Raw genomic sequence first — 144,179 nt, forward strand, 5'->3', positions numbered from 1 at the left:
TCATAGAAGTCCTGTTGTTCCTTGGTGTGAAACCTGTAATCCACAGCAGTTCTTCTCCTTGAAGCATACGGGTCTGCTTCTCTCCACTTCCTCAGCCCTGAGTCTCTCCTGAGCTTCATATCCTCAGCCACAGGATGAGCATCATTATGGTCTGGGATCTTGGGCTTGAGCTTTCTGAGTACTTGCTCTTCCTCATCTTCTTCAGCAGCTTCAGGCACTTGGGCCTTGTTCTTCTCAGCAGTTGGGATGCTTCTTGTATTTCTCTTTGGCTTTGGCTTTGGAGCTGGCTTGGCCTTGGAAGCAGCTGCCCCTGATCTTATGGCATCACCCATCAGCTTGGGTGCCTTAGGTGCTGGTGCAGCTACCTCTTCTTCTTCCTCTTCTTCCATGATGGAAGCCTTTCCAAGCACTGTGGCTACGGTCTTCTTGACCCTTTCCTTTCTTTTCTTGCCTTCAGCAGCAACTGGCTCTATGGGAGCAGGCTTTTCAGGAATCTAAGTTGAGGCTCTGGCCTTTGGCATAGGCGGCCTACCTGCTGGCCTTTTGATTTTCAATCCTGGCTTTGTGCCCTGTGCTGGCTCAACTCTCTTTGATGTGGCTTCCTCTTCCTCTGCCACATAATCTTCATCCTCAGAATCTGAAGTTCTCTTCTTCCTCTGTCTGGTGGCAGCTTTTGGCAAATTTCTTGGGGTACTTCTGCTGCCATCATCTGAAGAGCTGGAGGGACTAGTGCCCTCACTCATCTGCACTTGCTGCTCTGACAAGTTCTGGCTATCACTTTGGTCTGACATGATGCAAACTCTGACTGCTGACCCTGTGAATAGTTTATAGATGAGGTAGAATAGATGAGCATCACAAAATGCAGAGATTTTTGCAAAAGAATGATCCAAAAACTTAGTTTTAGTTTCCCACTGAAATCATCTCGGATCTACCGATTTTTAAACTCGGTGATACCGAAGCAGTTTTGGAACCTAAACTAGTGAACTCGGTCAGACCGAGTCACAGTTCGGTGGCACCGAGACTGCTAGGGTTTCACAGAGTTCCAAAATTGGTCACACCGATAAGTAATTCTCGGTCAGACCGAGTCTCACTTGTGCAATGGCATGAGCCAAATCGGTGGGACTGAGTTTTTCAACTCGGTGGGTCCGAGATGGTTTCGACGGAAATCTAACCCTAAAATTTTCGAATCAAAACTAATCTACGAATGCATTGACTGGATAGGAATGTTTCAATCATGGCAAGAATCATTAAGAACACAATGTGCTAGGAATCGGATTGGGGAATAGCACAAAGATCGAGTCCATACCCTAGTTCGGCGGAGACTTGCTACGGCGGCAACGGCGGTGTAGAATTCCCGTTGACGGCGACGGAGACCAGCGACTGGAGGCGGCTGGCGGCGAGGAGACGATCCGGAGACCAAGTTGGCAGAGCAGGCTATCACACGGGCGAAGGGGTTTGGAGAAATTTCCAAATTTTTGCCCGTGACTATATATAGCCTGACCCTGTTGGTGTGACCGAGTGGAACAGCTCGGTGGCACCGAGATGCAAAACTGTATACAGTTGTTGCAACTCAGTGTGACCGAAAGGTTCAAATCGGTTGCACCGAGATCGAAAACCTAGATCAACTTAATGATCTCGGTAGGACCGAAAGTGGGGTATCGGTCAGACCGAGAATCATAAAGAGGTTTTGGAAGTTTAGGTCTATGACGAATCGGGGACTCCGAGCGCTCCTCACACAGAGTGGTTCGAATCTGACTTGATCAAATTTTGTGATGTAGCATGAATAGAGTTTGAGACGAGAAAAGCATAGATAGCTAGAGGAGGTTATTAGGCATTCTTGTCCATCCACTTGGCAAAAGGAAATAAAACCAAACAATCAAAACAACAAGTGGATGTCCTCGAATGAGTAAAATATGCAACCAGCATGCTCACACAATAAGATGGCAAATGAAATATGTGACAAGGCATGCACAACCAATTCTAGCATCTATCAAGCAATTTGCGATGACAAGGTCATCTATATATGAGTATATTGACTTAGGAGTCAAGTGAGAACACTTGATCATAGGTCATACTCATCGTTTAAGCTCAAGTGGGGTTACCACTTTTACATAAAGCATTGTTGTGTTCACATCTTTAGAGTTGCTTTAGCTCAAGTCTTAGAGTAAAGCTCCCCCTAGATGTGATATCCCCCCTTAGAGGGATGAACTAACCTCGGGTTTTGTCGATGATGACTTCATGTAGATGTTGAAGATGTGGATGCTCAATGTTGATGTAGATCACTTGGAGCTATCCATTTGAGTGAATTGCACTTTCAATACCTACATGGGTTAGTCCCACAAGGAACAAACAAGGATATCCATAGACATAGAGTGATGCACACACAAGATGATGTCCATGAAAACTTTTAGGTTACCTTGTCCCTTGTCTTACCAACAAGAGGGTTTGTGACTCCTTGAACTAGTGCAAGATGTGGAAGTTGATTGCACTTGTTCTTGCCAAAATGATAAGAGTGAAGTATGTTGGCGGAGTCACCCTCAAGAACTCTCTAGTTCTTCTTCTTTTGGATCCACACCATCTTGATGGGAATCTTTGGAGTTGTAGTCGTACTTGATGAAGTGGAACTTGAAGTAGTCTTGGGAATCCACTTGACTAAGGTCTTAGGAGCTTCTTCAAATGCATCAATTTCCTCTTGAAGCTTGTCCTTGCCTTTTTGCTTGTAGTCTTGTGGTGGAAGATCATCTTGAGCTTGTGTCCCCTTGGAAGAAGTATCATACTTCTCTTGTTGAGGAACAAGCTTTGTCTTGGGGTATTGATCTTCTTCCCACTCAACTCCATTGGCATTGAACTTTCGTTCAAAACCAACACCTTGATTCTTCTGGTGCATTCCTTGCTTGCGCACAATGTACACTCCTTTCTCTATAATTCCCTTCAATAAGCTATTTTCTTGCTCAAGTGTAACTTGGCTAAGAGAATCATTAGTGGAATCAAGAGAACTACTAGAAGCAACAATATTGGATTTAGCATGATCATTGTTACTGCTAGAGGAAGAATCTTTCTTGTTCTTGTTACTAGACTTGACTTGAGGCATGTAAGTGGATAAGACTAAACGCTTGGCAATGTAAGAAGAACTTTTCTTGCGGAGATCATCATTGATTGCTTTTAAGAACTCATGCTCTTGCTCAAGATTGAGCTTTTCAAAGCGTAATTTCTCATGAGCTCTTAAAAGTTCTCGATGATCTTCGAAGATAGTTTCATGAGCTAACTTAAGAGTGTTTAGTTCTTTAGTTAGAGCCTCAATCTTCTCCTTATCATTGTCATTCGTTTTATCTTGATTAGCATGATTAATTGACGTTTCATCATAGTATTCATCACTAGAGTTGTCAACAAGCAAATCATTGCCTAACAAGTCATCTTCATCACTATGGAAATCAACATACTCGGGGTGTGTTACCTTAGGACCTTTGGCCATGAAGCATCTTCCAATTCCTTCATTTGGTGAGTCAAATATGTCGTAGGAGTTGGTTGACACAAGTGCTAGACCGGCAACACCTTCATCTTGAGTATCTTCGGAGTCGGAGTGATAACTTCTCTCGGAGTGGCTGTCGGAGTCGGAGCCGGATACCCATTCACCAACATGAGCTTGATGTCTTCGTTTTGTGTAGCTCCTTGATGATTTTTCCTTCCTTTCCGAATCCTTGCTTCTCCATGAGTATCTTCGTTCATAACGATCATCTCTACTCCTCTCTCTTGGTGGTGATTCTTTGCTTCTTATTTTTGGAGAATCTTCTCTTCTCTTGTAGGGAGCCGTACACTCATTGGAATAGTGTCCGGGTCTTCCACAACTGTAACAGTTTCGCTCTCGACTAGAAGATCTTTTGTCATTGTAGGACCTTGACTTGAAGCTTCTATCTTTGCTTCTACTCTTGTAGAACTTGTTGAAGTTCTTCACCATTAAGCTCAATTCTTCATTGAAGTTTTGTTTCTCACTTGATGATGTAGGAGCTTCACATGAGGCTTTGTAGGCACCACTTGATTTGTTGTGAAGTTCCTATTTATCCTTAAGTGACATCTCATGAGCAAAAATTCTTCCAATCACCTCCATTGGCTTGAGATCTTTGTAATTGGTCATCATTTGGATCAATGTGCACACGGTATCATATTTTCCATCCAAGGCTCTTAGAATCTTCTTGATGATGAATCTATCGATCATCTCTTCACTTCCTAAGCCGGCAATCTCATTTGTGATGAGAGCAAGCCTAGAGTACATTTCAGCGACACCTTCACCATCGTTCATTTTGAACTTGTCAAGTTGACTTTGAAGCACATCCAACTTGGATTCCTTGACGGAGTCGGTACCTTCGTGCATATCAATCAAAGTGTCCCAAATTTCCTTTGCATTCTCAAGACGGCTGATTTGTTGAATTCTTCGGGGCACAATCCGTTGAAGAGAATATCATAAGCTTGAGCATTGTATTGCAACATCTTCAACTCATCCGCGGTAGCTTCACGGTTTGGTTCTTTCCCATCAAAGAAGTCACCTTGCAAACCAACACACACAATAGCCCAAACGGCGGGGTTATGTCCAAGAATATGCATTTTCATTTTATGCTTCCAACTATCAAAATTAGTACCATCAAAGTAAGGACCTCTACGGTGATAATTTCCCTCGCTAGACGCCATACTCTCCTAGGTTGTGAAACCAAGGCTATGACCACCAAAAGCTATGGAGATCAAAGAAAATGGAGACCAAAGATCTGATACCACTTGTAGGATCGAAAGTATGTCTAGAGGGGGGGTGATTAGACTACTTGACCAAATAAAAACTTAACCTTTTCCCAATTTTAGTTCTTGGCAGATTTTAGCTATTGTAGGACAAGTCAAGCAATCATCACACAATTCAAGCAAGCATGCACATAGTATATTGGCAGCGGAAAGTAAAGCATGCAACTTGCAAGAATGTAAAGGGAAGGGTTTGGAGAATTCAAACGCAATTGGAGACACGGATGTTTTCCCGTGGTTCGGATAGGTGGTGCTATCCTACATCCACGTTGATGGAGACTTCAACCCACGAAGGGTAACGGTTGCGCGAGTCCACGGAGGGCTCCACCCACAAAGGGTAACGGTTGCGCGAGTCCACGGAGGGCTCCACCCACGAAGGGTCCATGAAGAAGCAACCACCCACAAAGGGTCCACGAAGTAGCAACCTTGTCTATCCCACCATGGCCATCGCCCACGAAGGACTTGCCTCACTAGTGGTAGATCTTCACGAAGTAGGCGATCTCCTTGCCCTTAAAAACTCCTTGGTTCAACTCCACAATCTTGTCGGAGGCTCCCAAGTGACACCTAGCCAATCTAGGAGACACCACTCTCCAAGAAGTAACAAATGGTGTGTAGGTAATGAACTCCTTGCTCTTGTGCTTCAAATGATAGTTTCCCCAACACTCAACTCTCTCTCATAGGATTTGGATTTTGTGGAAAGAAGATTTGAGTGGAAAGCAACTTGGGGAAGGCTAGAGATCAAGATTCATATGGTAGGAATGGAATATCTTGGTCTCAGCACATGAGTAGGTGGTTCTCTCTCAGAACATATGAGTTGGAATGGTGTATGTGTTCTGATGGCTCTCTCCACGAATGAAGAGGAGGTGGAGGGGTATATATAGCCTACACACAAAATCCAACCATTACACACAATTTTCCAATCTCGGTGGGACCGAATCAACAAACTCGGTCGGACCGAAAAGGTAAACCTAGTGACCGTTAGAGATTTTCGGTGGGACTGACATGCAACTCGGTAGGACCGATATGGTTAGGGTTTGGGCATAACGTAATCTCGGTGAGACCGATTACACAAACTCGGTGAGATTGATTTTGGTAATTAGCTAACCAGAGAGTTGGTCAGGCAAACTCGGTGGGACCGTGCTCTTTCGGTGCGACCGAAAAGTTACAAAAAGGAAACACTTAATTTACATTGCAATCTCGGTGGGACCGATTCGCTCTTTCGGTGAGACCGAAAAGTTATGAAAGGGAAACAGAGAGTTTGCAATCCCATCTCGGTGAGACCGAGATCCCTATCGGTAGAACCAGTTTGCTAGGGTTTGGCAGTGGCTTATGACAAGTGAAACTCGGTGGCGCTGGATAGAAAGAATCGGTATGACCGAGTTTGGCTTACGGTTTAGGTCATATGTGGATATGGGAAAGTAGTTGAGGGTTTTGGAGCATATCACTGAGCACATGAAGCAAGAGGCTCATTAAGCAACACCTCATCCCTCCTTGATAGTATTGGCTTTTCCTAAAGACTAAATGTGATCTTGGATCACTAAAATATAAAATGAAGAGTCTTGAGCTTTTGAGCTTGAGCCAATCCTTTGTCCTTAGCATTTTGAGGGTTCCACTTTCACATCCATGCCATGCCAATCATTGAGCTTTCCTGAAATAATCATCTTGGAATAGCATTAGCTCAATGAGCTATATGTTGTTATGAATTACCAAAACCACCTAGGGATAGTTGCACTTTCATCCTCCAGCTGTTTTTTCACATGACCGAGCTCTTCCTCGGTCCGCACCAGACTTTGCTTTAGTCCAGAGACCTCAGCAGCATGAGAGGTCGCAGCCAGCAAAGACGCCTGCTTATTCACATAGACACGTATGGTTAGTCTCATGTGAAAATTATTTGATCCTCTATCCGGATTTTCTTTTTGAACACCGAACAGTGTCTCAGGGGCTACTGTCTATACTATGATATTCCTTTTGTACAAATTGGGTTTCATACCTCAAAGCCTGTTAGAAGGCTTATGCAGGCTTCGGTCAGTCTGCTCTTCGTGGACTGAATCCTCTCAACCACTGTACTCATGAGGGTACGCTGTTCCTCAACAATGGAAGCACTTTGTAGCGCTTCTAGCAGAGTATCCAGTGCCTCTGGATGGACAGAGGTCACCGGTGGAGTCGTTGCACCTCCTTCTTTCGAAGGGATTTGCTCCCCCATGTGTCCGGCGGCCGAGGTTTCACCCTCTAGCACCACCCTAATGGCCTCATGCGTCTCACCCTGGCCTGGAGAGGTTCTTCGGGACAACACATCGGTGTCATCCATGGCCTTGGGAGAAGAGGCCGCCGGAAGGGACCCGCTGTCCATCACCTTCGGATCCAGCGAATTCCCCGAAGATGAGGATCGCTGGAGGTCAGAACGAGTCGGACTGCAGCGCATGATTCAACATGTTAAAACCATGGAGTAAAGGAGCTAGATATATGTGCGCATCTTTGAGTACTTATGATTCGGCCAGGGGCTTATCCCTGGGGCGCCACTTGGAGCTGCTATCGATGTCCCACGCGGAGTTATCCGCGAGGGAGACCTTCCCCTTCTTGGACACCTCTGCCTCCAGTTGCGTGGAGGCCGGCCTATTCTTCCTTCACCCCTCCGGGGCAGTGTTGCTTGACTTCTCCTCCTCCTCTTCCTCAGTGGGGGAGGAGTGGGTCTTGGTGTCTTCGGACGTCACATCCGAAGTGCCCTTACGGCAGAGGCCACTTTTGGTCTCCTTGGCCTTCTTCTTGGCCTTCTTCTCTGGCGCTTGGTAGGGTACTGGAACCAGCATCTTCGTCAGAAGTGGGATTGCTGGGTTTTCTGGTAGCGGAGCCGGACACTGAATCTGCTCTGCCTTCTTTGTCCAGCCCTGAACAAACAATTAGGGAAGCTTAGTCGTCTTCCTTGAGTATGCAAGTAAAGGATACACCTTGAAATAGGAAAAACATACCAGACTGGCGGGATTGGCCAGGTCGTGCCCACGTTCCTCGGTCGTCGTCGGCCGTATCTTGTTGGCCTTAAAGAGCACCTTCCAGATGTCTTCGTGCGTAGTGCCAAAGAACTGTTGCAAGGTCTGGTGCTCAGCAGGATCGAACTCCCACAAATGGCAAGTCCGACTTTGGCATAGAAGGATTTGGTGAACAAGCATCACCTGGATCACATTGACAAGCTTGATGTTCTTGTCTACCATGCTCCTGATGCATGTCTGAAGTGCTGTCAGCTCGTCCGATGAAGACCAGTCCAGGCCATTCTCTAGCTAGGAGGTGAGCCGCATCGGGGCACCAGACTGGAATTCAGGAGCCGCGGCCCAGGTGGCGTCGCAAGGCTCTGTGACATAGGACCATTGATGTTGCCACCCTTTGACAGTCTCCATGAAGGTACCTTTGGGCCATGAGACGTTGGGCATCTTGCTCACCATGGCGCCTCCGCACTCTGCGTGTTGACCGCCCACCACCTTCGGCATCACATTGAAGATCTTTAACCACAATCTTATGTGGGGTGGGATGCGGAGGAAGGCCTCGCACACGACAATGATTGCCGAGATGTTGAGGAAGGAGTTGGGGTCCAGATCATGGATATCCAGCCCGTAGTAGAACATAAGACCGCGGACGAATGGGTGGAGAGGGAATCCCAATCCGCGGACGAAGTGGGTGATGAATACCACCCTCTCATTGGGCTCCGGGGGTGGGGATGATCTGCCCCTTTGCTGGAAGCTGGTGGGAATTTCCTGGGCTAAGTACCCAGTCTCGCGGAGCTTGGTGATGTCCTTCTCCTTAATGGAGGAAACCATCCACTTGCCCTGCGCTCCAGATCCGGACATGGCTAGAGTGCTTTTTTGAGGTGTAAAGGATGGAATCTTGGGTGCCGGAGCTCAAGAATGGATGGGCAGAGAGAAAGAAGGCGTGGGTGAAAAGGTGAAATCCTTATCCCTTTATAAAGACTACGAATATCAAACGCCTCCCCACTAGCCTTAAAACTCGCCTATTCCCTAAAGGCCGTGAATACGGCGTGGTTGGATTTCCCATGCCCGTATTGATGAGAATCCCGCAATAAGGGGACACGATCTCTGCTTTGACAAGATGTGCCAACAAAACCGCTTCTTGAAACATGCAGCTGGAGGCTAAAAATGGTTCAAAATAATGACCAAGCAGCAAGGTGATGTCACGCTACAAAAGTTGTCAGTAGATTGGACTCGTGAAATATCATATTCTCTATGTGTGTGGGTGGTACTTCTTTTGCAGAGCCGGATGCATTTTTTGTGTTCAAAGGCTGTTTTGGAGTATTCAAAGGAGGAACCCGCCTTGCAATGCCGAAGACAATCTGTGCGCTGGACACATTGTCATTGAAGCCTGGTTCAGGGGCTACTGAGGGAGTCCTGGATTAAGGGGTCCTCGGACGTTTGGACTATGTAACATGGGCCAGACTGATGGGCTATGAAGATACAAGACAGAAGACTTCTTCCAATGTCCGGATGGAACTCTCCTTTGCGTGGATGGAAAGCTTGGCATTTGGATATGTAGATTCCTTCCTTTGTAATACCGACTCTGTACAACCCTAGGCCCCTCAAGTGTCTATATAAACTGGAGGGTTTAGTCCATAGAGGCAATCATAATCATACAGGCTAGACATCTAGGGTTTAGTAATTACGATCTCGTGGTAGATGAACTCTTGTAATCTCGGTAAACATCGTGTCCCCCGTCTCATGTTACCATCGACCCTAGAAGAACAGTTCAGGACCCCCTACCCAAGATCCGCCGGTTTTGACACTGACAGGCGCGCCCCCACCCTTGTGGCCAGGGTATGGCCCCCCTTCACTTGATTCTTTCGCCAATATTTTTTATTAATTCCAAAACTTATTTCCTTGAAGTTTCAGGTGATTCCGAGAACTTTTTATTCTGCACAAAAATAACACCATGGCAATTCTGCTGAAAACAGCGTCAGTCTGGGTTAGTTCCATTCAAATCATGCAAGTTAGAGTTAAAAACAAGGGCAAAAGAGTTTGGAAAAGTAGATACAACAGAGACGTATCAGTGCTCAATGAAATTATGCTACTACTGAAAAAAACTTCTAGCAGTGGTGCTTGCTTGTGATAAATTTAGATCTTAAATTGTTGATTCAAAAGTAATTGTTCACACCGATCATTCTGCTATTAAATATCTTATGGAAAAGAAATATGCTAAACCTTGACTTGTTCGATGGGTTCTCTTGCTACAAGAATTTGATTTACATATCAATGATAGGAAAGGAGCTAAGAACCCCATAGCTGAAAGCTCGTCTAGGCTTGAAAATCTTCTTCATGACCCACTACCTATTGATGATAGTTTTCCTGATGAGCATTTAGCTGCAATAAATTTTGCTCATAACACTCCTTGGTATGCTGACTATGCTAACTACATTGTTGCTAAATATTTACCACCTAGCTTTACATACCAGCAAAAGAAAAAAAATTCTTCTATGATTCAAGACATTACTTTTGCGATGACCCGCATCTTTATAAAGAAGGAGTAGATGGTATTATTAGACGTTGTGTACCTGAGCATGAACAGGAACAAATCCTAAGGAAATGTCACTCCGAAGCATATGGAGGACATCATGCTGGATTTTATTGGCTTACTCTCTTCAAGGACCCCCGTTAGTCCGTCTTATCTTGTGATGAATGACAGAGAATAGGTAATATCGGTAAGCGTCAAGGAATGCGTATGAATTATTCACTTGTTGTTGAACCATTTGATGTTTGGGGATTTGATTACATGGGACCTTTTCCTTCCTCCAATGGTTATACACATATTTTGGTTGTTGTTGATTATGTTACTAAGTGGGTAGAAGCTATTCCAACCAGTAGCGTTGATCACAACACCTCTATTAAAATGCTTAAGGAAGTTATTTTCCAAAGGTTTGGAGTCCCTAGATATTTAATGACTAATGGTGGTTCACACTTTATTCATGGTGCTTTCCGTAAAATGCTTGCCAAGTATGATGTCAACCATAGAATTGCATCACTCAGTCTAGTGGTCAAGTTGATCTTAGCAATAGAGAAATAAAATTAATTTTGCAAAAGACTATCAACAGGTCCCGGAAGAACTGGTCTAAGAAATTAGATGATGCACTTTGGGATTATAGAATAGCATATAAAAATCCTATGGGTATGTCTCCTTATAAAATGGTTTATGGAAAAGCTTGTTATTTGCCTCTTGAGTTAGAACATAAAGCATATTGGGAAATCAAAGAACTCGACTATGATTTCAAACTTGCCGGTGAAAATAGGTTTTTTGATATTAGTTCATTAGATGAATGGAGAAACCAAGCTTATGAAAATGCCAAGTTATTTAAAGAAAAAGTTAAAAGATGGCATGATAAAAGAATCCAAAAGAGTGAGTTTAAAGTTGGAGAATATGTTCTTTTGTACAACTCTCGTTTCAGATTCTTTGCAGGAAAACTCCTCTCCAAATGGGAAGGACCCTATGTAATGGAGGAGGTTTATCGGTCTGGAGCTATCAAAATAAATAATGCCGAAGGTACTAACCCAAAGGTTGTTAATGGGCAACGAATAAAACATAATATCTTAGGTACGCCCATTAATGTTGAAAGTAATATTATCCAAACTATGACACCGGAAGAACACATAAAAGAGTCCTGCCGTAACACTCCAGAATTGTTAAAAAGAGGAGGTACGTGATACGGTAAGTAAACGGACTCCAAAAAATCCACAAAATATTTTCTGTCTATTTTGGAATATAACAAAAATTAGGAAAATAAAAAATTTCTAGGAAGTGCACCTTGGTGGGCACAAGACACCAGGGCACAGCTGGCTTTCCAGGCGCGCCCAGGTGGGTTGTGCCCACCTCAGGTAATTTCCGGACTCTGTTTTTCTACAGTTTGCTTGTCCCCCAAGATAAAAAATCTTTATATACCCTGAACCTATTGATCACCGTATCACAAAGAAATCTTTTCTTTTCTTTTCCTTCTTGTTTTCTGTCAGCTCCCATCTGCCATGGCCGCTTCAAGCTCCTCCAAGGACAAGTTCTTCAAGAACGTCATCAACCCGTATCTGCGGGAGGTGGTGCAGCCCCCTTAAGTCATTCAGATGCATGCCTGCGATCTGCCAGGTCCGAAGGGGATGGGAACCGCGGAGTCTAGGGTTGAAGCTGTGGAGCAGGAGGTCTTTCGGTGCAAGGGGATGGTGGAGCGTGGACTCAATGCCAATCACCTCATGATCACAGACCATTCCCGTGATCTCAAGGTGGATGGCAAGTCCATGAAGGACATCGTCTTCACCCTCAACGAGCAAATCAACTTCCTCCAAAGCCAGATATACGTTATCCAAAACCAAGTCTTTGAATATGAGGCAAGGTTTAAAGGTATGAGTTTGGCTGCCGGTTGCAGGACCTGTGAGACACACTCCTCCTCTTATGATGGTGGACCTCTTCCATGGAAACCCGGGGACAAGATCTCCTCTTCATCACCACCACCATCTTCTTCATCACCAAAAGAAAATTCAGTATCGGGTATGGGTACTCCCCTTGGCTTTTGCCAAGGTTGGGGGAGGTGCCCCGGTATCGTATCATCCCCACTATCTTTTGCCTTTACTTATTTTAGTTCGATCCATAGTTATCTTTTGCTTTTTATGAATAAAAGTTTAGTTCGATCCTTTCTTTTCAAGAGTTTGCTTAGTGATCTATCCTTGTAATCGTGTGCGAGATATATAATAAAGTTTAGTATGAGTTTTTGCTTTCTTTAACTTCATGTTGCAATAAAAAGAAAATAAATAAATAAATAGAAAGGAAATAATCAAGAAGATCATATGGTAATATTATGGTAGGTGCTGACACCACATAAGGAATAGTACAAGTAGAAAATTTTAATAGAGATTGACAAACATAGCATTGGTCAATGATGCAACTCATGAAAGAATTATTAAGGGAAGAATAGATTCACATATAAATACACTATACTGGAAATCTTTTGTGATTGTGAGCCCCCATAAAAATATTATATGCCAAAATTGTTGACATTGGACAAGGAAGACAACTTAATGATTTATGTTTGTCCACATTCGCATAGAAGTCATATTGTCATGGATCATTTAACATGTGGTGCTTGCCCCTATCTTTGCTAGCCAAAAATTCCGCACTAAGTAGAGATACTACTTGTGCATCCAAAAACCCTTAAACCCAAAACTTATTTTCAAGTGTCCACCGTACCTTCCTAAGGATTGAGTCGGATCCTTCATGTAAGTTGTCATCGGTGCAATGAGGCAATAAAAATTGCTTCTAAAAGTGTGAGATCATTTAATGTAAGAGAAATTTGAGCGTTGTACGAACTTGTGATGCTGAATAATAAAAGCAATGGACTGCATAATAAAGGTTGCCATCACAAGGGGCAATACAACATGATGTTCTTTTGCACTAAGGAGTTGAGCATACAGACAAATAAGCGCATGGAAACCTCTGCTTCCCTCTGCGAAGGGCCTATCTTTTACTTTTATGTATTTACTTTTATGCAAAGAGTCAAAGTTTTCTCTCTATTCTTTTTATTTTTATCCTTTAGCACGCATCATGTGGTGAGGAAAGACCTAGGCACATAGGTCCAGTTGAATATGGGCGGCATGAGTTATTATTGTTGACATCACCCTTGAGGTGAATTTGTTGGGTGGTGAAACTATAAGCCCCTATCTTTCTATGTGTCCGGTTGAAATGTTTTGCTCATCCGTATGCGATGAGTGTTAGCAATCATAGAAGACTAAATGATGGTTGAGTATGTGGACTTGCCTAAAAGCTTTGATATGTGACCCTTCCTGAAAAGATGATGAGTTGTAGTTCCAAAGTTGATTGAGAACACAATTTGTTTGTTTCTAATAGAGTTTATGCTTCGTACTTCGATAGTGTGATGAATTGTCACTTATTAATGAGAAATTTATGATAAAAGTATTATGTTTAAGTTTGTTGCTGTTATAATAATCAACATGATGCTTCTATGTTCATATTTTGTTTTCACCAACACCTCTCTCTCTCTAAGCATGTGGACATGTTTTCCGATTTCGGTTTTCACTTGAGGACAAGTGAGGTCTAAGCTTGGGGGACTTGATGCGTCCATTTTGCATCATGTTTTCCTACTATTATTTATGATTTTTTATTCATAATAATGCTTTTTGGAGTAATTCGAATGCCTTTTCTCTCATAATATGCAAGGTACACACAATGAGGGAGAATTCCGGCAGCTGGAAATCTAGACCTGGTAAAGCTACGTCAGGCTACCTATTCTGCACACAATGATAAGAAAGACTTTGTTGCTAGGAAACATGTTAAAGAAAGAGAACCATGGGTTCAGAAACCCATGCCTTTTCCTCCCAAACCATCCAAGAAAAAGGATGATGAGGATTTTGAGCGCTTTGCTGAAATGATTAGACCTATCTTTTTGCGTATGCGATTAACTGATATGCTCAAAATGAATCCTTATGCTAAGTATATGAAAGATATTGCTACAAATAAAAGAAAGATACCAGAAGCTGAAATTTCCACCATGCTTGCTAATTATACTTTTAAGGGTGGAATACCTAAAAAACTTGGAGATCCAGGAGTACCCACTATACCATGCTCCATTAAAATAAACTATGTTAAAACTGCTTTATGTGATCTTGGAGCCGGTGTTAGTGTTATGCCTCTCTCTTTATATCATAGACTTGATTTGAATAAGTTGACACCTACTGAAATATCTTTGCAAATGGCTAATATATCAACTGCTATACATGTCGGTATTTGTGAGGATGTGCCTGTTGTAGTTGCAAACATTATTATTTTAACGGACTTCGTTATTCTTGATATTCCCGAGGACGATAGTATGTCTATTATTCTTGGAAGACCCTTTTTGAATACTGTAGGGGCTGTTATTGATTGCACTAAAGGCAACGTCACTTTTCATGTTAATGGTAATGAGCACACGGTAAACTTTCCGAGGAAACAACCTCAAGTTCATAGTATCAACTCTATTGGAAGAATTCCATGGATTATATTTGGAGGTTTTGAATTTCCTCTTCCTACTATCAAGAAGAAATATGATATTCTTATTATTGGGGATGTGCATATGCCCGTTGAGGTAACATAGTGTTATTAGAAATTTCTCCGGTTCCATGTTATTTGGAATAAGTTCGTAAACAAGACTTGATCAACCTTGTTAGTGGATTCCTTTTGATGATCATGAGATGGATGAAACTAGAAGGCACAACCTTCTGTACCCTCCTTTTACTTTCTGTTATTTATATTAAATAAAATAAAATTAGTATTTTTCTGTCTGTTATCTGATTATTCGTGCAATATAAAAATACCCCGAAAATAAAAGTTCTCCAAATGCCCTGAAATTTAAATATGATTTTTTCTAGAATATTTGGCATTGAGAACACAGCAGGGGGTCACCCACCTACCCATGAGGGTGGAGGGCGTGCCCTACCCCCTGGTCATGCCCCCCTTCCTTGTGGGCCCACGGTGGCCCTCCTCCACTTATTCCCGCACCCACACACTCCTTCTTCCTCCCCCAAACACGAATATCCAGCTCAAGCACGAGTTCTAGCTCATCTTGTTGCCATTTTCGATCTCCTTGTTCAAAGCACCTCTCGCAAAACTGCTTGGGGAGATTGTTCCTTGGTATGTGACTCCTCCATTGGTCCAATTAGTTTTTGTTCTAGTGCTTTATTCATTGCAAATTTTTGCTGCCTAGGTGACCATGTTCTTGAGCTTGCATGTCAAATTTATATGGTTCCAAATAGTTTTGATGCATGATATAGGCTATAGGCACTTGTAGGAGTAGTTGCTATCAATATTATTGAGTTTGGTTTACTTTTATTTTGAAGTTACTAAAAATTTCAGAATTTTTCAGAAAATAATGAAGAGACTTTTGAGGGGCTCATCGAGCCAAATCTCGAAGGAAAAGGCACAGAAGCCCAAGTATAATCTGCCTCGCACTATGGAGGTTCGGTCGTGTGAATGGCCTTCCGATGATTTCTTGAGAGCAGCCGGGATTTATGAAGATTTTTATGAATTGGCTAAGAATGCAGGCCTCATTGCTTTCCTCCACGACCAACGCGATCAGTATCTCCTACTCACAAATATCTTTGTGCAAAACTTTCATTTCCATTCTAGGAGCTCACCACCTACGGTGGAGTTTTATTTATATGATGAGAATAAGGAGATGTCACTTTATGATTTTTATCGGGTTTGTTTGGTCCCTTTCGAGGGCACGACAGAGGAACCACATCACAGCGGTGTGGACGGGTTTATTGATATCATCACTGTAGGGGAAACGAGGAAGGTTTCCTATGCACGAATCACTAGCATACATTTTCCTGTTTTATGCTATTTTGCATTGTTTGCTAGTCGTTGCTTAATTGGTCGTGGAAACTGTGGAAACCTTAGTGTTTCTGAAATTATTATTTTGCTCCACGGTTTATTCAGTGATAACTCTATTAGTATGGGCGACATTATTGCTAAACGGTTAAGTCTGAACCGTACAAAGGGCCCCATCTTTAGAGGCATCTATGCTTCATGCCTAGTTGCACATTTTAACATACCTACTAGGCATTATGAGAAGGAAGAAAAAGTGTTGCCTCGTGTTTATTTAGATTATAAGAGTATGGTGGCACATGATTTTATTGTTAAGAATAGGGAAGGAGAGCTTAAATACAAATTGTTCTTTGATAAACATCATCCTGAGGCTATTACCATGCCTGCTCCTTCCTTGTTTGATTTATCTGCATGCCAGTACATTGTTCCGTTAGAGGCTATTCACACCTATTGGAACCCTCCATCAGCCACAGAGCCAGAGCCGGAACCACAAGTTGATCCTCCACGACAGTCTAATTACAAGTGGGATCCGGAGATGATTGCCAACCAGTGGCAATCGGAGTCTTCTTCTTCGTAGTATGACCCCAACTACTATTATGGATATCCGCCAGGCCTGCCTTGGCCATAGACCAACTTAGTCCAAAATCCTAAGCTTGGGGGAGTACTTATTTCTCACCAACATTACATTTATGTTCACACACTCATTTCTAGATGTCGGTGCTCATACTTTTTCATTGTATCATCCATGCTAGTTTATTTTCCTTTTTATGCTTTCTTCTTGTGTGTTTGATAAACCTTAAGAAAAACCAAAAAATTAGTTATAGCTTTTAATTAGTTTACTTTCCATGCTTGTAGTAGTTATTAAAAAGAAAACCCAAAAAGATTTGTTGTTCTTCTTTTGCTTGTTGGGAGCTTTCCCGTGTAAATAGTTTTATTTCTTTTCTTTTCTTTGGGGGTCGATAGGAGAAGACCATAATTAAATTGTTGAAGTGGCTCTTATATGCATTATTGTTGATCTGACAAAAGAGCCCATATTGCCTTGTCTTCTCCTGTTTATTGAATGCTTGCAGATTCCAGCTTAGTCCAATGCACGCGCACTATTATTATTATTCACATCATTCGGTCGTGCAAGTGAAAGGCAATTATGACGATATATGATGAACTTATTGAGATGAGAAAAGCTGGTATGAACTCGACCTCTCTTGTTTTTGTAAATATGATTAGTTCATCGTTCCTGATTCATCCTATTATGAATAAACATGTTTGCAATCACAACTAGAGATCATAGTTCTTGTGCCATGCTTGATTAGCTAGGAGCTTATAATGGTTTACCTTGCGTGCCAACATGCTATTAAAATGGTTGTGATGTGGTATGATAGGGTGGTATCCTCCTCTAAATGATTTAAGTGACTTGAGTTGGCGCATGTTCATGCATGTAGTTGAAAGAAAATCAACATAGCCTTCACGATATTTATGTTCATGGTGGATTATATCCTACTCATGCTTGCATTCGCTGTTGATTAATTTTAATGCATGTTCATGACTGTTGTCGCTCTCTAGTTGGTCACTTCCCAGTCTTTTGCTAGGCTTCACCTGTACTAAGCAGGAATACTGCTTGTGCATCCAACTCCATAAACCCCAAAGTTATTCCATATGAGTCCACCATACCTACCTATTTATGGTACGTACCTGCCATTCCAAGTAAATTTGTATGTGCCAAACTCTAAACCTTCAAATAAATATCATGTTTTGTATGCTCGAATAGCTCATGTATCAACTAGGGCTGTCCGTATCTTCCATGTTAGTCGGGTTATTCTCAAGAGGAGTGGACTCCGCTCCTCACTCACGAGAAAGTGGCTGGTCACCGGGATGCCCAGTCCCATGCTTTATGCAAATCAAATCAAAATAATTGCAAACAAAACTCCCCCTGGGACTCTTGTTAGTTGGAGGCACTCGTTGTTTCAAGCAAGCCATGGATTGATGCTTGTTGGTGGAAGGGGGATGCCCAGTACCATTCTATTTGGGAACCGCCTATAATGTGTGTAGCATGGAAGATATCGCCATCTCTTGGTTGTTATGTTGACAATGAAAGTATATCGCTCAAAATATTATTCACCTCAGCTCTAGCACCTCTACAAATCCCTGCTTCCCTCTGCGAAGGGCTTATCTATTTACTTTTATGCTGAGTCATCATTCTATTATTAAAAAGCACCAGTTGGAGAGCACCGCTGTCATTTGCGTTCATTATTGTTAGTTTACATTGAGTATGACTTGACTGGATCTCTTTTACCATGAATTACAATGTCTAGTCAGTCCTTGATGTTTAAAGGTGCTCTACATTTATGTTTTGCGGTCTCAGAAAGGGCTAGCGAGATACAATCTTGTTATATCATATTATGATTGTTTTGAGAAAGTGTTGTCATCTGAGATTTTTTATTATTGCTCGCTAGTTGATTATGCCATTGATATGAGTAAACTGGAGACCTAAGCGTTATTGTGAATGTGGTTAGTCATAATCTTTGCTAAAAACTTGAATGCTGGCTTTACATATTTACAACAACAAGAGAAAACAAAGTTTGTAAAAGTTTTTCTTTATCACTTTCAGTTTATTAACTGAATTGCTTGAGACAAGCAAAGGTTTAAGCTTGGGGGAGTTGATACATCTCCGTCATATCTACTTTTCCAAACACTTTTGCCCTTGTTTTGGACTCTAACTTGCATGATTTGAATGGAACTAACCCGGACTGACGCTGTTTTCAGCAGAATTACCATGGTGTTATTTATGTGCAGAAACAGAAGTTCTCGGAATGACCTGAAACTTCACGGAACATCATTTCGGAAATAATAAAAAATTTGTAACGCCCCGAGACCGATGTGCCAGGTGTCCTCCAGTGTTCCACTGTTGTTGCGTTGCCATTGCTTGCGTGTCATGCATTGCATATCATGTCATCATGTGCATTTCATTTGCATACATGTTCGTCTCATGCGTCCGAGCTTTTTCCCCGTTGTCCGTTTTGCAATCCGGCGCTCCTATGTCACCCGGTGTCCCTTTCTACCTCTTTTCGTGTGCGGGTGTTAAACATTTCCGGATTCGATCAAGACTTGTCATGCGGCCTTGGTTTACTACCGGTAGACCGCCTGTCAAGTTTCGTGCCATTTGGACTTCGTTTGATACTCCAACGGTTAACCGAGGGACCGAAAAGGCCTCGTGTGTGTTGCAGCCCAACACCCTTCCAATTTGGCCCAAAACCCACCTAAACCTCCTCCATCCTCTCGGTCGTTCGATCACGATCGCGTGGCCGAAAACCGCACCTCATTTGGACTCTCCTAGCTCCCTCTACCTCTATATAAAGGCCTTCTCCCCGAAAATCCGGGTCTCCTCCACCCCTAACCCTAATTTTTCCATCGCGCGCCGCCGGGCAATGTCCGCCCTGGCTGGACAACCGCCGCCGCCGAACCGCACCTATGGCAGGCCGCCACCTGTCCCTCCACCGCTGCGGGCCCGTGCGGCCCAGGGCAGGCCCGCCCGGGCCCGAACAGCTCCGCCGCCTCCGCCTGAGTGCGCCCGCTCGCCGGCGCGCATCCCCGCTGCCGCCCGCTCCCGCCTGCCTCGCTGCCGGCTTCCCCGCCGCCATGCGCCCTCGCCCGCCGCCACAGCACACCTCCGCCGCGCTCGCGCCGCCACTCGCCGCCCGTCCGCACCGCGGCCTCGCCGCCCTGCCGCACCTCGCCGCCCGCCGGCGCCACCGCACCTCACCGGCCGGAGCCGAGCTCCGCCGCGGCTCCCCGTCGCCGCTCTGGCTCCCCGCCGGCCGGATCCGGCGAGATCCGGCCTGGGAGCTCCTCGCTGCCCTCTTCCCACCGACTCCGGCGAACTTCGAATACCGACGAACCTCGGGAGGCGCACCGCTACAGTAACCGCCTCAGATCTAGATCTAGATCCACCCCGGTTGACTTTTCCCTCCAAACCCTAATCTTTTTGCATTTTTCATTGCATCGTAACTTTGCATCCGTAGCTACGATTCGTGCGTGTAGCATATCAGAATGTTCATCTCGACGAGTACATCGTTTCATCTCATTGCATCATTTTCATTTGAGCTCATCTTGATGCCCGAAATGTTGTTGGTAGAGGGCTATATGAGTATTTTGTCAGATCTGTTTCATCAAATGGCATTTTGTCATTTTTGCGATGATTAATGTGTGCATGCTATGATCCTGAGCTCTACATGTGTTTTGTTATATGCCATGCCATCTTTACTGAGGTGCTTGCCATGTATTTTTGTGATATTTGTGGTGACTAGCACAAGCTTGCAAAGTAGCGTAATCGGTAATGCTGATTTCAGGGACTTAGAATTTCACTAAGTCCTTGTCCTGATTTTGTCAGTATGCCATATATTCTTGTTGTTTCCTAGTGATTCGTGCCTCTTTTGAGGACGATCAGTAAGGATGATTTGTTAACATTGTGATGCTCTATCCATCCATGTCTTTTTTGCAATTATGGAGTACCCTAGCTTGAGTCAATCGAGCTCTACTTTTGCTATATCGTGAATCCTGGCAGATTGTTGACTTGTTAGCGATTTTGCCGAGGATGTTGTTATTGTTCCGTGCATGCTATTTTGTTGTTCTTGCCATGTGTAGCTTCTATGCCATGTATTATTGATGGGTGTATGCTTAGTTTGTCATGCCATACTCTGTAGTGAGTGCATAGAGCTCGTAAACATGCCTACTCGTTAACTGTTTTGCATGCTCCAGTTTTTCACTAAGTCTGAATCTGTTTATGTTTTTGCTATGTTCACATGCTTGCAATTGTATTATCTGATCCCTTTTGGCTCAAGGTCACTAAGGGACTTTTGTTAAGTGATTTTAGTAGCTTCATGCCATGCCTTGCTTTGCCATGTTAAGTTCTTGTAGCCTATAGTTTTCATGCTCCAAAGTGTGCTTCCTGATGATAAATTCCAGGCTTGTGTTAATTTCACAAAGTCTGAAACCTGTTATCGTTTGCACTTTTGCCAAGCTTGTTTAAACCTGTTATTGGATGAATTAGCCGTAGCTCAGTGTTCATCTTTTGTCAAGCTTCTTGAGTGGATCCCTGCCATGTATTTTGTTGTCATGTTTTAGTGCTGTAGCATATTTATCTTGTTGCATTTAGATGGCTACTTGCTGATTATCGCAGACCGGTGCCATATTTGTTTTGCTTGCCATTTCCAAACCGTGCATCCGATTCCGGTGATCTTTATATCGATTTCAACCGAAATCACCTCACCTTTACAGTGGCACTCTTGGTTTTCCAAGTTGAGGCCAAGTTCAATCATTCCTTGTCAAATCTTGCATATGCATCACATACCTCATCCCGCATATCATATCATGTTCATGTGTTGGTTGTTTACTATGTTGTGTGCTTCTTTCCGGTGTTTGTTTCTTAGGGTTGGTTCCAATAACATAGCTTTTGTGAGGACCCGTTCGACTACGTCCGTTTGTCTTCTTCATGGACTCGTTCTTCTTCCATGCGGGATCTCAGGCAAGATGACCATACCCTCGAAATCACTTCTATCTTTGCTTGCTAGTTGCTCGCTCTTTTTCTATGCCTATGTTGCGATACCTACCACTTGCTTATCATGCCTCCCATATTGTTGAACCAATCCTCTAAGCCACCTTGTCCTAGCAAACCGTTGTTTGGCTATGTTACCGCCTTGCTCAGCCCCTCTTATAGCGTTGTTAGTTGCAGATGAAGATTGGAGTTTTGTTCCTTGTTGGAACATGGATATTTTGTTGGGATATCACAATATCTCTTATTTAATTAATGCATCTATATACTTGGTAAAGGGTGGAAGGCTTGGCCTTATGCCTGGTGTTTTGTTCCACTCTTTCCGCCCTAGTTTCCGTCATATCGGTGTTATGTTCCCCGATTTTGCGTTCCTTACGCGGTTGGGTTATAATGGGAACCCCTTGACAGTTCGATTTGAATAAAACTCCTCCAGCAAGGCCCAACCTTGGTTTTAACATTCGCCACCTAGCCTTTTATTTTCCCTTGGGAGTCGTGCTCTCGAGGGTCATCATTATTTTAACCCCCCGGGCCAGTGCTCCTCTGAGTGTTGGTCCACCTTGTCAGCCGCCAGTGGCCACCAGGGGCAACTCTGGGCTGGCCTACCGAAAGTTTGGACAATCCGGTGTGCCCTGAGAACGAGATATGTGCAGCTCCTATCAGGATTTGTTGGCACATTCGGGTGTCTTTGCTTGTCTTGTTTTACCATTGTCGAAATGTCTTGTAACCGGGATTCCGAGTCTGACTGGGTCTTCCCGCTAGAAGGAATATCCTTCATTGACCGTGAGATCTTGTGATGGGCTAAGTTGGGACACCCCTGTAGGGATTTGAACTTTTGAAAGCCGTGCCCGCGGTTATGGGCAGATGGGAATTTGTTAATGTCCGGTTGTAGAAAACCTGAAGTTGACCTTAACTAAAATACATCAACCGCGTGTGTAACCGTGATGGTCTCTTTCCGGCGGAGTCCGGGAAGTGAACACGGTGTTGGAGTAATGCTTGACGTAGGTTGTTCTAGGATCACTTCTTGATCATAGTTGTTCGACCGTGCTTTGCCTTCTCTTCTTGCTCTCATTTGTGTATGTTAGACACCAACTATGCTAGTCGCTTGCTGCAGCTCCACCTCATACATTTTACCTTTCCTATAAGCTTAAATAGTCTTGATCGCGAGGGTGTGAGATTGCTAAGTCCCTGTGACTCACAGATACTTCCAAAACCAGCTTGTAGGTGCTGAGGTTACCATGCAGATGACGCAACCAAGCTCAGGAGGAGCTCGATGAAGATCTTGTCCTTTGTGTTGTTTCGTTCTAGTTGATCAGTTGTGGAGCCCAGTTGGGGTCGATCGGGGATCCATGTAGCATTTGGGGTAGTCTTCTTTTATTTTGGTTCCGTAGTCGGACCTTTATTGTATTTGGGTGATGTAATGCTTTATTCATGTATTGTGTGAAGTGGCGATTGTAAGCCAACTATGTATCCCTTTCCCTTATGTATTACATGGGTTGTGTGAAGATTACCTCACTTGCGACATTGCTTTCAATGCGGTTATGCCTCTATGTCGTGCTTTGACACGTGGGAGATATAGCCGCATCGAGGGCGTTACAAAATCCTTGCAAAAGATGAAGACCATGGGGCCCACCACCTGTCCACGAGGGTGGGGGCGTGCCTGCCCCCCTAGGGCGCGCCCCCTACCTCGTGGGCCCCCTGGAGCTCCTCCGACCTCAACTCCAACTCTATTTATTTGGTTTCGGGGAGAAAAAAAGAGAGAAGGATTCATCACGTTTTACGGTACGGAGCCGCCGCCAAGCCCTAAAACCTCTCGGGAGGGCTGATCTGGAGTCTGTTCGGGGCTCCGGAGAGGGGAATCCGTCGCCATCGTCATCATCAACCATCCTCCATCACCAATTTCATGATGCTCACCGCCGTGCGTGAGTAATTCCATCGTAGGCTTGCTGGACGGTGATGGGTTGGATGGGATCTATCATGTAATTGAGTTAGTTTTGTTAGGGTTTGATCCCTAGTATCCACTATGTTCTGAGATTGATATTGCTATGACTTTGCTATGTTTAATTCTTGTCACTAGGGCCCGCGTGTCATGATTTCTGATCTGAACCTATTATGTTTTCATCAATATATGAGAGTTCTTAATCCTATCTTGCAAGTCTATAGTCACCTATTATGTGTTATGATCCGTTAACCTCGAAGTGACAATAATTGGGATACTTACCGGTGATGACCGTAGTTTGAGGAGTTCATGTATTCACTATGTGTTAATGCTTTGTTCTGGTACTCTGTTAAAAGGAGGCCTTAATATCCCTTAGTTTCCAATAGGACCCCGCTGCCACGGGAGGGTAGGACAAAAGATGTCATGCAAGTTCGTTTCCATAAGCACGTATGACTATATTCGGAATACATTCCTAAATTACATTGATGAACTGGAGCTAGTTCTGTGTCACCCTAGATTATGATTGTTACATGATGAACCGCATCCGGCATAATTCTCCATCACCGATCCATTGCCTAGGTGTGGTTGAATTTACAACTCAGCTGCTAATACATCAGAATATTCTTTAGCTCCCCTTGTGTCGAATCAATAAATTTGGGTTGAATACTCTACCCTCGAAAACTGTTGCGATCCCCTATACTTGTGGCTTATCACCAGCCTAGTGAGGCTGCCCCTGAGGAGGTCTTTTGTCATCCGCCTCGCGAGGCTTGGCCCCTCGCGAGGGTCTTGAGTGTTGGTTGATGAAGATGGGCCATACCAGGCCGCTGGAGGAGCCACGCCTAGGGCTGCAGGCAGGCAAGTCTGGGTACCCCCGTTCCCAGGACTCCGACAATAGCCCCGGGCCCAAGGCACGCTCGTTCTTGGCTTCGCGGCGAAGCAAGGGCCAGTGAGGAGCGCCGTGGGCCCCAACAGCATGCGTCCTTGATTGACGTGTGGCGATTGATGGGACGTGGGCATCTCCACTTCCCCACGCAACCTTGATTTCTGCCTGGCTAGGCAACCACCGTCGTCTTCATTGCTCCTGATGGTGCCGTGTACCTGGGGTAGGGAAATAGACCTGATCTAAGCACCCTCCCCAAGGACACTGCCCTATTGTGAAAGACGTCCAAAGGACAATAAATTCTATCAACTGGAATTACTTCAAGGTGCAACCCACTCGACCGTGAGTTCCACTAGGATAACCCAATTCCATTCGACAACGATATAATCATTTGACCACACCACAAACCACTCAGAGCACAGAAGATCAAATGTAACACCCATGATGAGGCTATGATCACTACAACGAGAACCCCCTACAACTATGCATTCCCTCCAACGAAACATCGATGCGTTCTTAGGATTAAAGTCCCCACTTGCCACTTCCCACTTCGCACGACTATTGACCACTTTGTTGAAAAAGAAAAAAGAAACACATCCTAGGGATAAAGTACCCACAACGCCGCCACCTACCTTCATCCTATCGTGCGAGGCCGGATCCGGTTCTCCGATTTCCCTCCTCCCTCCCCACTCAGGCCGCCTCAACCGTGCTCCGCCATCCCGATGTCGAGGGTTTCCTCATCAGTCCGACACCACCCTTCCCTCCCACCCCGAACTACAACCCCGCGGAATCAGAGGAGCGAGACGATGTCGACCGCGGCGATGGTGCAGGTCGGCGACGTGCCGGACCCGACGGTGCGGAACCACCTGGAGCAGGACACCCTCAAGTGGATCTTCGTCGGTGGCATGGGCGGCGTCGGCAAGACCATCTGCAGCTCCATCGTCTCCATCTACGCCTGTCAGTCCGTGTTCGTCATTTCCAGTGACCGTGTTCTTCACCCTCGTCAAGGGCTTCTGCAACCTTTACGCCAAGGTGATTATTTTCTCCCCTCTCTATTTGCTTTCCTCCAGTTCACTCCATCGGCCCTGGGATCTGCGTTAGTACTTAGTTTGAGGTATGTGTGGCTGGTTGCCTACTGATGAACCTGTATCTTCATGAACAGAATAGAGATTCTACTTGTGCTTGTAATATGGCGGTGATTTCATGTTATGCTTTCCTTGAGAATTACCGTTGACATAAGTTCTATGACTAGTGGAAAATAAGTATGCTATTTGGAAATTTCCTTTCTTAATATATTCTTCCGAGGACAGACTTTCAGTAGTCAAGATTGAGGTGGCTGACTTGGAGAAAAAAGAGTACCAATTATCTAGCAATTCCCTCTGGTTTGCCGCAAAGAGATATTTCATGTTAGTTGAACCCTTATTATTGCATCAGTTTTCGTAACTTTCATGATCCATGTTATATATATACTCCCCCAGTCTAACATTTGTTCTCTTACTGTAGATTAGTCCAATGGAGTACTATTCTGTAGTTTTTGATACAGCTCCTACTAGCATACATTATTATGGTTACTAAAGTTGAAGTAATGCAGGAGAAGGGTCTAGAGAAAATGACAGACTTAAAGAATAGATTCAGTCACCAAAAACATTACTTTTATTATTGTTACCTTTTGCTACTATTACCACTAATATCATATTATTTTACTACTAAATACTTTGCTGCAGATATTATGTTACCAGGTGTGGTTGAATTTACAATTCAGCTGCTAATACTTGAGAATATTCTTTAGCTCCCCTTGTGTCGAATCAATAAATTTGGGTTGAATACTCTACCCTCGAAAACTGTTGCGATCCCGTATACTTGTGGGTTATCACCAGCCTAGTGAGGCTGCCCCTGAGGAGGTCTTTTGTCGTCCGCCTCGCGAGGCTTGGCCCCTCGCGAGGGTCTTGAGTGTTGGTTGATGAAGATGGGCCATACCAGGCCGCCGGAGGAGCCACGCCTAGGGCTGCAGGCAGGCAAGTCTGGGTACCCCCGTTCCCAGGACTCCGACAATAGCCCCGGGCCCAAGGCACGCTCGTTCTTGGCTTCGCGGCGAACCAAAGGGCTAGTGAGGAGTGCCGCGGGCCCCAACAGCCTGCGGCCTTGATTAACATGTGGCGATTGATGGGACGTGGGCGTCTCCACTTCCCCACGCAACCTCGATTTCTGCCTGGCTAGGCAACCACCGTCATCTTCGTTGCTCCTGACGGTGCCGTGTACTTGGGGTAGGGCAATAGACCTGATCTAAGCACCATTCCCAAGGACACTGCCCTATAGTGAAAGACGTCCAAAGGACAATAAATTCTATCGACTGGAATTACTTCAAGGCGCAACCCACTCGACCATGAGTTCCACTCGGATAACCGAATTCCATTCGACAATGATATAATCATTCGACCCCACCACAAACCACTTGGAGTGTAGAAGATCAAATGTAACACCCATGATGCGGCTATGATCACTACAACGAGAACCCCCTACAACTATGCATTCCCTCCAATGAAACATCGATGCGTTGCTAGGATTAAAGTCCCCACTTGCCACTTCCCACTTCGCACGACTATTGACCACTTTGTTGAAAAAGAAAAAAGAAACACATCTTAGGGATAAAGTACCCACAACACCGCCGCCTACCTTCATCCTATCGTGCGAGGCCGGATCCCGTTCTCCGGTTTCCCTCCTCCCTCCCCACTCAGGCCGCCTCAACCGTGCTCCGCCATCCCGACGTTGAATCAGGTATTCCTTAATATTGAGAAATTTCAACCTATTGGGAAAATATGATTTTTGTTTGTCCCCACATGTATGCCTGTGGTTGTGTACGGAGTATAAATTTTATTTAGGGTAGGGCGAACACTAAAGTTGTCTGCTGCTCTTGCCGATGTTCGCTTGCCTGCCGTCGCCGACCATTGTCCGTTTAGCCGCCATTGCTGCCACAATGGACTAGTCAGCTAGCCGGTAGGGTCCATCACTCTCACTCGCATGGTGTCGCTACGTGCGCATGATGCCTCATAGCTTGGTCACTTCAGCTTAGGGATTACTAGTCTGTGGCGGTTACCAAACAATGACTAGGCCAACATCAGGACCATGCCCATATCTCACTAACGATCATGCGCTTACATATTACTCCCTCCGTCCCATAATGTAAGATGTTTTTTCACACTAGTGTAGTGTCAAAAGGCATCTTACATTATGAGACGGAGGGAGTATATATCAATTCACTCCACCTTGGTTGTAGTACACTGTATAACTTAAAAATAATTAGCATGAGTGCGTTTGGTTCATCAGAGTATGAACTAATTCTGTGGAATATGGAGGTAAATCAATTCTAAATCCAATCAATTGTAACTTCTACTTGTGAGTACTGCAGGGCACATCTTGTTTCCATCCGAATACTACATAATGATAAATGGATACACTCTTATAAAAGCAAGTGGGCAACCTTTTTTCCTATAAAGATGTAATAAATTTGGCTGTAGCTTTTGAACTTATTGATGTTATTTGTGTTTCTATGCCATCTTACCAAGAAATGAGACATGCTATATTGTAAGTGAACATTCTGTTATTTGGTGACGAACAAACAAACTGCACGCACATGTTTTCCATTCAATTCCACCACTACTTTTTTTGTATATGTTTTTATTTCTACTAGTAAATGTACAATTTGTGCATGTGTCATGTTTTCTTGTCTATTTGGTTAAGAAAATAGTGCATCTAGAAATGGAAAAGGGTCTGTAAGCATTCTACATGGCTGAATATTGAAGTTTCAATTGTTTTCTCCTGTATGGTTTCTTATGTTTGCAATTCAACAAACAACGTAGCTTTAAATTTTAGTACGGTAAAGAGGTGTGATAATCAAGCTATCTACTTAGTTCTTTGTTAGTATTATGTGTGCAATACTACACAATGCACATTGTATCAGGTCATTCATTTCATATACAAGGTGGAAAAGTGTTGATGGTTTAGAACATGCCACTAAATATATGTAATAGGAATAATTATCGCATGACCTTCAACCTTTATATGTTGCTTCTTTAAATTTTACGTTTCCATCAACCTGGTTTTTCTCTACCATAAGTTACTGATCTTGTTTCTTTGTTGTTGTAGATTGCCAAGAAAAATAGATGATGCATGGCACATGCTGATTGCGAGGTCAAGAATTGGGCTTCTACTAGATAGTTTAGCATTATGTTTTAGAACATCACTTTCATGGTCGCATTATGTTCTACAATGGCTGAGACGTTGATTGCATGGTCAATAATTGGGCTACTACTACATAGTTTCACAAGCTGTAATCTTTGGATTGTGTTCTTTGTAATGCCAAATGCAATAGAGTTAATTTTATATATGAGATCTTTATGTTTATTATATCATGGCTTCTATTCACTGTTTGAATTGACCTAATAATTTTGGGTGTAAATATATGAAATGCAATTAATTGTCCATGCTATGTAGTTGTTGCAATGATCCATTTGGAAATCCTCATATGTAGGGTAACCAGCAATGGATATGAAGCGTTGTTATGGGCTTACTATATATGTTGCCGGTGTTGCAACGCATCTCCACATTGCTTACCAACGCATGTGTATACGTTGTTGTAGACTCTTGCAACGCCACCAAAGGCAACGCATATTCATCCGTTGGTGTAGACCTCAACAACGTTTATACGGGCATACAATAATGCATCGTTGTGTTGCTAAAGGGGGGTTATTGTTGTAGTGGATATAGCAAGTGTGGACGGGCTCCGAACGGACGACGGAAAGAACTAGGAGACCCGAACGAATGCAAGTTTTGAAAACATGATGATGCAATGCGGATGATGACATGTCAAGATGCGACACGCATGCAAATGACAAGGGAACAACAACGAATAACTGGAAGACACCTAGCGCGTCGGTCTAGGGGCGTTACAACACTCCACCACTACGAGAGGATCTCGTCCCGAGATCTAGGATGGCACCGGAGGGAAACGGAAAAGGACGAGAAGAGGTAAAACAAAGTTGCTTCTTTGACAAACGAGTGAAACCACGAACCTTGGGAGGTTGAACAAATTGAAAGAAAGAATGTAACGAAGATGAATAAAGTTGAAAATACTCCGTTGGAGCAGAGGAACAAGGAACATTACTAGAACCTTGTAGATTGGAAAAAACATAAGAAAAAGGTTACAATAGACAAGAACTACATGCAAGCACTCCGGTTGAGACGAGATGTACAAGGAACGACAAAGACCAAATACGACATACTCCGGTTGGAAAAGGAAGGCTTAGCATATGTACTTGGCAAAAATGAAAGCACTTGGATGAGACTCCGGTTAGAAGAGGAATGATATCCACAACACTCCGATTAAAACAAGATAGAGAAGGAATAAGAATGATATAATTTGGACAGCACTCCGACTGAAAATGAAAGGAATTGAATATGAACTTGGGAAGATTGGATGATACTTGATGAAATCCACAACACACTGCCTCCGAAACTATTGAAAGAATGGCACAATTGATAAGAGAGATTTCAGACAGCACTCTGGTTGAGAAGGGAGGCAAAACATGATAAGATGAGAGAGCTCGAATGAAAACACGACACTCCGGTTAAATGGATAAGAAATGAAAAGAACATGATCTTTGACAAAAATGAGATGATTAGTTGAATAGAACAACATCATAAAGCCTAAAAGAATGGAATTAAAGGAACGGAGAAGAAAACGACATCTCAACCTCAAATGAGCTTGAAAAAGCATCTTTAGGGGAAGGGTCGAATGGAGTTGTTGGAAAACCAACAACGAAAAAGAGTAAGCTTGTTGTGGGCTTATGGAAAACATCTCAAGATTATGAGGTGACAACGTGCCACTAACGGAAATAATAGATTGGATTGATATCAACAAGGAGACTAGAAACTTATTTCACCGGGAGGATAAATGAAGAGCTTGGGTCATTTATAAGCACCATAAATAGCACCAATCCTTAGAGAAAGCTTTAGGTGAAATATAACCCAAGATAATTCCAATGAAGAGGTTGATTGGGTGAAAAGATGTCTTAAGCGAAGAGAAAATGATGGATTTAGATATGTCACTCTTGAAAACTTGTGAATCATGAAACACGAAGGGAAATTATCAACAATGACATAACACCACCTCAAAAGATGAGATTTGAAAGAATTGCACTTTGGAATGCAAGATGAAGAATACTTGAACTCCTCAAAACAAGACATGTGTTGAAAACCATGTTTATTTTACAGTATATCTTGGCAGATCAAAACTTCGAGGGAAATTTTGACGAACAATTGAAGAATGATAGGAATCCTTGATGAACCACCATGTAGAGCCTCCATGAAGAACTCCGGTAATAAAAGAATGATCAAAAGGAAGTAAAGGATGAAAATAATAATATTGAAGCCTTGCAATGATTAGATGGAGCTTCACGACGAGATAAACGAAAAGTTTGGAACTCCGTATAAGAAAAGATGAAGCATCTCGAACCGAGAATTTACTCATTGTGAACAAACTCTGGAAGAATGAATCCATCCCTTGTATGAAGCAAGAATAAGAATTATGTTATGATCCTTCACCAATTTAAGTTGCTGAAAATCAACGGATTGGGCATACTGCTTATTCTCGTAGAAAGGATTAAGATAGATATAGCGCGAACTAGGGAAGGTCTTCAGCAAACCACCGGTAGGATTGATACAACGAATAAATTGATATGATAACGGAGGAAGAGAAATCTTGAACGAACCACCATAAGAATTGAAAATGAAAGAAGAAACTTGAGAAGAATTTAGATACAAGTGAAATGAAGAGATCATGAACTGATTAGAGGATATTTGAACGATGCACCGGTATGATTTGGATAACGAGAGCTGAAAGCTGGCATGAATAATATTTGAAAAGATCGTCTTCGGAGGAAACAAATGAAAACAACTCATGAAATGCTCTGGATAGGTGAAAAGAATTCTCACAATCAAAACAATTATGAGAGGATGGTATCAAGCTTGAACTATGCCTCTCTGAGAGAACTGATAGGATTTGGAGGAAAAACCCTTTTTCGGTCTTCAAATGTTGAGAATGACGATAAGAAACACCACCATGATAACTGATGAGACACCCCGGAAGAATGAAAAGCGAAGAGGTTGAGCCAATAATGAAAAGAATTTGATAGATCTTGGGGAAATACATATGACTGATGATAATTCATTCATACGTCAAACTTGGAGAAGAATTTGAGAGTAACTCCGGAAAAAATAAGAGTCAGGTAAGATCCTGGGAAAAGACCTTTGGGTTAGGGCCCACTCAAAAGAAACACCGTTGAACGATTTAAAAGGAAGATTGCGCCGGTTGAATTGAATGGCTTGAATGAGATAACATCCTCAAAAGAAGTTGAGCGAATAGAGAATGGAAACTGGAATCTTCTGAGATATCTTCAGCACTCCGGAACAATTGAATAGCGAGAAGTGGATGATTAGGAGGTGCACCGGCATGGGAAAACATTTGGAACGAGGAAAAAGGATATGATCAACAAAGCTTGAATTGAATCCACCGGAGAGTAAAGAGAACAAATAAAGATGAAGTCAAGGCTCCGTTAGTATCTTCATGAGAATCACCGGATAAGAACATTGACAGAAAAGAATGGAGAGACTTCACATCAAAAAAAGGATACTTGATTAAGAAATCTTAGTCCTCAAAGAAAAAGGGTGGGAGGGCGGGAAAACAAAGGCAACTTGGGATGGATGAAACAAATAACTTTGAGAAGACTTTGAGTTGATCTTGCGGATGTAGACAATGATCGGATCCACTTGAAGAGAAACACGCCGGTTGGAAAAGAATTAACATGACAACCTCGATTATCATGAAGGATTAGTATTCACATAGAAATATGAGAACACTACTTAGGAAATGAATGGAATCAACACTTGACATTGAAGCAAATCGAATAAAACAATCAAAACAAAACAAAGGATTGGCTTGCAAAATAAGCCGGAACAAACATATGATAGAGATTTCGTCCGAGGTTTTCGTGGTGGGGCCCACACGGGCTCGATCGTATAGCAACATCATGTACAAGGCAGTGCACATGACATACGAAGTGTCCCTAAGTCAGCATAGCCAAGGACTCTTTAAGACACAACGAGACCACTGTAAAACCAACCGTGGATGGGCGGACCACTAGATGTCGAACCCCAATCTCATATCATGCATCTGTCAGAAAGATATCCTAGGAGCTACTGGAATTCCCACTTATAAACTCCCGAAACTTTCTGGTTATGCAATCAGGTGTTGGGGATACAGGGGAAGCATAATATCTCACACAAAACTAACAAATCCTATATCCAACTGTATCCATCCTTCAACACATAACCAAGAAACCTTCGGAAATCATTTACCTCAACCTTCGAAAAGCATCCGTTATACGAGTTATGGCAATACTCCCGAACTCCGGCCCCAGTACTGGGTGGCATCGAGGTTATCTCACCAACAATTGCATAAAAGAGATTTTCGATGTCAGCAAACTCAGGTATTCCAGAACTACAACGGTAAAATTGTGACGACAACACCTCGGAGCTCAACTCCCCGGGACACTGCCACAACCCCTAAATGTGAGGAGGCACCAAGAATAATGTTCTCGTCACAAAACCATCAGAATGATTCCAATATACCCGCGTGATCCTAAAAAAATTCGTGAAATTTGAGAAGAGGAGAGTCAAAACTTCTATGTCAGGAGGTCTCACCAGAGCGACGAAGGGACTGAGGAGTAAAAAGAATCATACTCTCCGATATATATAATCCTAAGACTCAAAACATTTTGTTCTAGACACAACAACGTCAGTGAGTCAATCAAGCAGGGACCTCCAAAGTCGGGGATGGCTCTGATACCAACTTGTAACACCCACGATGCGACTATGATATAGCAAGTGTGGACGGGCTCAGAACGGACAACGGATAGAACTGGGAGACCCGGACAGATGCAAGTTTTGAAAACATGAAGATGCAATGCGGATGATGACATGGCAAGATGCGACACGCAAGCAAATGACAAGGCCACAACAACGAATAACTGGAAGACACCTGGCGCGTCGGTCTCGGGGCATTACATCAAAGGCCACTTAGGATGGCAATGGTCAGACATTCACTCCGTAGCCTTAAGGGTCATTTATATCACTTTAATATTGATGTTACCAGTAACGTCCCTTCTTTATGTATATTGAACCCTTGTAACGTGGGCTGGCTGGGGTCCTAGCGCACTCTATATAAGCCACCCCCCTCCTCTGGCATAAGGGTTCGCACCCCTTGTAACTTCACGCATAATCCAATCGACCGAGCCTCCGGGCACCGAGACGTAGGGCTATTACTTCCACAGCAAAGGGCCTGAACTCGTACATCTTGCGTGCACAATCTCACCGTAGATAGGATCTTGCCTCTACATTCCAACCCCCCTACATTACTGTCAGACTTAGAACCACGAAAGTTGGCGCCCACCGTGGGGCAGGTGTCTTAGCGACTTTTCGGTGAGGTTGCGATTTCTCCGAATCCTTTCATTATGGTTTCTGGCAGAGGTTTGGTGGAGGGCCGTGAGATCCGACTCGGCGCGCTCGTCATCATCGCCAATGACTCCGCTTGGCTTCAGGAAGCTCCTCTCGACGTCGATGCGCTCCCCATCTATGGGGCGACACACTTTCGCGCGTGCGTTCGTGGTGTCCTTCTGCGGCAGCCGTCGACTCAGTATCGGTCGGCCCTTGCTACATCTTCCCTCCCCACCGCTCGCCGTCACAAGCGATCCGATCGGTCACGGCTTCAGCGGTGGGTGAAGCACGCATTGGCGCGTCAGTCGGCCACCCCTCAAGTCACGCTAATCGAGCCCGGTGAATCTCTCTATGGCCTGTTCGAGTGGCTCTGCCGAGACCCTATATGAGTTAGACATCAGCGACCCCGCGGCAGAGGTCCTGATGGTCGACACGCCTCGCAGTCCGCCTGGCATGCGTTGCAACAGCGGCGACGACGGCAATGGTGACCCATCGTGCGTTCATGAAGAGTACCACCCCGAAACACTCTCTTCTCAGCAGAGAGAAGAACTTCAGCGCTGCAATATGGAGGCCCTCCACACGCCTGTTCTCGGAGTGTCCTCTAAGGCTCGGGCCTTGGAGACGGCGCGTTTGGCCACCTTGGCTGAGCGACCCGACTGGAGAGCCTTCAGCGTGCACTCGACGATCGTGCTCGCTGACATATTCCCGAGTCTAGTCGACAGCAGCGGCAGTTGTTTCCACTGGAACCACAGGTATACCGCACTCCGATTCAGAATCTTACTGCTATGGCTCGTATAGCAGGATCCATTCAGCCATCCCAGTCGGAAGCTGGTAGTGGTTTAATGCAGATCAGAGTGCTACTCTGAGCAGCGGGAGAGCAGAACACTGCAGTTTCTTAGTCACGCAATAGGATCCATAGCAGATTTGTGGTGGCTGATGCCGTTCAGTCGGCTCACAGCCCAAGATAGCCTCCGTAGTATGAGGGATGTGGGCATCGTCAAGGGCAGTATTTGGGTCGGAACCATGAACAACAAGATCATCGGCTCAACCGTGATGGCCGCTGAGGGAGTCCTGGATTAGGGGGTCTCCCGACAGCCGGACTATATCCTTTGGCCGGACTGTTGGACTATGAAGATACAAGATTGAAGACTTCGTCTCGTGTCCGGATGGGACTCTCCTTGGCGTGGAAGGCAAGCTAGGCAATACGTATATGTAAATCTCCTCCCTTGTAACCGACCTTGTCTAACCCTAGCCCCCCCGGTGTCTATATGAACTGGAGGGTTTAGTCCGTAGGACAACAGACAATCATACCATAGGCTAGCTTCTACGGTTAGCCTCTACGATCTCATGGTAGATCAACTCTTGTAATACTCATATCATCAAGAACAATCAAGCAGGAAGTAGGGTATTACCTCCATCAAGAGGGCCCGAACCTAGGTAAACATCTTGTCCCCTGCCTCCTGTTACCATCCGCCTTAGACGCACAGTTCGGGACCCCCTACCCGAGATCCGCCAGTTTTGACACCGACATTGGTGCTTTCATTGAGAGTTCCACTGTGTCGTCACCATAAGGCTTGATGGCTCCTTCGATCATCGGTAGCGATGCGGTCCAGGGTGAGGTTTTCCTCCCCGGACAGATCTTTGTATTCGGCGGCTTCGCACTACGGGCCAATTCGCTTGGCCATCTGGAGCAGATCGAGAGCTACGCCCCTGGCCATCAGGTTAGATTCGGAAACTTGAACTACATACCGATATCCGCGGAGACTTGATCTTCGATGGATTCGAGCCCATGTCGGGTGTGCCGCACAGTCACGACGAGCATGACATAACTCTAGCGTCGGATAGTATTCGGGGGATCGCATCTGCAACTACTCCGGCCGTTAATCCGGAGCAAATCGCGCCATCCGAGAGCGGAGGGATAGACCCGGCCACGGAGGCCGCACTCTCAACGGTGATAGATCCGGATGCCGACTTCACCCCTTACGGGAGTCGTGTCACCGAACCACTGGATTCATCCCCGGCCACGGACTCCGAGCCGCTTACATCCGTGCCCGTCGAACCCGACTGGGCGCCTATCATGGAGTTCACCTCTGCAGATATCTTTCAGCACTCACCTTTCGGCGATGTGCTGAATTCATTAAGGTCTCTCTCCCTGCCAGGAGAACCTTGGCCGAACTATGTCCGGCTAGAATGGGATGCGGACAACGAAGAAATTCGCTGCCCACCCACCACCCACTTAGTAGCCACTGTCGATGATTTAACTGACATGCTCGACTTTGACTCCGAAGACTTCGACGGTATGGACGATGATGCAGGAGACGAACAGGAACCACCGCCCACAGGGCACTGGACCGCCACCTCAGCATATGATATATACATGGTGGACACCCCCAAAGAAGGCAATGGCGACGAGACAGCGGAGGATGATCCCTCCAAGAAGCAACCCAAGCGACGAGGTCAGCAGCGCCGCTCTAAGTCCCGCCATAGCAAAAGTAGTGATACCGGCACAGGAGATAATAACACTCCAGATAGTGTGGAAGACAACAACAATCCCATCCAGCACGACGCAGAGCTGGAGGACGAACAAGCTAGTCCTCCAGGGCAGGCAGCAGATGGAGAACTGGAGGAGTACAATTACATGCCTCTCTCCGAAGACGAGGCGAGCCTCGGCGACGACGAATTTATAGTGCCAGACGACCCCATCAAGCAAGAGCGCTTCAAGCGCCGGCTTATGGCCACGGCAAATAGCCTGAAGAAAAAGCAGCAACAGCTTCAAGCTGATCAAACTTGCTAGCAGACAGATGGACCAAAGTCCTTGGGGTCGAGGAATACGAACTCAAGCACCCCTCCAAGAGTTACCCGAAACGCAGGTTGCTACCTCACCTCGAGGAGGAAGCAATGAAACCTCATTCACCAGTGTATGATGCGGCTGACCGGCCACTGCGTGGCCGAGCCAGAGAGGCATTTTAGCCTGAAGTTCAGCCTGCACCCCACCGCCACTCAATCAAAAATAATAAGGCCTGGGGCAACACAGGGGACCTACGAGACGTATTGGACAGTAAGGCAAAAATCGCAAGGTCAATATACGGGTCACGGGCACGCGCACCAACACGGGACGATGATCATTGCGTCGGATACACCAAGAGTAAATCCGGCCGGGCCGAATACAATAGACAAGACTCATATGAACTGCGTCGGGATATAGCCCAGCATAGAGGCGCCGCAGACCCCCTATGCTTCACCGATGAAGTTATGAATCACGAATTCCCGGAGGGTTTCAAACCCGTAAATATCAAATCATACGATGGCACAACAGGTCCCGCTGTATGGATTGAGGATTTCCTCCTTCACATCCACATGGCTCGCGGTGATGATCTACATGCCATCAAGTACCTCCCACTAAAGCTCAAAGGACCAGCTCGGCATTGGCTGAACAGCTTGCCAGCAGACTCCATAGGCAATTGGGAGGATCTGGAAGACGCATTCCTGGATAACTTCCAGGGCACTTACGTGCGGCCACCGGATGCTGATGACTTGAGCCATATAACCCAGCAGTCAGGGGAATCGGCCAGACAATTCTGGACACGGTTCCTGACTAAGAAAAACCAAATTGTCGACTGTCCGGACGCAGAGGCCCTAGTGGCATTCAAGCATAACATCCTTGACGAATGGCTAGCTCGCCACCTGGGCCAGGAGAAGCCGGAATCTATGGCAGCCCTCACAACATGCATGACCCTCTTTTGCGCGGGCGTGGATAGCTGGCTAGCTCGCAGGAACAACACATCGAGGAATCCGGGCACTTCGGATACCAAAGATGCCAACGGTAGGCAACGTCGTAACAGATGAAAGCGCCGCAATGACGGCGATAACACCGAAGATATGGCAGTCAATGCCGGATTCAGAGGCTCTAGATCCGGTCAGCGGAAAAAGCCATTTAAAAGAAGTACTCCGGGTCCGTCCAGTTTGGATCCCATACTGGATCGCTCGTGTCAAATCCATGGCACCCCCGACAAGCCAATCAATCACACCAACAGAGAATGCTAGGAGTTCAAGCGGGCCGGCAAGTTAAATACCAAAAACAAGGACAAAGGGCTGCATAGTGACGACAAGGAGGAGCCCAGACGCCGAACACAGGAGGACAGACGGGGTTCCCCCCAAAAGTGAAGACGGTGAACATGATATACGCAACCCACATTCCCAAGGGGGAGCGGAAGCATGCACTAAGGGATGTCTATGCGATGGAGCCCGTCGCCCCAAAGTTCAACCCATGGTCTGCTTGCCCGATCACCTTTGATCGCAAGGACCACCCCACGAGTATCCGTCATGGAGGAACCGCCGCACTAGTCCTAGACCCCATCATCGACGGATTTCACCTCACTCGAGTCCTCATGGACGGCCACGGCAGCCTGAACCTGCTCTATCATGACAAAGTGCGAAAAATGGGTATTGATACCTCAAGGTTCAAACCCGCCAAAACTACCTTTAAAGGCGTCATCCCAGGTGTAGAGGCCCATTGCAAAGGCTCAATCACACTGGAAGTGGTATTCGGATCACCAGACAACTTTCGAAGCGAGGAGTTAATCTTCGATATCGTCCCGTTTCGTAGTGGCTACCACGCACTACTCGGACGAACAATAGTTGCAAAATTTAACGTTGTGCCGCATTACACATACCTCAAGCTCAAGATGCCAGGACCTAGGGGGTCATAACAGGAAATGGAAACACAGAACGCTCGCTCCACACGGAAGAGCACACTGCGGCCCTTGCAGCAGAAGCACAAAGCAGCCTTTTAAGGCAACCCATTAATTCGGTGTCACAGCCCCCGGACACCTTCAAGCGAGTCCGGAATAAGCTGCAACAGGATCGCCCGGCACGTTCAGAGCTCGCCTAGAAATTCGGCCCCCGTCTCAGTCCCAGTCAAGCAACGAAATCCGTGCCGCACATACATAACTACGCATTGAAAATACCATGGGTATAGACGGGGGCACGATCAGGGCATGTCCCACAATGCGGCTTAACCGCACTAGGGGCTGTATACCTTTATTACTTCTTTTCTCTTTCAGGACCTAACCCCCTGGAAGCCCTTTCCGGCAGTACGATTGCCGGACACATTACGGGAAGCAACAACCAAGGCGGCAAGAATCTAAGATAAACACGGGAACCCCCAGGTGGTCTCTAATAATCGATACGCCCGCTTTTTGCTATCCACGCACAGCTTTCCCTGGATAGGACATTTTGAATTGTCCTACTTTCTAGTTATTGCACTAATTGTACCAGTATGCTTCAACGTATTCTTTAAATAACAATGCATATCATTAGTCTATTATTGCATTTTTTATCTTTTTTCTCTCTTATATGTCCATTCACGACAATCCGCACCCGTACGTTCGGGTACGGTCAGTACGCTAGGGGCTTTCGTTTACCCCATAATACGGTGCAAGAAGTCCGAACACTTTCGACAGTGCGGCACCCCGAACTTATAGCATTATATGCATCAGCTCCGAATCATGTCTTTGGTCAAATGTTGGGTTTGCCCGGCTCCCATGCTTTGGTACCTTACGTTCCGCTATATCGGCTAAGGTAGCGGTGGGAGAACTACTGCGATTGCGTCCCGGTTCTTCCGGACGAGCGCCTCTATAGAGAAAGCCAAAAACTGACTATCATGATAAGGCGAGAGACTAGTCGCTGTCCGAGAGGTCTCAAGTCCTTAAAGACTTTTTCCGCTTCAGGCGAGGATCCGGCCTTATCTGGCTTAGGCAAGTATAGCGCCCCAACTTCGGCCTTCCGAACACTAGGGGCTTCGCCAAAGTTTAAAATTGTAGACTTCTATGGCTAAGTGAGAGTGATAAAGCCTTATAGTCTGATTGCCTGGTTCGTTGCGCTGAACACCTCCCTTGAAGAACCCAAAATTGGGGTAAAGAGTGCTTAGGTTTATCCCGAACACCCCAATACTAGTTACATGGGGGGAGAAGCCGACGACTGGCCAACTCTCAGATATTATAAACGACCGCACAGAAGGTAATATTTTAAAACACAAAAAGTGTTTCATAGCACAGATGAACTTGTTTCACATTACATGACCACATGAGCGTGATCATTCAAAAATTACATCTCTGGAACATTCATCCGCCACAAGGCGAGAACCCTTCAGGACACTCTCATAGTACATCTCGGGGTGGCGATGCTCCTTGCCCTCCGGCGGCCCCTCCTTCACCAGCTTCATGGCGTCCAGCTTCACCCAGTGCACCTTCGCCCAGGCAAAAGCCCTGCGCACACCCTCGATGCAGGTTGACCGCTTTATGACTTCAAGCTGTGGGCAGGCCTCCACAAGCCGCCTAACCAGACCGAAGTAGCTGCCGGACTGGGGCTCGCCAGGCCACATCCGGACTATAAGGCCCCTCATGGCCTGTTCAGCCGCCTTGTGAAGCTCGACCAATTGCTTCAGCTGGTCGCTCAAGAGCATCGAGTGTTTGGTCCCAGTATACTGAGACCAGAACAACTTCTCCGTCGAGCTCCCCTCCTCAGCTCGGTAAAACTCTGCGGCAGGCAGTACACTGCGGGGAAGATCTGCGAACACTCCTAGAGAGCTTCAAACTCGGGTAAGAAAAAGGAAAGTTTTCTTCACATGCTTTCTTTACATAATGAATGCCTTACCCGCTGCTATCTTATTCACCGCATCAATTTCCTGGAGGGCCTTGTGGGCTTCAGCCTTGGCGCTTCGGGGCGCTTTCAAGCGCCTGTGCGAGCTCGGACTCTCGTGTTTTTTGGTGAGAGCCTCGAGCTCTTGCTGCACCTCGCCCACTCGGGCTTCTTGCTTCTCCCACTCGATGCATTCCTTGGCCGCTTTGTCTTTGGCCTCGGATAGCGCCTTCTTCAGGGTCGCCACCTCGGTCGTGGCCCCTGGCAAATTCATGGTGATCCTATTATTTTACAACCGAACTTCTTTTCAAAATCATAGACAAGGTGTTGCTTACCTTTGCTCTCCTCGAGCTACCTCTTTATAAGGCCAAGCTCGTTCTCGGACCACTCCAGGTCCTGCTTCAGTGCAGAGAACTCCGAAGTACGTGCTGCAGCGGCCAGCAGGGAAGCCTGCACTTACACATAGACATATTCTTATTAGACTCCTGAATCATCATTTGATCCTCTATTCGGCCTTTCTTCTCCAACACCGAACAGAGCATCAGGGGCTACTATCTATGCGGTAATATTTTTTTATATATATTTTGATTGCTTACCTCAAAGCCTGTTAGGAGGCTGGCGCAAGCTTCGGTCAGCCTGTTTTTGGCGGACTGAACCTTCTCGATCACCGCACTCATGATAGTGCGGTGCTCTTCATCGATGGAAGCACTGCGAAGCGCTTCCAGCAAGTTGTCCGGTGCCTCTAGATGACAGAGGACACCGGCACGGGTGGTTGGCCCCCCTTAACGGGGGACCGCCTGCCAGAGTCTGGAACCATCAAAGGTTCCGGCGCAGTGTTCGGCTGGGGGCCGAACTCGGAGCCCGTAGGAGCCTCGCTCCCTTGGTACCCAGGGTCCGGGAGGTCACCTCAAGACGCCTCCAAGAACACCTCCCCTTGGCTCGGTGCCTTTTGAGACAACACCTCGGCATTGTCCATAGGGCGAGGGGTGTAAGCGGTCGGAAGAGAACCACTGTTCATATCCGACGAGTCCAATGAGCCGCTCGACGAGGATACGTCGAGATGAGCTCGGGACGGACTGTATAATCATGTTCGACATGAGGAGAAGCAGTGCAATAAAACATACCATGAAGTACTATGGTGTCCGGACACTTACGACTTCAGCAAGGGCTTGACCCTGGGTAGCCACTCGTCGCCGCTGTCGGCGGCCGTCGTGGAACAGTCCAGAGCACGGGTCCTTCCCTTCTTGGACCCTTCGGCCTCCCCGGTTGGGTCGGCCTTCCTTTTCTTGTCTCCCCCATCCGAGGGGAGAGAACTTTCCTCCCCCTCCTCATTTTTATAAGAGGAGGCCGCGTCGGAGTCATCGTCAGATGAGTCTGATACAACCTTGCGCCGGAGACTCTTTCGGGTCCCCATGGCATTCTTCTTGGTCTTCTTCGCCGGCACCTCGTAAGGTACCGGAGTCACCATCTCCGTGAGGAGAGCATCTACAGGATCTTCAGGCGGAGGGGCTGGGCCATCAAGCTGCTCCACTGTCTTTATCCTGTCCTGTTAATGGCAAGAGAGCTTAGATCCAGCACATCATTTAACAAGGGCAAATAAATACCCTGCGAGGTATGAAAACTTACCGGATTAGCGCGGCGCTTTGCGCTGAGTCCGCGGTCCTCGGAGAGGGAAGGTGGCACCTCGGCGCCTTTGAACAGCAACTTCCACACGTCCTCGTGCGTCATGTTGAAGAGTTCTCGCAGCGTTTGGTGCTGGGCCGGGTCGAACTCCCACAAATTGAATGCCCGTCGTTGGCACTGGAGAATCCGACGGAAGAGCATGACCTGGACCACGTTGACGAGCTTCATTTTCTTGCTCATCATGTTCCTGATGCATGTCTGGAGTCTGGTCATCTGTACCGAAGAACCCCAGGACATGCCCTTCTCTTTCTAGGAAGTGAGCCGCGTGGGGATTCCGGATTGAAATTTGGGGGCCGCCACCCAGTTGGTGTCGCGCGGCTCAGTGATGTAGAACCACCCCGATTGCCACCACTTTATGGTCTCCACATAGGAGCCTTCTAGCCAGCTGACGTTGGGCATTTTGCCCACCATGGCGCCTCTGCACTCTTTTTGCTGGCTGACCACCACCTTCGGTTTGACATTGAAGGTTTTTAGCCACAGGCCGAAGTGGGGCCTGATGCGGAGGAAGGCCTCGCACACGACGATAAACACCGAGATTTTGAGGATGAAATTGGGGGCCAGATCATGAAAATCCAGCCCGTAGTAGAACATGAGCCCGCGGACAAATGGGTGGAGAGGAAATCACAGTCCGCGGACAAAGTGGGTATGGAAAACTACCCTCTCATGGGGTTCGGGCGTAGGGATGATTTGCCTCGCAGCCGGCAGGCGGTGCGTGATGTCCGCGGCCAGATATCCGGCTGCCCGTAGCTTTGTGATGTCCTCTGCCGTGACGGAGGAGACCATCCACTTGCCTCCCGCTCCGGACATGGCTGGAGTAGTTTGAGGAGAAAGATGCGAACTTGGGCGCTGGAGCTCGAGTGCGCGAGATTGGATGAGCAAGGAGAAGGAGGGCGTGGGTAAAAAGGGTGAATCTTTGTCCCTCTATAAGGGCGGAGGAGGCGATGCGCCTCCCCACTTACCTGTTAAACTCGCTTACTCCCCGAGAGCCATAATTGATGGCGCGATTGGGTTACCCATACCCATATTGATGAGAATCCCGTGATAAGGGGACACGATCTCTGCTTTGACTAGACGTGTCTAGAAAACCGCCTCGCGATATGTGCGTTGCTGGTTGATGAAAACGATTCGAATAATGACCGGGCCATGACATGATGTGACGTTGCCAAACGTGTCAGCAGATTAGATTTGTGAAAATATTACTCTCTCTATGATGGTATATGCAACTTATTTTGCAGAACCGGACACTATCCTTGTGCTCAAGATCTTCAATGGAGTATTCGGAGGAAGAACCCGCCTTGCAATGTCGAAGACAATACTGCGTGCCGGACTCGTCGTCATTGAAGCCTGGTTCAGGGGCTACTGAGGGAGTCCTGGATTAGGGGGTCTCCGGACAGCCAGACTATATCCTTTGGCCGGACTGTTGGACTATGAAGGTACAAGATTGAAGACTTCGTCCCGTGTCCGGATGGGACTCTCCTTGGCGTGGAAGGCAAGCTTGGCAATACGGATATGTAAATCTCCTCCCTTGTAGCCGACCTTGTGTAACCCTAGCCCCCTCCGGTGTCTATATGAATGGGAGGGTTTAGTCCGTAGGACAACAGACAATCATACCATAGGCTAGCTTCTAGGGTTAGCCTCTACGATCTTGTGGTAGATCAACTCTTGTAATACTCATATCATCAAGAACAATCAAAGAGGAAGTAGGGTATTACCTCCATCAAGAGGGCCCGAACTTGGGTAAACATCTTGTCCCCCGCCTCCTGTTACCATCCGCCTTAGACGCACAGTTCGGGACCCCCTACCTGAGATCCGCTGGTTTTGACACCGACAGCCGCCGTCGAGTGCCTACACCCCCTCTGAGGGGCGAATCATATGTGCCCCAGCATTATGATGATAGGCACCCATACAGCAAAGAGCGGAGGAGGCCGGTCGACCCAAAAGAGCCAGGGGTCGATGCAAGGTCCATTTTTGTGCAAGGTCTAGTGGACAGGAATCAAGCACATAGGGAAGGGCATGACAGAGATCGCCCGACTGGAAGCAGGGTGCATATTTCTGGCCACGAGTGCTTTAGCAGGGCCATCAGGGCCGCAGAGATCCCTCCCAACTTCAGGTTGACGTCTGGGGTCAGTAAGTTCACTGGTGAATCGAAGCCTGACACCTGGCTCGAAGATTTCCGGGTGGCTGGGAAGATCGGTGGAGGAAATGATGAAGTTGCCATGAAGCATCTCCCCCTGATGCTTGAAGGGTCAGCTAGAGCTTGGTTGAATCAGTTGGCTCTAGCCAGTATTTTCAGCTGGGAAGAGTTGGCCCGAGTGTTTGTGAGAACTTTTTAGGGCACATGCGAACGGCCAGCAGGATTGACAGAATTGCAGCACTGCGTGCAAAAGCTGAATGAAACTTTGAGGGATTATATCTAGAGGGGGCCACTTTATACCACACTATATAGAATGTGTCTCATCATCAAGTAGTTTGCGCCTTCAAGGAGGGCGTTCGGTAGCAGGAGCTCAAGCTGAAATTCAGTCGGACAATAGACATGTCTTTGACTCGAATGATGGAGATAGCCACTCGGTACACCAATGGCGAAGAAGAAGACCGACTCCGCAGTGGCAAGACTAAACCAGTCGGCCAGGACACCAGACGAGGTAATTCCAATCGGAAGCAGAAGCGCAAAGCAGAGCCTGCGGCACCTAGAGAGGTTGCAGTCACAACCCAAGGAAAACCTAAAGGACCCTAGACCCCTAATAAGATGAAAGATGCTGCCGGGAACGACTTGTTGGATTTACCATGTCACATTCACATCAAGAAGGATGAAGAGGGAAATCTCATCTATCCTAAGCATACCACTCGACAGTGCCGAGTCCTTATACAGCAGTTCAAAGAAAAGCAATCCGGCGAGAAGGAAAAAGAATCTGATAAAGATGAGGACAAGGAAGGGGATGACGATGGTTTTCCCAATATCAATTCCACTTTGGTGATTTTTGCTGATGTTGAAAGAAAAAGTCGACTGAAAGTCATCAATAGGGAAGTGAACACGGTTGCTTCGGCAACATCGACGTATCTGAAATGGTCAAAGACTCCTATCACATTCGACCAGTCGGACCACCCGCCGTACGTTTCCACCCCTAGGAGGCAATCGTTGGTGGTCGACCCGGTCATTGGAGGCACCCAACTGACCAAAGTTTTGATGGATGGTGGCAGTGGATTGAACATCTTATATGGTTAGACCCTCTGCGGGATGGGCAATTCCGATGTCCAAGCTCAGTGAGAGTAACATGCGGTTTCACGGAGTAATACCAGGGAAAAAAGCCAATTCGCTCGGCCAGATCACCCTTGACGTGGCTTTCGGTGATTCAAAGAATTACCGGAAGGAAAAGTTGACATTTGAAGTCATGGATATTCACAGTGCCTATCACGATATTCTGGCCTGGACTGCATATGCTCGTTTCATGGCTCGACCGTGTTATGTGTATCTCAACCTCCAGATGCATGGCCCTAGGGGCGTGATTACAGTCACTGCTAATCGGTAGCGAGCAGAGGAGTGCTTTCAGAAGGGCTCAAAGATTGCCGATGCACTACTATAAAAAGGGCTATAGATGGGATTGACACTAATGGCGCACTAGACAAGCGGTGCGCCATTAGTATATACTAATGGCGCACCACCTTCTGATACGCCATTAGAGCTGAAACTACAAATGGCGCACCTGGACCAGGGTGCGCCATTAGTATCAATTTTTTTTAACTAGTGCGCATGTCCAAACATACTAATGGCGCATCCAGACACAGTGCGCCATTACTAGTTGTAACTAGTAATGGCGCACCTGTCGGAAAGTGCGCCACTAATCTTTTTTTATTATATTTTTTATTCCTTTTTTTGCAAAACTACTAATGGCGCACTGTTCGGCCATGCGCCATTACTAGTTTAAACTAGTAATGGCGCACTCTGGAACAGTGCGCCATTAGTATGTTTTTTTTTTGCAAAACTACTAATGGCGCACCACTAGAAGGTGCGCCATTAGTAACCTGGATTACTAATGGCGCATCTAGAGTTGGTGCGCCATTAGTAAGTGGGCAGCAACAAGATATTTTGGACAGCCTCTCCTACCCACACTCACTTCCTCCCCGCTTCATTCTCTCCACCTCCTCCTTGTCTCGGGTGCCTCCTCTTTTTCACCTCATTTCCACCATAGATTCATTCAATTTAAGTGGTTAAATTACCTTGTTTTGATAGGTAAGTAAGGGGGGAAGCTATATTTATGTTGTTCTCCCTACAACAATGTGCACATGCACTTTTTATGGCCTAGCTAGATCTATGTATGCTCGTGGTGTTGCATATGTTTGTGGTGTTGCATATGTGTTTGTGTTTGGAGGTGTACCGGTATTTGAAATGCGATAGTTGCCAATATTTTGCCAGAATGTTGATTCATTTCCGTTTCAGCGAGAATTTTGGCATTAAGCATTCTTTTTGGTCCTATTTTTTGTTAAACTCATGCCAAAAATTTTCTTGGTTCTAAAATATCGTTTTGCTCTACCCCGCAGGAGACCATGGTCCGCATGATGACCGAAGGCATCGTGAATAGGTTTTTGAGGTCTGCGAAGGCCGAGATGCTTCAAAGGAACGAGATGGAGATAAGATGTCCGTGTCGAAGATGCAAGCTGAAGAGCCTTATTGCGGACCCGGAATCCGGGAAGGTGCGGGACCACCTGCTCTTGCGTGGTTTCATGGATGGCTATCGGTGGCAAGGTGATGAAGATGACTACGAAGTCGTCCATGGGGTCGGGCAAGAAATGAGGAAGGGCAGCAAGACAACCACCGCGGCTCGGGCGGGCGAGAAGACGAAGAATCCCCAGGAGATGATCACGACGGTGATGCTGTACACAATCATCATTTAGAAGATGCAGGACATGATGATGAGGAAGATGCCGGAGCAGACGAAGGGCATGATCATGAAGATGATGATGCCGGCGGAGCAGACGACGCTGGACCATCGATGGGCTGGGTGCAGGACCCTCATATTCAAGAGCCGCTTCTCAAGCAGACGGATAACGCAAGAACTGCTACCCGAGAGAAAGCCAAGATGGATCAACTTGAGTTAGACGCAGTTACTCCATTGTATGAAGGATGCAGGCGAGGATACCCGCCTGAAAGTAACGCTCATGGCTCTGGAGATGAAGGTAAAACACAAAATGACCGACGCATGCTTCGACGAGAACATGTCATTCTGGCACGAACGTCTTCCCTAGGGGAACAAGTGCCTGACCAGTTTGGAGGAGGCGAAGAAAATCGTGTGTCCTCTGGATTTACCGCACGTGAAATACCATGTGTGCATGAACAATTGCATCATTTATCGGGACGAGCACGCGGAGTGTACCATATGTCTGATGTGCGGCGTCACACGATACAAGAAGAGGAAGAAAGCTCCTCGAAAAGTGGTGTGGTACTTTCCGATCACTCCTCGTCTGCAGCGGTATTTCGCGGACCCTAAGGTAGCAAAGCTCCTGCGTTGGCACGCGGATAGGGAGGAGAAGAAGCGAGAAGATGACACAAATGATCCGGAGATAGACAAAAAAGACAAGATGCTGAGTCACCCTAATGGCGCACCGGAGTGAGGTGCGCCATTAGTATGGATGTACTTATGGCGCACCAGGGTGAGGTGCGCCATTAGTATGGATGTACTAATGGCGCACCAGGGTGAGGTGCGCCATTAGTATGGATGTACTTATGGCACACCGAGGGGTGGTGCGCCATTAGTATTGTGCCGCCCCCATCCATATTTCCACCCCGGCCCAAACCTATCCCCTCTCTCTCCCTCGCCCTCGCCCTCGATCCCCTTCCCCTCTCCTCTCCCGACACCGCTGCCCCGCCGCCTCGACGCCGCCCCGACGCCACCTCGACCCCGCCGCGACGTCTCCAACCACCGCCGCCTGAGGCCCCGACGGCGGCGCCGCTCTCCCCGTCGCCCCACCTTGTTGGACGCCATCGCCCCGCCGCCCTCATCGCCGGCGGCCCGGACGCCGCCCCGTCCACACCACCGTCGCCGGAGCACCACCACCACCCGGACCTCGTCACCTCCTCCCCTGTGTCGTCGTCGTTCCGGACATCCTCCCCGCGCCCCACTGCCCTATCCCTACGGCCACCGTGAGCTCCCCCTCCTCCTCTCCCCCTCTCCCCCTCGCGTGCACGCGCTTACGTCATTTAGCACATTAGGGTAATGCACCCCCATCCTCCCTCCCTCCTCCGGATATGTTCTTCTTAGTTATCTGAATCTATTCAAGTCTGAAACTGTTAGTGTGAGGTGTCTGCAACTGTTGCAATCTTGTTGATAAGTAAAAGATGATCTGAAATTGAAACCCCAAATCACATGATTCACAATTAGATTATCTGAATCTATTAAGAAGTTTTAGACAATGGTATGATTTCTGAGTTGGACCGACCAGGAGAGATTGTTCATGATTAGTATATCCCCAAGTTCAACTGTTGCTAACTTCCTAGCTATAGTTCTTGATACATACTTAGAATTGGTCCACTGATTATCTAGGTTTGATGCACCGTATTTGTCCCAAGGTTGTCGATGGTTTTCACCAATTGATTGTGTGTTTGCATTGCCTGCTCGTGCACTTTACATTAAATCTGAGCATCCAAGTACTTATATTTACTACAATAGATCTAAATCCAGTAATGTCATGTGTGATCAAGGCTGCATAATTATGTAGGGCTTAAGAGTTTCACTTTGATGATGATGCCCTTTGCTGCTCAAGATTTTTCATATATGGGCACTGGAACTCACGCATCTATTATTTCACAGTGAACATGTAACCTTTTCGCTTTTGCTCTGCATGTGCTTCTCAGTTTGCTAGCTATATCTCAAGGTTCTTGATTGGCTTCACTAGTTGATTGGTTGTTTGCATTGTCTGTTTGTCCTCCTCCCCTACTTGTGCTTTCATATCTCTGTATTGGTTCGTGTTGCTGTTGTAGTTCTTGAATTTGTCCAGTTACCTCCTGGTAGGTTAGATGCAGGTGATTAGTTTCCCTAGTTTAGGGTTTTCTCAGTGTATCAGATTTAATGAGTGAGCTCTGCTTTATTCCTGTGTCTATATGGTTTTCTAGTGCCTTTCACTGGATGTTTTTAAGTGTAATCCCCATGTGTTTTTAGCCCTGTATTGGTTCAGTAGGTGTTTCCTTTATTTTTTCAGTGTTAGATCATCTCACTGAATTTGTGTGTACAAGCCCTGCAGTGCAGATGTATTTTAGTGTAAACTCAGCAACTTTTGATGAATTCTCAGTGTAATATACCCCAGAATTATAGTGCAATTTATCCCATATTTTGAGTGTATTTGTCAGTGTAATATACCCTAGAATTACAGTGTAATTTAGCCCGTATTTTCAGTGTAATCTCCATGATTAAATTTTCTGGTTGCAGTGCAGTTCTTGTTATATATTTCTGGTTGTTAGACTGTTCAGCTATGCAGAGTGAAATACAAGTTCAGCATGTCGATAATGATTTTGGCAGCAGTGTGCGGCACAATTCCTTCATTGGATAATGATTTTGCAGGTACCCCGAGAGGCCCTTGAGTTTGCCGGAATGTCGATTAACTTCCGTTCCAGCAAATTCGGGTACTCCATATGTCCTATTTTCAGCAAAGGTCATGCTGAAATTTTCCGTGAATTTTAGCATGACTTTGCTAAAAATAGGACATATGGGGTACTTGTGACTAATGCATGGGCCGGGGTATCTTAGTAGTTCATTAAGTAGGATCAAGTGCCCCGGCGTACTTGTGACTACTGCATGGCTTTTAGGGTGCCTCGGTGTCGATAAAAACCGAAATGATGAAAGCTTAGGCTTTTAGGGTGCCTCGGCATCGAAAAACCCTCAATGATAAAAGCTTAGCTTTTAGGATGCCTCGGTGTCGACAAACCCTAAATGATGAGACCATGATCTTGTTCCTTGACAATAACCAACTTTTTGACCAAATTTTGTTCCTATTTAGAGAGAAACATGGCCAACAACGATGAGGCCGGGGGTTCGGGCGTCAAGGCATTCTGGGAGCTGTCTAAGGAGATGGAGGAACAACCTCACTTGTATGAGGACGCCGCCTTCCCCACCGATCCTGAGACCACTGATGGTACCGCCGAGGATGACCCTGCTGATGCCACCACTGATGGAGCACCGTCTCGATCAACACCGAGAACCAGAGGCATCCTGACCGAGGGAATTTGCGCAACCTCCTCTTCACGAAGCTGCACGAACGATACAAGTTCCCCGCTGAATTTGAAAACACAAGCCTCAAAGGGAATAAAGTGAACAATGCTGCCCTCACGAAGATGAGCAAGGCCCTGTCTACATGGAAAAGCAATGTGAAGAGAATGATCGAGAAAGGTGAGAGTTATGAGAAGATCAAGGGGAAAAATCCTTCGATCACCGAAGATGACTACAACAACTTCAAGATCAATTGCTCGAGCACCGCAAACTCCGAATCAAGTAAGTGGGGGAAAGAAATGCGGGAGCTGAACTTAGGGGAACACACACTCGGTCCCGGCGGTTACAGAGTGGCGGAGCCTATATGGGACAAGGAGGAGGCGGACCGTGCCGAGCAAGGCCTACCGCCCCTCTTCGATAAATATGGTGACAAGTAGACCAGGAACTTTGTCAGGGCCCGGTACAAGAAGGACCTGAAAACAAAGGAGCTTACCATGGATCCGAAGACCAGGGCGCTTGAGCTTGTTCTGGTAAGGAATACACCCCCGTGTAATTAGCTCCATATGGTTGCATTCTAATTAATGAAGCCAAATTTCTAAATGGTTCACATTCCTTCCGCAGGCGACTGAAAGCAGTAGCGTGGGGTCGACTAAGAGCAACCCTTGGGACACCACTCTAAATAGGGCGTTGAATGTAATGAAGAACAAGGATAAGCTCAGTAAGCCGACGTCAGCTGGTCGTGTGGCCGGCAAAGGCTTGTCGACAAAATGGTCGTCATACTATAACACTGGTGGGCGAAAGGAGAAAAAGACCAGCTCGGAAAGCCAGGCGCGCGAGGTTCAAGAACTCAGGGCATAGGTGGCGCGGATTCCGGAGATTGTCCAAGAGCAAGTGGAACAACAACTTGGAAGGACGATCACCGCCATTGTGCCTACCTTGATCCAGGGGATTAGTGCGTGGATTGCGGGCGGCCAACAGGGGCCACCCCCGATTCCAAGCTTCACGGCCAGCAACTCACAGAACGCGATGGCGGGGCCATTGGTGTCTCCGACGCCGGCACGGGAGCTTAATGCACCCGGGTGTACGCCGGCCGGCACCTCTGCAGCAAGCGGCCCCTCCGTCAACTGCACGCCCGCCGTTGGCGGTGCCTCGACATTAGCCGAGCTCGACGCCATCATCACGGTAACTAATTAAGCCTCTCTCGGCCGAGGACTTCATCTCCTTGCCTTTGATTGGGCATCCCTGACGCCCTACATGTTTTCGCAGGGCGCCGCCGACATTTCGTGCACTCTCCTGCACTTCTTGAACAACGAGTTGGTCGATGTCGCCAAGGGCAAAATCGTTCAACCGGGAAACCCCTTGTTCCACGGTACCCAGATGCCACCCAACTTGTTTAGAGTTCAACTGGTTCGGGTGCTGCCAGGCTACGACGAGTTGTTGCCTCTGATTCGACCCGTCGGGGCCGACGATGATGACGTGATGACCCTCAGCGCCTGCCTGAGCTGGCCCCTGCTTTGGCCGAAGAGCCAGATTCGTTTGGGGGCGGGGGACACCACCCTAAAGACAACACCGCCAGTCGTGCCGACGCCAAGTCGGCCCCATGGCAAGACCGTGGCAATGGTGCCGGACATCCCTATGCCACTGGATCCAAAGATGCATATGGCACAGGATCAGAACGACGACGACGATGATACATTTGCCAATGCCGATCAGTACTTTGCCGATCATGGGTATGATGGCGACTTCATGGGGCCTCCTTCTCAAGAACCCAACACAACAAAAGACGTGCGCGATCTAGCTGGTACCGCGGAGAAGCCAAGTTGCAACAGGCGTTGTCTGCCGTTCAGCTCTCAGGAGACGCCTCCAGCTGCCGACTTCACCGAGCCTTAGATAGGCGAGGTGCGAAATATTATCAGCCCCAACACACTCAAGAAGGCGGTCTGTGAGCAGAACTCGGTCCCATTACAGGAGAAGAAGAAGGCACGCAAAAGAAAGACTAACAAGGGTGCGGCCCAGCCGGCACCGAGTACGATCCGTGCTCAGGACGGGCCACCTTCACCTGAGGATATCTCGAGGAGGGTGCATGTGGCGGGTAGGCCGATGCTACCGAGAAATATGCTCGATGCTGCAACCGGTGCTATGCGGAGTCTGCATGACAGTGTTCTTTCTTTGGAGAAGCGGCGTCTCGGAGAGAAAGATGTGCCATACCCGGTTTTCGCGGCCAAGGTGCCAGAGGGCAAGGGCTTTGTGGATAACTCCATCGGGGGTACGATCGTCCTGCGGTTTGATGACATCCATGCTATGTTGAACCTTCATCCGCTGCACTACACCTTCATTCGGCTATTTTCGCTGAGTATGGAGATGCGGATCATTCGCGACAAGACCCCGGACATCGTGATAGTCGACCCCTTCTACATGTGTGCCAAGATCTTGGGCAGCGTTGGGGACCGGCAAGTCGCGACTTCTTACCTCGAAGGCGTCATTCTGGCAAACCAAGATAAGGATAACTTCCTCGTGCCTTACTTTTCGGAGTAAGTCCTCCCCTCAACCGCCCCGTAACATATGAATTCTTAGATTTTGATCGTTTTTCTTTTAACATTCCGTGTTTTCTGCAGTGACACACATTGCACGCTCATCCTCCTAAGCCCCAAATATTCCATGGCCACGTATTTCGACCCAGACCGTCAGTCGAACGTAGACTACACAAATGTCAAGAAGGTTCTTGATGATGTTCTCCCCGGCTATGTAAAATCTGGAGCCACCTTCACCAGGCCTATTCGTAAGTACGGCAAGCACGTGTTCTCCCACAATACGACGTTCTGCTGCGTCAAGCAGCCGCCTGGCGGTCAGAAGGGTGCCTACTAGGCCATCCATCACATGCGGGCGATCGTACGGGACCATCATCAACTTTTGCTACCGAGTAAACTCAAAGATTGGGCCGCGAGCGTGTCGGCAATCCAGGACACGGACATCAGACAAGAATTCTTTCGCATCTAGTCGGAGTTTGCGGAAATCATCCATCAAGATGTCCTTCGTACCTCGGGGCAGTTCTACCTCAGAAATCAACTGTCCAACAGTGACATCGACACAATGCTACAAATGCAGGCTGACAACGACTATTATTTCATGACTCCCACGATAGACGGTGGCTTCATCCACGCTCCGGTCCCTTGAGTCGAGTCAAAAGCAGTGATGCTGTGTCTAGTTCTGAAACATCAATTGGCTCATGTTGTAATTAAACTTTAATGAACTTGTAGTATGTCTCTTTGGTTTCGAGATTCGTTCAACTTAGATGTAATTGATGCTATTAATGTCTTGCTTTTCTCTTCCGATCGTTCCGTTGCATACTTATATATTGCTTATGTATTGTTTGTGAATTGGTACTAACGTTTCGTTTGACTACTGCATAGCGATGCCGTCGTATGTCGTGTACAAGGGTAAGGTTCCCGGAGTCTACGACGACTGGGAGGAGTGTCGGAGACAGGTTCACCGATCCAGCGGTAATAGTTACAAAGGGTACACCACTAGGGCCGAGGCCGAATCTAGATATGCCCGCTATCTAGCGGGAGAGGGGAGGGAGCGCTGGAGGAACCGGATGAAGACGAGTTTCATCGTGATGATGCTCATCGTGATGACCGCAGCTCTCTTCTATGTGATGGTAGTTTAGATGATCGATATCGACTTGTAATGTGAAGACAAACTCGCTACTCGCGGTCTCAAGACTTGTAATATAATGTTCTATCTTTGTTCGGTCTTTTCAATTCGGAGACTAATATGATGAATTGTATTCGGAGACTAATATGATGAATTGTATTCAGAGACTAATCTTCTATTGTATTCGATGAATCTGTTGTTGATGTGTGCTGTCTATATTTTGTCCAATTATACATTTTCTAACCTGTGCAAAAAACAGAAAATAAAAAAATAAAAAAAACCTAATATTCATACTAATGGCGCATCACATCACAGTGCGCCATTAGTATGCCAAAGGATACTAATGGCGCATCATTAAACAGTGCGCCATTAGTATGCCGAAGTTACTAATGGCGCATCTTGTTGTTGTGCGCCATTAGTATGCCAAAGCACCTGGGTATACATGGCCCCCTGGGAGGCATACTAATGGCGCACTGTTGTATATACTAATGGCGCATCTGAGGTGCGCCATTAGTATACCAGATACTAATGGCGCACCTGTGGTGCACCATTAGTAAAATATACTAATGGCGTGGCACTAATGGCGCACCACTAATGCGCCATTAATGGCCAAATTAGGTGCGCCATTAGTAGGCCTTTTCCTAGTAGTGATGAACAGATGGCAGCTATAGAAATGGAGGAATACAAGAAGACAGCAGATCCGAGTGATTTGTTGAGAGCTAAGAAGCATGCTTCAGAGTCTTCATTTAAGTCGCCTGGTGAAACAAAGACAGTTCATATTCACCCGACTAATCCCAATGCTGCTCCAACTCACATATCGACAACACTCGACAGCAAATAGGAAGAAGTGCTCATCCAGTTCCTCCGTGAGAACTGGGACATCTTTGCATTGAAACCTTCTGACATGCCAGGTGTACCTAGAGAATTGGCTGAGCACCGTTTGTGAGTCAACCCAAAAGCAAGACCTGTCAAAGAACATCTCCGACGGTCCGCCGTGGAGAAAAGAAAGGCAATTGGCGAGGAAGTGGCTCGGCTTCTGGCAGCTGTGTTCATCAGAGACATTTAGCACTCTGAGTGAGGATGATTCACTCTGTATGTGTATCGATTTCAAGCATATCAATCAGGCCTGCCCGAAAGATCACTTCCCTCTTCCTCGCATTGCTCAAATAGTTGACTCGACCGCGGGATGTGAGCGACTGTCCTTTCTGGACGCATATTCTGGGTACCATTAGATCTGACTGTATGGACCCAATGAAATAAAAACAGTTTTCATCACCCTGTTCGGGTGCTTTTTCTATGTTACCATGCCCTTTAGTCTCAAGAATGCTGGCACCACATTCATGCATATGATTCAGAAGTGCCTGCTCACTCAAATCAGTCGGAATGTGGAAGCTTACATGGATGACATCGTGGTTAAGTCGCGAAAAGGTTCCGACCTGCTAACTGACCTCACTGAAACATTTGCCAACCTAAGAAGGTATGATATCAATCTTAACCCGTCAAAGTGTACATTTGGAGTTCCAGGAAAAAAGTTGCTCGGTTTCCTTGTTTCCGAACATGGAATCGATGCTAACCCAGAGAAGGTTTGTGCAATACTCCGAATGAAAAGCCATGTGCGCATACACGACGTTCAGAAGCTTACTGGTTGTTTGGCTGCCTTGATTCGATTCATCTCTCGTCTCGGTGAAAAGGCATTGCCTCTTTACCGACTGATGAAGAAATCTGAGAAGTTTGAGTGGACTCTTGAAGCTGATGCAGCGTTTGCAGAGCTCAAAACCCTGCTTTCCACCCAGCCGGTGCTCGCTGCTCCAATTGGCAAAGAGCCTTTACTACTTTATATTGTAGCCACTGGACAAGTTGTCAGTACAGTACTCACAGTCGAGTGGGAAGAAGAAGGCAAAGCCTACAAAGATCAGCGCCCAGTGTACTATATTTCTGAAGTCTTAACTCCGTCCAAGCAGAGATATCCGCATTATTAGAAGCTTGTGTATGGAATTTACTTAACTTCGAAGAAGGTGGCACATTATTTCTCAGATCAGTCCATCACACTCGTCAGCGATGCTCCATTATCGGAAATTCTAAACAACAGAGACGCGACTGGTCGAGTGGCAAAATGGGCGATTGAACTCCTTCAATTGGATACCAAGTTTGAGGCAAACAAAGCAATCAAGTCCCAAGCAATAGCAGATTTTCTTGTCGAGTAGATTGAACAACAGCAACCGACTCAAGTCCACTCGGAACATTGGACTATGTTTTTTGATGGATCCAAGATGTTGAATGGTTCTGGTGCTGGAGTAGTTTTGGTATCCCCGCGAGGTGATAAACTCAGTTATGTCCTTCAGATTCACTTTGATTCCTCGAACAATGAAGATGAACATGAAGCACTGCTATACGGATTGTGAATGGCCATTTCACTCGGTGTCTGTTGCCTAATGGTCTACGATGACTTAGATTTGGTGGTCAATCAAGTGATGAAAGAGTGGGATGTCAGAAGCCCATCCATGTCTGGCTATTGCAATGCAGTAAGAAAGTTAGAAAAGAAGTTTGAAGGTCTAGAGCACCACCATACTCCCTGACTGAAGAACCAGGCAGCAGATGACCTGGCTAAGATAGGTTCCAAGCGAGAGCCCATTCCCAGCAATGTGTTCTTGGAGCATCTACACACACCATCACTCCAGGAAGATCCCTTCACGGAAGAGCACCCACAACCCAAGAGTATAACTGATCCGACTAAAGTTAAAATCCCAGCTGTGGTCGACCTAGTCATGGATGTCTTGGCCGTCATTCCTGATCGGAATGTATCGTACATCACATATATTCTCAGGAAAGAGCTGCCAGAAGACGAAGATGAAGCGCGATAGATCGTCCGGCGACCCAAAGCCTTCACCGTGATAAGCGGTCGACTATACAGAGAAAGTGTGACTGGAGTTGCTCAGTGATGCATTACCCCAGAAGAAGGTCGAATGATTCTCAGTGATATCCACTCAAGGACCTGTGGTCACCATGCGTCCTCACGGACAATAGTGGACAAAGCATATCGAGCAGGTTTTTGCTGGCCCTGAGATAATGAAATGGCAAAGGAAATAGTCGATAAGTGTGAGGGTTGCCAGTTCTACTCCAACATGTCTCACAAGACCGCTTCAGCCTTGAAGACCATTCCACTAATCTGGCCATTTGCCGTTTGGGGGTTGGATATGGTTGGACCCTTGAGGACTGGCAGAAGTGGTTTCACTCACCTACTTGTTGCAGTCGACAAGTTCACTAAATGGATTGAAGCCAAGCCCATCAAAAGCCTTGATTCGAGCACTGCCATTAGCTTCGTAAGGGGGTTAACATTCAGGTTTGGAGTCCCTCACATCATTATCACACACAATGGTTCAAACTTTGATTTAGATGAGTTCAAAGTTTTCTATGCTTCCCAAGGCACTTGGGTCAATTATGCTTTAGTCGCTCACCCGCAGTCGAACGGACAAGCAGAAAGAGCAAATGGTTTGATCGTCCAAGGATTGAAGCCCAGGTTAATGCGAGACCTCAAGCATGCGGCTGGCTCCTGGGTAGATGAGTTAACATCATTACTGTGGGCCCTGAGGACAACGCCAAATCAGTCGACTGTCCAGACTCCCTTCTTCCTCGTTTATGGAGCAGAGGCCGTGCTACCAACTGATTTGCTTCATAATGCCCAATGAGTGGAACTCTTCTCAGTAGCCAAAGCAGAACAAGTCCGTCAAGATGCTGTTGACCTTCTGGAAGAAGAAAGAGAGATGGTGCTGATCCGTTCGACCATCTATCAACAAGATCTGCGGCGTTTTCATGCCAGAAACGTCAGGGGTCGAGCATTTCAGGAAGGAGACCTGGTTCTCCGAGTGTACCAACAACGTCCAACAAGCTCGCTCTTGCCTAGGAAGGCCCCTTCATCATCACCAAAGTTCTCCACAATGGTGCATATCACCTGCACGTTGTGGAACACAAGAAAGTTGAGCCACGCGCCTGAATTGCAGAGCTTCTCCACCACTTTAACACTTAGTCATTCAGACTGTCGAGATGTAATAAGAAGTACCTTTCAGTTTATTATCAAAGACAAGGTTTTGTAGTCTCCTAAATGATTACTATTATTTATACATGTGTCCAAAATCCCCTAGTGGGTGGCTTAGTCACGAATCCGATTCGCCTAAGTTCCAAAAAGTAAAATCCTACCGGGTGGTGAGCAACCCTCCCACTCGGGGGCTTAGCTGCAATCCAACACTCGCCTAAGTTTAAAAAATCCTACTGAGTGGTGAGAAACCCTCCCACTCGGGGGCTTAGCTGCAGTATAGTACTCGCCTAAGTTTAAAAAATCCTACCGAGTGGTGAGCAACCCTCCCACTCGGGGGCTTAGCTGTAGTCCAGTACTCGTCTAAGTTCAAAAAAATCCTACCGAGTGGTGATCAACCCTCCCACTTGGGGGCTTAGCTGCAGTCCAGTACTCGCCTAAGTTTAAAAAATTCCTACCGAGTGAGGAGCAACCCTCCCACCTGGGGCTTAGCTGCAGTCCAGTACTTGCCCAAGTTTAAAAAATCCTACCGAGTGGCGAACAACCCTCCCACTCGGGTGCTTAGCGGCAGTCCAGTACATGCCTAAGTTTAAAAAAAATCCTACCGAGTGAGGAGCAACCCTCCCACTCAGGGGCTTAGCTGTGGTCCAGTACTCGCATAAGTTTAAATTCTACCGAGTGGCGAGCAACCCTCCCACTCGGGGGCTTAGTTGTAGTCCAGTACTCACGTAAGTCTAAAAAATCCTACCGAGTGGGTAGCAACACTCCCACTCGGGGGCTTAGCGACAGTCCAGTACTCGCCTAAGTTTAAAAAGCCTACCAAGTGGTGACTAACCCTCCCACTCGGGGGGCTTAGCTGCAGTCCAGTACTCGCCTAAGTTTAAAATTTCCTACTGAGTGGTGAGCAACCCTCCCACTCGGGGGCTTAGCTGCAGTCCAGTACTCGCCTAAGTTTAAAAAATCCTACCGAGTGGGGAGCAACCCTCCCACTCGGGGGCTTAGCTGCAGTCCATTACTCGCCTATGTTTAAAAATCCTACCAAGTGGTGAGCAACCCTCCCACTCGGGGGCTTAGCTGCAGTCTCGTACTCGCCTAAGTTTAAAAATCCTACCGAGTGTGAGCAACCCTCTCACTCGGGGCTTAGCTGCAGTCCCGTACTCGCCTAAGTTTTAAAACATGCTCCATCCTTATCTGCAATGTCGACGAGGTGCAGGTCGACCACGACCAGTCCTCAGAGCTTCGACAAAAATACAACGTTCGGTCCATCCTGATCCGCAAGGACGATGAGGTGCAGGTCGACCACGACCTTATCCTCGGAGCTATGACACAAATACAACGTCCGCTCCATCCTTATCCGCAAGGACGACGAGGTGCAGGTCGACCACGACGTTATCCTCAGAGGTACGACACAAATACAACGTTTGCTCCATCCTTACATGCAAAAGATGACGAGCAGATCATGGACGGCATCAGATGCCCTTGTCTGTGATCCACTCGACTGAGCTACACCATGAAGTCAGTAGCAATACGGATTGATGAATAAGAGACAAGAGATGCAAAAGCAACCAAGTTCAGATAAAACCTAAGATGTTCCAGACCTCAGTTCAAAGGACCCGGGCATCAGGCCCAAAAGAGTTTAAATGGTTACAAGACCACTCGGCATACCGAGGCAAATTCATTCGGATTATAAAAAAAATTTCACTCCGTAGGGGAAGGACTGGAAGGCTCGACGAACTCGTCCAGGTTGATTCTATCGGATTTCGTGTTCCGGCAGACCCTTGAGGTTCGAACACTGGGGTGCGCGCGGAGATTTCGCCTTCTACCTACCTGCACCCCTCCGCCTTGCTAAGATCTAAGCTATGGGAAGAACAACACAAGACACACAGGGTTTATACTGGTTCGGGCCACCGTTGTGGTGTAACACCCTACTCCAGTGTGTTGTATGGTGGATTGCCTCTTGGGCTGATGATGATGAGCAATACAAGGAAGAACAGCCTCACGAGGGTCTGTTCTTGGCTGTGGGGATGAACTGCTAGGAGGAGTTCAGTCACCCCTCTCTCTCTCTCTGTGTGATGTTACTCGATCTGATTTTTTCCCTCGTTTTTCCCCCCTTTTACACTGTGGGTGGCTAGTCCTATTTATAGGCAAAGGCCCTGGGCCTCTTCCCAAATATTGAGCGGGAAGGGAGCCAACAATTGGCCATTTTGAAGGGGAACATCTGGTACACTTATCCTGACTAAAGTTAGTCCTCGCCTACCAAAGGCTCTGGTGGTGACGCTGGCTTGGGCTCCATAATGACTTCCTCCCTGCCGTTAGACTGGTCTTGGTCTCGTTGCACCGAAACGGGTGCCTTTGCTTGATGCTCTCGCCTGTGCTTGCTCCCTTTGCACCAAAGAGGAAAGGAAGACACTGCGCGGGCTGGCGCCCGCCTGGCGCCTTTGGTTGTCATGGCTTGCGTCACGGGCACCTCGTGAGGTACCCCGCCTTGATCTCTCTGCCTCCTCGCGAGCCAGCCTGATGTGGCCGTGCCTAAGGAAGCACCGTGTCATCCGCCCCGCGAGGCTTGGCCCCTCGCGAGGGTCTTGGGTCTGTGTCGATGAAGATGGGCCGTGCTGGGCCCCCTTTGAGCCACGCCGCAGGCCGTAGGTAGGCAAGTCTGGGGACCGCCGTTCCCAGAACGCCGACAGTAGCCCCCGGGCCCAAGGCGCGCTCGGACTAGGCCTTGCAGGGAGGCGAAAGGACAAGGGCGAAGCGCCGCGGGCCCTAACAGCCTGCGGCCTTGGGCGCCGCGTGGCGGTTGATTGGACGTGGGCGCCTCAGCAACCGCGTGAGTTGATAAAGGAGCGGCATCTACCCATGCTTTGCTTTTTTCTTTCTCTGGTTACTGCTCAGATCCCCTTTCTTGCGCCTCTCCTTCCTTCCTCCAAAATTTTCAGATCTACTCCGACCGCGTGACCTAGGAAGCCATGGCGCCTCGTTAGTCCCCGGCCGGAGCTTGGTACTCATCTGCCCTGGACTCGCCGAATGTGTCGGAGGCGAGCCTCGCCCGGTTGCGCCGGATGGCGGCGGCGCAGGGCATCGACGGGGCGAAGGTGTTCAAGGCCGGCTCCGCCACCCCTGAGGGCCAAGGGAGCACCTTCTATCCGTTCTTTGTAAGCGCCATTGCTGCTGGCCTGGTGCCTCCCTTCTCCGAGTTCTTCTTCTCTGTCCTTCGCCATTATAAGCTATAGGCTCTGCATGTCCACCCCAACTCCGTCGTTCTCCTGGCAATCTTCGCCTATTACTGCGAGGCTCACGTAGGGGTGCAGCCCTCGGTGGCCTTGTTGCGCCACTATTTCTACCTCCGGACCTCTCGCGGTCCTGCTTCCGCATGCGCGAGCTTCATCGCGTACGGCGGCGTCATTGCCATTTCGAACCCCGGGAAAAGGATTGAGGGCTTCAGGAGCAAGTGGGTCTTGGCAGATGCTGGGCGCATCCACCCTTGGCTGATCTTGCCCACGGAGCAACCCACGAGCTCCAGCGATTGGGGTTGAGCGGAGCTCGCGGACCCCCACGCGAAGCTGGTGTTGGAGAAGATGGACGCGGATATGAGGCCCGCCAACATGGCGGCGGCGAAGCTGACCGGCGTGTCACTGCTGAGGGAATTCCAGGAGCACCAGCTGGCTCTGCTTCGGCAGTACTCACTTCCGATGTGGAGGGCCCATCCGAGCCCCGCGGCCTTGGCCGACGGAGATCTGGCTGCGGTCCTCCAATCTCTGGTCGGGGCCGATGTGGCGAGGTTGGAGGGCGCCCCTACGCCCTTGTTCCTCCGTGACGACTGGGAGCTGGTAGTGGAGTCCATGCTCATCTTCAACGGGGACGGGCCTGTGCCCATAGAAACTCTCGGGGAATCGGTGGACGTGTCCTCCAACGACTCCAGCGAAGAGGAGGAAGGAGGGGAGCGGGAAAAAGGGCCTGACTCCGAGGTGACTGACGGAGAGTCGAGGGCTCCCCTCCCCCGGCGCAGGTCCCGCGTTCTCTGCCTCTCTCCGAGCGATGACGACATGGATGATGACGAGCAGGACGGCAGAAGCTTGCCCTCGATCCCGAAGAAGGACAGGACCGGGCTGATCTCCCGCGGGTCTGCCCCGGCCCCAAGGCGGACCGCAGACGCGCCTTCCGCTTCCAAGCTTCCCGAGGTTGACCCTTCCAGCCGGCTTTCGGGCTTCAAATTTGTCCGGAGGCCGCTTGAGCTCACTGGCGACGACCCGTAAGTGCTTGATTCTTGTCTTTATTTCTTGTTCTACTTCTGGCGACGACCCGTAACTGCCCGGTCGTCCTCGCGAGGCCTGGCTAAGCCAGCTGGGGTGGGCTCAGCTCCCATGGCCCAAGTGACTCCCGAGGTGCCTTTGCCTGCTGCCGCCACTTCAGCCGTTGGGGCGCAGCAAGCTTCGCCTTAGGATGCTGTGGTCGCGTTGCCGCCTTCTCCTCCTACTCCACCGACTGCTGTCTCTCTGACTCCTCCTTCCGTTCTGGATCGTGCTGCCGCTGAGCTGGACCGGCTGCGGCAGGATCTACTTGGCGCCGACCCTCGCTTGGTGGCCGGGCGCTTGGAGCTGGCTTCAGGATGGATTCGCTCCGATGCTTCGATTCGGGCGGCGGTGGTCCAGGCCTCGACGGCTTGCGATGAGGAGAGGCAGGCCGTCATTGAGGCGAAGGCTGCACGTAACGCAGCCCTGGGGGAGGTGGTCGATGTCCGTGGTCGCTGCAAGGTGCTGGGGGACGAGCTGCAAGGCCTGCGGGACCAGCTCGCGAAAGAGGTCCGCCTTCGCCCAGAGCAGGAAGAAGGCGTGAAGGCTCGCGAGGCGGCCGTCCAGAGCCGGGAGGCCAAGCTCAGGAAGCGCCGCGACCGCCTAGGCGCGCTGGAGCAGGAGTTGGGGCGTGGATGGTCGAGCTGGACGACAAGGCCCAGGTTCTTGCCGAGGACCGCATGGCCTTCGCGGAGATGGAGGCGAAGGCTCGCTCCTCGCTGAGGATGCTTTATGACAGCGGCCTGGAGAGCCCGCTGGCTGGCGCTGAGGACGGCTCTGCCAAGCTGCTTCCCTTCCTGGTTCGCGCTCTTGAAGATGTCGCCCTTGGAATTGACCCCACGGCCAAGGCCGAGGCGCGTGTCCTGTCTTCTGCAGCGCTGACGCGGGTCCTCACCCACATCTACCTTTGCGATCCCGGCGTCGACCTCGACAGCCTGCTGGAGCCAGTAAGCGGCGAGCGTGGCGCTGCCGCTACCGAGGCCGTGAAGGGTCGCGTGGAGGCTCTGCTGGGGAAGTTCCGGGCCTTCAGCACCAAGCCAAAGCAAGGCGCTGCCGACCCCACTGCTCCATGAGGCGAACACACTTCACGCTGCTCCACCGCCGACAAGTGACTCCGTTGTGGCTCCTCTCCTGCCTTTAATTCCTGCACATGTATCATGCCTCGGGGAGGCGTTTAAACTTGTGTTTGGCATTGATATAACAGTGTGGACTGTAATATTTGCTTTTGAATTCCTTGAAATTTGCGCTTTTCCTTCCTACTTGCTTATGTTCTACGCCGGCAGAGCCCGGCCCCACGCATACCTCACCCAGCGTTAGTCCTGACCGGAAACCAAGACGGGGCCAAGGAGTGAGGGGCTACGTGACAAGTTAGGCTCCTGAGTCGCGATGCTCAGGAGTCCCCCTTGGCGCACGAACAGCAAGTAGGGAGGTATGATGTGGGTGGATCTACCGTTCTATGTCTGCAGAGCCCGGCCGCGCGCATACCTCAACCGCCCTTAGCCTTTCGGATCTAAGGAGTGAGGGGCTACGTGACCAGTTAGGCTCCTGAGTCGCGATGCTCAGGAGTCCGCCTTGGCGCACGAACAGCAAGTAGGGAGGTATGATGTGGGTGGATTTACCGTTCTACGTCTGCAGAGCCCGGCCGCGTGCATACCTCAACCGTCGTTAGCCTTTCGGAACTAAGGAGTGAGGGGCTATGTGCCCAGTTAGGCTCCTGAGTCGCGATGCTTAGGAGTCCCCCTTGACGCTCAAACGGCCTTCGTACCTTGGCTCCACTCGGGGAGAGATGCGCGACGAACCAGGCCCGGGGGGGCCTGGCTGGGTGGCGTGTGTCTGGGCATGACCCAGGCGCAGCCCCCGTGCCTAGCCCCCTCGCGCGGCACTCCCGAGGGGAGGTGTTACGATGAGGCTAGACACTGAGCTCTGGGCTCCCTGAGGTTGATGCGGCCCGGGGGCCGCCCTCAGTTGTTTATCACCAGCGCGGAGCATAGCGCTTCCGTATGTGTACGGGCATAGCCGCTCCTCGGCAGTGTCGTCAGCCAGCGCGGTGCATGGTGCTTCCACTGGTACGTGGGAGGGGGCTCCCCTCCGGGAGGAGCCCCCGGGGGGTGTACAGCCCCGCCCTGACACGTGGCTGGCATGGTAGGGCCTGGCGAGGTGTATCTGGGCACCCGTGAGCCAGCGCGGGACTCGCGGGGCCCTACCTCTAGGCGGCTTGCGCCTGGCACTGGGCCTTATCTTGTGATGTGTCCCTGCAAATTTGGTTAGATGCCGGCACTCTACGTCCTCGGGTCCCGGCCCTCGAGCTGGTCTCAGCCGTCGCTGGTATGCCAGGTCGCGATGTCGTGGACAAGGCCAGAGGGTGAGGGCTCGAGAGCCAGTAAGAGCCCTGAGTCGCGATGCTCAGGTACCCCCCCCCCTTTAACATGCAAGTGGTCGGCATGGAGAAGAAGATGTGCCGTGGACACGCACCAAATAATCAAGCATGGTGGGTCGAACGCATAGCCGGAAATAAACGCAAAAGGGGTACATGCCGCTCGGTCTGGCCCGAGCGACTTGGGGGATGATGCAGCCCGAGGGGCGCCCCCAATAAGGTAAGCTAACAACATGGAATAAAATGGATACATGCCGCAGGGATGGACCCATGCGGCCTGGGAATAATGCAGCCCTGGGGGGCGCTCCCAGCTGGAAGTGAAACTTGAAAGATGTCACCTGATAATGTTGAGGACGAAGGAGTGTTGGTGTAGCAGACTCGGTGGGTTGCGGAGGCCGATCCTCACGAGCCCCCTGGCCCAGGGGCCTCGGGAGGCTCCGGAGGTGCTGGTGGTTCCTTGCGGACCATCTCCATCTCCGCCAGGGCTGTGGAACGCTTGGCCTCTTGAACCTCCATGATGCCCCTCGTGAGGCGCTGGTACGTGGCAGCCGCGTTCGGCAAGCCGTAAGGCATGCGAACGTAGCTGTGGGGTGGACCTTCGTAGCGCCCCACTCGCGAGGGCCAGAGGCGCTCCAGAGAGGCGACTCGATTGAGCCCTGGTATGTCGATGCAGACGCGCAGCCCACCATCCTCGCCTGGATGGGGAGCCACAGCTGGTAGGCGGCGACCGCCTCTCATGACTCTTGACTCCTGTAGCTCCTGAAAGGCCTTGCTGACGAACTCCTGAGGGTCTGGCTCTCCTTGATTTACTCCTTCCTGAGGGAATCGTGATTCGAAACACGCCTCCATGTGGTGCCCAAGCGCCTCCCTCGTGACCTTAGCCAGGTTGGTGGCCCTCTAGGGGAGAGCCCCCGAGCCCTGCCTGAGGAGGGCACCGGGCGCGCTTTCCTATGTGATGGAAGGAGGTTCCCCCTGGGCAGGCGCGGGCCCTGAGGGGCCTGCCTCCTGAGGGGCCGGGCCGGACGATGTCCTCTTCTTCTTGGGGGCGGTCTCGGGAAGCCTCCTGCTTCCGCGATCCGGGTGTTCCAGTGACGCGGCCTGAAAGGCTCGTTCTAGGGAACACACCGCGTCCTTCTCTTCACAGGGCACCGTGATGACTCCGCCACTTCCTGGCATCTTGAGGACGTTGTAGCCGTGGTGAGTTACGGCCATGAACATGGCCAGCACTGGGTACCCAAGGATGGCATTGTACGGCAGGCGAATGTGAGCGACGTCGAAGTCGATGAGCTCGGTGCGGTAGTTGTCGCGTGTCCCGAAGATGACTGGGAGGCGGACCTGCCCAATCGGGACCGTGGAGCCGTCGGTGGCTCCGGAGAAAGGCTTGGTCGGCTGAAGCTGGTTGTAGGGCACTTGGAGATTGTTGAATGTTTCCACGGACAGGACGTTGAGCCCTGCCCCGCCATCGATGAGGGTCCTGGTGACCACCACGTTGCTGATGATTGGGGAACAAAGCATCGGGAGGACTCCGGCTGTAGCTGCACACTTGAGCTGATCTGCTGAGCTGAATGTGATGGCGCACGCCGACCAGCTACGAGGGCGCGTGGCTTCCAGCTTGGGGAGGGCCACATTCACTTCGCGGGCGAACTGCTTGAAGATGCGTTGAGAGGTTGGGGCTTGAGCCCCGCCCAGGATGCAGGCGACTGCACGCGGCTCCTGGAAGCCCCCAGCCCCCTCGTCCTGATGGCGGTCCTTGTTTCTCCTTGGCTGCGGCGGCAGCGGAGGGAGGCCTGCGTTGCCTTGTGGGCGATCCTCGCGAGGCTGATCCCTCCAGTCTCCCTTGCGAGGCGGGTCTTGCCAGCGATCCTCGCGAGGTTGATCGCGCCACCCTTGGCGCGGGCCGCGGTCTTCCCAGTGTCCTGCGTTCCTTCCTCCTCCTCGACCGTAGCCCCGGTCACCGCGGTCGGGGCGATGGCCGATCCTTCCTTCTCGCACGGCTCGGAGCTCTTGACATTCGTTGGTGTTGTGGGTGTGGAGGTCGTGGTACACAAAGTACCGACTGCCCTTGGGAGGTTCGGGCAGATCTCTGCCCCACTTGGTGTCTGGTTCTGCCGCGAGCACGGCAGCCCCCTTGCGCTTCACATCCTTGGCCTTGGGCTTCTTCTCTTCTGGGTCTGCGGCAGGCAGCTCGAGGAAGGAGAGACGCCCTTCCTCAGCCCTGGTGCACTTGGTTGCCATGTTGAACAACTCCAAGGAAGTGCACAGGTCTTCATGCATCGCTAGTTCCTCCTTCATCTTGACATCGCGCACGCCGTCGGAGAAGGCTGAGATGATGGCCTCCTCGGTCACCTTGGGAATCTTGAGGCGTGCATTGTTGAAGCGCTGGATGTACTTTTGCAGGGTCTCTCCGGGTTGCTGCTTGATGCGGCGCATGTCGCTCACGGCGGGTGGCCGGTCGCGAGTACCTTGGAAGTTGGTGATGAAGCGGGTGCGCATCTCGTCCCAGGAGGAGATCGTGCCTGGGGCCAGGTTTAGGAGCCAGATGCGGGCCCCATCCTTGAGCGCCATGGGAAACCAGTTCGCCATGACCTTCTCATCTCCGTTGGCAGCTTTGATGCCCAGCTCATAGAGCTGGAGGAACTCCGTAGGGTCGGCCGTGCCGTCGTAACGAGGAGGCAGGTCTGGCTTGAACTTTCCGGGCCACGCGACGCTGCGTAGCTCGGCGGTGAATGCACGGCAGCCTGCTGTGGCCACGGGAGGCCTTGGGTGATGAAGAACTTGGTCTTGCATGCCCCCACGCGCTGCAGCTACGAGCAGCGCGGGGTCTTGACACGCGGCAGCAGGAGCATGGTCGCGACGTGCTGGAGCAGGGAGCGCCCGGGCAGCTTCTTGCGGGCGAGGGACTTCTTGGCAGCTCTACTCCTGCCGTGCTGGCACCTGACGGAGCGGGTTCCGCCCAGGGGCCACGCGCCCTTGGAGCCATGGTGCCTTCTTGAGGAGGAGGCGGCCGGGGCGCCGCCGGAGCTTCGTCGCCCGCGCGGGGCGGGGTGCGGTGCAGCGGAACGGACGGCGCAGGAGAGCCCCCTGCGGCGCGGACGAGCTCGGCGACGCGGTCGAGCCATTCTTCGTAGACGTCGTTGACGGGACGGTAGCGCAGGAGCTCGTTTGCCGTGATGAGCACAGCTCGAGCCTCCATGGGTGCGCGGAGCGCGCGGGACAAAGAACCAGCTGGGGTGAGCGAGGGAGTAGTGGTGCGGCCTTCTTGCCGCACGGACGGATGCTGAGACGATGCTTTCTGCTCTTCCCCCACCGGGCCGGTGGCGGCGTTGAAGGCAGGTGACGGGGAACGGCGAGGACGCCCGCCGACAGGAGGTGTCTGGGCGACGCGGGAATCGAGAGCGGCCCGGATCTTGGCGCAGGCCCGACGTGCGTCCGACATGGACGCGATGGTCGGAGGAGAACGGGGTGGTGGAAGACGAATTCCGGCGCACCCCTACCTGGCGCGCCAAATGTCGGATTTCGGGTTCCGGCAGAACCTTGAGGTTCGAACACTGGGGTGCGCGTGGAGATTTCGCCTTCTACCTACCTACACCCCTCCGCCTTGCTAAGATCTAAGCTATGGGAAGAACAGCACAAGAGACACAGGGTTTATACTGGTTCGGGCCACCGTTGTGGTGTAACACCCTACTCCAGTGTGTGGTATGGTGGATTGCCTCTTCGGCTGATGATGATGAGCAATACAAGGAAGAACAGCCTCACGAGGGTCTGTTCTTGGCTGTGGGGATGAACTGCTAGGAGGAGTTCAGTCACCCTTCTCTCTCTCTGTGTGTGATGTTACTCAATCCGATTTTTCCCTCATTTTCCCCCCTTTTACCCTGTGGGTGGCCAGTCCTATTCATAGGCAAAGGCCCTGGGCCTCTTCCCAAATATTGAGCGGGAAGGGCGCCAACAATTGGCCATTTTGAAGGGGAACATCTGGTACACTTATCCTGACTAAAGTTAGTCCTCGCCTGCCAAAGACTCTGGTGGTGATGCTGGCTTGGGCTCCACAATGACTTCCTCCCTACCATTGGACTGGTCTTGGTCTCATTGCACCAAAACGGGTGCCTTTGCTTGATGCTCTCGCCTGCGCTTGCTCCCTTTGCACCAAAGAGGAAAGGAGGACGCTGCGCGGGCTGGCGCCCGCCTGGCGCCTTTGGTCGTCATGGCTTGCGTCACGGGCACCTCGTGAGGTACCCCGCCTTGATCTCTCCACCTCCTCGCGAGCCAGCCTGATGTGGTCGTGCCTGAGGAAGCTCCGTGTCATCCGTCCCGCGAGGCTTGGCCCCTCGCGAGGGTCTTGGGTCTGTGTCGATGAAGACGGGCCGTGCTGGGCCCCCTTTGAGCCACGCCGCAGGCCGCAGGCAGGCAAGTCTGGGGACCCCCGTTCCCAGAACGCTGATAGATTCCATCTGCAATTCGAGTGGCAGCAGCAATGAAGGTCTCCCTGAAGGACCGGAAGTCGAGCTTCCTAGTATTAGCAACCTTGATCGCCGCTAGGTTTTCCTCCTTGGCCTCCTTGAAGTGGACTCGAACTAGCAACAGAGCTACGTCGGCACCGTAGCGAGCAGACGACTTCTTCCACTCCTCCACTCGGCCAGGGACCTCATTTAGTCGAGTCATCAAAGACTCGAGGTCATTCTGGAGCGTCTCCCGGGGCCAAAGTGCTGAGTTGATCCGCGACACTGGAACCTTCAGACGTGCAAGGTAGTTCGTAACACTGGCGACGCAGGACTCCAGTCGGAGCACGTTCATGGCAGCTTCATCACCGATATGGGAAAGGATGGGGTCTAGGCCTGTCTCGATCCGCCCAGTTTCTTCCTCAAAGTTCTCACAGAATTCTACAAACACAAAGAGATACCGATGGGATAATGAGTCAACGGTGTTCTGATGAGTCGACGATGGCTAAACAATTGGACAAGGAAAAATACCTTCAAGCATAAGGAACAACTTCTTGGCGAATGCCCCTAGATAAGCCTTCAGGACTTTTCTCTTACGAGACATGCCTTCAATCTTCTCGTTCAAAGCAACTTTGTCTTTCTTCAGACGGGTCACTTCTTTGTTGGCCTCGGTGAGGGATGCCTTTAGCTTTGCGTTATCTTCCTCCAGTGCCCGGACTAAAGCCAGCTTCTTGTCGGTGAGTGCAGTATTCTCCTGAGCCTCCTTCTGCGCAGCTGCAAGGTCAAGGTCCTTCTGTACCAGGGCTTGCTTCATTTTCTATGAAGAATGTGCATCGGGTCAGAGAGAAGAACAAAGAAATAACTTGAGAGGTGGTCAAGATAGACAGTCGATAGGTCGTTACCTTTCGTACCATCTACTTCATCTTTAGCCCTTTTCAAATTCTGATTGGCCAGCTCCATGTCAAGGTTGAGTTGTCTCTACTTTTCCTCGAAATTGGCGAACTTGGAGATAAGCTCACAAGATTTCTGCAGTCAGCAAAAAGATACATCAATGGACAGGATCAAAAATCATTTGCCTCCGAGTGAAAAGAACTCTCAGACTACTGCTGAATCAAACATTCAACAGTAGTCTCGGGGACTACACCCAGTGGGTGCACTTAGCGTGCCCCCACTGGTTCAGATTGTACTCGACATGGCCTGACCAAACTGAGTGGAAGAATAAAAAAATAAGCATTCTCAGACCCCAAACAATTGCCTGCAGTCGATCATGGTCTCGAGGACTACACCCAGTGGGTGCACTCTGCATGCCCCCGCTGGTTTGAGTTCCACTCGACATGGTCTGCCCAGACGGAGTGGAAGAACAGAAGGAGAAGATGTTTTTATCAAGGCCCCCCGTCGAATCACACATTCGACAACGGCCTCGGGGACTACACCCAGTGGGTGCACTTTGTATGCCCCCACTAGTCTGAAAACTTCAATCGACAAAACCTAGTCGACTCAACTGGGAAAAAATTTCGACATAACTTAAAACACCCACTGGGTGTGCAGATGCGAAGAACAGACTGACTGACAGATGCACAAAGAAGAGTTTTTTGGGTATCATATCCAAACAGAACAAGTGACAACATAGGAATTCAGTCGGAAACCAACTTACCTGCACATTGGCTCGGAGGGCTTCACTGGCATCAAAAGCAACTTGACTATTCTCGCGCACAGTCTTCACCCACTCCATCATCAGGCACGCTTGGCCTATAGCTTCTGCTGCGGCGCTTCCCTGGTCCTTCGGGACATGATGGGTGGTGAAGAACAGAGTTGCCGGTTCAGTTGGAGCAGCCTGATAATCCGAGGCGTGATGCTGAACAGATGAAACAGGGATAGGCACGGTCGACGATGAATGGCGTTCAATCGACACCGGAACTGCAAAAGTCACAGAGGTGTGGTTCACATCTTTAGGCTGTTGAACCACTGGCTCCATCACCGGCACCGACTGAGACGTTTGGCCAGCAGTTGCCTTCTTACTCGACGCCTTGCCCCTCCTTCCCATGGCCTTTTGCGACACGTCTTCATCATCGTCCGGAAGCTCAATAACATTGGGCGGAGGTGCAAAGCAATCGTTTACAAGAGTTCACTCGACCCTCGGAAAATCAGATTAAATAATGACAGAAGGGCAAAGAGTTTTACCGGCATGAGAAGTGACGGCGTCCTCCATCTCTTCATCTTTGTCATCTTGGTAAATAGAAGTCCCAGAGGCAACACTACAAAAGTCAGATTTCACTCCGTCAGAACAAGAGAATGAGCCGATCAAAGTTTGAATCATGCGAAAACTAAAGAGTTGAGCCCAATAATTACCCAGAAGTGATGGGGACAGACACTTTGATCTTGAGCAGAGCCTTCCGGGGTTTCGATGTCATGACCTTGGGCTGCTTGGGAGCATTTTCAGTCGGCACAGGAGAAGACCTCCGAGTATGCTTTAAAGGCTGACCAGTCGGAGGAGTCGTTTTGCCCCGAATGCTTGCTCGATCCTGCCTCTACTTGGAGCGCCTCTCTGTGCGAGGCGGAGAGTCGACCTCCTCGTCACTGCTCGAGTCCTCACTCTCTTGTCTCCTCCTCCGTCCGAGTGCCAGTCGCCGCTGTCACCCCCGCTCGCCTCTCCCTCCTGCTCTTGCTCTCCATTGGGCATCGAGTACAGTACAGTGAAGGTCTACAAAGGATAGAGTCGAGTGGATATTCGTCAATTTCAAAAGCTAACACATATCAGAGCAATATACACTCGGAAGGAAAGAATCAAACCTTGTCAGGCTCAATGGGGTTGTCGAGTTGAGGAACTCTTATGGACCCTCTGGGGTTGTCCTTATCCCAGTGATGCCTTGCAGCCATAGCTCCACCGTCTCTTCACTGGCTTCCTCTGGGTGGATCCGAGTGATGTCCTCAACGCCCGAGTACAACCACATTGGGTGGTCATGAGCTTGGAGCGACTGTATGCGTCGACTCAGAAAAGCTTCTAGCAGATCTAGACCAGTCACGCCATCACGGTGTGTGGAATACGGTGTCACTCTTAATGAAGAAAGCTTCTCTACTCTCTCAGTGGAATACGGTGGAAGACCAGTCGACTGACCAGGAGTCGGTTCATCTTTACAGTAGAACCAGGTCGACTGGCACCCCCTGACGGAGTCGGGAAGAATCATGGCAAGGAAAGTACTCTTGTTTCTCATATGGATCCCTAAAACCCCACACATCTGAATCACGTGTGTTTTCTCATCACTCAGATTGGCCTTTTTTACCGACTGAGAGTAGTAGGTGAAAATATGTTTGAAGAGGCCCAAGTGTGGTCGACAACCCAGAAAATTCTCGCACATGGACACATAGGCAGTGAGGTATGTGATAGTGTTGGGGGAGAAGTGATGAAGTTGAGCCCCGAAGAAATTCAGAAACTCTCGAAAGAAAGGTTGGGGGGCAAAGAAAAACCGCAGTCGACGTGGGTCGCGAGTAGTACACACTCACCCTCTTGTGGTCGTGGCTTAGTCTCGTCCCCCGGAAGCCGCCAAGACTCGTGTGCAATCATCCCTCCATCCACTAGATCTTCCATGTCCTCTTTCATGATGGTCGACCGAATCCACTGGCCCTGGATCCAGCCGCGCGGTAGAGTGGATCTTGATGACGACCTACCCCAGCTCGTCTTCTTCCCCTTCGCCTTCGCCATCGCTTTCTTTGCGTGCTCCAGAGCGGCGGTTTTGTCCTTCCCCATTGTGGTGGAACGGGCTCAAGCTGGGCGGTGGTGCCGAGAGTGGAGACTGAAGCAGTGGGGAGCGGAAGAAGGAGGAGAATGGGGCGCACAGTGCGAACACAGTGGCCTCGACGCCTTATATGGCCCCATTCCCCGAGTGACTAACCGCCGGACCCAGGCAATCCTATCAAATCCCGCAACAGGCGCGCGCAGTATGTGGTGAAAAAGGTGGTGCGGGGATCGAGGCGCCCCTGCTTAATCTGCTCCGATTACCACAGTCCACTCCACCCCGCGCGCTTCCCCAAATTTCGAATCCTGCCAGATCCGGGAACAACTGGGAAGTCGATCATACCGAAGATTCTATACAGCACTAGCAATCAAAACTCATCAGCAGAAACTTCACTCGACAAACTTCTGAATGGTTCAAGATGACTGGAAGACGAAGTCGAATCCGTTTGCATGGTTCACCAATCCAGTCGTATGCTTTCGCAGCATAAAGGTTGGATCGGAACCATTGTCAACTTCATTTTCCAATCGAACCAGAACCATTTGGGGGCTAATGACAGTGCCGTGTACCTGGGGTAGGGCAATAGACCTGATCTAAGCACCCTCCCCAAGGACACTGCCCTATAGTCAAAGACATCCAAATGACAATAAATTATACCGACTGGAATGACTTCAAGGTGCAACCCACTCGACCATGAGTTCCACTCGCATAACCCAATTCCATTGGACTATGATATAATCATTCGACCACACCACAAACCACTCGGAGCGCAGAAGATCAAAGGCCACTCAAGATGGCAACGGTCAAGCATTCACTCTGTAGCCTTAAGGGTCATTTATATCACTTTAATATTGACGTTACCAGTAACGCCCCTTCTTTATGTACATTAAACCCTTGTAACGTGGGCTGGCTCGGGTCCTTGCGCACTCTATATAAGCCACCCCTCCTCTGGCATAAGGGTTCGCACCCCCTATAACTTCACGCATAATCCAATCGACCGAGCCTCCTAGCACCGAGACGTAGGGCTATTACTTCCACCGCGAAGGGCCTGAACTCGTACATCTTGCGTGCACAATCTCACCATAGCTAGGATCTTGCCTCTACATTCCTACCCCCCTACTTTACTGTCAGACTTAGAACCATGACAACTCCTCCTTTACGGGCAGCACTCTCCGCCGCTCCCTCATCTTCTAGAAGGCCCCAGATCTCTTTCACCGGTCCAATCATACACCAACTCCCCCCGCCGCCATCGTACCAAACCGGAAGAAGAAGGGAAAGAAGGAGTCTCGTACCTCGGCCCCCGCGATGCCGATCCTCGAGCCCGCCATCGAGCGGTCGGTGGTGCTCAACCAACAGGCGATGGGCAAGGTGCGCCCAGCGCTCACCGCCAATTTCAATGAGTGGGGGGTCGATGGTGGCCTGGCCTGCTTCTCGCGCCAAAGTTGACAGGACGGGCACCAAGGTCCCCATCCATCTCCGCGCCCTCTCTGATTCCCCCCTTCTCCAATTTATTCAATGCGGTACTCTCGCATTACCAGATTAATACGCTGCATCTCGACCCCCAATCCATCATCCTCTGTAGCGCCCCAAGACCGATGTGCCAGGTGTCTTCCAATTATTCGCTGTTGTTGCCTTGTCATTCGCCTGTGTGTTGCATCTTGCCATGTCATCATGTGCATGGTATCATCATGTTTTCAAACTTGCATCTGTCCCGGCCTCCCCGTTCCTTCCGTTGTCCGTTCTGAGTCCAACCACACTCACACGCGCCCGCGGCACGTCCGAAATATTATTTTATAAGTGGCCGGAAAATGTTCTTGGAATGGGTTGAAAGTTGGCGTGTGGTCTTATTATAGTGTAGATAGACCGCCTGTCAAGTTTCATCGCATTCGGAGTTCGTGTGATAGCCCAACCGTTAAACTATGGCGGCATTATAGCCGGGCACACGTCGGACATTTTCGGTCTCCGAAAACAGTCACCGGGCCTCCCTCTCTTCTCTTCCCTCAGCGCGAGACCATCTACACAGCCCACTACCTACCGCCAAGTCCAACATAACCTCTCTCGTCAGCCCACAGCCCCCCTCGCGCGCGTCCGAAAGTTGTCCCGGACCCGACCCAGACAGTCGTTACCGTTGTGTCCGGATCATCCCCAAACATCTACAAAGCATCACCGTTTTCTCATTTGGTTTTCCTAACCCATTTATTCTCGACCTTTGGATCTCAATCAGATGATCCAAACTCCCCTCTTTCCCTATATATATAGACTCCCTAGTCTAATTTAGGACCTAACCCTAAATTTTAGGCCTCTTGTCCCATCGCCGCCGCCGCCAATACACCAAATCCCCATCGGGATCTTGCCCGGTCCAATCCAACCAGCAGCCGCCACCCTCCTTGGAATCCCCCCGATCAATTCCATCTAGCCAGCCACAGCAGTGCCTCCCCTCGATTACTTGATCCCCAGCAAGCCGCAACAGAGTCCTGCAACCCTCACTTCAGCGTGCCCATGCCCGAGAACCTCCCTGCTCGCTCGCTCGATCTAGGATCGATAGGAGGCTCCCCCTGTTTGCTCCTCCCTCCGTGGTGCCGTCGCCGCCAGCGAACCCAGCCCCTTGGACTGGGCCCCGTCTTCCTCGTCAACCAGGAGTAACGCCATGGGTGACAACGCGCTCGAACTCCTTGAGCCCCGGCCGAAGCAGCCAAGCCGCCGGAGCTCCATTCCCTCCGCGTCCAATCCATCCCCTGCCTTGCATGATTCCTCTCTGGACCCCCTCGTCGAGCTCTGTCGTCCTTAGCGTGGAGACCGACGCCGCCGCAAGCACCATGGCTCTCGGCCTCGCGCAGATTCTCCAGTCAGCACCTCTGCCTCCCCTGCGCTGCCTCCCGTGGCCGACGCTGTCCTGCGCCGTCGCCGTGGACCAACAGATGAGCCTCGCACCCATCTCTTATCTTGTCCCTCCTTCTGTTCTTCTCTCCTCCCTCTCTCACCGGCTCTTTCTGTTCGTGCAACAGGGAGCCCCGAGGAGTTTGCACCGGCCATCGTCGCCTCCCACTCCCGGAAGTCGTCATCCTCGAGCTCCTCGAACCATTCCCACCTACCTCGTCGCCGGTGAGTTGGTGCCGTTCAGCAAGGTCCCCTCGTGACATCCCCGTTCCCTTCCCCGATTCGCTTCTCTCTCTAAAACTTCCTCTGTTTCTCTCTGGGCAGCAACAACGTCAGAGCTCCTTCGTCTTCGCTGCCTCGGCTCCTCGTGCGTGGATCCGTTCGCCCTTGCTCCGTTCCCGCGGGATCCGGGGTGATCCGGCCGCAAGGAGCCCCGCCGCGGTGCCCCTCTTCTTCCTGTCGCCATGGCGCCGCTGTAGTTCTTCTGCAGCGAGATGCAGTAGCGCTGCATTGAGCGCACACCTGCCACATGCGTGGGCCCCTCCTTCGCCTGTTTACCAAGGCCGAGTCGCGCCAGATCCGGCCCAAGGTCTATAGTGAGCCTCAGCCCAACCTCTGTTTGCCCCTGAGCACTGTTGCGTGTTCAGTTTTCGCCCATATAGTGTTTTTTTGCTCGGGACGAATTTAGCTATTATCCAGGGATTTACAGTTTTGCAGTTTAACCCTTGCACTTCATGCATATAAAACACATCAACCGTGCATCAAATTAAAATATTTAATATATGGAAAATGCTTAGTTTTTCTTCTAGTTTCATAATATGCTACTTTCATCCATGTTTAAAATACTTAAAATGATGTTTGTTTAAATTTGCTTAAATAACATGCTAAAATGCTTTATTTCATAACTAATTAACCGTATCTCGGATTTAAACAAACTTTATATGTAAATGGGGTGGAAAAATGCCTCGTTTATCATGGTGGCTTTACTTTGCATGTTTGACAACTCTAAAATATGGTTTAGGGCAGAACAGGACCAAACCTAATATATGCACATGAGGAGTATCCGAATTTGTTGTTTGTTGTTCCCGGCCTCATTTAAACTTTACTAGATAGGTAGTTTTGTTTTGCTTCACCCGCTTGGCACGTTTAACAACATTTAATACTGTTGGGTACATAAATGAGATCGAACTAAATAACTTGAACGTGGTGTTTCGTCAATATGCAATGAAGTTGCATATTGAGCTCCACTTAATTTGTAGGATTGTTTGTGCATTTTGCCATGCCATGCCTCTTTAAACCGGACATACATCATACTTGTTTGCGCATCGTTCCATGATTATGTGATGATTGTTTACTATGTTGTTTGCTTTATTTCCGATGTAGTTCTTCTCGGTAATCCGGTAATGTTGCGTTTGTGAGGATCCGTTCGACTATGTCTGTTTTTCTTCTTCATGGACTCATTCTTCTTCCTTTCGGGATCTCAGGCAAGATGACCATACCCTCGAAATCACTTCTATCTTTGCTTGCTAGTTGCTCATCTCTTTTTCTATGCCTATGCTACGATACCTACCACTTGCTTTACCATGCCTCCCACATTGCTAAGCCAAGCCTCTAACCCACCTTGTCCTAGCAAACCGTTGTTTCGCTATGTTACCGCTTTGCTAAGCCGCTCTTATAGCGTTGTTAGTTGCAGGTGAAGGTTGGAGCTTGTTCCATGTTTGGAACATGGTTATTTTGTTGGGATATCACAATATCTCTTATTTAATTAATGCATCTATATACTTGGTAAAGGGTGGAAGGCTCGGCCTTATGCCTGGTGTTTTGTTCCACTCTTGCTGTCCTAGATTCCGTCATATCGGTGTTATGCTCCCGGATTTTGCGTTCCTTACACGGTTGGGTTATAATGGGAACCCCTTGACAGTTCGCCTTGAATAAAACTCCTCCAGCAAGGCCCAACATTGGTTTTACCATTTGCCACCTAGCCTTTTCTTTCCCTTGGGTAGGCCTGCCCAAGGGTCATCTTTATTTAAACCCCCGGGCCAGTGCTCCTCTGAGTGTTGGTCCAACCTGTCAGCTGCCGGTGGCCACCAGGGGAAACTCTGGGCTGGCCTACCGGAACCTTGGACAATCCGGTGTGCCCTGAGAATGAGATATGTGCACCTCCTATCAGGATTTGTCGGCACATTCGGGTGGCTTCGCTGGTCTCGTTTTACCATTGTCGAAAAGTCTTGTAACCGGGATTCCGAGCCTGATCGGGTCTTCCTGGGAGAAGGAATATCCTTTGTTGACCGTGAGAGCTTGTGATGGCCTAAGTTGGGACACCCCTGCAGGGTTTTGAACTTTCGAAAGCTGTGCCCGCGGTTATGGGCATATGGGAATTTGTTAATGTCCAGTTGTAGAAAACCTGAAGTTGACCTTAATTAAAATACATCAACCGCGTGTGTTACTGTGATGGTCTCTTCTCGGCGGGGTCCGGGAAGTGAACACGGTGTTGGAGTAATGCTTGACGTAGGTTGTTCTAGGATCCCTTCTTGATCATAGTTGTTCGACCGTGCTTTTTCCTTCTCTTCTCGCCCTCATTTGCGTATGTTAGCCACCATATATGCTAGTCGCTTGCTGCAGCTCCACCTCATACCTTTTACCCTTCCTATAAGCTTAAATAGTCTTGATTGCGAGGGTGTGAGATTGCTGAGTCCCCGTGACTCACAGTTACTTCCAAAACCAGCTTGCAGGTGTCGTTGAACCGTGTCGATGACGGAACCAAGCTCAAGGAGGAGCTCTATGAAGATCGTATTCTTTATGTTGTTCCGTTTTCCAGTTGATCAGTAGTGGAGCCTAGTTGGGACGATCGGGGATCTGTGTAGCATTTGGGGTAGTCTTCTTTTATTTTGGTTCCATAGTCGGACCTTGATTGCATCTGAAAGATGTAATGCTTTATTCATGTATTGTGTGAAGTGGCCATTGTAAGCGAACTATGTATCTCTTTCCCTTATGCATTACATGGGTTGTGTGAAGATTACCTCACTTGCGACATTGCTTTCAATGAGGTTATGCCTCTAAGTCGTGCTTCGACACGTGGGAAATATAGCTGCATCGAGGGCGTTACAAGTTGGTATTAGAGCCTTCCCCGACTTTAGGAGCCCCCTGCTTGATCGAATCACTGGCGTTGTTGAGTCTAGAAAAATGTTTTGAGTCTTTTAGGAATTATATATATCGGGGAGTAGGATTCTTTTTACTCCTCGGTTCCTTCGTCTCTTTGGTGAGGCATCCTGACGTAGAGTTTTGACTCTTCTCTCCTCAAACTTCACTAAATTTTTTTTAGGATCATGCGGGTATCTTGGAATCGTTCCGATGGTTTTGTGACGAGAACATTGTTCTTGGTGCCTCCTAAAATTTGGGGGTTGTGGCCGTGTCCCGGGGAGTTGAGCTCCGAGGTGTTGTCGTCACAATTTTATCGTTGCAGTTCTGGAATACCTGAGTTTAGTTTCGCCGACATCGAAAATCTCTTTTATGCAGTTGTTGGTGAGATAACCTCGATGCCACCCAGTACTGGGGCGGGAGTTCGGGAGTATCTCCATAACTCGTATAACGGATGCTTTTTCGAAGGTTGAGGTAAACGATTTCCAAAGGTTTCTTGGTTATGTGTTGAAGGATGGATACAGCCGGATGTAGGATTTGTTAGTTTTGGGTGAGATATTATGCTTCCCCTGTATCCCCAACACCTGATTGCATAACCAGAAAATTTCGGGAGTTTATAAGTGGGAATTCAAGTAGCTCCTAGGATATCTTTCCGACAGATGTATGATATGAAATTGGGGTTCGACGGTCTAGTGGTCCGCCTATCCACGGTTGGTTTTACAGTGGTCTGTTTGTGTCTTAAAGAGTCCTTGGCTATGCCGACTCGGGGACGCTTCGTATGTCATGTGCACTGCCTTGTACATGATGGTGCTTTACGATCGAGCCAGTGTAGGCCCCACCAAAAAAACTTTGGACGAAATCTCTATCATATGTTAGTTCCAGCTTATTCTACAAGCCAATCTTTGTTTTGTTTTGAGTTGTGGTATTCGAGTTGCTTCGAAGTCAAATGTTGATTCCATACCTTTTTCCTAAGCGGTGTTCTCATACCCCGATGTGAACACTAGTCCTTCTCGATCATCGAGTTTGTCATGTCAATCCTTTTCAACCGGTGTGCTTCTCTTCAAGCGGATCCGTCCATTTTCAACATTCGCAAGATTCAATCTAAGCTCTCAACGTTGTTTGTTTCATCCATCCCAAGTTGCCTTTGTTTTCCCACCCTCACACCCTTGTTTCTTCGAGGACTCAGATTTCTTAATCAAGTATCCTTTTATTCATGTGAAGCCTCTCCATTCTTTTCCTTCATGTTCTTACCTGGTGATTCTCATGAAGATTCTAACGGAGCTTCAAGTTCGTCACTCTTCACTTGTTTTCTTCTCCGGTGGAACCAATTCAAGTTTTCGGTGTTGACCATATCATTTTTCTTGTTTCAAATATCTTCTCATGCTGGTGCACCTCATTTGTCATTCCATTTCTCGCTATTCATTTGTTCTGTAGTGCTAAAGATATCTCAAGGCTCTTCTTGTCATTCAAAATCTGCTCAACTTATTCTGATGTTGTTATCTCATTCAAGCCGTTTAATTCAACCGGCACTATCTCCTTTTCAAGCAATCATTTCAACGGTGTATCTTTTGAGTGGGCCCTAACCCACAGGTTTTTCCCAGGATCTTACCTGACTCTTCTAATTTTACCGGAGCTATTTTCAAATTCATCTCAAACTTGACGTACGAATGAATTGCCATCAGTCATATGTCTTTCTCCAAGATCTTTCAAATTCTTTTCATCGTTAGCTCAACCTTTCCATTCTTCATTCCGGAGTGCCTCAATAATTCATGGTGGTGTTTCTTGTCGTCATTCTTAGATTTTGAAGACCGAAGAAGATTTTTCTCTCAATCTTGCTCCATTCTCTTCAAGATTCGTGATTCTAGCTTGTTGCCATCCTCTTATAATTATTTTCAATTGTGGGAATTCTTTTCACCCATCCGGAGCATTTCATGAGTTTTTTCCATTTCTTTTCCCCGAAGGCCATATTTTCAAATGTCACTCATTCCCAGCTTTCGGCTCTCATACTCTTAATCATACCGGTGCTTAAATCAAGGATTCTCTAATCAGCTCGTAATCTCTTCGTTCTCATGGATCTAAATTCTCTCAAGCATCTTCTTTTATTTGCTAATCCTTCCCGGTGTTTCTTCATGTTTTATTCGTTCTTTTTCAATTCTTATGGTGGTTCGTTCAAGAGTGCTTCTCTTTCGTTATCATACAAATTCATTCGTTGTTTCAATCCTACCGGTGTTTCGTTGAAGACCTTCCCAAGTCTGATGTTATATCTCTCTTAATCTTTTCTATGAGAATAAGTAATATGCCAAATCTCTTGATTGTCATCAATTTAAATTGGTGAAGGATAAGCATAATGTAATTCTTATTCTTGTTTCATCCAAGTTATTTAATTCCTTATTCCGGAGGTTCATCAAAATTCTTGATTTCTTTTGTTCATCTTTCTTTTCCGGAGCTCCAAGTTATTTCAATTATATCACCACGGAGATTCATCTAAATCGTCGCAAGGCTTCGCTTGTGTTTTAAACTTCTCTTTCCGTTTTGATCATCCTTTTATTACCGGAGTTCTTCATGGAGGTCTACATGATGGTTCATCAAGGATTTAATTCCTTCTCGAAGGGTTCATCAACATTCTTTTCAGAGGAGCTCAAGCATTCTTCATCTTGCATTCCAAAGTGTTATTCTTTATTTCTTATATTTTGAGGCGGTGTTATGTCACTCTTGACAATTTCCCTTCGTGTTTCATGATTCACATCTTTTCAAGAGTGAGGTATTTAAATCCATCATTTTCTCTTCACTCAAGTCATCTTTCCAACCAATCAACCTCTTCTTTGGAGTTATCTTCGGTTATATTTCACCTAAAGCTTTCCCAAGGATTTTGCTATTTATGGTGCTTATAAATGATCCAAGTTCTACATTTATCCTCCTGGTGAAATAAGTTTCTCGTCTCCTTGTTCTTATCAATCCAATTCTTTTTCACGTGAGTGGCAGGTTGTCACCTCATAATTTGAGATGTATTCCATAAGACCATATCACGCTTACTCTTTTCGTTGTTGGTTTTCCAACAACTCTGTTCTAGCATTTGTTGTAAGCGCGCTCTCTCAAGATCTTGTTTCCCTTCGTTCATACAATTCCATTCTTACTCTTGTTCCAGAGGCATTTTGATGTTGCTCTCTTCAACCCATCTTCTTGTTTTTTCAAGATCGTGTTCTTTTCTTGGTTTATCCATTTAACCGGAGTGTTGTGTCCTCTGCTCAAGTTCTTTCCATCTTATCAAGTTTCATATCACTTTTTAACCGAAGTGCTGCCCGAATTTGTTCTTCCTTGTTGCTCTTTTCTAACAGAGTGTTTTCAACTTCGTTCATCTCCGTTGTATTCTTTTCTCGAAATGGCTTAACCTCTCCAGGTTCTTTGGTTTCTCTCGTCTTTCAAAGAAGCAACTTAGTTTTACCTCTTCTCTTTTCCTTCCGTTTTTCCCTCTGGCACCATTCTAGATCTCGGGACAAGATCCTCTCGTAGTGGTGGAGTGTTGTAGCACCCCGAGACCGATGTGCCAGGTGTCTTCCAATTATTCATTGTTGTTGCCTTGTAATTCGCCTGCGTGTTGCATCTTGCCATGTCATCATGTGCATGGTATCATCATGTTTTCAAACTTGCATCTGTCCCGGCCTCCCCGTTCCTTCCGTTGTCCGTTCTGAGTCCAATCACACTCGCACGCGCCCGCGGCACGTCCGAAATATTATTTTATAAGTGGCCGGAAAATGTTCTTGGAATGGGTTGAAAGTTGGCGTGTGGTCTTATTATAGTGTAGATAGACCGCTTGTCAAGTTTCTTCGCATTCGGAGTTCGTCTGATAGCCCAACCGTTAAACTATGGCGGCATTATAGCCGGTCACACGTCGAACGTTTTCGGTCTCCGAAAACAGTCGCCGGGCCTCCCACTCTTCTCTTCCCTCAGCGCGAGACCGTCTACACAACCCACTACCTACCGCCAGGTCCAACTTAACCTCTCTCGTCAGCCCACAGCCCCCCTCGCGCGCGTCCGAAAGTTGTCCCGGACCCGACCCAGACAGTCGTTACCGTTGTGTCCGGATCATCTCCAAACGTCTACAAAAACTCACCGTTTTCTCATTTGGTTTTCCTAACCCATTTATTCTCGGCCGTCGGATTTCAATCAGATGATCCAAACTCTCCTCTTTCCCTATATATATAGACTCCCTAGTCTAATTTAGGACCTAACCCTAAATTTTAGGCCTCTTGTCCCATCACCGCCGCCGCCACTACACCAAATCCCCATCGGGATCTTGCCCGGTCCAATCCAACCAGCAGCCGCCACCCTCCTTGGAATCCCCCCGATCAATTCCATCTAGCCAGCCACAGCAGTGCCTCCCTTCGATTGCTTGATCCCCAGCAAGCCGCAACAGAGTCCTGCAACCCTCGCTTCAGCGTGCCCGTCCCCGAGAACCTCCCTGCTCGCTCGCTCGATCTGGGATCGATAGGAGGCTCCCCCTGTTTACTCCTCCCTCCATGGTGCCGTCGCCACCAGCGAACCCAGCCCCTTGGACTGGGCCCCATCTTCCTCGTCAACCAGGAGTAACGCCATGGGTGACAACGCGCTCGAACTCCTTGAGCCCCTGCCGGAGCAGCCAAGCCGCCGGAGCTCCATCCCCTCCATCCCCTGCCTCGCATGACTCCTCTCTGGACCCCCCCGTCGTGCTCTGTCGTCCTTAGCATGGAGACCGACGCCGCCGCAAGCACCATGGCGCTCGGCCTCGCGCAGATTCTCCAGTCAGCACCGCTGCCTCCCCTGCGGTGCCTCCCGTGCCCGACGCTGTCCTGCGCCGTCGCCGTGGACCAACAGATGAGCCTCGCACCTATCTCTTCTCTTGTCCCTCCTTCTGTTCTTCTCTCCTCCCTCTCTCACCGGCTCTCTCTGTTCATGCAATAGGGAGCCCCGAGGAGTTTGCGCCAGCCATCCTCGCCTCCCACGCCCGGAAGTCGTCGTCCTCGAACCATTCCCGCCTACCTCGTCGCCGGTGAGTTGCTGCCGTTCTGCAAGGTCCCCTCGTGACATCCCCGTTCCCTTCCCCAATTCGCTTCTCTCTCTGAAACTCCCTCTATTTCTCTCTGGGCAGCAGTAACGTCAGAGCTCCTTCGTCTTTGCTGCCTCGAGTCCCTGCCTCGGCTCCTCGTGCGTGGGTTCATTTGCCCTTGCTCCGTTCCCACGGGATCCGGCGTGATCCGGCCGCAAGGAGCCCCGCCGCAGCGCCCCTCTTCTTCTTGTCACCATGGCACCGTTGTAGTTCTTCTGCAGTGAGATGCAGTAGCGCTACATCGAGCGCACACCTGCCACATGCGTGGGCCTCTCCTTTGCCTGTTGACCAAGGCCCAGTCGCGCCAGATCCAGCCCAAGGTCTATAGTGAGCCTCAGCCCAGCCTCTATTTGCCTGGGGCCGTGCTCAGTTTTGGCCCATATAGTGTTTTTTCCTCAGGGCGAATTTAGCTATTATCCAGGGATTTACAGTTTTGCAGTTTAACCCTTGCACTTCATGAATATAAAAACTCATCAACCGTGCATCATATTAAAATGTTTTATATATGAAAAATGCTTAGTTTTTCTTCTAGTTTCATAATATGCTACTTTCATCCATGTTTAAAATACTTAAAATGATGTTTGTTTAAATTTGCTTAAATAACATGCTAAAATGCTTTATTTCATAACTAATTAACCATAGCTCAGATTTAAACAAACTTTATATGTAAATGGGGTGGAAAAATGCCTAGTTTATCATGGTGGCTTTACTTTGCATGTTTGACAACTCTAAAATATGGTTTAGGGCAGAACAGCATCTAACCTAATATATGCACATGAGGAGTTTCCAGATTTGTTGTTTGTTGTTCTCGGCCTCATTTAAACTTGACTAGATAGGTAGTTTTGCTTTGTTTCACCCTCTTGCCACGTTTAACAACATTTAATATTGTTGGGTACATAAACGAGATCGAACTAAATAACTTGAACGTGGTGTTTCGTCAATATGCAACGAAGTGCATATTGAGCTCCACTTAATTTGTAGGATTGTTTGTGCATTTTGCAATGCCATGCCTATTTAAACCGGACATGCATCATACTTGTTTGCGCATCGTGCCATGATTATGTGATGATTGTTTACTAGGTTGTTTGCTTTGTTTCCAGTGTACTTCTTCTCGGTAAATCCGGTAACGTTGCGTTTGTGAGGATCCGTTCGACTATGTCCGTTTGTCTTCTTCATGGACTCGTTCTTCTTCCTTTTGGGATCTCAGGCCAGATGACCATACCCTCGAAATCACTTCTATCTTTGCTTGCTAGTTGCTCGCTCTTTTGTATTGCCTATGCTACGATACCTACCACTTGCTTTATCATGCCTCCCACATTGCTAAGCCAAGCCTCTAACCCACCTTGTCCTAGCAAACCGTTGTTTGGCTATGTTACTGCTTTGCTAAGCCCCTCTTATAGCGTTGTTAGTTGCAGGTGAAGATTGGAGCTTGTTCCATGTTTGGAACATGGTTATTTTGTTGGGATATCACAATATCTCTTATTTAATTAATGCATCTATATACTTGGTAAAGGGTGGAAGGCTGGTCCTAGTTTCCGTCATATCGGTGTTATGTTTCTGGATTTTGCGTTCTTTACACGGTTGGGTTATAATGGGAACCCCTTGATAGTTCTCCTTGAATAAAACTCCTCCAGCAAGGCCCAACATTGGTTTTACCATTTGCCACCTAGCCTTTTCTTTCCCTTGGGTAGGCCTGCCCAAGGGTCATCTTTATTTAAACCCCCGGGCCAGTGCTCCTCTGAGTGTTGGTCCAACCTGTCAGCTGCCGGTGGCCACGAGGGGCAACTCTGGGCTAGCCTACCGGAACCTTGGACAATCCGGTGTGCCCTGAGAACGAGATATGTGCAGCTCCTATCGAGATTTGTCGGCACATTCGGGTGGCTTTGCTGGTCTTGTTTTACCATTGTCGAAATGTCTTGTAACCGGGATTCCGAGCCTGATCGGGTCTTCCTGGGAGAAGGAATATCCTTCGTTGACCGTGAGAGCTTGTGATGGGCTAAGTTGGGACAACCCTGCAGGGTTTTGAACTTTCGAAAGCCGTGCCCGTGGTTATGGGCAGATGGGAATTTGTTAATGTCCGGTTGTTGAAAACCTGAAGTTGACCTTAATTGAAATACATCAACCGCGTGTGTTATCGTGATGGTCTCTTCTCGGCGGGGTCCGGGAAGTGAACAGAGTGCTGGAGTAATGCTTGACGTAGGTTGTTCTAGGATCACTTCTTGATCATAGTTGTTCGACCGTGCTTTTGCCTTCTCTTCTCGCCCTCGGATGTTAGCCACCATATATGCTAGTCGCTTGCTGCAGCTCCACCTCATACTTTTACCCTTCCTATAAGCTTAAATCGTCTTGATCGCGAGGGTGTGAGATTGCTGAGTCCCCATGACTCACAGTTACTTCCAAAACCAGCTTGCAGGTGTCGTTGAACCGTGCAGATGACGCAACCAAGCTCAAGGAGGAGCTCTATGAAGATCTTGTTCTTTATGTTGTTCCATTTTCCAGTTGATCAGTAGTGGAGCCCAGTTGGGACGACCGGGGATCTGTGTAGCATTTGGGGTAGTCTTCTTTTATTTTGGTTCCGTAGTCGGACCTTGTTTGTATCTGAATGATGTAATGCTTATGTATTGTGTGAAGTAGCGATTGTAAGCCAACTATGTATCTCTTTCCCTTATGCATTACATGGGTTGTGTGAAGATTACCTCACTTGCGACATTGCTTTCAATGCGGTTATGCCTCTAAGTCGTGCTTCGACACGTGGGAGATATAGCCGCATCGAGGGCTTTACATCCTCCTTGCTGTCTTCGCCTTCGTCTATGAAGCCATGGTGGGAATTGCCCCTTCCGTGGCTCTGCTTCGCCACTTCTTCTCGCTGCACCTGACAGATCCTCTCCAGTGCTCTCGGTGTGTATCCCTCCAGGCTGTTGCGGCAACGGCTGGCTCGGGGATTGACTTCAAGCTCTCAATAGTCGTCGGACGCTTTAGGAAGAGGTGGGTGTTCGTGGATGTTGGTGTGCGCAGCCCCCTCTTGCTGCTACATCGGGCCCCAACTGCTCCAAGCTCCGGTTGGGGGCACGTGAAGCTCACCGATGGTGAAGGAGTTCAAACAGTGTCGCATCGCTCCGCTTCAGCACCACTGTTGGCAAATGTGGACCTTCTCTAGCTACGGGGACCGCATGAGGCTTTAGGCTCCGGCTCTTCCTTCCTGAGGCGCGGTGCACGGTGCTCGAGCTCCTGACGGGTGACCCGATGCCAGCCTACATGCCGGAGAAGGCCTGTCTTCTATGCTGCTGCTCGAACAAGGTGGATTTTGTGAAGCAGATGCCCCTCTTCGGCGAATGGGGACCACGCCCGCTTGGCCTTGAAGGGCCTCGCGAGAGCCCTATCTTCGTGGCCCCCCTTCCTGAGGAATTGGCACCATTCGGGGCTCCTGAGGTGCCGTCCCCCGGGACCCTGGAGAGCCATCTTGAGGAGACGGCCTGGGGGCGACGCAGTCCGATGCTCCTGAGGCCGGAGCCCCCGAGGCCTCGATAAACCTCCACGAGACGAGTGCCGAGGTCTCAGCGCGGTCTGGCACCCCTGAGGTCGCCTCCCCAGGGGTCGCACCATCAGTGCCCGGCCTTGGTGACCGTGCCCAGTGCTTCGACCGGCTCCCGTGCCTAGGGCTTCGACCGGCTCCGACCGAACTTCGCGGCACTCCGCAAGAGGAAGGGATCTCCAGGCTGAAGTGGTGACGCCTTCCGGCCATTGAAGCAGTGTAAGTACATCGCTATTGATGAGTGAGTACCTTATCTTTGTAATTTCTAGGGTGTCACTTCTCCTCCTAACCGTGATTCCTCAGGGTCCCTTCTACCAAGGCGACGAAGTCTCCCAAGAAACAACCTCCTCCTACCTCGAGTCCTCTGCTGACCTTGAGCGCCTCAACCCATCCTGCAGCACTTGGTGTGAGGTTGGCCGGAGAGGCAAGCACGCCGGCTTGGCATCTCGACATCGTGCTCTTGCAGTCTGATCTTCGCGGCCTTGCTTGGGGTACGGAAGGTGTGCCGAGGGCTCCTTCGCTAGTTATTGATCGCAGCTGGGTGGGCTCTGCTCTGGCCTCTCCTTTGGGTAACGAGCCTCCACCCCTCCGAGCCCCCATCGGGGCCCGAAGGGCGACTGGAAAGGCGCCGACCTCCAGCCCCCTACTAGGAGGAGGCGAGCCACCTCGAACCTCTTCAACAACTCACGATGTGGAGGAAGGACCCGGTTGCGTATTCGATCTTGCGCAGAGGTGGGGTGCCGTCCGTCACGAGCTCTTCCAGCAAGCTATGAGTGCACTGAGCCAGCTCAAGGAAGAGCTTGTGGATGTAGACGCACGCCTTGAAACTGAGGGTCTTCCGCTGGTGGATGAATGGCATAAATTGAAGGTGGCCATCAACCTCGGGCGCCTCCAGCATGAGCATGCCAACGCGAAGCCGAGGCTTCCCTTGCAACCTCACGCGAGGCCAGCGCCCGAGCCTTGGAGGAGGCCAGGGAGGCAGACTACCGCCGCGAGGTTGCCGAGAAGCGCAGGAAGGAGCTTCAGGCCCTGAATGCCTTCCTGGAGCAACAGACGGAGGCGCGCAGAGCTGCCTTGGTGTCGATGAACAGGGCGTCGCCCGACGAGGAGGAGATCTTGAAGCGCGAGTAAGCACTAATGTTGGAGTCCACAAAGCGCAGCCTCGAGCTCGAGCGGTTGGAGATGAGGGAGCGTCAGGTTGCTCAGGCGGAAGATGCCATCAGCGCGCGCGAGCCCAGGATCCAGGAGGAAGTCGACCGCAGGGTGGAGGAGGCTCGCGCTAATCTTGCCAATAGGTACGACCTGAATCTGAAGCTCGTGGAAGCCAAAGTTGAGGTAAGGACCACCGCCCTCTGGTTGAGGTTGACTGAGGTGGAGCAACGCGAGAAGGCCGCCGAAACTGCTTTGATCTATGTGCAGGTCGAGTTGGCCTCCGCCCATGCTGAGATGCTCCCGCTTCAGCAGCGAGTCACTGCTCCCGAGTCCCTCGCGCAACAGAGCAGGGAGGAGCCGATCTGTCGACACACGTTGCAGCGCGAACACACCCCCATGATCCAGGACCTCAGGGTGAGGGCCAACCGGGCGTTGCGCATCATCTGTGACGAATATGCCCCTCATCCTCATGTAGAAGACTACATCGGCTACCTTCGCTTCTTCACCGACATCGTGACGCGCCTGGAGGACCAAGCTGAGAGGGCTCACGAGCTCGTTGATGAAAAGATCCGCGGTCTTCTCGGGCGCGCGTTTTCCCGCATCTTCAGCCATCTTCAGAATGCCGACCCCAACTTTGACTTCGACACCACCATCGCCCCAGTGCCCGCGGCTATTTGGGGCAACCTAGAGCACTGGGTGGATGATAACATGGATTCTCTGGTCAGAGCTTTTGCTTCCGATGACGACGCTATGGTGGTCGCGGCAAATGAAGCGACGTGGTCGATGTTGGTGAAGACGACGCTGGCAACGATGCCGGTAGCGTGTCCGGGAGCGATTTGGAAGACGTTGCGAGCGACATGTCCGTTTGAGCCCATGTTCCTTGTTCTAAACCTGCACAAAAAAAGCTCGGGCATGGCCCCCGACAATGTGTGTGCATTTTGGGGAGGGGGAGCTCCTCATGTAATCAGACTATTGTTTTATTCCCTGAGCCAGACTTAAGGCCTGCTTTAGCAAGTTCTCAAGTTCCTTCGCGAGCTTGCCACAGTAACTTACCTTAGTCTAGGTGGGCCCCAGACTGGCCTTGTAGTTGTCAATGTGTAGTTCTCCTGAGGGAGGTCCTCTGTGGACTTGCGAGGTTTCAGGTTTCTGCGGAGCCTGCTGGTCCGCCTGAGGGGGCCTTGCGAGAGACGGGCGTTAAATCATGGTGAGACGCGCGCGTATACCCTGCCCAGCCCCTGCTTGTGAGGTGCTCGTGAGGAAGGGGCAGCAGGCGCCGGTCTCTAAACAAGACACGGAGCCGGATAACTTAAGAAATCAACACGAACGAGAAAAGATGCCCCCATGCTTTTCCAATGAAAATACGACTGCGAGTTCAAATCCAAAAGGCAGCAAATCGAGCTATAGAGAAAGGGGTTGAAAGCAAAAGGCTGCGTCTGGCACCTAGCTAGTCTTCTTGTTTTCTCACCAACGCGGAGCCTAGTGCTTTTGCTGGCCGCGAGCTTAGTCATTGGGGGACAGTGTCGACGGCCAGCACTGAGCATGGTGCTTCCACTAGGACGTGGGCGGGAGCCCCCGAGGCCCGAGGGCGCCTCTCCGAAGACTCTAGGGCGTGTATAGCCCACTCATTATTACATGAGAGTGTCAGGGGCGGAGACCTTTACAGGCGCAAGCCGTGCTTCATATCACCCGACGAGAGCCCCGCCTTGCGCCACCCTCGACCACTGTTGGGGCGTCCGGAAACCAGGACGAGGCCAAGGGGCAAAGTGGACGCTAGTGGCACCCTTGACGACCACAGGCCCTCTGCCGGGGGGAGGGCTCACTGGCGGCTCCACGGCAAAGGACCTACCTCTGGGTGACGCCTTTCCCCGCGCGACTTGAGGGAAGGCCTTGCTTTAGACCCCTTTCGTGCAGCCCGCGGTGTGTCGCCCCTGACAGGAGTGGAGCTGCAGCACTGGGGTTGTCGTCCACCACTGCGGCTCGGTCCACATGCGACCCATGGTTAGCATAAGCCTGCTCCTGAAATATTAGTCGTACCCTGGGGTGGTTGTCGTCGGCGGGGTCGGCGAGGCTCCTGGGTGGCTCGTAGAAGGCCTCGGCGTCCAGCATCTCTTCTTCCCAGCCCGGCTTGTCGAACGTGCAGGGGTCATCCTCTAGGGTGTACTCCTGATCCACCATGTGGGGCACATAGGCTTCCTGAGCTGCCTTGCCGGAACCTCCGCCGAGGTGCCTTGTGTGCAACACCGCTGGGCCCGGCACGCCTTCCTGGTGGTTGTGGGGCAGCGCTCGATTGGGACTGCGAAGAGCAACACTGGCGCCTACGCCACTCGAGGGAGGCAAGGGCGCGGCCGGATGTCTGGTACCGCCGGTCGTGCTAACGCTAGCGAGCCCTCCTGGTGCACCTGGGAGTACGCGGGAACAACGTGGCCCGTCATGTGACCTGGCCACAACTTGAGACGTAAGTAGGGAGCAGAAAGGTGGTGTACCCCTGGCCGCAGCATCCAACTGCTCGGCGACGCGTTCTAGCAACGGGTCGCGGCTGCTCTCCATCAACAGGCACCGCGGCATCTCGCGCGCCACCACGAGCGCAGCTCGCATGTTCTCCTGTTCCCATTGGGTGTGTGGCATCGGTGCTGCTACGTAGCTTGCGGATCTTGCGGCGGCCCGCGCATGCCACGGCATGAGGGCGATGGACATCGATCCGTGCTGCCTGTGCCCGCATGCATTGGGCGGCGCGCGGGCTGCCTGGAGCACAAAGTTGAGGTCTTCTAGAGCAGATGGAGGTACTCGAGCTGGCCGAGCCGCCTAGCGGTCGGCTTGGGTCCTTGGATCGTCAGACATCGGAGACGCAGGGCGACGGCAGGTCGGTCGATGTGGAAGAAAACCTCAATCCACCCCCTACCTGGCGCGACAAATGTCAGATTACAGGTTCCGGCAAACCCTTGAGGTTCGAACACTTGGGTGCGCATGAAAATCATTCTCCCCCTAGCTCACGCTCTCACAAAGATCTCAAACCCTAGCTCACTGAACCCAAGGAACAAAGGACACAAGGGTTTATACTGGTTCGGGCCACCGTTGCGGTGTAATACCCTACTCCAGTGTGGTGTGGTGGATTTCCTTGTAGACTGGGGATGAACAAGTACAAGGGAAGAACAACATCCTGACGAGAGGTGTTCTTGAGCTCGATGAGCATGTGTGGTCGGGGATGATCTTAATGATCCGTCTCCAGATGAGCCAATCCTGACTACGGTGGTGGCTAGCCCTATTTATAGAGGCCCGAGTCCTCTCCCCAAATATTAGGCGGGAAGGCCTCGGCGTACAGCATCTCTTCTTCCCAGCCAGGCTTGTGGAACGTGAAGGGGTCGTCCTCTAGGGTGTACTCCTGATCCACCATGTGGGGCACATAGGCTTCCTGAGCTGCCTTGCCGGAACCTCCGCCGAGGTGCCCTGTGCCCAACACCGCCGAGCCCAGCATGCCTTCATAGTGGTTGTGGGGTGGCGCTCGATTGGGACCGTGAAGAGCAACGCCCGCGCCTACGCCACCCGGGGGAGGCAAGGGCGCGGCCAGATGTCCGGTACCGCCGGTCGTGCTAACGCTGGCGAGCCCTCCTGGTGCACCTGGGAGTACGCGGGAACAACGTGGCCCGTCGTGTCACCTGGCCACAACTTGAGACATAAGTAGGGAGCAGAAAGGCGGTGTACCCCTGGCTGCAGCATCCAACTGCTCGGCGACGCGTTCTAGCAACGCGTCGCGGCTGCTCTCCATCAGCAGGCACCGCATCATCTCACGCGCCACCACGAGCGTTGCTCGCATGTTCGCCTGTTCCCGTCGGGTGTGTGGCGCCGTTGCTGCTACGTAGCTTGCGGCGGCCCGCGCATGCCGCGGCATGAGGGCGACAGACATCGATCCGCGCTGCCCGTGCCCATGTGCGTTGGGCAGCACGCGGGCTGCCTGGAGCGCGAAGTTGCGGTCTTCTGGAGCGGATGGATGTAGTCGATTTGGCCGAGCCGCCTAGCAGTCGGCCTGGGTCCTTGGATCGTCAGACATCGGAGACGTAAGGCGACGACAGGTCGGTCGATGGGGAAGAAAACCTCGGCGCACCCCCTATCTGGCGCGCCAAATGTCGGATTACGGGTTCCAGCAAACCCTTGAGGTTCGAACACTGGGGTGCGCACAAAGATCTTTCTCCCCCTAGCTCACGCTCTCGCAAAGATCTCAAAGCCTAGCTAACCGAACCCAAGGAACAAAGGACACAAGGGTTTATACTGGTTTGGGCCACCGTTGCAGTGTAATACCCTTCTCCAGTGTGGTGTGGTGGATTGCCTTGTAGACTGGGGATGAACAAGTACAAGGGAAGAACAACCTCCTGAGGAGAGGTGTTCTTGAGCTCGATGAGCTTGTGTGGTTGGGGATGATCTGAATGATCCGTCTCCAGATGAGCCGATCCTGACTACGGTGGTGGCTAGCCCTATTTATAGAGGCCCGGGTCCTCTCCCCAAATATTAGGCGGGAAGGGATCCCACAAAGGCCAATTTGAAGGGGGGAGAACAAGTATAGGTTATCCTGACAAAAGGTGGTCTTCGCCTGCCAAAGGCTCTGGTGGTGATGCCGTCGTGGGCTCCGTGATGACCTCCTTCTTGCCATCCTGCTGGTCTTGGTCTCATTGCACCGATATGGAAACCTTTGCTTGACGCCTCGGGATTCCTCGCCTGCGCTTGCCTCTTTAGCACCAAAGAGGAAACTGGCACTCTGCGCCCGCTGGTGCGCACCTAGCCTTGGTCATCATGGCTCATGTCACGAAAACCTCACAAGGTACCCCTCTCCTAGATCTCTTCGCTCCTCGAGAGCCAGCCTAGTGAGGCTACCCTTGAGGAGGTCTTGTGTCATCCGCCTCGCGAGGCTTGGCCCCTCGCGAAGGTCTTTTAGTGTTGGTTGATGAAGATGGGCCGTACCAGGCTGTTGGAGGAGCCACTCCTTGGGCCGTAGGAAGGAAAGTCTGGGTACCCCCATTCCCAGGACGCTGACAACTAACTCATTAGTCACTTTGCTTGCAAAACTTCTTATGATGTGCATTACCAAGAGGGCCTTGAGATACCTCTCTTATACTCGGAGTGACAAATCCTAATCTCGATCTATGCCAACCCAACAAACACCTTTGGAAATACCTATAGAGCATCTTTATAATCACCCCATTACGTTGTGACGTTTGATAGCACACAAGGTATTCCTCCAGTATCCGGGAGTTGCATAATCTCATAGTCAAAGGAATATGTATTTGACATGAAGAAAGCAATAGGAATAAAACTGAACAATCATTATGCTAAGCTAACGGATGGGTCTTGCCCATCACATCATTCTCCTAATGATGTGATCCCGTTATCAAATGACAACTTATGTCCATGGTTAAGAAACCTTAACCATCTTTGATCAACGAGGTAGTCAAGTAGAGGCTCACTAGGGACATAGTGTTTGTCTATGTATTTAGACATCTATTAAGGTTTCTGACCAATAAAATTATAGCATGAATAATAGACATTTATCATGAATAAGGAATTATAAAATAACAACTTTATTATTGCCTCTAGGGCATATTTCCTTTAGTCTCCCACTTGCACTAGAGTCAATAATCTAGATTACATTGTAATGATTCTAACACCCATGGAGTCTTGGTGCTGATCATGTTTTGCTCGTTGAAGAGGCTGAGTCAACGGGTCTGCTACATTCAAATCTGTATGCATTTTGCAAATCTCTATGTCTCCCTCCTTGACTTGATCACAGATGGAGTTGAAGCATCTCTTGATGTGTTTGGTTCTTTTGTGAAATCTGGATTCCTTCACTAAGGCAATTGCTCCAGTATTGTCACAAAAGATTTTCATTGGACCCGATGCACTAGGTATTACACCTAGATCGGATATGAACTCCTTCATTTGCCGATTCCGAAGCTACTATGTACTCCGCTTCACACATAGATCCTGCCACGATGCTCTGCTTGGAACTGCACCAACTGACAGCTCCACCATTCAATATAAATATGTATCCGGTTTGTGACTTAGAGTCATCCGTATCAGTGTCAAAGCTAGCATCGACGTAACCATTTATGACAAGCTCTTTGTCACCTCCATAAATGAGAAACATATCCTTAGTCCTTTTCAGGTACCTCAAGATGTTCTTAACCGCCGTCCAGTGATCCACTCATGTATTACTTTGGTACCTCCCTGCCAGACTTATGGCAAGGCACACATCAGGTCTGGTACACAACATAGCATACATGATAGAACCTATGGCTGAAGCATAGGGAATGACTTTCATTTTCTCTCTATCTTCTGTAGTGGTCGGGCATTGAGTCTAACTCAACATCACACCTTGCAACATAGGCAAGAACCGTTTCTTTGACTGATCCATTTTGAACTTCTTCAAAACTTTATCAAGGTATGTGCTTTGTGAAAGTCCTATTAAGCATCTTGATCTATCTCTATAGATCTTGATGCCCAATATATGAGCAGCTTCACCGAGGTCTTTCATTGAAATACTCTTATTCAAGTATCCTTTTATGCTATGCAAAAATTCTACATCATTTCCAATCAATAATATGTCATCCACATATAATATTAGAAATGCTAAAGAGCTCCCACTCACTTTCTTGTAAATACAGGCTTCTCCGGAAGTCTGTATAAAACCATATGCCTTGATCACTTTATGAAAGTGTCTATTCCAACTCCGAGATGCTTGCACCAGTCCATAGATGGATCGCTGGAGGTTGCATACTTTGTTAGCACCTTTAGGGTCGACAAAACCTTCTGGTTGCATCATACAGAACTCTTCTTTAAGAAATACATAAGAAATCCAGTTTTGACATCCATTTGCCAGATTTCATAATCATAAAATGCGGAAATTGCTAACATGATTTAGACAGACTTAAGCATCGCTACGGGTAAGAAAGTCTCATCGTAGTCAACTCCTTGAACTTGTCGAAAACCTTTTGCGACAAGTCAAGCTTTGTAGACAGTAACATTACCATCAATGTTAGTCTTCTTCTTGAAGATCCATTTATTCTTTATGTCTTGCCGATCATAAGGGAAGTGCACCAAAGTCCATACTTTGTTCCCATACATGGATCCTATCTCAGATTTCATGGCCTCAAGCCACTTATCGGAATCTGGACTCATCATAGTTTCTTCATAGTTCGTAGGTTCATCATGGTCAAGTAACATGACTTCCAGAACAGGATTACCATACCACTCTGATGCAGATCGTGCTCTGGTTGACCTATGAGGTTCAGTAGTAACTTTATCTGAAGTTTCATGATCATTATCATTAGCTTCCTCTCAAGTTTGTGTAGGCATCACAAGAACGGTTTTCTGTGAAGAGGTACGTTCCAATTCGAGAGAAGGTACAATTACCTCATCAAGTTCTACTTTCCTCCTTCTCACTTCTTTTGAGAGAAACTCCTTCTCTAGAAAGTTTCCATTCTTGGCAACAAAGATCTTGCCTTCGGTTATGTGGTATAAGGTATCCTATGAAGACACACTTCTCCGATTTGGGTTCGAGCTTATCAGGCTGAAGCCTTTTGACATAAGTGTTGCAACACCAAATTTTAAGAAACGACAGATTAGGTTTCTTTCCAAACCACAGTTCATACGCTATCGTCTCAACGGATTTAGACGGTGCCCTATTTGACATGAGTTGTTTCTACGAGCATTAGTAAGGTACACATCAATAACATGTGTATCAAATATACATTTGTTCACTTTGCCATCCTTCTTATCCGCCAAATACATGGGGCAGTTCCGCTTCCAGTGAACAGTCCCTTTGTAGTAGAAGCACTCAGTTTCAGGCTTAGGTCCAGCTTGTAACACCCCAGACACACCTGCCGGTGGTCATTACTCCTGGTGGGATCTAGACTAGCCCCACAGATCAATACTAGTCTTTTCTGTGCACTTTGTCCTCACTCGTGCGCACCCGGGAGCAACTTCCCGGTCGGTCACCCATCTTGAAACTACTCCAAGCTGAGCATGCTTAACTTTGGAGTTCTTTCTGAATGGGCTCTCGGAAAAGAAGGAATTCCTTATTGATATGAGAAGTCTATCATCCCTAATAAGCTAGGCTATCACGTACACCCCCACTCAGAGGAACCGACATCCTCATCGGGCCAAATGAACATTCCCTCTTGGCACAAACGTCTGTGCATCCAGTCCAGTACATGTGTGATGTTGTGTGCCACGACGGGTCACAAACGACATGAACAACATGACCGCACACCTGTCCGCAAACATCCATGTAACCGCAAGGGTCGGCTCTGATACCAACTTGTAACACCCACGATGCGGCTATATCTCCCATGTGTCGGGGCATGAATTAGAGGCATAACCGCATGGTTGGCATGTCGCAAGAGGGGTAATCTTTACACATCCCATGTACTGAATAAGGAAGGGATAGAGAGTTGGCTTACAATCGCCACTTCACACAATACATAAATATATCATACATCATCTAGAATACAATCAAGGTCCGACTATGGAACCAAAATAAAGAAAGACGACCCCAAATGCTAGATCCCCAATCGCCCCAACTGGGCTCCTCTACTGATCATCCGGAAAAGAAACATAGTAATGGCCTGAATCCTCGTCGAACTCCCACTTGAGTTCGGTAGCGTCCCCTACACTGGCATCATCGGCACCTGCATCTGTTTGGAAGTATCTGTGAGTCACGAGGACTCAGCAATCTCACAGCCTCGTGATCAAGACTATTCAAGCTTAAAGGTAGGAAAAGGGTAGTGAGATGGAGCTGCAGCAAGCACTAGCATATGTGGTGCCTAACTTACGCAAAAAGGGAGCGAGAAGAGAAGCAAAGCACGGTCGAGAAGCTAATAATGATCAAGAAGTGATCCTAAGGCTACTTACGTTCAAGCATAACACGAGACTGTGTTCTCTTCCCGGACTCCGCCGAAAAGAGACCATCACGGCTACACACGCGGTTGATTCATGTTAATTAGATTAAGTGTCAAGTTCTCTATAACTGGACATTAACAAATTCACATCTGCCCATAACCGCGGGCATGGCTTTCAAAAGTTCAAAACCCTGCAGGGGTGTCCCAACTTAGCCCATCACAAGCTCTCACGGTCAACAAAGGATATTCCATCTCCCAGGAAGACCCGATTAGACTCGGAATCCCGGTTACAAGACATTTCGACAATGGCAAAACAAGACCAGCAAAGCCGCCCGATGTGCAAACAAATCCCGATAGGAGTCGCACGTATCTCGTTCTCAGGGCACATCGGAGGAGACATCCTACGAGTAAAACCAAACTTCAAGTTGCCCCAAGGTGGCCCCGCAGTCTACTCGGTTTGGACCAACACTCAAAGGAGCACTGACCCGGGGGGTTTAAAATAAGATGACCCTTGAGTCTGCAGAACCCAAGGGGAGGTATATGGTGGTAGGTAGGCAAATGGTAAAACCAAGGTCGGGCCTTGCTGGAGGAGTTTCATTCAAGGCGAACTGTCAAGGGGTTCCCATAACACCGAACCGCGTAAGGAACGCAAAATCAAGGAACATAACACCGGTATGACGGAAACTAGGGCGGCAAGAGTGGAAGAAAACACCAGGCATAAGGCCAAGCCTTCCACCCTTTACCAATTATATAGGTGCATTAAAGAAAACAAGGTATAATAATGATATCCCAACAATATCCATGTTCCAACATGGAACAAACTTCATCTTCACCTGCGACTAGCAACGCTATAAGAGGGGCTAAGCAAAGTGGTAACATAGCAAAACAACGGTTTGCTAGGAAAGGTGGGTTAGAGGCTTGACATGGCAATATGGGAGGCATGATATAGCAAGTGGTAGGTATCACGGCATAGCAATAGATTGAAACAACTAGCAAGCAAAGATAGAAGTTATTTCGAGGGTATGGTCATTTTGCGTGCAAAATTCTCAGAGTTGACGAAAGCTTGATCCTCGTGAGTGTACTCAGCGGGTTCCTCGATCACGTACTCGTCTCCCGGCTCTACCCAAAGCAAGAACACAAGCAAAGGACCAACAATCAATCACGGCGCAATGCGCAAGCAACATGATGCAAAGCATGACATGAATAAAATGCAAAACGAAGACAACCCAACCACGAAGGGAAACTCATAACTTAGAGCCAAAAATGGCAAGAGTTGGAGTACAAATATGGCAAGTTACATCCGGGGTGTTATAACTTCTTCCCGGGAGTGGCAACTTGCTTGCCATTTTTCTTGAAGTTCCCCTTCTTTCCCTTGCCCTTTTTCTTGAAACTAGTGGTCTTGTTAACCATCAACACTTGATGCTCCTTCTTGGTTTCTAGTTCCGCAGCTTTGAGAATTAGGAAGAGCACGGGAATTGTCTTGTCCATCCCTTGCATATTATAGTTCATCACGAAGCCTTTGTAGCTTGGTGGCAGTGATTGAAGAACTATGTAAATAACACTATCATCTAGAAAGATTAACCCCCAGTTGAGTCAAGTGATTATGATACCCAGACATTTTGAGTATGTGTTCACTGACAGAACTGTTCTCCTCCATCTTGCAGTTAAAGAACTTGTTGGAGACTTCATATCTCTCATCTCTGGCATTTGCTTGAAATATTAACTTCAATTCCTGGAACATCTCATATGGTCCATGACGTTCAAAACGTCTTTGAAGTCTCGATTCTCAGCTGTAAAGCATGGTACATTGAACAATCGAGTAGTCATCAGATCATGCTTGCCAGACGTTCTTAACATCAGCATCTGCTCCTGCAGCAGGCCTTACACCTAGCGGTGCAACAAGGACATAATTCTTCTGTGCAGCAATTGGGATAATCCTCAAGTTACGGACCCAGTCTGTGTAGTTGCTACCATCATCTTTCAACTTAGCTTTGTCTAGGAACGCTTTAAAATTCAAGGGAACGGTTGTCGGTGTCAAAACCGGCGGATCTCGGGTAGGGGGTCCCGAACTGTGCGTCTAAGGTCGATGGTAATAGGAGACAGGGGACACGATGTTTACCCAGGTTTGGGCCCTCTCTATGCAGGTAATACCCTACTTACTGCTTGATTGATCTTGATAAATATGAGTATTACAAGAGTTGATCTACCATGAGATCATAATGGCTAAAACCCTAGAAGTCTAGCCTATATGATTATGATTGCCTCTATGGACTAAACCCTCTGGTTTATATAGACACCGGAGGGGACTAGGGTTGTACAAAGTCGGTTATAGAGAAAGGAATCTTCATATCCGAAAGCCAAGCTTGCCTTCCATGCCAAGGAGAGTCCCATCCGGACATGGGTGAGAGAATCTTTGGTTTTGTATCTTCATAGCCCAACAGTCTGGCCCATGTCCAACAGGCCGGACGCCCGAGGACCCCTTAGTCCAGGAGTCCCTCAGTAGCCCTTGAAGCAGGCTTCAATGACGAGGTGTCCGGTGCACAGATTGTCTTCGGTATTGCAAGGCGGGTTCCTCCTCTGAATACTCCAAAACAGCCTTCGAACAGAAAGAACGTGTTCGGCTCTGCAAAACAAGCACCACACACAACCGCAGAGAGTATACTATTTCACGAGTCCAATCTACTGACAAATTTTTGTAGCGTGACACCACATCACCAGCCGGTCATTATTTCGAACCGTTTTTCGGCCTGCTGCTTCATATTTCGAGATGCGGTTTTGCTAGCACATCTTGTCAAAGCATAGATCGTGTCCCCTTATTGTGGGATCCTCATCAATACGGGCATGTGTAATCCAACTGTGTCGTCTGCGCGACCCTTGGGAAACAGGCGAGTTTTAAGGTGAGTGGGGGTGCGCTTGATATTCGCTGCCTTTATAAAGGGATAAGGACTCACCCCCTTTCACCCACGCCTTCTCTCTCTCACTGCCCATCCATTATCGAGCTCCAGCGCCCAAGCTTCCATCCTCTCCGACTCCAAAAAGCACTCCAGTCATGTCCGGATCCGGAGCGCAGGGCAAGTGGATGGTCTCCTCCGTCAATGGGAAGGGCATCACCCAGCCCCAGGAGGCCGGATATTTGGCCAAGGAGGTCGCCCACCAGCTTCTAGCCGAGGGACAGATCATCCCTACCCAGAGCCCCGTGAGAGGGTAGTGTTCATCCCTCACCTCGTCCGCGGGCTGGGATTTCCACTCCACCCATTCGTCTGCGGACTTATGTTCTACTATGGGGTGGATTTCCACGATCTGGCCCCCAACTCCTTCCTCAACATCTCAGCATTTACTGTTGTGTGTGAGGCCTTCCTCCGCATCTCACCCCACTTCGGCTTGTGGCTGAAGATATTCAACGTGAAGCCGAAGGTGGTGGACGGCCAACACGCAGAGTGCGGAGGCGCCATGGTGAGCAAGATGCTCAACGTCGTATGGCCCAAGGGCACCTTTGTGGACACCGTCAAGGGGTGGCAAAAACAATGGTTCTATGTCATAGAGCCCCGCGACACCACCTGGGCCGAGGCTCCCGAGTTCAGGTCTGGGGCCCCCATGCGGCTCACCTCCTGGCTAGAGAAGGGACTAGACTGGGCCTCGTCGGATGTGCTAATAGTGTTGCAGACACGCAGAAAGAGCATGGTCGACAAGAACATCAAGCTTCTCAATGTGATCCAGGTGATGCTCTTTCGGCGGATGCTTCCATGCCAAAACCGGACCTACCATTTGGGGGAATTCGATCCGGCCAAGCACTGGACCCTGCAACACTTCTTCGGTGTTACACACGAAGGTATTTGGAAGGTGCTCTTCAAGGCCGATAAGACATGGCCAAAGTATACCGAAGGCCGTGGGTACAACCTGACCCACCCCACCAGTCCAGTAAGTTTTCCCATGTTTTCAAGGTGTATCATTTACTTACATACTCAAGGGGCTTGTCTAAGCTTCCCCGTCTTTACTTTTTCAGGGCTGGACGAAGAAGGCGGAGCTAATCAAGAGTCTGGCTCCGCTGCCCGAAGACCCAACAATTCCTCTTTTGACGAAGATGCTAGTTCCGGCGCCTTACCAGGAGACGGAGAAGAAGGCCAAGGGGGCCAGAGGCGGCGTCCGACCCAAGGGAACTTCGGACATGACGTCCGAAGAAGCGGAGACCTAGTCCTCACCCACCACCAACGACGAGGAGGAGGAAGAAAGAAACCCCCCCCCCCTGCGAGGGGAAGGAAGAAAAGGCCGTCCTCCACGTTTCTGGAGGCCGAAGCGTCCAAGAGGGGGAGAGCCTCCCCCGTGGATGACATCGCGCCGGACACCGACAACAGCTCGGAGTGGCGCCCAGGGAGAATCCCCCGGCCGGATCGTAAGTATTCGAAGGCTCTGACGCACTTATGTGCCCGACTCCCTTGTTTCGTGATTCTGATGCCTTGAATCGACCTTACTGCAGTCCACCCATGACAACTCCCAACGATCCTCATCGAGGGGTTCGTTGGATCCGAAGGCCACGGATAGTGATTCACTGCCGACGGCCACCACTACCAAGTCCACAGATGACACCGAAGTGGTGTCCCGAAGGACGTTCATAGGCGAGGGAGAGGTGCGACGGGCCATCAAAGCGGCACCGGAGGGTGAAACCTCGGCTGCCGGAAGCCTGGGGGAACGGATCCCCCTAGAGACAGGCGATGGGAGCCATATCTAACTTGGCCCCCAGCCAAATACTGTTCCGGAGACCCATAAGGCTCCGGAATCAGGCAGGCAGCCTGCTTCTAAAGAAGGAGGTGCACCTATACACTCGGTGGCCTCTGTCCATCCAGAGGCACCGGGTACTTTAATGGAAGCGCTGCAATGCGCTTCTATCATGGAAGAACACCGTACCCTTATGGGTACGGTGATTGAGAGGGTTCAGTCCGTCAAGAGTGGACTGGCCGAAGCCTGCACCAGCCTTTTGACAGGCTTTGAGGTAAGCGACGTAATTGTATAGAAAGTCACAATATAGAAAATAGCCCTTGAGACTTTATCTGGTGTTCGAAAAGAAGAGCCGAACAGAGGATCAAATAGTTTTTTGCAGGAGACTAACCATATATGTTTGTGTGAATAAGCAGGCGTCGCTGCTAGCCGCAACTTCTCATGTTGCCGAAGTCTCCGGACTGAGACAGAGGCTGGAGTGGGCCGAGGAGGAGCTCGACCAAGCAAGGAAACAGCTGGAGGATAAGCAAGGTATGTAATGGCTTGTTGTATATCAGAAAGGATTGATAATTTATGTTGACTATAGTGACATGGTGTTTGTAGGAGCGGCGACCGAGGTAGAGACCCTCAAGAAGGCGCTGGCCGAGGCCGAGGAGAGAGTGGCCAAGGAACAAACCGTCCGCGAAAAGCACGAGGCCAGGGTCGATGAGGTCCAGCAAGAGCTTCGGGACGCCGTGAAGAAATGCGAGTCCTTGGAGCGCAATATTGCGGATCAAGAGACTGAACTCGCCAAGGCTCACCAAAGTGCACAAGATGCTCGGGCTGAAGCCTAGGGCACTCTCCAGGAGATTCAAGAGGCCAAGAAGATTGCGGCGGGTAAGGCCTTCATTATGAAGAGCAAATATGTGAAGAAGAGGTATCTCTTACTAACCTGGATTTGGAGTTCTCTAGGAGCGTTTGCGGATTTGCCGTGCAGTGTAGCCAACACCGCAGAGTTCTTTCGAGCCGAAGAGGGGAGGTCGACTGAGAAGCTTTACTGGTCGCAATACCTTGCGCCAGAACATCCGGTGCCCTTTAGCGACCAGCTGAAATAGTTGGTCGAACTGCATAGGGTGGCCGAACTAGCCATGAAGGATTTAACAATCCAGTTATGGCCTGCCGAACCTTTACCTAGCAGCTACTTTGGGCTCGTGAAGCGGCTAGTCAATGCCTGCCTCCAACTGGACGCCATCAAGCGGTCGGTCTGCATCGGGGGTGCGCGGATGGCCTTCGCTCGCGTCAAGGTGCAGTGGGTGAAGATGAATGCCGTCAAGCTCGTGACCGAGGGACCGCCCGCTACCAAGGAGCACCACACGCCCGAGCGGTATTTTGAAGATGTCCTGGAGGGGCCCCGCATTGTGGCGGCGCAATGTGCAAAAGACATTATCTTCGAATGAATACATTCGTGTTGTCCCTTCATACCTCTCCATCGTATCTATACTTTTTGATTGTTCCATGCCAATATTCTCCAACTTTCATATACTTTTGGCAAAATTTTATATTATTTTTGGGACTAACATATTGATCCAGTGCCCAGTGCCAGTTCCTATTTTATGTTTCGCAGAATATCCATATCAAACAGAATCCAAACGGGATAAAAATGGACGGAGAATATTTTTGGAATATTTGGAGAATTCCAGAAGAAAAATCCACGTGAGACGGTGCCCGAGGTGGCCAAGAGGCAGGGGGGCGCGCCCCTGACCCTCGTGGGCCACCCGTAAGGCGGTTGATGCCCTTCTTCAGCCGCAAGAAAGGTATTTTTGGAAAAAAAATCACGGTGAAGGTTTCGGTCCAATCGGAGTTACGGATCTCCATATATATGCGAAATGGTGCAAGGGCAGCAGAAGAGAACGCAGAAACAGAGAGAGACAGAGAGACAGATCCAATCTCGGAGGGGCTCTCGCCCCTCCCATGCCATGGAGGCCAAGGACCAAAGGGGAAACCCTTCTCCCGCCTAGGGAGGAGGTCAAGGAAGAAGAAGACGAAGGGGCCCCCTCTCCCATTTTCTTCCGGTGGCGCCGGAACACTGTCGTGGCCATCATCATCATCACCGCGTTCTACACCAACACCTTCCCCCCTCTATCGATAGCGGTCCACTCTCCCGCAACCCGCTGTACCCTCTACTTGAACATGGTGCTTTATGCTTCATATTATTATCCAATGATGTGTTGCCATCCTATGATGTGTGAGTAGATTTTCGTTGTCCTATCGGTGGTTGATGAATTGCTATAATTGATTTATTTTTCTTATGGTTATGTTGCTGTCCTTTGGTGCCCATAATATGAGCGTGCGCGTGGATCACACCATAGGTTTAGTTGTATGTTGATAGGACTATGTATTGGAGGGAAAGAGTGACAGAAGCTTAAACCTAACATAGAAACTGATGCATACGGGATTGAACGGGGACCAATATATCTTAATGCTATGCTTGGGTTTTACCTTAATGAACGTTAGTAGTTGCGGACACTTGCTAATAGTTCCAACCATAAGTGCATAGAATTCCAAGTCAGCGATGACATGCTAGCAGTGGCCTCTCCCACATAATACTTGCTATCGGTCTAGTAAAGTAGTCAATTGCTTAGGGGCAATTTCACAACTCCTACCACCACTGTTTCCACACTCGCTATATTTACTTTATTGTTTCTTTACCTAAACAGCCCCTACTTTTTATTTACGTAATATTTATTATCTTGCAAACCTATCCAACAACACCTACAAAGTACTTCTAGTTTCATACTTGTCCTAGGTAAAGCGAACATCAAGCGTGCATAGAGTTGTATCGGTGGTCGATAGAACTTGAGGGAATATTTGTTCTGCCTTTAGGTCCTCCTTGGGTTCGACACTCTTACTTATCAAAAACTGTTGTGATCCCCTATACTTGTGGGTTATCAAGACCTTTTTCTGGCGCCGTTCCCGGGGAGCAATAGCGTGGGGTGAATATTCTCGTGTGTGCTTGTTTGCTTTATCACTAAGTAATTTTTATTTGCTATTCTTAGTTGTTCTTTATCTTTAGTTATGGATATGGAACACGAAATACCAAAAAATTAGGTGTACTTTCTGCTCATGGAGATGGGGAACCTCCTAAAACCCTCAATGCTAATTATGTGAAATATATTATGTACTACTTTAATAATCCTCAGAAAACCCCATTCAATTATGTAATGGGAGTAACGTTGGATCAACGTCAATACTTTAGGGATTACCGCTTGACCCAAAAAGGGAAACTATTATGGGATCAAATTCATATATTGAATTGGTATGATAGGCAACTATGCTTCAGTTATGATTATATTTGTTGCTCTAGGATGAAGGCTCCACACCTTCCCTTTTCATTTGAATTTAATGATAATGAAACCTTAGCTTCTTATGCTAATGGTATATATGATTACTATGATGTGGAACAAATAGAAGAATTTGTTGCTTTTAAGGGTGCTTATGGAATTGAATCTTTGTTTGAAAGGCATGAAGCTTATGATGATGATGTTTATAGGCCTGAAAATTTATTTATATTAAAATATTGCGATGATAATTATGAATATAATTCCTATATTAATACGCTTATTGAGAAAGTCTCTGCTGTCCAAGAAGAGACTAATATTTTGCAGGAGTCCATGGAAGAAAAAATTGATGAAACTGTGAGCTCATTGGATGAAAAAGATGAGGAGGAGAGCAAAGAACAAAAGGAGGAAGAGCGGATTAGCTACCCATGCCCACTTTATAATGAGAGTAACTCTTCAACTCATAAATTGTTTAATTTCCCTTCGTGCTTACCGAAGGATGAATGCTATGATAATTGCTATGATCTCGTTGATTCTTTTGAAATATCCCTTTTTGATGATGCTTGTCATGCTTGTGGCCAAGATGCCAATATGAATTATGCTTATGGATATGAACTTGCCAAAGTTCCTTATGTTAAACATGAAATTGTTGCTATTGCACCCACACATGATAGTCCTATTATCTTTTTGAATTCTCCAAACTACACTATATCGGAGAAGTTTGTGCTTATTAAGGATTATATTGATGGGTTGCCTTTTACTACTACTACACATGATTGTTTTGATAGATATAATATGCATGTGCTTGCTGCTCCTACTTGCAATTATTATGAGAGAGGAACTATATCTCCACCTCTCTATGTTTCCCACACAATAAAATTGCAAGAAACCGTTTATACTATGCATTGGCCTTTACTATGTGTGCACGAATTGTTCTTTTATGACATGCCGATGCATAGGAAGAGAGTTAGACTTTACATGATATATGTTACTTTGTGCTCACTACTAAATTACAAATCATTGTTAATTAAAATTGGCTTTCATATACCTTGGGATCCGGGTGGATCCATTACTTGAGCACTATATGCCTAGCTTAATGGCTTTAAAGAAAGCGCTGCCAGGGAGACAGCCCAGAAGTTTTAGGGAGTCATTTATTTCTGTTGAGTGCTTTTATATAGTTTAAAAACACAAAAATGAAGAGGAGAACCCAAAACTTTTTCAAATTGGAAAGTGAAAGTGAGAGAGACAAGCATTGTTGAAGTGGGAGAGCTCCTTGAACTTTGTTCATGCTCACAGCAACTTTGTGAATCTTGATTATAGAAACTTTTCAACAAAAATAATTACCCCCTTGTACAATTCTATTATATTATAAAAATAATGTGCCAAGGTTTGCCTTTAGGATGTTTACATTTGCTTGATGGTTTGTACGGTGCAGGACAGAAACTTTGGCTGTAGTGCGCAATTTAACATTTTTAGCTGGAACGTCAAATGGTTCTGATTATTTTTGCACCATCTTTATATACAAATTATTTATTTTTCCTAATTTTTGCAGAATTTTTCAAGTATCAGAAGTATGGTGAATGTTCAGATTATTACAGACTGTTCTGTTTTAGACAGATTCTGTTTTTTGATGCATAGTTTGCTTGTTTTGATGAAACTATCGATTAATATAAGCGGATTAAGCCATGAAAAATTTATATTACAGTAGCTATAATGCAAAAACAAAATATGAATTGGTTTGCAACAGTACTTAGAGTAGTGATTTGCTTTATTATACTAACGGATCTTACCAAGTTTTCCGTTGAAGTTCTGTGTGGATGAAGTTCGATGATCGAGAAGGTCTCGATGTGAGAAGAAGGAAGAGAGGCAAGAGCTCAAGCTTGGGGATGACCGAGGCACCCCAAGTAAAATATTCAAGGAGACTCAAGCGTCTAAGCTTGGGGATGCCTCGGAAGGCATCCCCTCTTTCTTCAACAAGTATCGGTATGTTTTCGGATTTGTTTTGTTCATGCGATATGTGCAATCTTGGAGCGTCTTTTGCATTTAGTTTTCATTTTTGTTTTATGCACCATGCTGGTATGAGGCAGTCCTTGGTTGATTTATAGAATGCTCTTTGCACTTCACTTATATCTTTTGAGTATGGCTTTATAGAATGCTTCATGTGCTTCACTTATATCATTTGAAGTTTGGATTTCCTGTTTCTCTTCACTTAGACAACCGCCACTTGTAGAATGCTCTTTTGCTTCACTTATATTTGTTAGAGCACGGGCATATCTTTTGTAGAAAGAATTAAACTCTCTTGCTTCAGTTATATCTATTTATAGAGATGACAGGAATTGGTCATTCACATGGTTAGCCATAAAATCCTACATAAAACTTGTAGATCACTGAATATGATATGTTTGATTCCTTGCAATAGTTTTGCGATATAAAGATGGTTATATTAGAGTCATGCTAGTGGGTAGTTGTGGATTAGTAGAAATACTTGGTGTTGAGGTTTGTGATTCCCGTAGCATGCACGTATGGTGAACCGTTATGTAACGAAGTCGGAGCATGATGTATTTATTGACTGTCTTCCTTATGAGTGGCAGTCGGGGATGAGCGACGGTCTTTTCCTACCAATCTATCCCCCTAGGGGCATGCATAGTAGTACTTTGCTTCGAGGGCTAATAAACTTTTGCAATAAGTATGTGAGTTTTTTATGACTAATGTTGAGTCCATGTATTATACGCACTCTCACCCTTCCACCATTGCTAGCCTCTCTAGTACCGCGCAACTTTCGCCGGTACCATAAACCCACCATATACCTTGCTCAAAAAAGGCACCATACCTACCTATCATGGCATTTCCATAGCCATTCTGAGATATATTGCCATGCAACTTCCACCATCATCATATACATCACTTGAGCATTCATTGTCATATTGCTTTGCATGATCGTAAGATAGCTAGCATGATGTTTTCATGGCTTGTCCATTTTTTGATGTCATTGCTACGCTAGATCATTGCAAATCCCGGTACACTACCGGAGGCATTCATATAGAGTCATACTTTGTTCTAGTGTCGAGTTGTAATATTGAGTTGTAAGTTAATAAAAGTGTGATGATCATCATTATTAGAGCATTGCCCCGGTGAGGAAAGGATGATGGAGACAATGATTCCCCCACAAGTCGGGATGAGACTCCAGACTTCAAAAATAAATAAAAGAGGCCAAAGAAGCCCAAATAATAAAAGAGGCCAAAGAAGCCCACCAAAAAATTAAAAAAATAAAAAAAATAAAAAAAGAGAGAGAAAAAGAGAGAAGGGGCAATGTTACTATCCTTTTACCACACTTGTGCTTCAGAATAGCACCATGTTCTTCATATAGAGGGTCTCTTGAGTTATCACTTTCATACACTAGTGGGAATTTTCATTATAGAACTTGGCTTGTATATTCCGACGATGGGCTTCCTCAAAAGCCATAGGTCTTCATGAGCAAGCAAGTTGGATGCACACCCACTTAGTTTCTATTTGAGCTTTCATATACTTATAGCTCTAGTGCATCCGTTGCATGTCAATTCCTACTCACTCATATTGATATCTATTGATGGGCATCTCCATAGCCCGTTGATACACCTAGTTGATTTGAGACTATCTTCTCTTTTTTGTCTTCTCCACAACCACCATTCTATTCCACCTATAGTGCTATATCCATGGCTCACGCTCCTGTATTGCGTGAGGGTTGAAGATGATGAAGCGCGTTAAAAAGTATGAACCAATTGCTCGGCTTGTCATCGGGGTTGTGCATGATGTGAATATTTTGTGTGGTGAAGATGGAGCATAGCCAGACTATATGATTTTGTAGGGATAACTTTCTTTGGCCTTGTTATTTTGAAAAGACATGATTGCTTTATTAGTGGGCTTGAAGTATTTCTTTGAGTCACTCGTGTCTTAATATTCATGCCATGATAAGATTACATGTTCAAGATTATGCTAGGTAGCATTCCACATCAAAAAATATCCTTTTTATCATTTACCTACTCCGGGACGAGCAGGAATTAAGCTTGGGGATGGTGATACGTCTCCATCGTATCTATAATTTTTTATTGTTCCATGCCAATATTCTACAACTTTCATATACTTTTGGCAACTTTTTATATTATTTTTGGGACTAACATATTGATCCAGTGCCCAGTGCCAGTTCCTGTTTGTTGCATGTTTTATGTTTCGCAGAATATCCATATTAAACGGAATCCATACGGGATAAAAAGGACGGAGAATATTTTTGGAATATTTGGAGAATTCTGGAAGAAAAATCCACGCGAGACAGTGCCCGAGGTGGCCACGAGGCAGGGGGCGCACCCCTGACCCTCGTGGGCCACCCGTAAGGCGGTTGATGCCCTTCTTCAGCCGCAAGAAAGCTAATTTTTGGGAAAAAATCAAGGCGAAGGTTTTGGTCCAATCGGAGTTACGGATCTCCATATATATACGATATAGTGAAAGGGCAGCAGAAAAGAACACAGAAACAGAGAGAGACAGAGAGACATATCCAATCTCGAAGGGGCTCTCGCCCCTCCCATGGCATGGAGGCCAAGGACCAGAGGGGAAACCCTTCTCCCATCTAGGGAGGAGGTCATGGAAGAAGAAGACGAAGGGGCCCCCTCTCCCCTTCTCTTCTGGTGGCGCCGGAATGCTGTTGTGGCCATCATCATCATCACCGCAATATACACCAACACCTCCGCCATCTTCACCAACATCTCCATCACCTTCCCCCTCTATCTACAGCGGTCCACTCTCCCGCAACCCGCTGTACCCTCTACTTGAACATGGTGCTTTATGCTTCATATTATTATCCAATGATGTGTTGCCATCCTATGATGTCTGAGTAGATTTTCGTTGTCCTATTGGTGGTTGATGAATTGATATGATTGATGTAATTTGCTTGTGGTTATGTTGCTGTCCTTTGGTGCCCATCATATGAGCGCGCGCGTGGATCACACCATAGGGTTAGTTGTATGTTGATAGGACTATGTATTGGAGGGCAAGTGTGACAGAAGCTTCAACCTAGCATAGAAATTGATGCATATGGGATTGAAGGGGGACCAATATATCTTAATGCTATGGTTGGGTTTTACCTTAATGAACGTTAGTAGTTGCGGACGCTTGCTAATAGTTCCAATCATAAGTGCATAGAATTACAAGTCAGGGATGACATGCTAGCAGTGGCCTCTCCCACATAATACTTGCTATCAGTCTAGTAAAGTAGTCAATTGCTTAGGGGCAATTTCACAACTCCTACCACCACTTTTTACACACTCTCTATATTTACTTTATTATTTCTTTACCTAAACAGCCCATACTTTTTATTTGCGTAATCTTTATTATCTTGCAAAGCAATCCAACAACACCTACAAAGTACTTCTAGTTTCATACTTGTTCTAGGTAAAGCGAACATCAAGTGTGCGTAGAGTTGTATCAGTGGTCAATAGAACTTGAGGGAATATTTGTTCTGCCTTTAGCTCCTCATTGGGACTGTTGCGATCCCCTATACTTGTGGGTTATTATCGCTGCCTTGAAAAACGAGATCGTTATGTAATATAATGCTTGTTATTATTTATGTAAAATTTTACTTCCTGTGCGACTGTTTTTATTGAATCCGAGAGTTGGCCAGTCGTCGGCTTCAGCCCTCGCGTAGGTAGGACGGGGGTGTTCGGGATGGATTCTAAACACTCTTGATCCAAAAAATTGGTCCTTGAAGGAGATGTTTAGCACAACGAACGAGGCAATCGGACTATGTGGCTTTATCACCCTCACTTATCCATAGGAGTTCGACAATAAAAATGTAGGCGCAGCCCCTAGTTAGCATTTAATCTAGACTAGGGTGTTGTAAACTCCTGATCGGACTGAGGCTGATCTGTCGCATAATGCTGGAAAAATCGCAAAAGATTTGTAACCTCCGAACAGCTGACCGGCTCATGCCGCATCATGATAGTCAGTTTTCGGCTTTCTCTACTGAGGTGCTCATCTGGATAAACCAGGACATAATCGCAGTAGTTCTCCCTTTACTACCCTAGCCGATAGAGCGGAACGTAAGGTAGTAACCACAAGAGCTGTGCAACTCAACTATTGACCAAAGACATGATTTGGAGCCAATGCATATAATGCTAAATTTAGGGTATCGAACTGTACTGTAAAAATTGTTTTGACTTTATTGCCGTAATATGGGGCGCAATTAAGCCCCTGTGATTTAAGGCGTACCAAAGTGTACGAGTGCAATTGATAAGATTATCAAGAAAAAATGAAGTAGTAAGCTAGTGCCGCAAAAGCTGGGTCGAAAACTGTTTCCATTATATTTTGATTAAAGCGTACTTTGTACAAATAGTGCGATAAGCAACAATGGCTATTTAACATGCCAAGACCAAGGGGTAGCTGCGTACGGGTCCTGAAAACAGGTAGAATAATCGCTAAGGAGAACATATAGAGATTCCCCCGTATGTCTGTGCTACTTGCCACCTTGGTATATCCGCCCTTCAAAAGGACCGATTATAAGGCCGTCGAGAGGGGCCTCCGGAAAAGAAACCTGAAAAGGATAAAAAGAAAAGTAAAATTATGTGTGTCCAAGGAAGAGAAAGCCATATTGTGGACCACAGTCTGGCTGTGCCTCCGTCTCTGCCCATGGTATTTTTAGTGCATAGTTATGTATGCGCGGTACGTATGGCGCCACTTGGTCGAGACTGAGATGGAGGTCGAATTGCTAGTCGAGCTCCTGACGAGCTGGACTGTCCTGCCGCAGAGTAGTCCGGACTCATTTAACAGTGTCCGGGAGCATGGCCGCTGAATTAAGGTTCTGCTTGTGAACGCCGCTCTGTACCTTTGCTACCGGGGCAGCGGTGTGCTCCTCGGTACGGAGGGAGCACTTTGTGTTTCCATTGAATGTTATGACATCGCGTGGTCCGGGCATCTTGAGCTTGAGATAATCATAGTGCGGCACCGCATTGAATCGGGCAAACGCAGTTCGTCCGTGCAGTGCGTGATAGCCGTTGTGGAAGGGGACGATATTGAAGATTAACTCTTCGCTTCTGAATTTGTCCAGGGATCCGAAGACAACCTCCAATGTGATTGAGCCCATGAAGTGGGCCTCTACACCTGGTATAACTCCTTTAAAGGTAGTGTTTGTGGGCTTGATCCTTGATGGATCGATGCCCATTTTGCGCACTGTATCTTGATAGAGCAGGATGAGGCTGCTGCCACCATCCATGAGGACTCACGTCAGGTGGAATCCATCAATTATTGGGTCGAGGACCAGTGCGGCTGAACCGCCATGAAGGATACTGGTCGGATGGTCCCTGTGATCAAAGGTGATTGGGCATGACGACCATGGGTTAAATTTTGGGGCGACTGGCTCTATCGCATAGACGTCCCTGAGCGCGTGCTTGCGCTCCCTCTTAGGGATATGGGTGGCGTATATCATGTTCACCATTTTGACGGGAGGGGGAAACTTCTTCTGTCCACCTGTGTTCGGTAGACGGGGCTCCTCGTTGTCATTCTCGCTTTGCGACCCCTTCTCCTTGTCTTCGGCATTTAACTTGCCAGCCTATTTGAAGACCCAAGAGCTCCAGTGGGTATGATCGGCTGGTTTATTAGGGGTCCCGTGGATCTGACATGGATGATTGAGTATGCGGTCCAGGCTGGAAGGGCCCTGATTATACCTTTTATATTGATTCTTGTCCGAACTTGGAGCCACTGAATCCGGCAATGACCGACGTGTCGTCAGTATTATCACCGTTGCTTCGACGCATGTGTCTGTTGCGTCGGGGCTTGCCGTTGCTACTTCTGGCTTCCAAAGTGCCAGGTTCACTTGCATTGTTATTTCGACGGGCTAGCCACCTATCTTCGCCCGCGCAAAAGCGGGTCATAAGTGCCGTGAGGGCTGCCATGGACTTCGGCTTTTCTTGGCCAAGGTGTTGGGCGAGCCATTCATCCCGGATGCTATGTTTAAAGGCCACTAGGGCTTCGACATCTAGACAATTGATGATCTGGTTCTTTTTGGTTAAGAACCTAGTCCAGAATTTCCTGGCTGACTCTCCGGGCTGTTGAATTATGTGACTTAGGTCGTCGGCATCCGGAGGTCGAACATATGTACCTTGGAAGCTGTCAAGGAAGGCTTCTTCCAAGTCCTCCCAGCTGCCAATGGAGTTTTCGCGAAGACTGTTCAACCAGTGCCGAGCTAGTCCTCTGAGTTTTAGTGGGAGGTATGTGATGGCATGGAGATCATCACTGCGGGCCATATGAATATGGAGAAGAAAATCCTCGATCCGTACCGCAGGGTCTGTTGTCCCATCATATGATTCGATACTTACGGGTTTAAACCCTTCTAGAATTCGTGCTCCATTACCTCGTCAGTGAAGCAAAGGGGGTGTGTGGCGCCTCTATATCGGGCCATGTCGCGACGTAGCTCGGATGGAGGCCATCTGCGATTCTCGTCCCGGGCATGATTATGATTGTTGCGTCTGGCTAGGTAGCCGTTGTCGCGTGCCGGGGCACGCCCCTGCGATCCATAGATCGATCTGTTCTGACCTGCTCTACTATCCAAGTCCTACCGCAGGTCATATGTATGTCCCCGAGCTGTTTTATCTCTGCCTTTATGGTGAGGTAGTGCGGGCTGGTGTTCAACTTGAGTTGCTGCTTTGTCCCGGCCACGTGGTGGTCGGTCAGCCGACTTGTGCGATGATGGTACAGGGTCTAGCGCCTCGTCATCGAACTGAGGTAGCAATTTTCGCTTCGGATAACTTTTGGCTGGGCGGTCGAGGCCGTATTCCTCGGCTGCCAGGACATGAATCCAACTATCGTTGAGCAGATCTTTGTCAGCTTGAAGCTGCTGCTGCTTCTTTTTCATGCAGTGGCTATTAGCCGGCACTTGAAGCGCTCCTGCTCGAGAGGTTCCTTAGGCATGATAAAATCATCATTGCCAAGGCTCACCTCATCCTCGCAGAGCGGAAGATAATTACCATCCTCCGAGTCTTTGTTTATGGCCTGTTCATCAGGGCTAACTTGCCCGTCTTCCCATTTGTCATGTTCTGAAGTTGGCTCAATGGGGTCTTCATTGTCTTCGACATCGTCCGGGGTATTGTTTTCTCCCGTGCTGGTATTGCTGTCTTTTCCACGGCATGACTTGGAGCGGCGCCGCTGACATCGGCGCGTTGGTTGTATCTCAGGAGGCTTATCCTCGACTGGGTCTTCCTTGTCGTCGACGCTATTCTCTTTGGGTGTGTCCACGATGTACACGTCATACGAGGAGGTGGCTGTCCAACGTCCCGTCAGTGGCGGGTTTTGGGCCTCCTCTTCTCCAGCATTGTCGTACATACCATCGATGGCTTCGGAGCCATAATCGAGCATGTCCGTTATGTCTTCGACGATGGCTATGAAGTGGGAGGTGGGTGGGAAGCGAAATTCCCCGTCATCAACCCCTAGTTCGAGCAAGATATAATTCGGCTGTTAGTCCCCTGCTAAGGAGAGGGATTTTAATGAGTTCAGCACATTGCTTAAAGGTGAGTGCTGGAAGATGTCCGCGGTTCTGAATTTGACGACCGATGCCTGATCGGGCTCAACGGATGCGGGTGCGCGGAGTTCGGAACCTGTGGCAGGAGACGAATCCGAGGTTCCGACGACACATGTCATGTTCAAGGTTGGGTCTGTGTGCGGATCCTGTGGTGGGGTTGAGCTTCCCGTCGTCGGGTGGTGCAGTCTACTCCGGATCTAGGGCCGGAGCACTCACAGGTGCTATCTCCTAGGTATGGTCCGATGACATATTTAGGTCATGCTCATCGCGGTGGCAGGGAGCAGCTGCCGTAGGCTTGAACCCATTGAAGATCAATTCTCCGCAGGTATCAGCAACGTAGTTCAAGCTTCCAAACCTGACCCGATGGCCAGGGGCGTAGCTGTCGATCTGCTCTAGATGGCCAAGCGATTTCACCTGCAGTGCGACGCCGCCGAATACGAAGATCTGTCCGGGAAGAAAAACTTCCCCCTGGACAGCATTGTTGTAGATGATCGACGGGGCCATCGAACCTCTTGAAGACGACACAGTGGAACTCTCAATGAAAGGACCAATGTCGGTGTCAAAACCGGCGGATCTCGGGTAGGGGTCCCGAACTGTTCGTCTAAGGTCGATGGTAACAGGAGATAGGGGACACGATGTTTACCCAGGTCCGGGCCCTCTCTATGGAGGTAATACCCTACTTCCTGCTTGATTGATCTTGATGAATACGAGTAATACAAGAGTTGATCTACCATGAGATCGTAATGGCTAAAACCCTAGAAGTCTAGCCTATATGATTATGATTGCCTCTACGGCCTAAACCCTTCGGTTTATATAGACACCGGAGGGGACTACGGTTGTACAAATTCGGTTACAGAGAAAGTAATCTTGATATCCGAATGCCAAGCTTGCCATCTAGGCCAAGGAGAGTCCCATCCGGACACGGCTGAGAGAATCTTCAGTCTTGTATCTTCATAGCCCAACAGTCCGGCCCATGTCCAACAAGCCGGACGCCCAGGAGCCCTTAGTCCACGACTCCCTCAACGGTAGCACAGGCCATTGATGTACAACATAGATATGAAAAAACTATTAGGACTAAGTTCATGATGAATTAAGTTCAATTAATAAAATTACTTGGGAACTCCCACTTAGATAGACATCCCTCAAGTCATCTAAATGATACATTACCCCAATCAACTAAACCATGTCCGATCATCATGTGAGATGGAGTAGTCCTCAATGGTGAACATCTCTATGTTGATCATATCGACTATATGATTCATGTTCGACCTTTCGGTCTCCAGTGTTCCGACGCCATGTATGTATGTGCCAGGCTCATCAAGTTTAACCCGAGTATTCCGCATGTGCAAAACTGTCTTGCACCCGGTGTATGTGACCGTAGAGTCTATCACACCCGATCATCACGTGGTGTCTCAACACGACGAACTGTCGCAATGGTGAATACTCAAGGAGAACACTTATACCTTGAAATTTAGTTAAGGGATCATCTTATAATGCTACCACCATAGTAAGCAAAATAAGATGCATAAAAGATAAACATCACATGCAATCAAAATATGTGACATGATATGGCCATCATGCATCTTGTGCTTTTGATCCTGTCGGATTCGGGGTTCTGCAGACCCTTCAAAGGTTCAAAGTATGGGGTGCATGCAAAGAACTCGTCCTCCCCAGCCTGCCTATGCTCCGATTCCAGGGCCTAGCTCGATGAACCAAATGGACAAGAGATAGTGCAGTTTACCCAGGTTCGGGCCACCTTGCGGTGTAAAACCCTGTCGGCGTTCTAGGAACGGGGGTCCCCAGACTTGCCTGCCTGCGGCCCGCAGCATGGCTCCAGCAGCGGCCCCGTATGGCCCATCTTCACCATCAAACATTCAAGACCCTCGCGAGGCGGACGACGCAAGACCTCCTCAGAGGCGGCCTCACCAGGCTGGCTCGTGAGGGGCGGAGAGATCAAGGCGAGGGGCATGATAACCCACAAGTATAGGCGATCGCAACAGTTTTGGATAAGTAAGAGTGTCGAACCCAATGAGGAGCTAAAGGTGGAACAAATATTCCCTCAAGTTCTATCGACCACCGATACAACTCTACGCACGCTTGACGTTCACTTTACCTAGAACAAGTATGAAACTAGAAGTACTTTGTAGCTGTTATTGGATAGGTTTGCAAGATAGTAAAGAGTACGTAAATAAAAAGTAGGGGCTGTTTAGATAAAGAAACAATAAAGTAAATATAGCGAGTGTGGAAAAGTGGTGGTAGGAGTTGCGAAATTGCCCCTAAGCAATTGACTACTTTACTAGACCGATAGCAAGTATTATGTGGGAGAGGCCACTGCTAGCATGTCATCCCTGACTGGGAATTCTATGCACTTATGATTGGAAGTATTAGCAAGCACCCGCAACTACTAATGTTCATTAAGGTAAAACCCAACCATAGCATTAAGATATATTGGTCCCCTTTCAATCCCGTATGCATCAATTTCTATGCTAGGTTGAAGCTTCTGTCACTCTTTCCCTCCAATACATAGTCCTATTAACATACAACTAACACTAGGGTGTGATCCACGCGCGCAATCATATGATGGGCACCAAAGGACAGCAACATAACCACAAGAAAATTAAATTCATCATAGCAATTCATCAACCACCGATAGGACAACGAAAATCTACCCAGACATCATAGGATGGCAACACATCATTGGATAATAATATGAAGCATAAAGCACCATGTTCAAGTAGAGGGTACAGCAGGTTGCGGGAGAGTGGACCGCTGTAGATAGAGGGGGAAGGTGATGGAGATGTTGGTGAAGATGGCAGAGGTGTTGGTGTAGATCGCGGTGATGATGATGATGGCCACGGCGGCGTTCCGGCGCCACCGGAGGAGAGGGGGAGAGGGGCCCCCTTCTTCCTCTTCTTCCTTGACCTCCTCCATAGATGGGAGAAGGGTTTCCCCTCTGGTCCTTGGCCTCCATTGCTTGGGAGGGGCGAGAGCCTCTCCGAGATTAGATCTGTCTCTCTGTCTCTCTCTGTTTCTGCGTTCTCAGATTCTTCCCTTTCACCGTTTCTTATATTCCCGGAGATCCGTAACTCCGATTGGGCTGAAATTTTAACACGATCTCTATCCGGATATTAGCTTTATTGCGGCGAAAGAAGGGCTCCAACCGCCTGACGGGGTGGCCACGAGGGTCAGGGGCACGCCTGACACCCTGGGGCGCACCCCCTACCTCGTGCCCCCCTTGGGCACCGTCTCGCGATGACTTCCCAAAATTCATAAATATTCCAAAATAAATCTCCGTCAGTTTTTATTCCATCTGGCCTCCGCTTGGTATGGGTTTTCGGCGAAACAAAAAACATGCAACAAACAGGAACTGGCACTAGGCACTTGATCAATATGTTAGTTCCAAAAATAATATAAAAAGTTGCCAAAAAGTATATGAAAGTTGAATAATATTGGCATGGAACAATCAAAAATTATAGATACGAAGGAGACGTATCAGGGCACCTCGCGAGGTTCCTATGAGGCAAGCCATGGCGACCAGACCAGGCGGGCGATAGCGCGCGCGGTGTCCTTGTTTCCTCTTTGGTGCTAAAAGGGCAAGCGCAGGCGAGGAGCCCCGAGGCATCAGGCACAAGTCGATGGAAAGCAATGAAGGCAAATGCAGCCCGCGCCAGCCTATTCTTAGGCGACCAGTTGCCGAGGTAGCATGGGGAAGCAAAGATGCCCACGTCCCATCAATCGCCACGCATCAACCAAGGCCGCAGGCTATTGGGGCCCGCAGTGCTCCGCACTGGCCCCTTGGCTTCGCCTCGAAGCCAAGTCCGAGCGCGCCTTGGGTCCGAGGGCTACGGTCGGCGTCCTCGGAACGGGGGTCCCCAGACTTTCCTGCCTGCGACCCACGGCGTGGCTCCGCCAGCGGTCCCGTACGTCCCATTTCATCAGCAAACACTCAAGACCCTCGCAAGGGACCGAGCCTCGCGAGGCAGACGACACAAGACCTCCTCGGGGGTGACCTCACCAGGATGGCTTGCGAGGGGCGGCAAGATCAAGGAAAGGGGCACCTCGCGAGGTTCCTGTGATGCAAGCCATGACGACCGGGGCCAGGCGGGCACTAGCCGGGCGCCAGCGCGCGCAGTGTCCTCGTTTCCTCTTTGGTGCTAAAGAAGCAAGCGCAGGCGAGGAGTCCCAAGGCATCAGGCAAAGGTTTCCATATTGGTGCAAAGACCAAGACCACCAGGACGGCTGGATGGAGGTCACCGTGGAGCCCAGGACAGAGTCACCACCAGAGCCTTTGGCACGCGAAGACCACCTTTTGTCAGGATAACTTGTACTAGTTGTCTCCCTTCAATTTTGGCCGTTGTGGCATCCCTTCCCGCCAACATTTGGGAAGAGGACCAGGGCCTCTATAAATAGGACTAGCCATCACCATACACTACTAGGAAAAGGGCTACTAATGGCGCACCAGTTTTGCCTACTAATGGCGCATCACTGGTGCGCCATTAGTATCACGCCACTAGAATTTTTTACTAATGGCGCACCAGTGGTGCGCCATTAGTATCTGGTATACTAATGGCGCACCAGGCAGTGCGCCATTAGTTTTGCCCACAGTGCGCCACTAGTGTCTGCTATACTACTGGCGCACCACACGTTAGTGCGCCATTAGTAACAATTTTTTTAATATTTTTTTGTTAATCTCATGTCACTATTTCACCTATGAGATATCCAACACATCTATATACAACAAGCATCCATATAACAATCATAGCCAACACACAGGTTCCATCATATATACATACATAGCCAACACACAAGTTCCATCATATATACATACATAGCCAACACATAGTTCCATCGTTACATATTACAAAAGTTTCACATTGTTCATCCAACACCATTATCCATCAATTCACAAAAGTTTCACATTGATACAAACTAAAAACACAAATGGAAAAGAAGCACTCCATCCATGCAAGCTTCCGTGAAATAAATCAAATCTGTAAAATGATAAACAAGAAGTTAGAAGAAGAAAAAGAAGAAGACTTGAAGAGTACTAGAAGAAGAAGAACACTAGAAGAAGAATAAGAAGAATTTTGGAAAAGAAATAAGAAGAAGACTATAAGCTTATTATGTAAACTTGATCATTTTGTGCTAACATAAGTTATTTTGGAGCTAACCTATAGGAAACTAAGCATATAAGCTCTAAGTTAGCATATTAGAGCCAACTTAGGTAAAAGGAAGCTAACCTATGTCATTTTGGAAAAGAAGAAGAATAAGAAAAAGACTATAAGCTTATTATGTAAACTTGATCATTTTGTGCTAACATAAGTTATTTTCGAGCTAACCTATAGGAAACTGAGCATATAAGCTCTAAGTTAGCATATTAGACCCAACTTAGGTAAAATGAAGCTAACCTATGTCATTTTGGAAAAGAAGAAGAATAAGAAAAAGTCTATAAGCTTATTATGTAAACTTGATCATTTTGTGCTAACATAAGTTATTTTGGAGCTAACCTATAGGAAACTAAGCATATAGGCTCTAGGTTAGCATATTAGAGCCAACTTAGGTAAAATGAAGCTAACCTATAGGAAACTAAGCATATTAGAGATAACATAGTAACTAAGTATATATATATATATATCATTTTGGAGATCTGACATACCTGACAAAGTTCAGTTCTCATGCATTGTTCTTCTCCTTCTCCTTCCTCAGCTTGATGCGCCAAGAGCGGCGAGGCGGTGGAGGCGGTGGAGGCAGTGGGATGTAGTCTTCTACCTCAATTGGCGTGGTCATGTCGCCCAGCTGTGGGATCGCCGACGCCACCACCGATGCGTGGTCATTGTCAGGCACCACCACCATCGCGAGGCCACCTTCAGGCACGACCATCGCTAGGTCATCCTCAGCCACCTCCATCTCTTGCCCATGGTCAGCCACCACCATCTCTTGCCCTTGGTCAGCCACCACCATCTCTTGCCCTTGGTCAGCCACCACCAGCGCTAGGTCATCCTCAGCCTGATGCCCATCGTCATCTTGCAGTTCCTCATCCCCACTCTGCTCCTCTTCTCCCGCACTCCAGTCCGGATCATCCTTCTTGTTGTCTATGCTGCTGCCAGAATCGCTGCTGCTTTCGCTACAGCCATGGTCGCTGCTGCTTTCGCTACAGCCATGGTCGCTGCTGCTTTGGCTGTAGCCATTGTCGCTGCTGCTGCTCCCATTACCTGTCCAAATGAAATCTTCAGCGTAGAGGAATAAGAAGAGGTAGAACGTACCGGCATCATAATCTTCAGCGTAGCGCATGCGACACATAGTCGCGTTGAACACCTTCACGATGAGCATGGTGGCGTCGTCGTCGTACCTGAAGAGAAGGAAGTACCCCAGCCGCAGGTCGTAGGCACGGTAGAACTTCTCCCACCCACGAGACAAGTACATGTGGCCCTCCTTGATCACCAACTCCACATCCCACAGCCTGCGAAACCTGCTGCCGGCCTGTCGCACCTTCACATTATTTGGCGGATCTTCACCCATCAGCATGTTCTTAAAACTATCAGGCAGCCTCTGCAGTTTGGGACAATGAGTGATGTAGGCAAACAACAGATATCATAATGAGATGGGTGAAGGGGAGATCTCTCGTTTTATATACCTGCGTCATGGATGATACTGAAGTCCCAAGTATGATAGTGAAGAACTCGGAAGCATCCAACTCGTACTGTGGTGTCGCAGAGCAGCGGTGGCTGCTTCCCGCCATCTCTGATAAGCAGCAGAAGAGACCAATTAGTACCCTTACAACAGATCATAAAACATATGGAGTACCCTGTCTATTTCTTCTATGCTATCAAACCTAACAAACCTACTGGACAACATACAGGTATAACCGATACAACCAAACAAGGCAAGGTATTATACAGATAACATTTAGATTTCTTTACTTGAAAAGGACAGACAAAATATACCATAGACCTTTCTGTAGTGGAAGCACAAAATATCAATTGACCATAGACCTTTATGCACTAGAACCGAACAAGGCAAGGCAAGGTATTAAGACAGATGTGAACACATGTGATAAAATCTAGAGACGTGAACACAGAAGATAATAAGAACTACTCGTCATCATCACCAATATTGTTAAAGTTCCAGTTGGCCTAAATCTCTAAACATCTTCCAATTTATTATTTATGTCAAAGACACCACACATATTATTATTCAGCAATATATTATGGACAATGGATAGATCTCATCTTAACAGAACTGTTGGGAAGAAAATATTAACACATGGAATAAATCTCCTGACATATCACATCTGATGCAATAAACCGATGCTCCTCTAACTATTCTAAAATAATCATATTGTCCTAATAGGCTACATTTACTTTGGCATGTGAAATGCAGTTACAATACTCTAGCATCTACCACAGTTGACTGCCTAGGGCATAGTGAAGAGAATTCATTGGGGCATGAGAACTAATAACTCGCAGCGTCGAGGGAAGCAAATCGTTGACAGGGCATAACAGGATAATCAGAGAAGCATCATATTCAGAATCAGATTCTGAAATTTCAGCATAAGTCCCCTGTAAAATTCTAATCAAGTAGAAATGTCAACTAGAAGTTGAGATAAATGTAGCAATCAAACTGCAAAATCAGGGAGTTTGGTGGTTACATCACAAAGCAGCAGCCCATTAACACAACTTGGATACAACTAATGACATGCAGCTTATAGAAACCATTTAAGAGACACATGATGTACAAGCCTATATGGTAATGAAAGGATCTCCGGGACATAACAATGAGTGCACTAAATGTAAAAGGGACAGCGGTTGAACAATATGAGTTTTATCCTATTCAGCTATGTAGGAACACATTAAACGTTAAGTCAATTAATTTCGCCAGCATTGATATGCAAAGACAATGACAACACCGCCAAGGGGCCTAGAGCTCATCAATGGAGCAAACAGAATTAGCCACTGAGCAACCACTGAAGAGACACGTAATGATGTACAAGCCTGCAGGATAAGGAAAGCATCTACAGGACGTAACAATGAGGGTGCCAAATATAAAAGGGGCAGTTTCATAGAAGCAGTGCCATAACAGGATAATCAGAGAAGCATCATAGTCTGAAGCTCTGACTCTGTTATGAACCTAACACCAACATTCTAATAGCGTCAGCGCACGAGCGCGCGGGAACGGCGTCGGCATGAAGCAGCAGCAGCGGCACGACGGGGCGGCGACGGCGAGCTCCTGCTCCTAACCCTAGGGCGCCGCCCCGTGGGGGCATGGGGATGAGCGCGGGAGATAGGGGGAGAGAGACTGACCAGGGGCCGCACGGGGATGGCGGACTCGTGGGAGGGCGACGGTGAGCTCGTCGCAGTGGACGGCGGTGGGGTCGGAGTCGGGAGGGCGGTGATCTCGTGGGAGCAGCCGCTGGGCGCGGCGGGTGGGCGGGTGGCGGGGACGAGAACGACGGTGATGGCGGAGCGGCGGAGGGAGGTGGCGAGGGAGGCGGCGCTCGGCTCGGGGACGGCGAAGGAGGCGAGGGGGCAGCGAGGGGGACGGCGAACACGAGGGGGCAGCGGGTGAGATCGATGAGGCAGGGGAGAGATTAGAGAGATTGGGGATTTAGTGTGGGGGGAAGCTTTCTAATGGTGCACCACACCCTCGTGCGCCATAAGTATGACTATTCTAATGGCGCACCACCCCTCGGTGCGCCATTAGAATTTTGTTTTAATCTAGCCCACACTAGCCCTATCTACAACCTAACCCTATCTACAACAGAACCCACCCACTAGCCCGACTGGTCAGCACGCAGCACACACACCAGGAGGTCCTGGGTCCGATTCCCTGGCTCCCCAATATTTTTTTATGCATTTTAAAGTTGTTTTTTATATTTATTTGTGTTTAAATATGTTCAAACTTGTTTAAATCATAATAGTAATATTTTTTTATAAAAACAGTAATAATTTTTTAAAAAATATGTTCAAATTTGTTACTTGAAAATATCATCGGCGGCGGCGATGGAGCGGGGGAGGGTGCGGGGGGTGCCCGTTGGCGGCGGTGGAACGGGGGAGGGTGCGGGGGGCCGGGTGCTCGTCGGCAGCGGTGGAGCGGGGGAGGGTTGCGGTGGGTCGTCGGCGACGGTGGAGCTAGCAGGGGAGGGTGGGATCGAGATGGAGGGGGATCGACATCGAGATGGAGGGGGAATCAAGATCGAGATGGAGGGGGATCGAGATCAAGTGTCCTCATGAATTCAAAAAGTGCCCATGAAATTTAAAAATATTCATGATTCAAAAAGTGCCCATGAAATACAATCGAGAAATGAAGACTACGATTTAAATACAATCGATCTTAGCTAGCTATCTGTTCACAACCAGGCGCGGGGGTCGGGGCGGCGGCGGCAGGGGACGAAGGGGACGGAGGGGGCGGAGGGGCGCGAGGGCGGGGGTCGGGGCGGCGGCGGCAGGGGACGGAGGGGGCGTGCAGGCGCGGCGGCGGCGTTCTGTTGGGGAATAGGTGGAGTGGGGGAAGCTTACTAATGGTGCACCTAGAAGTGGTGCGCCATTAGAATGTTTTTTTGCCAAAAAGTAAAAAATAAAAATAATTTACTGGCGCACTCTGTCGCTGGTGCGCCATTAGTAGTTCTAACTACTAATGGCGCACTTTGCCAGGCTGCGCCATTAGTATGTTTGAAAAAATGAAAAAAAAATTGTTTTACTAGTGGCGCACCTTTTTCCTGGTGCGCCATTAGTGTCTTCCACACTAATGGCGTATCTCCACCTGGTGCGCCATTAGAATATAGTAGTGGCGCACCACTTTCCTGGTGCGCCATTAGTGTCAATCCTATCTTTAGCCCTTTTCCTAGTAGTGATAGGTCGAAGATTGATCCATTCCACCCTCATATGCACAAGCTCATCGAGCTCAAGAACGCCTCTCCTCAGCAGGCTGTTCTTCCCTTGTAACTGTTCATCCTTAGCCCAAGAGGCAATCCACCACACCACATTGGAGTAGGCTATTACACCACAAAGGAGGCCCGAACCAATATAAATCTTGCGTCCCCTTGTCCTGTGAGTTCGACGTGCTTAGCTCTGAGATCTTGGTGGGAGCGTGAGACAAGGGGGGAGAGATCTTCGTGCGCACCCCAGTGTTCGAACCTCAATGGTTTTGCCGAAACCTGAAATCTGACAACTAGATTGTCGGATCCCACACATACCAAGCATTTAAAAATCATACACACAATATGCTCGGTATGTGCAAATACAACATGGCATCACAACAAAACTCTACGACTCAGAGTATTTAGGCTCCGAGGAGCCAGATATTACAAAAATGGGTCACATGACCCAACATACAAAGCATACAAGCAACGGAAGCATAACATGTCGGAGTACAGACAACTACAAATGAAAAAGGCTAACAATCCTCACTATCTACAAGACCCTGCCGAGGGCATAAGATCGTAGCTGAGGTAACAAGGTAAACCTCGAAGTCCACGTGGAACTACTAGTGAGACTGAAGTCTCTCTGCAAAAACATAATTTAAGCGTGAGTACAAATGTACCCAGCAAGACTTGCATCAGAACTAGCTACGTATGCATCAGTATCAACAAAGGGATGGTTGGTTTAACTACAGCAAGCCAGCTTTGACTCAGTGGCTATCCTGAACTACGTCTGCAAGCAACTATTTTGAGGTGGCGCACATGAGTCCACATATTCACCAATCAATACACCACTATGGATCCGCTCCCGTCTCCCTACGAGAATGCCATCCACAGCACTCATGCTTAGCTTGCGCATTTTAGAATATCCACTTTCACTTGTCTATGAACTGTACAGGCAAACAAGTAGTCCATTACCGCGGATGCGGCTATTCGAATAGATAATGTTAACCCTACAGGGGTGTACTTCTTCACACCCGCTCTCACCACTTACCGCCATGTACACGTCATGTATCTCGGCAACCTTCAAGCGGAAGCCTGGCGAGGGTGTCGGCCACGACCTGACCAACCACACAAGTCCGTAATCCAGGTTTATCGCCTATTCTGGTTCCATCCGTAGGGAGTCCGGCCGAGGTTTCCACTACGGCCCCAAACGATGTGTGCAGGGTTCTTTGGTTACCAAATGGGCGACTTGATAGACTTGATACACCGGGCCACGTGCCAACTGCATCACAACCCACCCCTCGGGTCAGCGCTGTGCATGGTCTCCAGCATACTACAAACACCAGAAACTACTGGCAACTCCTGGACAGAGGACAAGGCCGGTTAATAAGTGGAGAGAGTCAATTAAGGATCCCAATGTGCGGTAGTAGCTAATCTTAAATAACACATACAAATCTCTGTTCCTAAGGACGGTTCCAATGAAACAACCCACCATGTACTCCTACATGGCCTCTCATCGACATCTTTACCAAATCATGTTCACACACTTAGCTTTCAACAGTAGGACATGTTCACACACCTCCAATTCATCCCTGATGAATCAGACCTGACTCAACTCTAAGCAGTAGCAGGCATGACAAACAAGCATGAATGAGTAGCCACATCAGGGCTCAAATAACTCCTACTCATGCTAGTGGGTTTCATCTATTTACCGGTGCAATGATAGGTCATGCAGACGAAAGGGGTTCAACTACAGCAACATGTAATAGATGAATCATTGTTGTCCTATTGTAGTAAAAGAGAGCAGAAGCGAGAGAGTGGGAATGTATCAGGATGAACAAGGGGGTTTTGCTTTCCTGGCACTTCTGAAGATAATATAGCTCTTCATCGGTGTCATCGAACTAATCGTCGGAACCACGTCTACTAAAAGGGGACAAATATCGGCAAATAAGGAAGAACACAATCACTGCAATGCAACAATTATGACGCATGGTAATGACAGGGCAATATGCTGTGATTGAGCTAATGCACCTAAAACCAGCAGGATTTGAGCTATTTTGAACCGAAGGATCAAGTTTAAAGTCAAACTATGAACTTATAAAGTGCATTATCATGTTTTGATATAAACAGCAAGGTTAAGTTGTTTAAACATGCATGAAACCAGTACAGATGGAAATATTGGATTTTTCTGATCACTTTTCGTATATAAATTTTTCCATTTGGACTTACAAATTAATTTCTATAAATTTTTTGAAGTTTACACTATTTTCTGGAATTTCCTGAATAAGATTAAATCTAGAATAGACCATTACTGTGTCAGCATTGCGTCAGCACTACATTAGTAGGTCAACAGGTGGCCCGGGTCAAACCTGACCAGTGGGACCCGCTGGTCAGTGACACAGTTAGTTAACTAACTAACTAGGGTTAGTTTAGTGCTAATCTAGGTTTGAGCAGGGGCAGGGCCCACATGTCAGTGACCCAGGGGGGTCAAATCCCTAGTCAACCTAGGTCAAATCGCCGGTGTTTAGCCACCGGCGGTGCCCGAACATGGCGGAGGGCGCGGGTTTCATGCTCTAGCGACCAAGCGGGCGGCGGAGGGCATCTACGCGTAGCTGGGAGTGAGTTGCGTCGAGTGGTGGTGGTGGTTGGACTCGGGGTGGCCGGAGGCAACGATGGAAGCGTCCTTGGCGACTTTCGGAGCTCGGGCGAGCTCAAAGCCGTCGCTATCGTGAATGTGTAGGCGTGATGTTAGCTCCTACAAGCCCTACGCGGTGCGGTGAGCCAGGTGGACAAGGTTGCCGAGCCGTTGCATGGTCGGAACCACACCGGTGGTGAGTTCAGGCGGCGACGCGTGTGGTTGAGCTCCGTGCAGTCGCTATGGTGAACGGTAGTGAGAATGGAGAGGGGGGAGGAGAGGCAGAAGCTCACAGCAGTCACGGCGAGCTAGTCAGCGAGGTCGGGGACGAGCTGGAGTAGTCGGGGCGGCAAAAGGGATCTCCAGCAACGGCGGGGCGGAGCGAGGTAGATGTAGTGGCTTCGGTGCAAATGAGCACTCGGGGCTCGGTCTGCTCGACGAAGTGGATGACGGTGAAGCGCCTGGACATGGCAAGGTGATGAGGAGGTAACGGTGGCTGCGTTTACGACGGCGGCGCGCTCGTGCCTGCGTCAGCCATGGAAGAAGAGGGCGAGTGAGAGGAGCAAGGGAAAGAATGGGTTGTCGGGGAGGTCGGGACGAGCTCGAGGCATTCATCCACGCTTCAAGGCGGCATCGAGGTGAGGGAGGCGAGCAGGGAGGTGGCGTGGCGTGGCTAGCACGTGACTGGCACGGGCAGCACAGTGCTGGGCTGGCCAGGTGGGCTGCCAGGTGGGTTTGCTATGCAAGTGCTTTTTCCTTTTTTCTCTTGTTTTCTATTATTCTGTAAACTTTAGGGCTTTATTAAAAATACCTATGCACTTTCAAAAATCATGAGACTGCTTGTGGGCACTGTTTGGATTATTTCCAACAGCCAACATTTCAGTTCATGAATATTAGGACATTTAGAATAATACATAAAATTTAAATGCCCAAATGCAAATAAGGTAGGAACTAATTCAGTGACCCAATGTTGTCCTAGAAAAATGTGAATCATTTTTGATAGAAGTTCTAGACCAAGTCAAAGATGATGAACATTTTAGAAGGGCATTTCAGGTTCATTGAAAAAGTATTTCAATAACCCTAATTGGATTAAGTGGTGCTAGGGTTTCTGTCATCCCCATTTCAAGTTTCTGAGAAATTTAAACATGATTCAAACTCTCTAATGCATGCACTGACTAGGGTTGTGATAACTCACCCCCACTAAACAAGAATCTCATCCCGAGATTAAACTTGTGAGGTAAGAAGACAGAGGCACACAAGCTAACATGATTTTCATGATCCAACTGTCCTTCTCGAAGATTTTGATTCATTGCATCATCTTGATCTCGACATCTTGCTTTGAGAACTTCATCCAACATGACAACGAGAAGAAAGGGAGAATTTTAGAAGAATCGATCTTTTTGAGGTTCGAGCAACTTAGGATCATCTCAATGATCACAAGATCAACTCACGGAATGAGACGTAGAAACATCTCTGGAGTTGAGAGGCAAAACATGCATCAGGAGGGATGGAAGAAACAACTTAACGAGGGTTTCAAAGTAGCAAGGAAAAAATTACCATCATCCCATAACGGAGCATCTTGGTAGAGGTGACTCGTAGAATTATTCCCTTAAATGGCAAAAAGAATTACTTCTGATATCTAGATCATCGAAACTCTTTATACCAGCCTAAGGCAAATCACAATCGATCATTTAGCGGAGTTCAAAGGAATGGCATACCCGGATTCGAATGGATGATGTGGACTACCTTGTTGAAAACAATGTGATGTATGATTTTGCTTATCATCGGAAATGTATTTGACCCATGGTAGGACCTCCTTTGAAGATGATGCTCAACAACAGTTACTAACAAGGGCAGCCCATTGGAAATTGGCACAATGGCGGTGCAAGTTGGGAACAAAATGCAAATGCTAGGAATGATTCTGGTAACTGGTGAAAAGCTGAACAATACAAAGTGAATCCACTATTTGAATAGTTATAGCATAACCGAAGAAACTAGGAGCACAAGAATGCATAAGGAACAAGTTCTAGAATAAGTCGTACGAAATCCTCATGGAGACGATGGTCAAATTGCTCAATCAAGATACTACAATGATAGATCTTCCGACTAGATGTGTCGACCAGAACATCAACCTTGTCGGGACCTACATCATAGATCATGGAATAGGTCCAACCATCATATCTGCCTGAGATTCAGATCTGGTTGGTAATAGGAGACTTCAGACTCAACATGTCTGAAATAAGAGTTGCAACGCAAATCAACAAGACAACGTTGCGAGATTCTCGGGAAATGGACTATGGTAGTAAGCTCCAAAACATGAGCTGGTTATGCTACACACATGTGAACACGTTGTCCCTGACAAGCATGACCACATAGTAGTCTTACAACAAAACACTACCGAGTTCAGGTGGGGAACCATCATCGAGGATATCGAAGTCCTTGCATAAGTCCGGATTTGAAGAAGGAACTTCTTCTCCTTGAACAAATTAGTCAGTGGCTTGGTGTGCTAGGGAATACATATGGAATGAAGGTTGCAAGTCTCCAAACCACAGAATACTTCGCATGTATGCATGACTAACTTGGGATGATTCTAGAGGAAGCAAACAATCATTCTCGAATCCACGGCGACAACTTACATCAAGTGCACGTGAACTAGAGGATATCTCTTCTTTCATAAAAACATATAGCTCATGAATGGGCCACAAAGGCAATGCTTACAAAGTTTCCAACACTAGCTTAATGTCCAACAAAATCATGGATAAGATAAGGATGTCGTCAATGGGCTCAACAACAATTCATCCAGGCTTCCATAAATATGGAATTCCACAATTACATGAACACAATGATATCATTGGTCAGACCAAAAGATGTAATGGTGTATGCTCGAGGGATCAACCACGAGTAAGACAACATTACGAATATCATTGGTTCTGATTTGATTTGACGATAATCTAGACTCAAATCAAAGATTTGGCAAGGCGATAGATCCAACAACTGATCACGAGGACCAATCGATAAAGATATCATCTTCCTTCAGCACACACACACATATGATATTCCTTTGAGATGAACTAGGTTAGGCAATGCTTTTATCTTCCAACTCTCCAAGTTGTTGTTTAGCTTAACCAACTAGCTCAGGGGTATCCAACACAGATTCTTGTCGAAGGGATGGTTTGCAAGAAACCAAACTTGATCACAAGCTCAACATAACAGCCAGGGGACAACATGGTGATACTTGCGAGAAGATATTCGGAAAATCATGAACCATCGATATGTTGTTAAACTCGAGAGCAATCTTGCTTTTCAGGGGAAGATGATACGATCAAAAGAGCGAGAGATTGACACAATCCTAACTCATTGATCGAAGAGTGCACCAGAAATATGGACTAGGTAGCACAGTCAACCTAAGGGTGATGATTCAATAATCAACATGCTAAGGATGAGGTTATTGTCCATTAACTACCAAGCAACGGAGTTGCTAGGACTATTGATTTCACACATAATGATTCACTTGTCGGCATTCTGCTTACAATAGCACGATAACCGAATGATGAACAATGATGGCAACAAGTATCACTGCGTCATGAATCCATAAAGGGTGGTGCAACTATCATGACATTCCTGACATAAAGTGAGTAATACTTCAGGGTAGAGTAGAATCAAAAGCTGGATTAGCATTTTGATCTGCGGAATACAACTGCTTTGACCCAATCCTAGATATGAATGAGGTACTGGAGTTTATTTCTCCCAGACATTACGAAATAGAATGGCTTGACGGACCATCAGAATAATGCGCATCGAGAAACACGAATGCACACGTAAACTTCATTATCCACTGATAGACAAGGATTAGAATACAACTACAAAGGAACAACTCAGAGGAATATATGGTTTTCTGAGTTGTGGATGCATAGATTAGCATGTCTAACGAGTTCAACATATTTCTTCTGGATAACCCATGCAGAAAGATAGAACTGGCAGAGTCACAACATAGAATCGAGAACTCATCAAGAGCACTCTTATTTTGATCTTTCGGTTCAAAAGAACTTCAGCCAAGGATGGTTCATTGTATTTGAAGAACGATATACCATGAACCTCGAGGACTATCGCAAAGTTCTCTAACAACCTAAAGGAACTAGCAAACACTATCAACATGAGGTAAGTAGGGTGAATCTCGGGTTAAAAAACCCAAGGAGTAGAATGCGTACTGCTAAGTGGCATCACAGGATGCTTTCGAGAATAATGGCCAGAATCATCACATTGGAGACAAGACACGACTAGATTACTAGATGATCCCTTAAGACACCTAGGGTCACGATAATAGTTCCAACATATACGTCGGGGTAATAGAGTACCTCGACTCACTGATTAGTGTGGTTACCATGGACTAAAGAACATCAAAACTAGAGGGAAAGGATTTTGGGAATGCATCACATTGTTTAGAAACCTGGGATGACTCGGACAACATAACGGCTGTAAATGCTCAAAATGATTTGAGACATCCTGCAAAATGGTGGCATAACCACTCAACATCACAATATCAAGGTTCTGAGACCAACTATGAACATATGGAAGTAGTAGAGACTGAACCGAGGCTTGAATCCATCAATCCTATAAGTCTACGAATTAGTAACACGTGATCCTGATAGAAAGATGAGAAGCCTAGTTCTTAATCCCCGTAGAAAAGAAGAGGTTGACTCAGATCAGAAAGCATAAGGTAAAGGAGTAAAAAGAGCCTTATGTCCCCTTCCACAATCCATTCCTTATATAACTAAAGCATTTCTAGACATGACTTCGACCAGTTTGGCTTGGTAATCCTACAGGCAGTCAGGCTCTGATACCAAAGCTATCAGGACTGTGATCCTAAGTCACACCGATCTAGCATGTAAAACATCATATCACTTTGCGGCCTCAAGAACGGTATTCCCATGGGTGCCACCTTACCTGGCCTGGGACCATTTGCGCCTTTTGGCTCACGTATATGATAGTGTCACTAGCATCCATATGACAAAGAACCCGGGCCGACAGGACTAGTTGTGAATCCAAAGTGGCACTAACTTATAGGGACAGGCATACATGACCCAGCAATGAACATATTGGTCATCAACGTATGAACCCAAGTCGTAGCAAGCTACAAGGACTTAAAGGAACAACATGTGAAATTTTCCCGAAGGGACAGACACAGGAACGAAGAAGGACACATGCCGGCCTGCCTAAGTGTTCCGGAGTAGTAGCCAGCTACCATGGCTCAGTGGAAGCACTAGGTGACATTTCCCCATAAGATAGGCTACCAAGAATAAACAACTAGATTGTCGGATCCGACACATACCAATCATTTCAAAATCATACACACAATATGCTCGGTATGTGCAAATACAACATGGCATCACAACAAAACTCTACGATTCAGAGTATTTATTCATTAGGCTCCGAGGAGCTAGATATTACAAACATGGGTCACATGACCCAACATACAGAGCATACAAGCAATGGAAGCATAACATGTCTGAGTACAGACAGCTACAAATGAAAAAGGATGAGAAGCCTGACTATCTACAAGACCCTGCCGAGGGCACAAGATCATAGCTGAAGTAACAAGCTAAATGTGAAGTCCACACGGAACTACTAGTGAGACTGAAGTCTCTCTACAAAAAAATAATTTAAGCAAACGTGAGTACAAATGTACCCATCAATACTTACATCAGAACTAGCTATGTATGCATCAGTATCAATAAAGGGATGGAGGGGTTTAACTGCAGCAAGCCAGCTTTGACTCAGTGGCTATCATGAACTACATCTGCAAGTAACTCTTTTGAGGTGGCGCACAGGAGTCCACATATTCACCAATCAATACACCACTATGGATCCACTCTCATGTCCCTACGAGAACGCCATCCATAGCACTCACACTTCTCTTGCTCATTCCAGAGTATCCACTTTCACTTGTCTATGAACTGTACAGGCAACCAAGTAGTCCTTTACCGCGGATGCGGCTATTCGAATAGAAGATGTTAACCCTGCAGGGGTGTACTTCTTCACACATGCTCTCGCCACTTACCACCATGTACACGTCATGTATCTCGGCAACTTTCAGGCGGAAGCCTGGCGAGGGTGTCGGCCACGACCTGGCTAACCACACAAGTCCCTAGTCCAGATTTATCGCCTATTCAGGTTCCATCCGCAGGGAGTCCGGCTGAGGTTTCCACTACGGCCCCGAACGATGTGTGCAGGGTTCCCAGGTCATCAAATGGCTGACTCGGTACACCAGGCCACGTACCTACCACATCACAGCCCACCCCTCGGGTCAGTGCTGCGCACGGCTTCCAGCATACTACAAACACCAAAAACTACTTGCAACTCCTGGACAGAGGACAGGGGCGGTTAATAAGTCGAGAGAGTCAATTAAGGATCCCAATGTGTGGTAGTAGTTGATCTTAAATCACACATACAGATCTCAGTTCCTAAGGACAGTTCCAATGAAACAACCCACCATGTACTCCTACATGGACTCTCATCGATACCTTTACCAAATTATGTTCACACACTTAGCTCTCAATAGTAGGACATGTTCACACACCTCCAGTTCATCCCTGATTAATCAGACCTGACTCAACTCTAAGTAGTAGCAGGCATGGCAAACAAGCATGAATGAGTAGGCACATCAGGGCTCAAACAACTCCTACTCATGCAAGTGGGTTTCATCTATTTACTGTGGAAATGACAAGTCATGGAGAGGAAAGGGGTTCAACTACCACAGCATGTAACAGATGAATCATTGTTGTCTTAATGCAGTAAAAGAGAGCAGAAGTGAGAGAGTGGGATTGTATCAGAATGAACAAGGGGTTATGCTTCCTTGGCACTTCTGAAGATAGTATAGCTCTTCATCGGTGTCATCAAACTAATCATCGGAACCACATCTACTGAGAGGGGACAAATACCAACAAATAAGGAAGAGCACAATCAACGCAATGCAACAATTATGATGCATGATAATTGTAACACGTCGGATGTAACTTACCATATTTGTAACTCCGACTCTTGCCATTTTCGGCTTTAAGTTATGAGATTTCCCTTCATGGTTGGGTTTTTTCTTCGTTTTGCATTTTCTTCATGTCATGCATATCAAATCATGGCATCATGTGCATCTCATTTGCATACGTGTTTGTCTCATGCGTCTGAGCATTTTCCCCGTTGTCCGTTTTGCAATCCGACACTCCTACGTGCACCGGCGTACCCCTCTTGTCTCTTTTTGTGAGCGGGTGTTCAACGTTCTCGGAATGGACCAAGATTTTCCAAGTGGCCTTGGTACACCACCAGTAGACGGCCTATCAAATTTCGTGCCATTTGGAGTCTGTTTGATACTCCAACGGTTAACCGGAGAACCGCAAAGGCCTGTTGCGTGTTGCAGCCCAATACCCCTCCAAAACGGCCCAACAACCCATCCAAACCACTCCCATGTCCTCTGTCGTTAGATCACGATCGTGTGGGCGAAAACTACACTCCATTTGGACACTCCTACCTCCTCCTAGCTATAAATATGTCCAACCCGTCCAATTTCCGGGTCCCGAAACCCTAATTTTCATCCCTGCCGCCACCGGACGTGTCTGCCCCTCACCGGACACAAATAACGGCCGCCCGCATCCATTGGCCTGCCGCCACATGGCGCGCCGCCGCCTCCCACCGCGCCGGCCTACGGGGCCCGACCGCGGTCCGTGCCTCCTTGCGCCTCCCCGCGCAAAGCACAACCGCCTCCACGCCCGCCAGCCGCCGCCTCCGCCGATCTCCGCGGCCGCCGTCCGCCCGCTCACCGGCGCCCGCCGCTGCCCGTGACGAGCTCACCGCCAACCTCGTCGTTCCGGTCCTGCTCCACCTCCGCCGGCCCCGGATCCGGTCGGATCCGGTCGGACCCGACCTCCCCGACCCCTCTCCGCGGTTCCCCTCCTCTCCGGCGTAACTCCGGCGAAGTTTCCGGTCATCCTGGGTTCGCGCATCGCGGGTCAACCCTATATCTCGCGTGGTACATTTTCCCTAAGTCCTTTACCCCTGATATTTTCATGCTCTATTCAACGCATCATAACTCCTTGACCGTAGCTCTGTTTCATGCGCATGATATATCAAAATGTTCATTAAGAGATGCTCTTCATTTCATTCCATTGTGGCGTTCCTGTTTGAGTTCATCTTGATGCCCAAATAATTGATGCAAGAGTGATATAAAATGTTTGCTCCTGTTACTTAGCAGATTATGATGATTTGTCATTTTTGTCACATTTGATGTGTGCTTCATATGGACATGAGCTCTACATGTGTTTTGATCTATGCCATGCTATCTTTACAGGTGTGCTTGCCATGTATTTTTGTGATCTTTGTGGTGACTAGGACAAGCATGCAAAGTAGCCTTCGTGATATTGCTGACTTCAGGGACTTCGGATTTTGCTAAGTCATTGTTCTGCTATTATTCTTATGCCATGTAAACATGATGCTACAGAGAGATCCATGCTTGTTTTGAGTATCTTCAGTAAGGGTGTTTCGGACATATGGTTATGCTCTATCCATCCATTCCCCTGTTTGCAATTATGGAGGGGCCTAGGATGTCTTGATCTTGCTCTACTTTTGCTATAAAATGTTCCTGGCAGATTGTTTAAATGTTAATCAATTTTGCCATGGTTGTTGTTAATGATCCATGCATGCTATGAACTTGCTCTTGCCATGGTTAGCTTCATGAACATGTCATATTGTTGTTTCTATGCTTATCTTGTCATGCAATGCTTTGTGGTGAGTGATTTGAGCTCGCAAAGATGCCTTCATAATGTTGTTTATGCCATGCTCCGTTTTCTGCTAAGTCTGAAACTGTTAATAAAACTTGGTATGTTTGCATGGGTGCCATCATATCTTATGTGCCTTTTTGTCTCATGATCACTAACAGACTTTTGTTCTATGCTTGTAGTAGAATCGTGCCATTCCTTTCTTTGCTATGATATGTTCCTGTAGAATGTTGTTTGCTTTCTCTAAACCTGGCTTCCTGATGTTATTTCTGGCATGCTAGTATTTTCACCAAGTCTGTGAAGCTGATATCTTTTACACTTTTTCCATGCTTGTTTGAACATGTTCTAGTGTGTTTTAGCCATAGCTCACTGTTCATGTTTTGTCAAGCATCTTGAGTACATAACTGCCATATTCTTTGTTGCTATGTTAGATTGCAGTAGCTTAGTTTCTTGTTGCATTCTAGATGGCATCGTGCTGTTAATCGCAGAATTGTGCCATTCTTGTGTTGCTTGCCATTTGCAAACCATGCATCCGATTCCAGTGATCTTTATATCGATTTCGACCAAAATCATCTCATCTTTCGAGCGGCACCAACATTCGCTTCATCACAGCCTTCCATCCTCAAACAAGTGGCCAAGTCGAGCGAGTCAACCAAATTCTTGAAGATATGCTCAGGGCTTGTGTCATTTCCTTCGGTATGAAGTGGGAAGATTGTCTTCCATATGTCGCGTTCTCCTACAACAACTATTTCCAAGCGAGTTGGGGCAAGGCCCCATTCGAGATTCTCTATGGCAGAAAGTGTTGTAATCCTCTTAATTGGTCAGAGACTGGTGAACGCCAACTTCTTGGCAATGACTTAATCACAGAAGCTAAAGAAATGTGCAAAGTCATCGACGAAATTCTCAATGCCGCGCAATCGCGCCAGAAGAGTTAGTATGATAGCAAGCACCGTGATTTGTCTTTCGGGATCAGAGACCCTATCTACCTCCGCGTCTCTCCAATGAAAGGCACTCGTCGCTTCGGTATCAAAGGGAAGCTTGCCCTAGATATGTGGGTCCTTTAAAGATCATTGGCAAAAGAGGCGATCTCGCCTATCAACTTGATCTTCCGTCCAACTTCGCAAACGTGCACGATGTGTTTCACGTGTCACAGCTTTGCAAGTGCTTCAAGACTCCTGAGTGCACGATCAACTTCGAAGAGATTGATCTTCAAGAAGATTTGTCTTATCATGAGCATCCCGTTCCTATTGTTGAAGAAACTGAGCGCAAGACTCGCAACAAGTCTATCAAATTCTTGAAAGTGAAGTGGTCACACCATTCCGACCGAGAAGCCACCTGGGAATGCGAGGACCACCTCCATTCCGAATATCCGGAGTTCTTTCAGTCCTAGATCTCGGGACGAGATCATTTCGTAGTGGAGTGTTGTAACACCCCGTATGTAACTTACCATATTTGTAACTCCGACTCTTGCCATTTCCGGCTTTAAGTTATGAGATTTCCCTTCGTGGTTGGGTTCTGTATTCGTTTTGCATTTTCTTCATGTCATGCATATCATATCATGGCATCAGGTGCATCTCATTTGCATACGTGTTCGTCTCATGCATCCGAGCATTTTCCCTGTTGTCCGTTTTGCAATCCGACACTCCTACATGAGCCGGCGTACCCCTCTTGTCTCTTTTCGTGAGCGGGTGTTAAACATTCTCGGAATGGACCGAGATTTGCCAAGTGGCCTTGGTACACCACTGGTAGAATGCCTGTCAAATTTCGTGCCATTTGGACTCCATTTGATACTCCAACGGTTAACCGGAAAACCGCAAAGGCCTCTTGCATATTGCAGCCCAACACCCCTCCAAAACGGCCCAACAACCCATGCAAACCACGCCCATGTCCTCCGCCGTCGGATCACGATCGTGTGGGCAAAAACTACACTGCATTTGGACACTCCTACATCCTCCTAGCTATAAATATGTGCACCCCTACCAATTTCCAGGTCCCGAAACCCTAATTTTCTTCCCCGCCGGCACCGGACGTGCCCGCCCCTCGCCAGACAAAAATCGCCGCCGCCAGCAGCCACTGGTGTGTCGCCACGTGGCGCGCCGCCGCCTCCCACCGTGCTGGCCCGCGGGTCCCGACCGCGGCCCTCCCGGCCCGTCCGCCGCCCACGCCTCCCTGCGCCAAGCGCCACCGCCTCTGCACCCACCGGTCGTCGCCTCCGCCGATCTCCGCTGCCGCACCGCCCGCCAGCCCGCCACCGCCGTCTGCCCGCGATGAGCTCACCGCCAGCCTCATCGTTCCGGTCCTGCTCCGCCTCCGCAAGCGCCGGATCCGGTCGGATCCGGCCGGACCCGACCTCCGCGACCCGTCTCCGCGGTTCCCCTCCTCTAAGGCGAAACTCCGGCGAAGTTTCCGGTCATCCTCGGTTCACGCGCCACGGGTCAACCCTAGATCTCGCGTGGTATATTTTCCCTAAGACCGTTCCCCCTCATATTTTCATGCTCTGTTCAACGCATCATAACTCCATGACTGTAGCTTCGTTTCATGCGCATGATATATAAAAATTTTCGTTGGGAGATGCCCTTCATTTCATTCCATTGTTGCATGCTTGTTTTAGTTCATCTTGATGCCCAAATCATTGATGCAAGAGTGCTATAAAATGTTTGCTCCTGTTACTTAGGAGATTATGATGATTTGTCATTTTTGTCACATTTGATGTGTGTTTCATATGGGCATGAGCTCTACATGTGTTTTGATCTATGCCACGCTATCTTTACAGGGGTGCTTGCCATGTATTTTTGTGATCTTTGTGGTGACTAGCACTCGCATGCAAAGTAGCCTTCGTGATATTGCTGATTTCAGGGACTTAGGATTTTGCTAAGTCCTTGTTCAGCTGTTATTCTTATGCCATGTAAACATGATGCTACAGAGAGATCCATGCTTGCTTTGAGTATCTTCGATAAGGGTGTTTTGGACATATGGTTATGATCAATCCATCCATTCCCCTATTTGCAATTATGGAGGGCCCTAGGGTGTGTTGATCTTGCTCTACTGTTGCTGTAAAATGTTCCTGGCAGATTGTTTACATGTTAATCAATTTTTTCATGGTTGTTGTTAGTGATCCATGCATGCTATGAACTTGGTCTTGCCATGGTTAGCTTCATGAACATGTCATATTGATGTTTCTATGCTTATCTTGTCATGCAATGCTTTGTGGTGAGTGATTTGAGCTCGCAAAAATGCCGTCATAATGCTGTTTATGCTATGCTCTGTTTTCTGCTACGTCTGAAACTGTTAATAAAACATGCTATGTTTACATGGGTGCCATCATATCTTCTGTGCCTTTTTGGCTCATGATCAGTAATGGACTTTTGTTCTATGCTTCTAGTAGAATCGTGACATTCCTTTGTTTGCTATGATATGTTCTTGTAGAGTGTTGTTTGCTTGCTCTAAAAATGGCTTCCTGATGTTATTTCTGGCATGCTAGTATTTTCACTAAGTCTGTGAAGCTGATATCTTTTGCACTTTTGCCATGCTTGTTTGAACCTGTTCTAGTGTGTTTTAGCCGTATCTCAATGTTCATGTTTTGTCAAGCATCTTGAGTACATAACTGCCATATGCTTTATTGCTATGTTAGATTGCAGTAGCTTAGTTTCTTGTTGCATTCTAGATGGCATCGTGTTGTTAATCGCAGAATTGTACCATTCTTGTTTTGCTTGCCATTTGCAAACCGTGCATCCGATTCCGGTGATATTCATATCGATTTCGACCAAAAACATCTCATCTTTCCAGTGGCACCTACATTGCCTTCAGCACAACCTTCCATCCTCAGAATAGTGGCCAAGTCGAGCGAGTCAACAAAATTGTTGAAGATATGCTCAGGGCTCAGGGCTTGTATCCTCTTAATTGGTCAGATACTGGTGAACGCCAACTTCTCGGCAATGACTTAATCATAGAAGCTGAAGAAATGTGCAAAGTCATCCGCGAAAGTCTCAAAGCCACGCAATCACGCCAAAAGAGTTAGTACGATAGCAAGCAACATGATTTGCCTTTCGAGATCGGAGACCCTGTCTACCCCCAGGTCTCTCCAATGAAAAGCACTAGTCGCTTCGGTATCAAAGGGAAGCTTGCCCCTAGATATGTGGGTCCTTTAAAGATCATTGGCAAAAGAGGCGATCTCACCTATCAACTTGAGCTTCCGTCCAGCTTCGCAAATGTGCACGACGTGTTTCACGTGTCACAGCTTCGCAAGTGCTTCAAGACACCTGAGCGCACCATCAACTTTGAAGAGATTGATCTTCAAGAAGATTTGTCTTATCATGAGAATCCCGTTCCTATTCTTGAAGAAACTGTGCGCAAGACTCGCAACAAGTCCATGAAATTCCTGAAAGTGAAGTAGTCACACCATTCCGACCGAGAAGCCACCTGGGAATGCGAGGACCACATCCATTCTAAATATCCGGAGTTCTTTCAGTCCTAGATCTCGGGACGAGATCCTTTCATAGTGGTGGAGTGTTGTAACACCCCGGATGTAACTTACCATATTTGTAACTCCGACTCTTGCCATTTCCGGCTTTAAGTTATGAGATTTCCCTTCGTGGTTGGTTTTTGTCTTCATTTTGCATTTTCTTCATGTCATGCATATCATATCATGGCATCAGGTGCATCTCATTTGCATACGTGTTCGTCTCATGCATCCGAGCATTTTCCCCGTTGTCCGTTTTGCAATCTGATGCTCCTACATGAGCCGGCGTACCCCTCTTGTCTCTTTTCGTGAGAGGGTGTTAAACGTTCTTTGAATGGACCGAGGTTTGCCAAGTGGCCTTGGTACACCACTGGTAGAATGCTTGTCAAATTTCATGCCATTTGGACTCCGTTTGATACTCCAACGGTTAACCGGAAAACCGCAAAGGCCTCTTGCATATTGCAGCCCAACACCCCTCCAAAACGGCCACTGCCCCCACGCCTGCAGTTTCCCATGATGATTGAGACCCTTATTTGTTTTATAGGGAGGCATGTCCCTTGTCATGCCAGTTATCTGAACCTTGTCTTTCTCTTGTTTGCCGTCTGCACTGTGGTCTGCACTCTGGTTTGTGTGGATGGTTTTATCTATGGCCTTTTGTTTCACTGTTATGCAGTGAACTATTATCTCTGTCTCCTTTTATTGTCTCCTCATGAATGCACACCAAACTAGAGATTGGAAGGTTCTCTGCTGGAATGTCAGAGGTTTAAATTCTGAAGATAGGCAGAGAAGTGTTAGGGCGAAAATTGAAGAAAGCCAGTGCTCTATCATCTGTCTACAAGAAACTAAATGTGATTTCTTTGATCAACGTGCGATTAGAAAGTTTTGCCCGCGAAGGTTTGATAATTTTGTTAATTCACCCTCTTCTGGTGCCTCTGGTGGAATTCTTGTGCTGTGGTGTTCCAACATGTTCACTGGCACATTAGTGGATATTAAGCCGTTTGGTATTATAGTATCATTCACTTCTGCCCATAATGCAAGTCGATGGACCTTGGTTAATGTTTGTGGGCCTTGTCAAGGATAGCCTAGAGATAATTTTGTTCAATGGTTGTATGATCTGGATATTCCTCCTGATGATAAATGGCTTCTTGTGGGAGATTTTAATTTCATTAGATCTCCTGAGAATAGAAACTTGCCAGGAGGAGACATAAATGATATCTTCCTCTTCAATGAAGTCATCGGTCACCTTGGTCTTCTTGAGTTACCTTTAAAAGGAAGATCATACACACGGTCTAACATGCAAGAAAACCCGTTGCTGGAGCAATTGGACTTGTTTTTTACTTCCTCCACTTGGATTAATGATTATCCTAACACAATGGTCTTTCCTTTAGCAAGAACAGCCTCGGATCATGTACCTTGTGTTGTTTCCATTGCAACAACTATCCCCAAGTCCAAGATTTTTTGGTTTGAAAACTATTGGGTGGATCTGCCAGGTTTCTTTGACTGTGTGGAACAATCATGGAGTGCCCCAACCAAGAGAACAAATTTTGCAACTCGTTTGACAGAAAAGTTCAAAAGGCTTCGGAATGCTCTTAAACACTGGTACATCAGCCTCTCTAAACTCAAGAAAGCCATTGAAGTGTGTAACAAGGTGGTAATCTTTTTTGATGATCTTGAGGAGTTAAGGCCTTTAACGAGACCTGAATTTAATTTCAGGAAAATAGTAAAACTTCATATTGAGGAAATTCTCCATCTACAGTTTTTATACTGGAAACAGAGGTGTACCGTTCGGTGGATAAAAGTTGGGGAAGAAAACTCTAAGTTTTTCCAAGCAATGGCAACTGAACGTTTTCGGATAAACTCAATTTCCTCTCTGCAGAATGAAGATGGTACTGTTGTCTCTGACCACCAGCAGATGGCTGGCATGTTATGGGGTACATTCAAGGACAGAATGGGTGTTTCTGAGGAGATTGATATGAAGTTTGACTTAGCCTCACTGATTGAACGAGTGGATAATCTGGATAGCTTATCTGCTCCTTTTTTTGAAGAGGAAATAAATGAAGTGCTAAAGTCTCTGCCTACTGACAGGGCACCTGGCCCTGATGGTTTTACTGGTTTGTTTGTCAAACGTTGCTGGCACATCATTAAGGATGACTTCTTGCAGTTATTTCAGGATTTCTATGATGGCAAGATCACTATTAGCAGCATCAATGGGTCTTTAATCACCCTAATTCCAAAAAAAACTTTCACCTGAAAGTCCTAATGATTTCAGACCTATTTCCTTGACCAACACTTGCCTGAAGTTTTTGACGAAGCTGTTGGCCAACAGATTACAGGGGGTGATCCTAAAGTGCATTCACAGAAATCAATATGGGTTCCTTAAGTGTAGATCTATACAGGATTGTATTGCTTGGACTTTAGAATATATCCATCAGTGCCACAAATCCAAGAAACCCATTTTGATTCTCCAGTTGGACTTCGCCAAAGCCTTCGATACTGTTGAGCATGATCTAATTCTCCGACTTTTGCATCACAAAGGATTTGATAGCAAATGGATTGGTTGGATAAGAGAGCTACTATCCTCGGGTACTTCCTCTGCCATTTTAAACGGGGTGCCCGGAAAGCAATTTACCTGTAAAAGGGGAGTACGGCAAGGTGATCCACTGTCACCCCTTTTGTTTGTTCTTGCAGCCGACCTGTTGCAAACCCTGGTCAATCATATGCTCAGATCTGGTGTTCTCTCCCTACCTACTGAATCACATGATCCAGATTTCCCTATAGTGCAATATGCTGATGACACTCTTCTCATTGTACCTGCGGTGGATTCGCAGCTTTTAGCTCTCAAGGAGATGCTTCAAGACTTCCATGCCTCCACAGGTCTTCGAGTAAACTTCCATAAATCCTGCATTTTGCCTATTAATGTGGATGATGCAGAAACTGCCCGGTTGGCTGCTGTTTTTGGCTGCCAAGTTGGAACCCCGCCCCTTTACTTATCTGGGGCTTCCTATGGGAACAACTAAACCCACAATCCAAGACTTTTTTCCTGTGGTTGATAGGGTTGAAAGAAGGTTATCTGCCAGTTCAAGTCTTCTCAATCAGGGTGCTCGGTTACAACTCCTCTAGTCAGTATTGTCTTCTTTGCCTATTTACTTTCTTTGCA

The sequence above is a fragment of the Triticum urartu genome, chromosome 4A, assembly GCF_056163025.1.
Source record: "Triticum urartu cultivar PI428250 chromosome 4A, HENAU_Tu73, whole genome shotgun sequence".
NCBI classification, from domain to species: Eukaryota; Viridiplantae; Streptophyta; class Magnoliopsida; order Poales; family Poaceae; genus Triticum; species Triticum urartu.